General features: G+C 43.6%; 2 protein-coding genes, 1 long non-coding RNA gene, 1 other non-coding gene and 2 pseudogenes across 5 annotated transcripts in view; 3 read left to right on the top strand and 3 right to left on the bottom strand.

Annotated features, from left to right (window-relative positions):
- CCDC177 (coiled-coil domain containing 177) overlaps positions 1–6,576 on the bottom strand; it is an 8,987-nt gene extending 2,411 nt beyond the window's left edge. Inside the window, exons 1-2 of the mRNA XM_039875356.1 lie at positions 6,256–6,576; positions 1–5,415 (exon numbers count right to left, since the gene is read on the bottom strand). The exon at positions 1–5,415 is cut by the window's left edge and continues 2,411 nt beyond it. Of these exons, the coding sequence (XP_039731290.1) occupies positions 3,294–5,390 (2,097 nt within the window). The 5' untranslated portion in view covers positions 5,391–5,415; positions 6,256–6,576 and the 3' untranslated portion in view covers positions 1–3,293. The remainder of the gene's footprint in view (positions 5,416–6,255) is intronic.
- Positions 6,577–27,970: 21,394 nt separating this feature from the next.
- Positions 27,971–29,196, bottom strand: LOC120612796 (uncharacterized). Its single transcript, XR_005655538.1, has 2 exons — positions 28,603–29,196; positions 27,971–28,517 (listed from the first exon to the last, which is right to left on the bottom strand). It is a non-coding gene; the product is annotated as an uncharacterized LOC120612796 (long non-coding RNA).
- A 273-nt stretch (positions 29,197–29,469) lies between these two features.
- On the top strand, positions 29,470–117,445 carry SUSD6 (sushi domain containing 6). Of its 2 annotated transcripts, XM_039875358.1 has the most exons (7): positions 29,470–29,716; positions 50,441–50,542; positions 69,281–69,477; positions 107,007–107,204; positions 108,141–108,279; positions 110,961–111,388; positions 113,339–117,445. In XM_039875358.1, exons 3-7 carry the CDS (start codon positions 69,357–69,359, stop codon positions 113,362–113,364), a joined length of 912 nt encoding a protein of 303 aa, XP_039731292.1. In that variant the 5' UTR covers positions 29,470–29,716; positions 50,441–50,542; positions 69,281–69,356; the 3' UTR covers positions 113,365–117,445. The 2 variants fall into 2 exon arrangements, with proteins under 2 accessions (XP_039731292.1, XP_039731291.1); XM_039875357.1 differs by lacking the exon at positions 50,441–50,542.
- Positions 117,446–130,581: 13,136 nt separating this feature from the next.
- LOC120612822 (5S ribosomal RNA) lies at positions 130,582–130,700 on the top strand. The gene has a single exon (XR_005655549.1). It is a non-coding gene; the product is annotated as a 5S ribosomal RNA (ribosomal RNA).
- An 8,920-nt stretch (positions 130,701–139,620) lies between these two features.
- Positions 139,621–139,732, bottom strand: LOC120612837 (uncharacterized; annotated as a pseudogene).
- A 602-nt stretch (positions 139,733–140,334) lies between these two features.
- On the top strand, positions 140,335–140,453 carry LOC120612842 (uncharacterized; annotated as a pseudogene).
- The last annotated feature ends 3,366 nt before the right edge of the window (positions 140,454–143,819 follow it).

The following is a 143,819-nucleotide window of genomic DNA, read 5'->3' on the forward strand; positions in this document are numbered from 1 at the left end:
TGATAAGTGGTAGGCATTACAGAATGGCCTGGATACAAATTGCATTCTCATATGCCTTTCAGCTCACAGACTCTTCGCCTTTGGCAAATCCTGCTTCTGCTCCCGTTGAAGACTCACAGTCATGTGCTTCTGAAAGGAAACTTCCATCTTCCTGTCCAGATGTTGTGTAAGCTTTGGTCATTGCCTGAGCAGGATACTGGGCTAGCTTCACTGATGATTCCACCTGAAAAGGCTTCGTCCTGCTTGTCTCCTTGGTAATGAACCAAACTAAAGCTTCTTCCAACCATTCCCATTCCTCCTCACCACACTTTACATTCTCTGAGCAAGGAATGTTCCAAGAGGGTAAATGTGAAGGTCTGGGGCTACTTCAAGGCTGCAATTTCCTGGATGGTATAAATTTCCAGCACAGTGCTGAGGCAAATTCTGGGCACTTATTAGAATGTTCACATCAGAAGCAAGCCATTCTCCACCATCATCCCCACCACCCCTTCCTCTCCAATTTTCTCTTGTTACATTTCAGAATAAGAAACACTTCTGCATCATTTCGAAGAGAATATAAAAAGGGGCCAACAAAGGATCATGGAAATTGCTTCTCCTAAAAGAGCAACATGACGACTTATCTTCGAATATAGAGATGGGTCTATATTCTAGAGGACAGTCTGAAATTTGGAAAAATCATCCTTTACTAAGTTTAGCTTCTGTGTTTGCCTTAATTCTACTTAGCTACATGGTTTTGTTTTGTTTTTAAGAATCCAAAAGACTTTTCCTTTACACAGTGCTTTTCTCTGAGTGCAAACCTCTCATTTGGTGACTTTCATGCCTGAGTCTTTGTATCACATCTGATACTATGATCTGCAATGTGCTTTTCGAGACCATTCCTTTCTGCACTAAGTCATGACAGTATATTACACTCTCGAAGTGTAGTACAGTCACATGATCCTCTTTTATAGCAACTGCACCTGCAGTTCCAAAGTCATAGCATGGAGAATACCACTTTCATGCTGACACCTCCCTCACAGTATTTGCGTGAGAGGGAAGGCAGATATCATGATCCCCTTGGCCATGAAACCAAGGCACGAGAGCTGATCTACCCAAAGTCACTCAGTAAGTCATAAAACAAACTGAATAAAGGGCTGGGTAAGATCCCCTATGTACTTTTTAGTGCCTTATCCAAAAAAACCAGATTATGTCATTCCTACATGAATGCACTGACTTTGGAAGTAAGTAGTTTTAGGTAGAACTATTAAAGTTTTAAAAGCCCTCTCGCAAATCAGGAACCACAAGGTAAGAACCAGTATCACATTAACATTTTAGTTAAATGACCCTGACTCACAGAAAAGGCCAATTATTACAGCTCACTGACAACCTGGCTATTGACAAGAAAATTTGACAGAAAAATTCACCCGCACAGGAAATAAACCTTGGCACAGTTCTTTTCCTGGTTTCACAACATTTGAAGTATAACACCTAAGCACTGCTTCCTTCTACACAATACTCCTGTACTTGGTGGCACATGATGGGGGGAGGGTGAGGATAGTGTGTGTGCGTGTGTGCGCAAACACGCAAATGTGTTTAATACCAGACATTTTAGGAACAATTCTGTCCAGCAGAATATACATGAAATATGTCTAATATAGTAGTTCTCTACCCTGTTTTTTTTGGTAACTTTTACTTCCTGATGTTGATTTAATGTAAAAAGTAATGTTCTATTTCCTACCTTCCCTGATGAAGGCAGAGTCAGTGGGTGGATACGGCTAGGGGCTGACTTCAGCTTCATGGAAGGGATGCACTCTAGGGGTTAAAGTTGCCTAAAGACAACTGAACGGGACTTTCTGGACCAGGGAGTGGCCTGGCCTTGCAAGTATTTTTCCCCAGAGGCTAAACGACCATCTGTCCATGATGCATTGCTCCTTCCAACACTAGGAATCCATATTCCCAGAAACAACCTAAGCCAACAGCAGCCCTCCTGCCTCCCAACTCCAGGTCAAGAAAGGCACAAAGAAAATTAACAAATAATACTGAGGTGGTGCTTTGGATCCGGGAGACCTTGAGGTACCAGAAGAATACTGATGGCCCCATCTGGCTAATGGGAAGGTGAGGCACAGAGAGACTGATTAAATACTTTCAGTCACAGATGAGAGGGATTTAAGGGACAGATTATCCTTTTCCTCACATGGGGGAAGGGAGGAAAAGATACATTGCCACCAATTGTGAGCACAACTCTCAGCAGCAAAGAGGCAATTCCAGCTCATCAGCTACCACAGTCAATTGCCCTCAGAGCCATTGCGATGATTCCTTCACAGAGGGAATCCTACACTCCAAACTCCCTGGGGCCCACTCTTGGGACTGCATTCAGGGCTGGAGATTTAGGCAGGATTGGCCTGGGCAGGCACATAAGGTAGCTCTGCTTCTTAAGGCATGGCTGCTGTCTGTGAGGAGTGGGCTCCACACTGGGAGGTGGGCATGAGACACCACCACCTTTGAAACTACCCTGCAAGAACTCTTAATCTGATGGAAAGCTGCTAGGGGTTGGGGGGCTTCCCCTAAAGCTAAACAGCATTATCAAACAAACCAAGTTCTTGTGTCACTTGGGGGAATAGGAGGAAAAAAAACACAAATTGATCATTATTTGCAGATGATTGTCTAACTAGAAAACCTATGAAAAAACTATCAGGATTAGACCAGAATTTGCTCGTGGCAGATTAAACGTCAAGCATACAATCCATAGCTTTTTGGGTCACTTAGGTGTGGCCTAACACCTTTGAAGAACTGTGCTTTTCTGAGGCCTCAGAACTTTGTGCAACTTGCCATATTTTAAAAGGTGGAGGTGAACCAGGGAGATGCCTCCTCAGCTGCAGTAACTGCAGTCGTCTCAGACACCAATATGTGAAAGGTGCTTGGGGTGACTGCTGCAGAAGGTGGCAGTCACCCTTGCATTCTCTCTTGGGGGGACCCTTCCCCCACTCCGGATCCAGCCTCTTTCTCCTTGGCTCTTTTCTATTCCAACCCAAAAGACACGCAGGGAAGCTTGGCAAGGGCCGCTGCAGGAGCCACGAAGAGTGGATGTGGTCAAGATTGTGCTATGTCATTTCCATACGAAATGAGTTATTAAAAATAAAGGCGGCAGACTGGCAGGTTTCACGTGTTGGTCCTCTCATTGTCTCATTATGGGTCAGAATCCTGGCGAGATCACGGTGCTATGCCCCGAGTGGGGACTCTCACGGTCTGGTCAAAGTGGCCATGGGAGGCCCCGCGGGGCTGAGCATGGCAGTCTGGCCAGCGCAGGGCAGCAGTCATTTGCGATCCAGGCTGGCGTGCAGCTGGGCCTCCCGCACCATGCGGTCGAAGGAGCGCGTGTTGGTCTCCTGGCGCACCTTCTCGCGCACGTGGAAGGAGGCCCGGGCTGTGGAGCGGGCGCTCTCCAATGCGCTACGCCGCTCTCGTGACAGCTGTTCGCTGCGCTCCAGCTTGCGCCCAATGGCTTGGAGAAGCTCCCGCCGGCGGCAGTCCTCGTCCCTTTCCACCTTTTCTTTGTTGGCGCGCTGGGCCCGCTCCTTCTCCAACCGGCTCTGGCCCACGCGCCGCGCCTTCTGTTGCACCGCCTCCTCCGCAGCCTGTGCCGCGTGCTGCAGCCGCCGCTCTCCTGCCCGGGCCAGCGCCTCCAGGTGCGCCTGATGCTCCCGCTCTTTGCGCTCGGCCGCCTCCTTAGCCCGCCGGCCCTGCAGCTCCTCCTTCCGGGCCCGCTGTCGCAGCTCCCGGGTGCGCTGCTCTACCAACTGTTCGTAGTTCTCCTGCGCGCGGACCAAGCTGGCCTCCAGGGTGCTCCGCAGGCCCTCACGCTCCTCGTTCTCCTGCCGAACTCGGCCTTGCAAGAGCGCCTGGTGGCGCGCCTGCTCAACGCGGCTCAGCTCCCGCTTTTCTCGCTGCAGCTGGCCCTCCTGCCGCAGCTTGGTGTGGACCGCACGCTGGGCGCGCTCCCTGCGGACCTGCTCGGCCCGCTCGCGCCCTTCCTGCAGGCCCTCCTCTCGCTGCTTCAAGTTCTGCTCCTGCTGCAGCTTGCGCAGCCGGTCCTCCCGAGCCACGCGCTCGGCCCGTTCCCGCCGGAGTAGGCCCTGGCGCTCGGCCAGCTCTCGCCGCCGCTCCTCGCCGAGCTCGCACTGCTGCTGCCGCCGCCGCGCCGCCTCTCGCTCTTCGCGGCCCCGGCGGCCGCGCCGCTCCTCCACCTGCGCGGCCCAGGCCCGGCGGCCCTGCTCCAGGGCGCGCTGTTTCTCGCGTTCCTCGCGCTCCCGCCGCTGTTCGGCGCGCACACGCTGCTGCTCCCACTGGCCGTGGGCCGCAGCGCGCTGCTCCAGCAACAGGCGCTCCTCCTGGTGCCGTGCGAGCATCAGCGCGGCGATCTTGCGGTCGCGCTCCGGCACTCCGCGCAGGCCCCGCTCCGCGCGCACTTGACGCACGATGCGCTCCACGTGCTGAGCCGTCTGCGGCGAATGACTCAAGTCGCCGAGGCTGAAGCTGCGAGCCGTAAGCGGCACCAGGACCAGGGCGGACGGGCGGTCCAGAGGGTTAGGGGCGGAGGACAATGACTCCGCGGGGCAGCTGTTCCTGGCCGAGGCCCGAGGCGGCCAACGCAGCTCCCTCAGGCTTTCCCCGCTGTAGGACGACGACGACGCGCCGGACTCGGAGCTAAGGGCACCGTCACGCCGGCGGGAAAGAGAGTCTAATGAGTGGCTCTTCCGACCCGCCCGCGAGGCCGCAGGTGGAGGTTGGGTCCGGGCCGGGGACGGACTGGAGGAGGCCTTGCGGGCCGCACGCGGCGCGGGCGAGGCCGGGAGGCTGGCGCTGCTGCAGCTGCTGCTGCTGCCCGCGCTGGGTCCCGAGCCTGCGGCGGCCGCGGGGCCCAACGGTGTGAAGAGGCGCCGCTTCTCTTCGCGCACGATGCGCTCACGCTCGGCCCGGCACTGCTGCAGCTTGGCGCGCCGCTCCGCTTCGTACGCCTCATACAGGCCGGTGGCCACTCTCATGGAGCGGCCCGGGGCCTCGCGCACCAGGTCGGTCAGGGCCCGTGGCAGCAGCTCCACTGGTTTGACAGCGCAGCGGGCGCAGGCCTCGAGCGAGCGGGGGCTGGTCAGCACGTAGCGGCTGCCCTCGGCCTCCGGACAGTCGAAGTTGAACAGGTCGAGGTGCAGCAGAGGGGACTGCTCGCGCCGCCCTCCTTCTGCGGCGCACGGGACTTCAGCCTTGCGGGGCACGGGCACCGACGCCGAGGCAGAAGAGGCTGCGGGCTGCTGGGCGCCCTGTGCGTCAGGGGACGCGGACGCTGCGGCTCCGTTTCCTCCTGAGCCTCCAGGCTCGGCTGCTGCCTTCTCTTCTTCAGGTACGGGGTCCACCATGGCTAGCCCTGTCCTTTTGTGTAGTCTGCGATGACAAGGGAGGGACATCGTGGGATACATTTGAGACCAGTTCTCCACAGCCCCATTCACATCCACCCCCTCCCTACTTAATCCGCTTTGGGATTAGGCTCAGAGGCCCAGGTGGAACGTAAATCATAAAACCCAGGCGAGGGTGGGCCGGTACTCGTGCAGCCTCAATCTCCCTGAGCCCCGGAGCGCGTGGCAGAGGCCGTGGCCAATCTCTACAGGGCGTCTGGCCTGCTAGATTTATCTCCTTCCTACTCGAAATTAAAATGAAAAAATCGAGGAGCAGGGCAGTAGCTGGCTAGGGAGGCGCTGGAGGATTCCCCGGAGGATTAGCGTTTTTGTAGCTTAGGCGGGCAACCAGGGATTCAGTTTGCAGGAACAAAAAAAGGAAGAGGCCTGTTCATCTTTAAAGTGCATTGATGCGAGGACCCCGTTTGCCTAGGGAAGAAGTTATGCTTGATTTCTCCCTGCCAAAGGAGATGCAAGCATGGGCCAGGGGTTGATGGACTGAGAGAAGTGCCTCAATCCCCAAAGACCTTTCCGGGAGGGGTGCTGGATCTTGCTCCTGCGTCTTTGGTAGGGATTGCTATGCGCTGTGCCCGCCTCCGCTGCTCACTGCCCCTCCTCCCCCCACTCCTGTGTTTGCTGGGGATGGAAAAGGCGCCTGGATCCTCCCAGATGCACTCGATCCCCTCCAAGTCTGATGTGCTAAGGCACCCTCCACCCTAACACCTGCCCCCAGATGCCCTCTGAGTCCCCCAACGGTGTCCCAGCGAGGTGGACTCCTGGGATACCCCGGACGCGCCAGTGCCGGCGGCTCCCCGGCGGATTCACTTACCGCGCGTCCTCCCGGGCTCAGGCCCCGCGCCGAGGGCTTTTGTTCGCAGCTCGCCGCTCTCCCCTGCGCCTCTTCAGTACCCGCGCCGGCGGGGTCGGGTTACTGCCGGCTGCCGCCGCGAGAGGATCCCCAGCTGCCACTGTAGCCACCGCCAGCGTCTCTCCATGGGGCCCGCACACGCCCCAGACGCTACCTACACGCGAGAGGGGGAGTGCGACAAGGTTTCCCTAAAATAACGCAGCTCTGCTCCCTTCCCTCTCACTGATTCTTAAAAAAGGAAGCCGGGTTCCGTCGCTGCTGCATCCTTCGGTGCCTCTCCAACCGTGAAGGTACCGCAAGGTCCTTCGACACCTCCGGCGCCTCCTGGTGGACACTCAAGGGTGTTGGTTTGTTTGCTTAGAGGGTGAAGATGTTTTGTGGTGGTGGTTTTTTTTAAGGTATACATATTTTATGTATATATTTTTTATGTATAAAACATATAAATATAAAATGTATTTTTTTCAGCGCCTTAACTGGGTTGAATGAAGGAGTAGCTTGGTTTGTTTTTCAAGGGGACCCTGAGAAGCAAACAAACTCGATAGTGAATAATTAGGTAGAAATATGGCTCCTAATCCAAACTATGTTAGTTTTAAGAAAAATTAAGAACATTCAGGTCAGTTCGAGGAAAGTAGAAGATGTGTGACTAGTGTATAATGCAAAATTTTAGGATTTCCTGGTTCCAGATAATACAAATTAAAACCAGTTAGTGCCAAAACAAACAAACAAAAAAACAGTGCCATTTAGTGAGTATTACTTTGAGACACCTCTTCCCTACCCTTTTTTTCCAGTTTGAGTGATAGTGGCCATAGGAGACAGATGGGAAGAGTACTTGAGGGAGGGTGGGTGAGACATAACATTAGCAAGCATGGTGAACTATGGTATTAATAATCTTGACACTGTCAGGCAGTGAGGAACAGGAAAAGACTTAGGGAAATGACATGATTTAGTTTATAGTTTAAGAATATAACTCTGGCAATAAAAGAAGGCCAAAAGGAGGCAGGGAGACTAGTTAGCTGGACACTAAAGTTACCCAAAAAGCAGGAAGGATTGGAACCTGAAGGGGAACAACAGTAGGAGTAGGTGTGGTGGGAGGTTGGGGTACAAATTCCTGAAATAAAGAGTAAAGGAAACAATACTCAAATATAGCTTGGCTCTGGGGTATGAAGAACAGTGAGGGGTCAAAGATAACCTCTAGGAGCATCAGGATGTACCACACATCGAGAGTGTGGCTCCAAGAGGGAGGGTTAGGTGGTGTGGAGGGCCAGGGAAGAATGGGTTCCTCTTTGCAGGAATTTGAGTTGGAGGTGTTACTGCTCAGTGGGTGGCCGGGTAAGTTGTGTCAGAGGTCTGGACTGGAACTAGAGTTTAGGGCATTGTCACCATGTTTGAGGTTCTTGAAACCAACAATGTGAGTGAGATTACCCAGAGAGGGCAGGTGGAGCAAAAGGGAGTTGGACAGGGCATTGATGGGTCTGCTAAGGGACAAGTAGTCCATGAAAGCGACCAATAAAGACAGGCAGGAAATTATGGTCTTGCGGAAGCCAACAATAGAGCACTTCAGAAGGAGGGTGTGCTCCAAGTGCTCAGGCTGCACAGGTCCAGAAAGATTTTTGCCTGGAGTCAAATACCCACTGAAACTGGTGGTGAGAGGATCTTTGGTGACATCAGCAAAAACATCTGTAGTATTGTACTGGCAGCTGAAGCCAAATCACAGGAGGTGCAATGGGAGGTGAGAAAGTGAGAGTTACTGACTCTTTTGACATTTGGATAAGAGTGTTAAAGACTGAAGAATTTGAGATTTTATCCTACTTTCATGCTATCTCGTCAGTCTTCCACAGGGTCATAGATGTTGGCAGAAGACATGAGACTCCTGGATCAGAAATAAAGGACTCTGTTGCTTCTGGTACAACAGGCAGCATGAGGTTAATGTTTTTGTTGGCTCCCCAAGTCCCATGGAGCAGTGGACAGGTGGGCTCAGATAGATACTGCACATACAGTAGATGTGTGTCATAGCTGAATGACCCTAAGGTTAGTATAATCTTTTAAAGGGGGCTACTAGCAAACCTGTTCAACCTTTTCCCCAGAAGGAGGCATTATTTTTATCATCTTAGACAGGAAATAAATCTTCCCTCCGACCTGTGGGAGACTCTGTCTCTCCCAGGAATGTTTGCTGTACAAGTATCCGTGAAAAATAGTTTAGAATAGAAGCTTTTGCAAGACATACAGGAACACTGAGAAGAACTGCTCTCAGAGAAAAGGAATAATTGATCAGATGGCTGGTAAGAGGTGAGGCTGGAATTTGGACCTGGCTCTATCTGACCTTGAAGTGCATCCCATGCATTGTATTTCCACAGCAAACCTATCATCTGGAGAGAAGCAAGTTCAGGTGGACGTGAGTGGGGTGGGCAAGTCAACCTCTCCAAATCTTGGTTTTCCTCTCTTTACGTAGAATCCCATTAAAATGCCTACCTCAAAGCTTAATAATGTCTGTTATATGATCAAGGTGTTGGCAGATCTGGTGTCTGGTGAGGACTCACTTTCTGGTTTGCAGATAGCCATCTTCTTGTATCTTCACATGGAGGAGAGCAGAGCAGAGAGAGAAAGTTCTCACCTGTCTTTTCTTATAAGGGCACTAATCCATCATGAGGGCTTCATCTTTATGACCTAATCACCTCCCAGTGGCCCCATCTCCAAATACCATCACATTGGGGGTTAGGGTTTCAACATATGAATAGGGAGCGGACACAAGCATTCAGTTCATAGAACTCACCTAATTTGGACAGAAAAACCCATACCATAGACAGTCTTACCTCCATGTAAATTCCTTTTAATCAGCCACCACCACCCACCTCAGCTCTGCGCCCTTGTGTTCATTCCCTTCTCAGTATAATCCTATTCACAGAAGAGTGATTATTCACTCTAAAGTTCTAAATCAGGAGTCAGTAAACTACAATCTGTGGGCCAAATCCACTTTTTTTGTAAATCAAGTTTTATTGGAACATAGCCATGCTTACTTATTTACATATTGTCTATGCTGCTTTTCATGCAACAGTAGCAGAATTGAATAGTTTTGATAGAGACTGTATGACCCCAAAAGCTTAAAACATTTACCATCAGGCTCTTTACAGAAAAATATTACCAATACCTGTTCTAATGACTGATAACAGCTTGTGCCAGTTAGCAATTTATTGCCTTGCACCTCCAAATTCACTACTAGCTCTGAATGGACTGTATGCATTTTCTACTCGACAGTGAAAACGATGCTAAGGTTGGCCAGTAGAGGGAGCTGGAGGGACGTTGTAGGAGGAAGGCGCTTTTCTTCTTGGTTCCTGTTCGCTGTGCTTTTTGCTTTTTCTTGTTGCTGCTGCAGAATGAGTGGTGCTGGTGTGGGAGAACGTCCTGTGGTATTCTGTTCCAGCTGCGTGTCCAGAATAGACTCTTGGTGACCTCACAGCTCAGGCTAAAGCCTGGTGAGCACCTTCCCGAGCCTTCCTGCTCTAAGTCTTGGGCTCACAGCGCGGTGCCCTGACTCCTCACCAGCCTCAGTCCACCCTTGAAGATTGTTCCTGCTTACGTGGCAACTGTGGAGCAGCTCCGCCTCCCACAGACTTCTCTGCTTCCCAATGGGCTGCAATCACACCTTCTCCAATGAAGTGGGAACCCCAGCTTTGTGGAGGGGGCTCCCCTTTGAAGTTGTCCTTCCTTGATTAATCTTCCTCAGCCTTAGGGAACCCTTGAGAGTTCTCTTGATAGCTTTATATTTACTCTTTGTTCATAACTTAATATCTCTTTATATTAAGCTGCTTCTGCTTAAATTACTGTGTGATTTCTGTCTCCTGATTTGACCCAGGATAATACACAGCGTTAAGTGTAACAATTCCCAATTCTTGAGACTAAAGCCTTAAAAAGAAATTTCAGGCATAAACCAGCTGGTAAAAGGTAGTATTTGTTTAAAAGTAATATTTGTTTTGCACTTTGTTGAAGTGATATGTTCATCATAGTAGGAAATTAGAAAATGCAGAAAAAAGGAAGGAAAAAAATCATCACCCAAAGACCACCAGCTCAGTATATTAGGTGGCAGGGCCTTGTAAACTACTGGAGGACAGGTCTCTGTTTATGCTCACAACTACTTAGAGCCTGATACACAGTAGGCCCTCCTGCTGAATGCATTAACAAGAAGAACTGGGGTCTAATTAGGGCTATTTAGCTCACCGTATGTACCATAAAGTTGACCTTGTCAAATATTTGGAGCCTTTAAGCCATTTTGAATAATCTTCAGAGTTAGGTAATCTTAAGCAGGTGACGCTCATTGAGAACAGTTCTGTGAGAGACGGGAGAGACCAACCTACACTAAACCATGGAGGTGGGTCAGCAAGGAAATCTAGAGGGAATCTTACCATGAATCTAATGGGAGTTTTCTCTCACTTCTGAAAGGACACTTCATTCCGTTTTTGTATGATACTGGAGAAGCATCTTCAGTCCTGAGTATGACCACGCACTGGGGCTGCTGTTCCATGGACATTTGTCTCTGAGACATTGGTGGGTCTGCTAGAAAGAGTGGGCTGTTGCTCAGGAGCCAGACTTGTTTCCAGTCTCTTCTCTCTTACTCAGTCATCTGCCTCTGACATGAAGCCACCTGCCTGCTCAGTGCCTCTGACATGAAGCCACCTTCTGTTTTCAGAGGGGCTACTCTGAAGTCACAGCTCCTGTTTTCCAGAGGCCTCTTCCCCTGGTATCAGCCAACACACACACAAACACACGGTTTTTAAGTGGATAATTCTAACTTCAAACATTCTACATCATTGCTCTCCATAATGTCTTAGACCAGTCATCCTGATGTTCATATTTGTAGATTTAGAGATAAGTCATTTCCCATTATTGGAGATGGTGGCCCTTTTTTTGCATGTTTTCTTGAAGATCACGAATCAGTCATCAGGCTCCTTTTACTCTATCAAATGTGTCAATCAATCACATAAGAACAACAAAGCGTGCATTGAAAACTTATTGTTAAAAAGCATCAACCTTAACTAGTAAGTCTGGGAATACTGAGAAGGGAAAGACAGGGTCCTTACCCTGCATGCCAGTTGAAGTAACAATACCCAAACATTTAAGAAGTTAAAAAATAAAAGAGTTAAATCAATCACTAGGCAGAATGTGATTAATGCATTACTAATTAGTGCATTACTAATTAATTACTTCTAATTAGTAATTACTATCCAGTGTTGGATAAGTCCTTCAACCTTTCTGAGTCTAATTTCCTTTCTTGATTGTATTAGCCTGCTAGGGCTGCCATAACAAAATACCAAAGACTGAGTGGTTTAAATAACAGAAATTTATTGTCTCACAGTTCTAGAGGCTAGAAGTTCAAGATCAGGGTGTCAGCAGATTTGGTTTCTTCTGTGGTCTCTCTCTGACTTGCAGATGGCCATCTTCTTGCTGTGTCCTAAAATTATCATCCCTTTGTGTGTTCTGTGTGCTAATCTCCTCTCATAAGGTTGCTAGTCATATCCATTTAGGGTCCACCCTAACAACCTCACTTTAACTTAATTATCTCTGTAAATACCCTATCTCCAGTCACATTCTGAGGTACTGGGGGCTAGGACTACAATGTATGACTTTTTAGGGGCCCCAATTCAGCCCATAACATTGATGACATGGAAATTATGATTCCTGGGTATCTTCAGTCATTCAAATATTGAGTGCCTATGCACTGGGATTAGACTGATGGAGCCTTATCATCACGGGCTCCAGTGAGGACAGAGAGAATAGAAAAATGTTAAAGATATTTATGAGAGAGAATCAACAAAATTGGTGAAGGATTAGGTGTGGGATCAAAACTCTTAGGTTTCTGGCTTGGACATCTGGATATGGTGGTGGTGGCGGGGGTAGTACCATTTGCTGAGATGGGGAGTGGTGGAGGAAGAGGAACAAATTTTGAGCAAAGATAATGAGTTCCTCGTTGGACTTGTTTAATGGCCGTATCCATCAGGTGTCTAACCCAACAATTGAAAGCATGAGCTTCTGAGTTCACAAACCTGCGTTTCATATCCTAGCATGTCCATGTCCTGGCTGTGTGATCCTGAGAGTTACTCAACCTCTCTGAACTTCTATTTGTTCACAGTAAAATGACCATATAGTGATATCTCCTTTATGAGGTTGTTGCTGAGATACAATATGTTCAGCACATAGCACAGTGCACCCATGTACCTGGCACACAGTAAGCACTCAAAAAATGGCAGGTCACTATTATCCTTATTAAATTTGAATAAAATGACGAGCAAATCCAAGCTTTCTTTTGGTTGATTTCCTGTAGATCATGTCTCTAACGTGGATTTCAGTTCCTCTGCTCCATTTGGAAACAATGCTCTCTACTTATTTTACCTTTTGTTCCTGGAAATCAGAGGATTTCCCTGACGCTCAGGCTCTTTGATAGAGCTGGGTAGAAGGCAGGATTATTTTGTTTGCTTAAGGTAAATTTTGAAAAGGGAGTTTAAGGCTCACTCCACATTTTCACCTACAGGTGGCGCCCCTCCTCCGCGAATCTGCTTGGTACTACCGCTCTTAAGTCAGAAACCGGGTCTGAAGACACCAAACCAATACCCTAAAACCCAGAGGAGTGCCCAATGTACCTGAAGGACAATTTCACAAGAGAACTTGAAGAAATTTTCTTTCTCATTTTGGCTGTAGGAATTGACTTGTACCTACAGTCCTTTAAGAAGGCCATGCTGTTTCGTGCGTCTATCTCTGTGTGTGTCATTTGCTGATAATACTCGATCCTTACTACTTGGCCTCACTAACTCTTTCTCGTCCAGCAAAACCCAGCTCAGATATCACTTCCTCAGTGACGACTACCCTGATTGGCCCCTCATTCGGGGTTGGGTGCCTCTCCACTGTGCTTTTGCCATACCCTAGCATTGCCTTTGGATGGAGCTGCAATATATGTTTTAAAACATTTTACTATAGGAAACTTCAAACATAAAAAAAAAAAAAATAGAATAAATGATCTAATAATGTCAATCTTACTAAATTATAAGTTCTGATTTTCTTATTCAGTTCACCCACTAGGTAGTGACCTCTGTGAGGAGTGGACCTATATTCTGTGATGTTTTGTCTTCGGCCCCTGTGTCTGACACAGATACTCAATAAAGGTTTGAGGAATAAGTGGAAGTACACTTGGTTCCATTTAGCTAGTCATACTCTTTCTCCTCTTTCTTCGTTTTTTGGGAAGCTCTCCCCATCTATGCCTCTGGTCTTTGATGAGCAGCCATGGGTACTCCCAGCAGCACTAAGGACTGAGTGTGGCTCACCATGACACCCTCCTCCTCTAGAGTTTGTTGTGGGCTTTGGGACCACACACATGCATGTCAAAAACTTCTGCTCTGTTGTGTTTTTCTTTTAAATGAACATTACAAATTATTTAACATTTCTGAGTGTCAGTAACATTATCGGAGAAGATAGAAATTGTTTGCTTTGCAGAGCTGTCGTGACAATCAAATAAGATATCCACTTGCTTGGCACATGGTAGGTGTGCAATAGATGCTAGTTTCCTTTCCTATGGGTTTTATGTTGATTCCAGGAAAATGACTTCATCCTTGGGGAAGAATGGCTGTTATTCATCACACAGCTGGAACAATGACAACATGGATCTTTGGGAAACACCAGCTTCCCCTGCTGGGCACAGGAAATGGAACATCATCCTCCCCGCACACCCATGCCCTCTGATTTTGACAAGAGAGGCCAGACCGGCCAAGGTAAAATGAGAAGGGCAGCAGGGCTCCTGCACGGAGTTCTCCCAGTTCTATTTGTCGTTTCTTCCATTCATTTATTCATTGTTTAACACTCCATATTCTTTAGTGCTTTCTGTGTTCAGGCATAGAGCCAGGTGCTGGGGCTGGATGGTGAACAGAGACTTGGCCATTGCCCTCACAAAGCCTGTGGTGTTTGTGGGTGGGGTGGAGAGATAGACAGATGCATATTGCAACAAGGGATAAGGGATACAAATAAAAAGTATGAGCTATGAGAGGGAATAATAGGGATCTAACCTAATCTGGGCTTCCCTAAGGAAGTGACAGTGAAGCCAAGATACAAAGGACAAATGGGAGTTAGCCAGACCAAGTGCATGGGGAGAAGAGAACCCTTCCAATCTTTCAACTTGGCTTATCTTCTTTCCCCATCAGCTTGCAGGGTACCCCATGTGGGTACCCCACCTAGAGCTCCCTGTCCCAAAGATCTACCTATGCCTTACCTCCCAAAGCTCCTAGCCCACCCACTCTGGCCCTCTTCTCAACTGTCTGCAGGTTCCAGTCTCCTTCTCACCAAGGAGGCTGAGAAATGTGTCTCTTTCAAAGAGCGCTCGCCTTCTCTTCAAGGATGTGTACAGAGGAACTGTCTTTAGCGAACAGATTCCAAATACTGAGACTCTCAGGCACTTTCTTGGCCATGTTTTGGGGAATTACAGATGACTGCTGACTCTACCCTGAGTACAGTCTTCTGCCCCACAGGGCTATCTTTCTTCTCTCCCTATATCACTGGACCCATTAGCTTCTCCCCACCAGAGCAACCCAGCAACACCCAGAGCCTGTCCTTCCTGCTTTGGCACAACCAGAGGTCAGGGCCGGGGGGCAGCCCAGGGGACAAGGAGGGCACGCAGGTGTTCCCTTGCTGGGCAACAGGACCCAGCTCAAGGCAAAAAGTGAACTTGACGTCAGCCCTGGGTAAGGTCGGCCAACAGATGGTCTGTGAGTCTCAGAAGGAAGAGAAGGCTCACCCAGAACAGAGCCAGGTTGCTTTCCTTTCCTTTTCTTGACTAGGCTGGCAGATCAGGGCAGCGCTGGCAATCAAAGGCAAGATCCTGGATATGCTTTGTGAAGGGAATGGAAACAGAGAAGAAAACAAAAAAGGTAATTTCACAGGAGTGCTATAAAAAATAAAGTGAGATAGTAGGGTAGGATCATTTTAGACTGAATGGTCAGGGAAGGAGTTTCTGAGTAAGTGATAGCTGTGCAAAAAGGAGCCACAGTGGGGAGGATCTGAGGGAAGGCCCTTATACAGAAGTAGGTTTGGCACCTTTGAGAAACAGAGTGCTGGACTTTAATGGGTCCTAAATGAGCTGTGATTCTAGACTGAGTTTCAAGAATTTCATTGGAATAAACGTAAAGTCTTGTACGTGGGCTCACAACAGCAACTCCCTAAACACAGACCATCCTGGGCTTGCCTAAACTGGCCTTGGGTGGGAGAAGCTGGAATTGCAGTTGATTGGGTAGAGTTAACATAACCCTGAGTTGCTCTAATAAAAGTGCCATCTGGGTGGAGTAGGGGATGACCCTCTCCTCTCTGCGCAGGTCCGACCCCCACCTGGAGATCCATCCATGCTCTGAACAGTGCACTTTAAAACATCAGCAGACAAATTAGATTGCCCTCCTGGAGAACTGCATGCCGGAGTGGTGAGCAGGATAGGTCAGAAAAACCATTTTCTCAGGTAGAGAAAATTTAGGGAGGCATGAAACCTGTCCCCAGAAAAATCTAAGATCAGTGAGAAGGAGTTTTAAAAAGTCAGAATTCTAGATTTCTTCTTCATTTTTTTTTCTGCTGATAAACTGAATACATGCAAACATTTCCTAAAGTAGGAAAAATGTGTAAAGAAGGAAAAGAAATCACTTTTAATCTCATTATGTAGAGGCAACCACTGATAACATTTGGTAATTTCTAAGTTAGGCGTTACCTCTGGAAAGACACAAAAACGTCATTGCAGTTGTCTCTGGGAAGAATTGGTGGGAGATTGGCTTCACTTTTTGCTCTGGTAGATTTTTAATTTTAAACCATATACGTGTGATAGAAAAGTATTATTTTTATATAAATAATGGTAATGAGTAGGCTCTTTGGACTATATAAGAAATTACTCTAGGCATTTGGACTGTTCAGAAACCACATAACATGTGGTTTCTTTACAAATTAAGCTGATCTGTGCACACTTAAAACGTATTTATAAAACTTTGCTTTAAATACCTCCCTGCAGCCGACCTCTATCTAAGCAGGCACTTCTGTGTTGTTTCACCGTGACTCTGGGAATTGTCACAGAAAGTTGGACTCTCACAGGCCTCTTTCCCTTTGCAATTGTTTTGGAGTCAGAAGATCCATATTGCAACTTTGGCTCCACCACTTACTGCTCTGTGACCCTGAGTGAGTTACTTCTTCAAGGAAGAAGAGCCTTGCTTTCTTCCCACATAAAATAAGGACACAGGGTCACAACTCCTTATTCATAACGGTGAAATACCAGAAGTTCTAAAAACTGAGTTTTTTCCCCCCTAAGTTTGGCATAAAAACTGGTTAGGTGATGAAATCTGACCTGAATTAATGTGAAGTCATTTATAGTTTTACTTGTTGCACTTAATGCGACTGTTTAAACATTTCACTTACAGAAAAGTGAACGTGTGGGCTACATAGTGCTGTCCCAGACCCTGATGAGGATGTGTTATAATATGCAGTATAAGCTCCACAGCACCTTTATAAAATCCAAGGAATTCTGACTTCTGAAACACATGTAGCCTAAAAGACAAAAAATATATAAGCTATTAAAAGCAGTAAGGCAGAGATTGCTAATTGCTTACCCAGTATCCATCCTTGCCATCTTGCTTAGTACAGAACCCTGATTGATTTTATTGAGACTGGAAATGTGCTCAGCTAAAATATTCTACTTCCTAGCCTTCCTTGCAAATAAAAGTGGCCAATAAGATGTAATTGGAAGCGGTTGGGCGGGGCCTCCAGGAAAGCATTCCTTTTTCTTCTTCTTACTGCCTGAATGTGGATGTGCTGGCTGGAGTTATGGCGGTTATCTTGAGTATGTTTAAGCCATAGCACTTACATCTTTGTTAAAGGTAATACCAACTCAAGCAATGGCCTAGTAAATTGCCTGAAGACTTGTAAGTGTCATAAAAGTCCAAGAGCACACAAAAAGAGATGAGGTACTCATGAGATGTTCCAGTGATGTTAAGGACATGCCCAACAGGAAGGAGTGAGCTGGCAACCCCTCAGCTTCCATTAGAGCTTCAGTCCTTGCCATAGGAAAGAAGCACTCAGGAGTCTTGTTGCTGCTCAGTTTTCCAACCAATGATGCCAGTTCAAGGAGAGAGGAATGAAGCCTCCAGGGTATGGGTATAAGAGCCAGGAGAGGCCTTGGCCCCCTGGAAAATGTGCAGAAAAGGACCAGTCAGTGGTGATGGGCTTTCACCTAATTCTATTCCTGAACACAACAGGTCCTGAGAGAACCAGTCCTATAAGGGTTGGAATGAGATGGGGTGGTGTGTTGCTGAGAGCCTTGGCCTAAGGGGCTTTGGGGTGGACTGGACATCTGGAGGGCTAGAGGGCTGAACCTGAGGCAGGCTACAGGACAGTGCATGGTTAGGGGAGATCCTAGGAGGGTTTCCTAAAGTGAACACTCAGTGCTTTTAGAAAGGCTGCAGAGAGACTCACTGGAGAAGAGTAGGAGGATTCTTGGGGGCCAGGGTGGCAGTAAGGGATCTGGAGGACCTGCTGCAGGTCTCTGAGGCTAGAGAGACCATGGGGATCTTGGGCCCCTGAGTTAAATTGTTTGTTGAAAGTCATTGGATTCTTAATTATGTGATTTTCTCTGCAAAATTGCTGTGACTTCTGTCAAATTGCTAGTTGTTTTTGAACATCTATGTCATCACTTGTCACAAAAGTCTTGTCCTCTTCTGAGACATAAAGTGATGCTTTCAAATAATCTGTGAAGCTGGGGAACCCAGAGAGCAGAATTGTGGTGTCTCTGTTAATATGACCACAAAATACTTAAATGCCTCATAACTAGATGAAAAGGTGCATTTATAGACAGCCCTCTTAACGCCCAATTCCACAAGATGTTGCTAGAACTGACAACTTATTTCTGCCTGAGGGTAGGGTATCGAAACTGAATTTTAAATGTGTAAATCTCATCTGTTGACTCCTCTGGGTTGTACAGAGCCTTCGGGTGCTGGGTGGAAGGCCAGAGCCCCAGCAAGTGTGTACAGGCCCTCCTTTCTTCTCATCTCTGTGCCTCTTTCCTCTGTCCCCAGCCCTGCCCAGCTCTGTGGAGATCAAAGCCGCTCCCTAGACCATACAAAGCCATTGCTGGAAAAGCCACATAAACGCAGGAGCTCTTTGCTGACTGGGGCTGGGAGGGGAGCCAGGACAGCGATTTTGGAAGGGAAACTTTCCAAATCCTGGATTAAGCCTCTGGAACAGATGTTGCCTGTGGATTGCCAGCATTCAGAGAGCCAGGCAGGCAGCAGGCGCGGACTGGGATTTGGGTAGCTCACAGAACTGGTGAACAAAGACCTACAGACACTGCACTGATGTAGAGGCCAAGGTGGGGTCAGCTGTCAGGGTCCTTGGGGAGTGGTGGCAGGGTGCCCGCTCAGTGCCCAAGGGACTGGAATCGCAGTGAGTCATTTCAGAAAAGGCACAGAACAAGTGTTCCTGCGAACATTTCCCTGACACCTCACCCACACAGAACTCAGTGGATATTCCTCCCTCTTCCAGCTTTACACCTCAGCCTCCCCATTTTGAAAATGGGAACAACCTAATTAATGCCTGAAATTTGCAAAGGAGTCAGGCTTTGAGAAACAGTAGAAATAATGTAGCATCTCATCCATAAATCATGTTTTTGCACACAAAGCCCAGCAGCTCGGTCTCACCGCTTTTTGGAGTAGATGATTTGAGGGACCACAAAGGTATGCCAACCGGAGGACATCTCTCTCCACGGGCATGTTATAATGTCTGAAATTTCACCATGGCCAGTTCCAAGTCCTGGGTAGCTGAGTCAGGGTAAAGAAAAAGAGAGCCAAAAAGAGTAGGCCAGGAGGCCTGATAAGATGTGTTGAAAGATACACTTGACTGGCCGCACTGATCTGCTTAAGCGCAGCTTTGGGACAAAGACACATTATCCCACAGTGCCGAAACGAACTTTCAGTTTGGAGTCAGGAAGATAGTGGTTTGAATCCTGGCTCTGACATTTACGGGCTGGGTGACTTTGAGCTAGTTACTGGACCTTTCTGAGCCCCATTTCCCATCCTTAAAGGAGGCTAATGATTCCTGCCTTGCAGGGCTGTTGTGAATGTGAACACATTCTTTTACTGAGACCTTGTGCACACATGTAATTATAGAATCTATGGCCCCAGAGTCATCCTTGCCAGTGCATGTCTGGGGCCGGGATGTTCCTTTAGGGAGCAAATTCTCTTTGCTGTCAGTGCTCATCTCAGCCTAAGCCCCTGGCTTGTTCTTGTGCAGTAACTTCAGAAGCTGTGGTGACACTCCGTGCAATCTGTTCAGAGGCTGGAGGCTTGGATTTCACTGAAGGTTTCAAAAGGTATTTGCATTTTGAGGCCAGTTTCCCTTCGTCATGTTTTTTTTTTTTTCTATTGATTCTTGGCCTTTGGGAGATTTTTCATCTGTCTAGCTCCCCTGAAATTAATCTTTCTCTGGAAGTATTTCTTACCACCGAGGAAGATCTGGGCCCACTCCTAGATGAGTTTGCGAAGGTTGGGGGGACAGAGAAGGAAGAGGAGAAAAAAAGCTGGAGTGAGCTCAGAAACAAAAGCCTGTGTGAGAGCAGCAAACAGAAAGTACAGGAAGTTAGAGGTGACAGGCAGGAGGCCTTGAAACTAGAGGTCACTCCCTAAGTAACTGTGGGAACCACCATTCCCCGGGGAACTGCTTTCTCCCAGGGATTCCTTTCCTGCCAGGATGAAGAGCAGCCTGCCCGCAAGGAGCTATGCAAGGGATGCCTCTGTATAGATTCTAAAAGCAACACCACGTTTGCCTGTGGAGTCTTCTAGCTCCTGTTTCCACGTGCCCTCCAGCTGCCTCTGAGAGGCCCACGGATTCTTTACTAAGGCCTATCTTACGTACTGCCTATCACCCCCCCAGTGCGGGGCAGTCTTCCTGGGTGTGCCACCTGTATAGTTGTACAGGCACTGTGCTCAAAAGGACCCTGCCTTGATTTAATGCTCTTGTTCTGTCATCATTTTGAAATTCTTAATCATTTTAATTTTGAAATAGATAAATGTTTTGTAGGTGAAATCCAATGGATCAATGGAGAATACATGAGATAAGACACCTGGTGACAGCACATGGCATGGCAGGCAGAAGGAAGAAAGAGCAATGGGCTTTGTGGCCTTGCATGCACACATATGCCAGGGATAGTCTGGGGCTCCACTAGATCCTGATGTGGCTGGGCCAGATCTGGGTCCAGATTGGTGGCAGTGACAATGGTGTCAGCAGCAGCAACCACAGGAGAGTGGAGGAGCTCTACAAGAAGGCAGCACTCGGACCCTGGTGGGAGGTCCACTTGTACCCCTGGAGCCCATCCTTGCGATGTCTGTGCAAATAATAACTCTTGGGCCTGAGCTCCCCAACAGGAATTGCTGGCCTTTGGGCAGTAAACTTTGTCAGTAAATTATTACAAAATAAAAGCAAATATATAGACATTGCAAATAGAGCATATTAGGGAATTATGAGAATTCTTCAAGACATTTAGAATCTTCAGTTTTAAAAACTGCAAAATTGCAAAGAAAATATTCTCAGGTTTAGAAAGAGAAATTAGATTTAAAGGTCATTGCATTCAATGGAAAAGAACACCATATGAAGCTTTAGATAAACCAATTACTAACAAGCAAGACAATTTCAAAATTAATTTTTCTCATAGTTGAAAATACTATGAAAGAATGCATAAATAGGTGCTTTAAATTATATTAAAACGATGAAGGTTTCAGTTTCTCATATGACTTCCACAAGTTACAGGAAATGTCAGAGGAAACATTAAAAGGCCATTCCGTAAACTTACATTTAAAATCAAATTCAGACTTGCGTGAAACTGATATGTGTAAAGAATTAAATCCACTTAGAAAGATCGATCCATGAGAATCATCAGCTCTAAATACATTAAAATTTAGATTTTGAAATAATTTATCGGAAACGTATTCCACTGTTGTCACGGCCCATAAAACATTCTTAACAGTTTCAGCAGCAGTTGTATCATCAGAAAACTCCTTCTCAAAACTAAAAATTATTGAAAATTATTTGCAATCTTATATTTGCCAAGAGCAACTAACATCATTTTCAGTTATATTGATTGAAAATAAAGTTGCTAAACCTATAAATTTTGACGACCTAATAAATGATTTTGCAGAAAAGCAAACTAGAAGATTCTTATACTCAATCAAGATCTAACATTAGTGAAGTAATATTATCTATTACAGTATATAAAATGACACCAAAAATACATTTTTACAATTTGTGAGTTTACATTGTTACTCATGTATCACTATTATCCCATTATCTTTTATGGATAATAAAATATTTCTAAAGGCAAAAGCTTTATATTCTAGTACCTTGAGCAGCACTTTTTTCATATTCTTTGAACAAGGCATTTTTATTTTGCATGGAGCCCTACAAATTATGAGGTCTGCCCTGTCTCAGAGCCCTGAAGGCTCTCTAGATTCTAGCAAAGCCCACAGACATATAAACTTTTACATTTTCTAGAGTTCCTCTAGACTCCAGAGTAGTGGTTCTCAACCAAGGGCAATTTTGTCCCTTCCCCAGGGCACATGTGGCAATATCTGGAGACATTTTTTTGTTGTTACAATTAGGGGGCTGCTACCAGCATCTAGTGGGTAGAGGCTAGGGATGCTGTTAAACATCCTGCAAGTACGGGATGGCCCCCACCACAAGGAACTATCCAGTCTGAAATATTAATAGTGTTGCAGTTGAGAAACCCTGATCGAGTCTCCAAGTGTGGTACTGGGCTAGCAGAGCAGCACCCCTGCTGGGTTGTTTGAAATGCAGACTCTCAGGCTCCAGCCCAGACCCTCTAAATCAGAATCTGCATTTTAACAAGATCCCCAAGTGATTGATGTGCACATAAAAGTTTGAGAAGCACTGAGCAAGCAGAGAAAAGACAGTAGGCTGGTCTCAGACCTGGGAATGTCAAAGCTCTGGCCTGGCTCCCAGCTGGTCCCAGGCTTCCCTCTGCTGCAGTGGGCCCAGTGCTCTGCCATGTGCCTCCACATACCAGGCACTGGACCTCCAGCCTGTCACTGTTTTCAGAGCACAGCCTTTGAGCACTATGTTCCCTTCACAATGACCTTTCCCACTTTAACTGCCTTTGGCTGATCCTTTAAGACTCACTTGTGTACCCTTCCTGGAAGCTTTCAGTTTCTCTCAAGGTCCCCATAACTATCAGCAGACAGATCGGTGACAGTGACCCCAAGCTCCAGGGTCTAAATGGGAGGGAAAGTAAATGAAGGTCAGGTGAGGGCTGTGGCAAATGCAGGGCTCCTGATTGTGTAAACAAATGCAAGCCCAGTGTTTACAAAACTTTGGATTTTTACAGAGAAGCAGAAAGTCTAGTTTTTTGTTTGTTTTTGTGCAAAATCTTCTGATTTTCGAATACTTGCAACTAAATAAAAAATGAAAACAAACCACAAGGCAGAGCAAACATCTCTGCAGGAGGTTAAGGCCTCGGCTGGGCTGGGTAAACACTTATCATGTTGTGTTGTCATTGTCTGTGGACATCTTTATCTCCCCACTCAGCCTGGTGGCAACTTGAAGGTGACGCCTAGAGCAAAGCAGTGCTCACCACATGCTTGGTAAATGAATGAATGAATGAGTGACTAAAGCTGCTAACTTGTAAGCTCTGGTCGTCCAGTGGGTTTAAAGCCATGGTTTGTAGTAGGCAGTGTCACCCCCTAAGGGTTGTTTGGACACCCGTGGGAGTGTTTTTGGTTGTTGCGCATGATGGCATCTTTGACATTTATTGGTTGGGGGCCAGTGTGATAAAAATAAAATCTAACACCTATTTGGTGCTGTGCGCCAGGCTCTGTTCCAAGCATTTAATTGAAATGAACTCATTTAATCTTTACAATAGCCTTAGAAGGTAGGTGCTGCCATCATCCCTATTTCGGAGATGAGGTGTTGCGGGGGCTAGCTGGTCTGTAACAGACAGGACGGCCCTGCACAGCAGGGAACCATCCTCTGTTCCACAGACTCTTGTATGCCACACTGGATGTTTACGTAGAACAAAAAACCTGTTTATACTGATCAGAAATACAACTATCATGTAAATACAGGAAATGTGTGATTTATTTTCAGTACTTTACCAAAAGCTCACCATTTCAGAAAAATCACATGATAGGCAGCAAATTACTCAAGGCATTTGAGTCACTAAAACCACATACCTACATCCATCTGCACTTACAGCTGCCGAAGTCATGATGATTCTAGGTGAAAGCATTGGATTGATTTTTTTTTTTTTTTTAGCAAACTCTTTCTTGAATAACTATATACTTCAAAAAAGTGAACAAATCATAAATATGAACTTCTCTGAACTTTTGCAAAGTGAACACATCTATGTAACCAGCACTCAGATCAAGAAACAGACATTCTCAGCACTCAGGAAGTCCCCTCACGCCCTTCTAGTCACAATTTCCCCTAAAGGTAACTACCATCCTTTCTACCACTTCTAACACCTTGTATTAATTTGGCCTATGCCATTGAGCTTCATATAAATGGAATGATCTAGAGTATGCTTTTTTCGTGTCTGGCTTCTTTCAGTCAAATCATCTTGTGAGATTCATCCATGTTGTGTGAATGGAGGTCTCTGTTCATTCTCAGTGTTGCATAGTGTTCCATTGTATGGGCATACCACATTGTATTTATCCATTCTGCTGTAGGTGGACTTTTAGGTTGTTTGGAGTTTGGGGCTATTGTGAATAACAGCACTGCGAACATTCTTGTTGATGTCTTTTGGTGAACATATATTTAATTTTTGCAATATGTGTAGGCAGATTGTTTTCTATGATTTTCATTTCATGGTAGTAGGAGGGTGTTATAAAGTACTTGCTCTCCAAAGAAGGCATAGGTTCTGAGGGAATAATGGAGACCCTCTGGTCCGAAGCAGGTGCTTCTGTGCATGGCCCATCTGTCCCACAAGGATTGTCCCTGTTGTTCCGTGCTCTGTGCTGAGAAGTACCCTGGCTGTGCTCTGTGGAGGGAGAGATCTCAGAATCTTGCCATGAGGCTGGAGCGCTGAGGCCTGCATTCTCAGTGCAACCACTAGAGGTCAGGCATTCATCAGGGACTGGGGACCTGCTGACCGCTTCTTCCAGACAGGCCTCCTCCTAGTTTCCTGCCCCTTCCTCTCCTTTGGTACCTGGGAATCCATCTCGAACAAAGGGAAATTTTAAGAAGAAATCTTCATAGTGCACATCAGTGTAGGCAGATGGAACTGATACTTTTTGGGCATCACCCACCTTCCCTGTTAAATGGAGAATCTCTGAAGTCTGTCTCCTAGGGGTACCCCATGTGCTCCTTACCCTTAATTTACTCTACTGGCTTCACTGGTGAGTTTATCTAGCACTGGGCCACCACAACTACATGGCGGCTTCTGCAGACACACATGCTGATAAATGTTTAACAACCTGTTCTTGGAGTGGCGGGCTGACTTGTAGCGTTTGCTAATTTCCATGGTGTAAATATTTCTACCATGTCTGATTTCAAGTTATCAATGAGATGTCATTTAATGTAGAGTTGGGAGAAATGCTAAGTAGCATAATATTATATATTTCCACCATACATATATCATAGATGCAAATAAACTTAAAAGCATAGATAAGAATACAATGTAGTAAAATAATTGGGAAGTGATAAGTTTGGGGTATTTATTACTTAAAAAATTACAATTTAATTTTACATATAATTTAATTTTTAATAAAGGCTGTGTTTAATAACGGGCTCACAAAAATCCTGGAAATTTTACGATTGGTTCTTGAGAGACAGTAGGTAGTAGCAGTTTCTAGTATGCAGGTAACTGGCTCTGGTCCCCCTTTAAAGATTACTTTTCTATTTCGTAGTGATAAATTGGGTTCCTGGACCCAATTCTACCATGGCAGGTATGTCCCCCACACCAACGAAACATTCTCAGACATCAGTAGGATGTCTGAGAATTCAACTCAATTCTGATACCATCTACCTGGAGATAGCATCAGATTTCACAGGCAAGACTGCCACCCCCACTCCAACGTGCACACACATCAGGTGCCAGCCAGCTGCAAGCCCAAGCTTTTTGTGCTTCTGACCAACTGACTACAGAATGGAGGTTCCAATGACCCCCTCCAACACAGAATGCTCCTGACAGACTGGCTATAAATCAGAGGTTCGATTGACTTGCTAGAACAGTTCACAGAACTCATAGAAACATGTTACTTACCACATCACTGGTTTATTGTAAAAGGATATAACAAAGAAACAGCCAGATGGAAGAGATGCGTAGGGCAAGGTATGGAGAAAGGAGCTCAGAGCTTCCTTGCCCTCTCCAGGCACACCACCCTCCCTGAATCTCCACCTCCGAACCCAGTCCTCTTGGGTTTTTATAGAGGCACTCTTTCCTGGGAGTAATTGATTATATCATTGGCCTTTGGTGATTGATTCAACCTCCAACCCCTCTCTCCTTCCAGGAGGTCAGTGGTAGGACTGAAAGTTTCAACCCTCCAATCACGAAAACACCTTTATCACTCTCAACATGGGAAATATCAAGGATTTTGGGAGTTATGAGCCAGGAATTATGGGTAAAGATGAAATATATACTGGAGATATATATAGAGAGAGATGAAGATGAAATTTGTATTTCTTATAAATCACAATATTGCAAATGCAAATTGAGTTTTATTCCCTAAAAGGTAGGCATGCCTGGCCCTACTACTTAGTAACTGTGGCCTTGGCCTTATCTTTAACCTCTCTGTACTGCAGTTTCCTCAGCTGTAAAATGCAGGCAATAGTATTAATACCTATTTTATAGTTTACTGTAAGGATTAAGTGAGCTCATGTATGTCAAGCCATTAGCACAGTGCTAGCAGACAGTATGACGGACTTAGTAAATAGGCAGCGGCTGCCAAAGCTCCATGGCCCTGCCTCTGCCTCTCTGGACAGACTGAGGGAGAGGGTCATTCCATTCCTCCAGCTACCTGCAGCCCAGAGCTAGCAGAGCCAATCACACAACGCTGCCTTCTCACTATTAAGTCACATGAAATGAACCGTCAGAGTAGCCTTGAGGAAGAAAGTCACCAAGGGAATTTTGTGTCAAATGACTGGGAGCAGTTTGGGTGGGGTTTGTGGGCTGGTTATGTTTGGAAAAGCCTCAGGCCATAGCTGCCCCCAAGTACCTTCCTTCTCTTCTGGCTGCCTCCTTGAGCAAAGGGCAGGGAGCAGAAGCAGGTAATCAGGCTGGAGGTGGGGCCTGGGCAGTTATGAAGACACAGCAGCTAGACTTGGTTTTTCCTTGAGTGCAAAATGGGGCTAATACTTTTACCCAGCTTACTTGGTCTGTGTCAGAGATAAAAATGTTGTCAAAGACTTGCCAATGCTTCAGAAAAAGGAGGAGGGATCAATCCCTTACACACACCTGCTCACTGGGCAGCCTCAGGTGCACATTGCCTCAGGTGTACATTTCCTAGGCTGGGCTCAGGACTGGGCTGTGCAGGGAATATATTGGTTGCTCTGAGCAGCTCTGCTCTGAGCTCTGAGCTCTGACCTCTGCAAAGCCCCCTCAGACCAGTGGCCAACAGGGACTGGGCCACCAGGCTCAGATGAGGGGTGCCCCAGGCGCTGGCTCATGCCACATATTCGCACAACCACCTGAGCTCAGGATCTCCCTTCCCAAGAGTGGAACCACCCTTCAGTTGTGTTGGCCCAGCCCTGCCAGTCCACCCATCTTGGACTCTGACTTTCTGTGGTGACTTGGCTTGAATGCTTCCACTTCCACTGGGGTCTAGGTTTACTTGTTTACTTCTCGGGGATCTGAAGGTTGTCCAATCTTGAATCAAAACAAGAAACCCCATGCTAACTCCTATCTCAGGTCAGACAAGCCAGTCATCTGCTCGGTGCTTCAACTTCCTTATAGGTAAAACTGGGGGATAATAATGTCTCATTTTATGGGGATGTTGTGCACCTAAAATGAGCTGGTGTGCAAGAAAGCATTTTTTAAAAGATCAAGAGATATGTAATGACAATTTGGGGGTAGGAGGGGCTATATGACTTATTTGAAAAAGTGACTTTTGGAACAAAGAAGAATGAATTCTAGCTTTGCAACAACATACATCCTGAATAGTTTTTCATGTTATAAAAATCTGAGTCTGTTTCTTCATATGTAAAATAGTGTTAATAATACTTGGAGGATTTTGTCAAAATTAGTGGTAAAGAACAGAGTGAAGAAATAAAACGGAGTCACTATAGTCAAGCTGCTAAATTACTAAAATCAAGTAGGATGAATTATTCTTCGAAATAATTTTATTCTTGTTTTAACTAGCCTGGGAACCTAAACTTTTGAACTTTCCAGTCCTGCATTAATGTCTGGATATACACCAACCCTCCAGATAACCCTCTGATTACCCACTGAAGGACGAAGGAAAGAATGATCATGTATCTAGATCCCCTGATATCCATTATCCAGACCACCAATCATCTAGAGGATTACCATATTGGACCAAACCAGAGGCCGAGAATGCATAATTGATTCTTCTCAACAATGTACTTTTGACCATAAGAACTTTTAGCTTTTCTTTCTTCTTCGAAACACTGGGTATGGCCTAGTTGTGTTACTGGTTTACAAACTGTAAGACCCTTGAATAAATCTTTTAAGAAATAAATCATTTATTTCTAGCCAAAGCCTCCAGATTCTTTTCAAATTCGCTTGACAACGGTTACATGTATAAAAGTCTTACCCAGTATCTGGCACACAGTAGATGCTCAATAAGTAGTGGCTGTCATTCCTGTTGTTATAAGTAATAATAAGAGCAACAGAGACACAATATACTAATTCTGAACTTTTTCTGTCCCTCATTTTCAGGGAGCCAAGCTCTTCTTTCTTGCCCTCCAAGTGGTACAGGCATTAGCTCCTAGTTAGATTCCTGGGAGAGGGAGAAGGCATACCATGCCCTCTCACCCATACTCCAGGAGTGACCAACTCATCTCAATTTGCCCAGGACTGTCCTAGTTTTAGGACTGGAAGTCCCAGTCCCTGCAACTCCCTTAGACCCAGGTAAACTGGGATGGTTGACTGCAAGCTGCAGCAAAGGCTGAGTGAAGTCTCTGGGTCCAAGCGCAGACTCTGGCGGATTCTCAAGTGGGAGCGCCTCAAGATTTATTGAACACCTCTCAGACAGGCACCGTACAAAGCCCTGGAGCACAAAGATAAAAAAAGTCACAATCGTCACCATCAACAGGCCACAATAAGCCCTGTAAACAAATCAGTGGAGGACTTACCTCCTAGGACCGCAGTGGGATCACTAATAAATGACGTAGTCATAGTGCACAAACTGCTCATTATGTGCTTGAAAATAGCCACAGGAGGCAAGGCTCAGGATGCGAAATAGGAATGTGGCGAGGTTCTAGCCTGATTCTGCCTGTCCTCGTTTTGAACTTCAGTTTTCTTAAACTTGAGAACTATCGTGTGCTTTTAGCATGCTGAGAAACCACTTCGGAATGCTCGTTAAAATAGAGATTCCTGAGTCTGACTCTAGCTTTCGAAGTCAGAAAGGCTAGAGATGGGACCCCAATTCTGCATTTTTACACCCACCCCCACACCTGCGACCAATTCTGACGTTGGCCGACTATGCTCCATAGCTTGGGAAGTACTGCTTAATAGGGAGATAATGACCTGCCTCAGCGATAGGTCTGGCGAGCGATTCAAAGCTCTTTGTGAACCTGAGTGTAAACCAATTTTTGCAAATAATAGTAATCTAAACATCCAAATAATATCAAAAAAATTAAATAAGAATAATAGTAAAAGAATTGGAGGACACACTGCAAACGCAGCAGTCTGGGCCGGTACCATCGCCTAGTCCACTCCCGCACAGTTGACAGGACTGTCCCTTTAAGGCCCTTCCACCAACCCCGGCTCACCTCCCGCGGGGCGTGCGGCCGGGCGGGCGGCGCGTGCGTGCTGGCAGCCGTCGATCTTCGGGGCCTCCCAGCCGGGCGGTCGCGGCGGCGCGACGCCGGCGCTTGTTGTGTGCGCGCCTGGACCCGCCCCTTCCCTTCCTCTGCCCCGCCCCTTCCCCTCCCCCTCTGCGGCCACCCTCCGCACCACCCCGCCCGCGCTGTACAGCTGGGCCAGTGACGCCGGAGCTGTTGCCGCCGCCGCCGCCGCCGCCACCGCCGCCGCCGCCGCCGCCGCGTTCCAGTCTCCTCAGCGGGCGACAGCCTCGCGCCTTGCCTCCCGCCGCCTCCTCCCGCAGCGCCGGCCAGCGCCAGCCAGACAAGGGCAAGCGGGGCACGCGGGGCCTCGCCTAGACCCAAGAGAGCTGCGGGCGCGCGCAGGCGGCGGAGCGGATCCTGCGAGCGCCCCCATCCCGAAGGTTGCCTCGCTGTTCCCCGGGTAAGTTGTCACCGTGGCTGGGGGCCGGCGGGGCCGGGCATTGTGTCACTGGCGCGCCCCACTGGCTGTCAGGGGCCCAGGAGAGACCTTGAGGAGCCCCGGCTGGCCGCCCGGCGTCAGCTTCTCTGCGCCAGCCCTGCTGTCACCCGGCCTCGAGCGCTGTTCTGGTATGGGCCGGACCGGCGCGGTGCCGGGAGGGCGGCCGGGGAGCCTGTGCCGAGGCTGCGGGGAGGACCGGACACCCGGTTTGCGGCCGGGATCCCGGCGCGCCGCCCTGGCCTCGCCAGGTGTGCGGGGTCGCGCTCGCTGCCTGGGATGTTCAGGGTAAAGACCAGAATCGGCGGGTCGCTGGAGAGGAGGTAAGCAGAGGTCTTCCTTTTTATTACTATTATTATTTTCCCCGCCAGCCGACTAAAGCTGCGGGTCCCGCTCGGGGGCAGGGTTGGCTTAGAGACGGTGGATTTCCTGAGGAAACCCTGCAGGTCGTGTATGTGAGCACCAGAGCTTTCTGCAGCCTCCGTGTTTCGTCTGGTCTTTAATCGCAAAAACTTTTCTTATTATCCGGGCTGAGACTCACCGAAACCATTTCCTGTTTATATATGCAGACTTTGTTTTACTCCTGCTTTTTAGAGACTCCAAATATTAGTGTAGGTCTGACCCTTCTGCAGGGTTGTGGCCGTGGGGCTGCTTAAGTGGAAAAAGTTACCTGTAAAGAGATGAGGAGGGGGAGGTGGTTTGGGGGACCGTAAAACCCAGGAGGAAAAGAGGCGTCAAAATCAAGTCTTTGGCTGGTTTGAGGGAAGAGGCCTAAAGCTGCTGTTCCCACAGAATGTTCTCTTCGAGGCAGGCTGCTCCCTGCTCTTTGTTGCTCTTGCTAACTAGGCTTGTGTGTGCTTTGTACAGAGGTGCAATAAAATTACCCAGTTCATTTAAACCTAGGTATTACTTCGATCTGCAGAGGTGGGTACCGTGTCTTTTCATTCTTCACGGTGGTTAATTAATTTTTTGCTCTTTTTCGTTACCGATTTATAATATGTGTATGAAATACACACACACTCACACCCACCTCCCCACCTTTTCTGTTTTAGGAATTCCACACCCAAATTGTCAGCATCTAGTGCAGGCTAGTAGAGACATGTGCTTGGCATCGAGTTCTGAATTTTCTGGGCTTTTCATTTTTAGCTGGTTGTATATTCAACCAGAAATAAAAATTTTCAGAGTTGGGGAATATGTGTGTTTACCTTCTCCTCAGTAAAGGAGGTATTTAATAAAGCAACAATAATAGCAGTAATAGGGGAAAGTTCTCCAGGGCTTACTATGTACCAAGCTTTGTGCCAAAGACTTTACTTTCTTGACCTCATTTAATAAACAACAAACTTTTCTGGTAGATATTATTATTCCTATTTTTTCACTTGAGACCAAAGCCAAACAAATAACTCGCCCAAGGTCACAAAGACAGCTTTTGGTGGAGCTGTGTTCACTACAAGATTAAACTGTTAGTTTCTAGTTTGCTTACATTTTAGTAAAACTGGAGTCTTTCTAGAACCTTCTCAAAGCACTACTTCTTCAGGCTTTTGCTCACATCCTGATCACCCTTAACTCTTTCTCCAAGGTACACATTTATGGTATGTTTGCACAACATTCATTTGTTCATTCTTTCATTCAGTATTCACAAGTGTTTATGTGACACAGAATGTATGCCAGGAACTGTGTTAGGTATTGGGGAGACTGCAGTGAATAAGACAGAACCCAGCCAATACCCTCATGGAGTTCATAGTCTTTAAGTCAATTTTATTTTGGTTTTATGTTGTTAATTTTCATTAGTGGCCACTTGCTGCTTAAGGAACTTCTACCCAATGAGTTAAGTAGATGACAATACTGGATGAAGCCTGATAGATAGGACTTCTCTCCACAGAACAATTTTTTGAATACTGTAGTAGAAATGGCATATGAAACAAATCCTCACCTATCACTAGACTGGAACAGGTCCCTGGGTGTTTTGAGTAGGGCCTGTCCCCACCTTTGCCCTGCAGTGTTTCCACCCTAAGCACAAACCCACTGAAATGGCAGAGTTCAACTTTTTTGCTGAGGCTTTCCTTCTCCTTGCCCAGAATTTGGGCAGATAGGAAGAAGAGGAAGAAAGGTAGAAAAAGGTGTTACAAATGCAGGTTGGCCGATGAAGAGACCTCTGCACTTTGTCTGATTTCCTGGCAGGTCTCCGTCTCGTGGTGTTTGAACGTGTGCTCTTATGTAATGGTGCATCTCCTGGCAGGGGATTTCCTCCTTTGCTGTTGCTGGGGCAGCAGTTCCTACAGCTGCCTTCCCCCTCTACACACACACACACACACACACACACACGCACCCTCCAAAGGTAGTAATTCTTTTGGCTTCTTTAACTATTTATTTCAGTTTTTTTTTTGCTATTAAGCATCGTTTCACTTATGTGCTTTTCCACAGTTAAATAAAAACTTGCCTTATGTTTTAAATCTTTGTGCTCTTTTTTTCATATCCTTAGCTCCTCTGACAACCAGGTAACTACTGATATCTGTTTGTGGGCTCAGAAGTGAATTGGGAAGAATATGTTTAGCAGAACCTCTTACAGGCAGAGAAGGAAGGTCAGAGAGCACATGTGCTTGTCTTTTCCCTCTAGTTCCCCATTTACCAAGGGACAGCAACAGAGCTATAATGCCCACTTAGAGGTGTGAAATGCCTACTTGGAGGCCTGAATATCAGTAGATTCACTGGGCAGAGTTGTGCAGTTACCATGCATGAAGCATTTTACTGAGCTCCTGAACTGACATGTGATCTTGTAGTTGAAGCTGACAAGCAGTATTCATTTTCCCTCTTCTATCTGCTTGGGCAGTAGGGATGTCTTATATAGGGGGCATTCCCTCAAGCAGTAGAAGAAAGATGAGAATGATTAGAGGAAGAAAACCCAGTGACTTTTTTTTTTTTTTTTTTTTTAACTTTGAAAGCAAATATTGCTCTGTGCAGACGAGTGCTGGGGATTAAGACTTGGGTTAAGGTTAAGCACTGGGACAAATGCATACATGATAACAGAGACTCTTTACCTTCATTTCTCCTCAAGATGGCTGCAGTTTAGGGGACACCCACATATCCCCCTGTAGTGAGACTTTTTTTAATGGAATGGTTTTTAAAACATAATATTCTTAAATTATGTTGCCACATTGCAGGAAACTTGGAAACTAGAGCAGTGAGAAATAATGCCTGAGTGTGGGAGTTCTATTTCCATATTGGTGAGAGTGAAGGATGCAGCTTAAGATTGGGGCTTGGGGTTTTGTGATGAGTATTTAAAGCTGCTAACAGCAGTGGACCTGAGACTAGTAAAGCAATTTCAGGACAGCGTTGGGGTGACTATCCTTGAACATCAAGATCTGTTCACTCCCACCCTGGCTTAGATTCAAGGTAACAGCCATTGTTCTCTGGGATGATTGTAAGTTTGTATCTTTGTGTAAAAACCTCTATCTGAAAAGGTAGAGGTGCTGAGGAAAGAGTTACCTCTTACAAGGCTTAGTAGGTTTTAGCAGCAGAGCCTGCCAGGCATCTGTGGATGTTTCCTTTTTCTTGTGCTCACTTATTTCTGTGATGATGTCCTTTTTCTTTCCCTTTTAGTTTTTTGGTCTAGAAACCAGCAGGTTTCCTTCTATTCTCTCTCTCATCCTCTGGTTCTTACTTGAGTGTGGAAGGCTCCACTCTGCTGGTAGACCTTGCAGTGTCACCAAGCTGGGTCACTTCAGCCATGAAAGGCCACCTGTGCTATTGTCAGGGCTAGGGGACAGTTGAGTCCCTGTGAAGGTATTGGTATAGCAACAGCAGAAAATGCAACTGTAGTGAGAACTAAATGGGTTTCACAGACTCTGGTGTTGCCTGTGATGTATTCTCCCTTCCTGGCTCTTACATCTCAAAAAAGGAAAATAGCCACCCTTGAAACATATGAAAGCTGCATGCCAAGAATCAGAAACAGGATATTATGGAAGCATTTTTCTCAAGCAGAAACAGATGTAGTTCCCTGTTACTGTCACCAGTGTTAATAGATCCTTAAAATTACCTGATAGCTATGTGCCCTTAAATGTGCTACCACTTCCCACACACATATACAAGTGTGATCCTTTTTTTTGGGGGGGGGCAAGGCCCCTTTCTTTGATTTGGGGAAGTTAGCCTGGGATTCCTGATGACAGTAAGTAGGTTCTCAGTGGGTTTGCAGTTGGCAGAGTTGGTGACTGACAGTTTTTTTATTACTCAGAAGAGGATCTTTTGTGGTGAAAAATGAAATGATTCAGGATTCTATTCTCTTGTAGTTAGAGATAGGACACAAAACCCCATGAGAAGAGGCAGAAATAGGGACTTTTTCCTAGTTCCGCCTTTTCTTACCATCCTTTCTTAAGGAGAAATGTGTAATCTTTTCAAGTCTAGCCTCCTGCCAGCAGTGACTTGCCTTCACCTACAAAAGTTTAAGATCAGAGCGTGGAATTGCTCTATGTGTAGGCTCTCTTTGCTGAAATTTTGGTTAGACTAGGCTTTGGCTTCTGACAAAGCCAGTAAAATGAAACTGGCTTCTGGGAATGGGATAGGAGTGTTTATTCCATTCTTCCTTCTTTGGGCTGTTCTCATTTGATCTCAGTGAACTAAGTGGGTGGAAGTTTAAAAAAGGGAATTTGAAAAAGAGAACAAGGTGGTTTTGCTTATTTTGCATTTTAAATTGTAGTGAGGCAAACTGAGGGAAGATAAGGGGTTTGTTTTTTAAGCATCAGCAAACATGATATTACAGAAAGCTTGGAAAATAAAGGATAAAAATACCATCCTAATACAAACATTATTTCCATGTATTCCATTTTTTCTTTTAATTAGAAATCCTAGTACATTCAATTTTATATTTTTTTTCACCTAGGATTATACCATAAACATTTCCTTTTTATGACACATTGCCATTTGTAATTATTTTTAATGGCTTTATAATGGTCCAGCAAATAGATGTGATTTAAATATCTTCTCTTATACAACTAGATTATTTCAAAGTTTGCTCAAGGAGATTTTTTCAGAGGGGTGATTTTATTTTGCCATATATGTATTTTTTTTTTAAACAGCTTTATTGAGAGATAATTTATGTGTCATAAAATTCACACATTTAAAGTGTACAATTCAATGGGTTTTAGTATATTTACAAAGTTGTATAACCATCACCATAATCTAATTTTAGAACATTTTTATCACCCCCCAAAAGAAACCTCATTAGCAGTCACCCCCTGTTCCTCTGCAGTGCCCCCAGCCTATAGTTATCACTAGCTAATCTACTTTCTCTGTAGTTTACCTATTTGGACATTTCATATAAACAGAATCATACAATATATGGTCTTTAGTAATTGACTTCTTTCACTTGGTGTAGTGTTGTTGAGGTTTACCTGTGTTGTAGCATGTAGCAGTACTTCATTCTACTTTATTGCTAAATAATCTGTTGTATAGATGTGCCACCTTTAGTTTGTAAACATTTGGGTGGTTTGTTTTTTTGGTTGTTAGGAATTCTGTTGCTGTGAACATCCATGAATAAGGCTTTGTGTGGACATATATTTTTTTCTCCTCAGGGAGATATTTTAAAAGCTGCATCAATATTTCTACTTTGTAGTTACCATTCTACTTTGTTGTGCAGTTTGGAGAAGAACAGTGTTATAGCAAAATCTCTTGATCTTATGATGTTGAGGATATTGCATTGAATTAAGGTGTTCTACACACACACACACACACACACACACACACACACACACACACACACACAGAATCATGTATTCATGAAGTTTGAATTCTCCAGTAGTATCGTTTCCAAATCTTTGCTGCAGAACATTAAACAGTAGTAAGAGTTGACAGATTCAGTAGTACTTATATTCATTGCACATGTACTGCTGCTTTTTATTTTTTTTTAAAAGAGGGTTTTCAGCCTGAAGCCTCAGTTCTAAATTGTGTCATTGTGTTTTATGGAGAGAACTTTACCAAGAACCCCACAGAGCCTTCCTTATCAAATGTAATTTATAGTTCCCAGAAGCATTTCCTTATGAAAAATTCCATGCCAGGGTTTGTACCACCTGCTTGCAGGCTTCTGCTAGGCTGGGAAGTGGAATGCTTATTGAATAGAGAGCCAACCAGCGAGATAGTGAAGAGAGCTCTTACTGATAGACCTTACTTGCACCCAAGGTTAAAAATACAGATCATGCCCGACACAGAGAGGAACAGATGGTGCTGCTGGGAGTGTTATTTCCTCTACAGAATCTACTCCTGGATGGTTTTACATCATACCAGCCACATTACAGAAAGAATGCAATAGCTAGTCTTGCTTCCTCTGCTCCTAGATCTCTACCAGAAGCTCTTGAAAGCGTGCATGTGCAGGCCATCTAATTATATGAGACTCAAGACGGTTCCACCCCAAAGAAACACGTGGACACCGGGCATATGCCCTTTGTCCAACAAGCAGAACAAAAACCAGGAACTTGAATTATTTTCTGCTATACCTGTATTAGGTTCTGTACCTGGAGCCAAGCCCAAGGATCAGTCTTTCCAGAAAGTTCCCTCGGGTGTGTGTGTGTGTAAATGTGTGTGATGTAGGTATAACTTCCCTGCCACAATTCATTGCCAAAAGTTTTGGATTTGGACTGGGCTCTGCCTCTTAATGCAAATTCTTTTCCCAAGTCTTAAGAGTCTCAAAAGACTGAATGAAGTTAGAAGACTCTTATCTGAAGATTTGAATTCTTAACTCTAATATTCAGATGTTACCACAAAACTCTTTGCACAGCAAACTAAGTATGTGCTGAGAGAAACACTGTAGGCTCATGAGATGCTGGAGTTGGAAGGATGAGACTTTGGGGATCGTCTCATTCTACCTCCTCGCTTCGTAGAAAGGAAAATGGGAAATGGATGTGCAGAGCTGACTTTCTGAGTAATGGGGCCAGGGGAGAAGCCAGGGTTCCTGATTCCTAGTCTAGTGCATTTTCCACCCCGGTGTCTTCAACTTCTCTCATGGGCCTGTCCCAGAAAAGGGAATTGGGAGCCCATCAAGATGTGTGATTCATATTGTTAGGAACAAATTCATGCCTCTTGTGATTACAGTTTTGAATCTAATAGTGAAATCACATAGGGGAATGAGTCATTAAAGGTAGAACTGTTCTTAAAATGGGCGCTGTTTTTCTTAAGTTGAGCATGCTTAACTATTTTATCTCTGTTCTGTGCTTCTTTGCATTTCAAAAACAGCATCTGACTCTAGGCCAGTTGGATGTGTTCCCTGAATCATTTTCCCCTTTGGATTCTCCTTGCCTAGGTAGGAGAGTGGCTGGAGCTGGTGGCATCCTAGGTGTAGTAGAACTGCCCAATAATTGGGAGCATGCAGTTGAGGACTGATGCTTCCTCCCTCTGACCACATTAGCAGACCAGAACCCTTCACAACTGTGGTTCTGATTTCCTCAGGTTTATTTTATGTGGGATCAGCCACCCATCCAAATGCAGTGTGAACATACACCTCTGTCTCTCTAATCAGCCAGGAAGGAAATAGGCTGCCTGGGTTGAGGTCATATATGCTGCCTTTCCTCATCCTGAAAACCATTGAGCAGTTTCGTGTTCACTGGGTGCTGCTATTTTAGTTGGCATGCTCAAGATATTTCTAGAGAATTAACAAATTGTATGTTGGCTGGTCCACCTTTATCAATCCTCGATTCCTGTCCTCCTCCAGGTAGAAACTCTGCCATGGGAAGGCCACTTACCTCCTCATTTTAGTCTTTTGGGGATTTTGCCTGTTACGCAGCAGTATGACAAGAAGAACAGGCTCTGGGTTTCATAAGAGTTCATTAGTCCATCTTTTTTTCCCCTTTACATGCACCTTCAAGTCGTAATAATTTGTGAGCTGATAATCTCTTTGGGCTGTGACGTCAGGCTGGTGGGAGGTGGTTATGATTGCTGCAGAAACTGAAAGGAAGTAAATCTAGTCATTTGTTTGCTAAGTATTTAGTGAATTCCTGTGGTCTGTGCTAGTAGGTATACAGTTATAAGCAAGGAGCAAAATGGGCATGATACTTGCCCTCATGGAGTTATCAATTTGGGAGAACATCCGTAGATTGCTTAATTTGAGGGTAGTAGTAAAGGAATCTGTTGTGTAAAGTGGACTTTCAGCTTGACTATTCTGAAGAAGCTACTGACTTTTTCAATGACGTCTGTGCCCCCAAACCAATAATCACCCTGGCAAGGAGGAAAGCTTGAAAAATATCCTTATAGAATTCCTCCTGGCCTCCCAAGCAAGAAAGCAAATTGCTTTTCACTGCAGAGTGAGCTAGGTCTAGGAGTTTGGTCTGGTGTGAGGATTTCTTTTTTCGGGCTTTACTTAACCAATCAGCTTTTAATGTGGGAACATTTTCTGATTCTCAAATAACTTTTTTTTTAAATATTAAGAAAGAAAAGCAAATGTGGGTTTAACAGAGATAAATTGGGAAAAGAGAAATAGGATCAGTGGTGTGACTTCCTTAGGGAATCTTTTTTCTCCTGTCTTCCCCAAGCCTCAAATTTGGGTATAAATGTTGATATGAGAAGTCTCTTTTCCTGGCATATCTGTGGCTTTATAACCTGCCGGGGGCAGTAAAGGACCTAATACAATACTGGGAATAATAAGGCTCCCAATAAATGTACATCCCCATATAATTTACCTCTGTGGGTAGCCAGCCATCTCTTTGTAGGCCCAGTTTGCAGGCTGAAATTGGAAGTTCCCGGAGGTTAGTGACTGTCTTGTCCACTCCTTTGTACTCAGCTCCTGTATTAATTTGTTGATTTATAAGTGATTGACATGGTGTAGAGGATTAAAGTAAAAAGGGTAAGAGGGCACGGTGACCTTGAAGCCATGAGCCTTGATGACAAGGAATCAGTGGTATTAATGAAATTCTAAAAAGAGACATTTGGAGGGTGGTCTGGTCTGACTGAAAAACAAATATAAACTAGGTGATAAAATGCTGTTAAATTTCACCAAGTTCACTGTGACTGGTGTCAGGAAAAGAAGACAGCTCAGGAACCATGCAGGTGGGAGGAGGTGAAGGAAAGAGAGGATATTGGAGGTTGTCCAGAATATTTTAGCAAGGCCAGTCAAAAACAAACTATAGGACCCTTTAAGAATTTTAATCTAACCAGAGAGTACCTTTGCTAATTTTCAGGTGCCAAGTCTTTGTTTCTAGAATGGTGTCATTCTTTTAGAAGCCTCAGGAGGCATCAGTCACATCCTAAATCTAATTTACACATTTGGATTTTGGTTCAGCCTCATTTATACATACACAAACACTTTTTTTTTTTTAGCATCCACTGTGACTTCAGTTGCATGCAGTGAAGTAGTTAACACAGGGTGGCTTGTTTCTGTTTGTTCTCCAGAGGTGAGCTCTTTTGGGAGTGGTTCTTTTCTGGAATTGCAAAATATAATTATGTGGGTCCTCTCCTTTGGGGTCTGTGTATGTGTTTGAAAATTCACATCTTTGAAAGAAGGGCTGTTCTCTACAAATGCTGACTGCTTTTCTTGGGATACATGTGAGCAATAGTAGAGTGAATAGATTTCAGAGCCTTTGGTGTTGATAAAAGTTTCTGTGAATAACAGAAGGTTGGTATTTTTCAAGGGATGTGTCTGAACGCATTTATTAATTGAAGAAATATTTATTGAATGCTCTTTACCATGTAATCATCTCCCCACAGGGGTTCTTTGCAGCACACAGTCTAACAAATGTTTTGAATTATTCTCCAGTGTTTTGGTTATTCTCTTTTACCTTCAGAGATTTCAAGCCCCTTAAGGACGGAAAGGGCTGGTTTAAGTTGCCTCTGTGTTTTCTCTGCAAGCTGGGTATCCATATTAATAGCAATAAAATTGCTTCATTTTACAAAGTGCTTTCACATAAGACATCAGGTAATTCTGTGACGAAGGTTTTAGTCCCATTTTACAAATGGGAAAGCCAAGGCCTTTGATAACCTAAGTAGGCATTTAGCAGCCACTGTATATGTAAATAGTAACGCTGAGTCAGCTGGGGTTAAGGGTGTATCAAACGTTGGTATCCCATTCAGGGAAATAGGAAACCTCTTGGAATTGCAGACTGGATAAATTTTAACTTGCTCATGAAAAATAATATAACAGCCCCTTTTCTGTTCCTCCTCCCCTGCCCTGTCTCAGCATAGGCACTCTCAAGGTCAGTATGTCAGTATGTTTTTGTGTACTAATGGGACAAACAAGCATGCAAAGGTGTACTTAATTCGAAAGGGCAACTTTCATCTAAGGAAAAAGCATTCCCATATAGCCCAAGGAAGGGGCTTTTGTTTTATTTTTTGGAGGAGGGGGAGGCCATAGGGACAAAACCCTGGTGTCTAGAGATCCATGCAGTTTTCAGGTTATTAGAGGGTCCAGTTGGGGGTACGCCAGAGCAGAAATTCTGAGTTCTTTGGGTTCTAGGGGTTCTGTGATTGGGATTTTGAGCGGCGCTGCAAACTTACTCTGTATCAGGCATTGTTGCATCTTTGTTCTTTCTGCCGGTTATGTTCTGACTCCAGGCAGCAAGGATGGGATCAAGGTCTCCCTGACATGCCTCATGCTATTTCCAGAGTGGGGTTGTCTTGGCCTCAGAACTCAAGAGGGTTCCTGAAGGAGTGTCTCCTTTTTTTTGCTGACCTAGGGACCCAGGGACTCTTATAAACAAGGCTCAACCTTTTCTCCCCCATTGCCTGCCCTTGTTTCAGAGGCAGAAGATGAGCCTGTGTGGGCAGTCAGGAGGGTACAGGTGAAGGTGCTGCCTCACCTATGATAGCTTAGATTGGAGGAAACATAAAGCAGTGCTAATGTTACTGGGACAGGGTGTCCTTGGCCAGCCCTGTCTGTTTTTTCCATTTGGTTGGGAAAGTGAAGGAGTAAGACTGGCTATAGGCCAGGCATAGTTTCCCTCTTGCCTGTCGCTAATGAAAACGGATGATTGTTTGAAGAAGGGGTTACTGAGTGGGAGGCAGTGAAGAGTAGGGGGCCTTGGAATCAGATTGACCGTGTTTTCAATCTTAGCTCAGCCACTTACCAGCCATATGACTTTGAGTAAATTTAACCTCTGATCCTTAGTTTTATCATTTGTGAAATGGAGATGATGATGTCAACACTATGTATGTCTAAAAGAGTAGTTACCAAAATATCGAGTACCTGGGGTGGAGAATTCTGGGGTGAGGAAGAATACAGGAAACTAACTTCTTAAACTTTCTTTTTGTATCATTTGAATATTCCACTGGTATATCTAACTTAAATAATTACAATTACATTTAAAAGTATTCCCTCATGGGATTATTATGAAAATCAAATAAAATATGATATTTAAAACACTAGGTGCAGTGCCTGACAACCAAAAGATATTAAAATGGCAGTTTATTTGGGGAAGAAGTGATAATAATTACTAGTCAACCCTTGCTCTTGTATTGTTAGATTTTATGTCTGATTTGTGTAGTTTCGGATTAGTCCCTTTGTTAAGCCCAGCTTCTTCAACTTAAAATGGGAGTTAATAATAGTATCTACTACATATAGAGAGTTTGGAGGAGACATAATCTGGCACATAGTAATTGCTTGGTAAGTATTAACTGTTATCAGCATTGACCAGGGTTGTGAATATAAAAAGCACTGTGTGAGTATAGGATTATTGAGGTTCAGTTTGTTGGTGGCTGAGCAAGGGGAAGAGGCCAGCTTAGGACCAGGTCCTTTCTCTGCTTTCCAAGGTGGATGGACTACATCCAGAATGACAAGGGGAGGGGTTTGTCTCTATCACAAGCCACATCCTCCTGGCTTGGCAGGTGAGAGGCTCCTTACCACTGCCCTTGTAGGTCAAGTCTCTCAACTCCTTCAGATCTTGTCTTCTGTGTTAAACTGCCCTGCTGCTGGAGTCTACACTGACATTCTCACAGCCCTGAGTCTGCTCATCTCTCCCTCTTTCATTCTGGAAGGCCTGCACAAGGATGGGCTTAGATTCTCTAAGGGAAGGCATCTTTTCACACCACTTTGGTACTGCCCATAACTTCCCACCTGCTCAGTAATATCTGCCTGATCGTGGGAATGAATGGTTGAATCTAAGCCAGAGTTGGTGGGAAATAGGTTTTGAGCTTTGCTGTGGGCTCCTGTTCTGTATATTCACATTTTTAGAGGAAAAATCTGAGTGATTTCTGCCCAGTATTGTTTCCAAAGAGTGAGAGATTCTCATCCTCAAACTCAGTTGTGGGGCCAGAGCTGATCATGCCCCACCCAGTTCCTCACCTTGGGTTTTTATAGTATACTTTTCACCCTTGCCCTTTCAGTTCTCTATCAGACATTACCACATTTGCCTTGTTCCCTTCACATAGGTCATGAAATACTTACAGTTGATGAAAATTATAGGCATTGCAATGTCAAAAGTTTTACCAATCTAAGTTTGCCTAGTGGACTGGATGGAGTGTGCATATTTGTACAGAGTTTTGCACTTGATAGTTTTGTATTGTTCTTATGTGTTTCACATACACCTTTTCCCAAATTTGCATTTAGTGGTGGCTGGCAAATCTTTAGTCCATTTTTTCTTTGGACTATATCCTTGCTGTAGGTACTGGGTTCACATTTTATAATTCCCATCAGAATCTGAAGGGTATGAGGAGGCTGCTATTGAAGCACTCACTTTTCAATGCTTAATACCAGTCAAGTCACTGTACCTCTTGACAATTCTGCTCTGACTCCCAGCTGGTTTCTTTTATTTATGGCATTAAAGTGCTTCCTGTTGGCTTGGCAAAAGAAAGATCCTTGGAGGACCTTGAAGATCTCATGGAAAGGATCGTCTTACACTTAGCTAACTGCAAAATAAGACTTTTCAGTGGAGAACCTTTCCCCATCCAAAGCTCCTCTAAAATACAGTTGTTCAGGCTGTTTATTGTGTTTTGTAGTATTTATCTGGTTTTTGAAGATAGACTTGCTTGCTTAAAATCCGATTATAAGGGTGATGCCTAGAAGTTTTAGAGGAGATACTTATAAAAGAACTGAGCTGTGGGTTTATTTCAGGTCTAATCATGAACGTGCAAGAGGAATGGCACACTGCCTTGGAGCTGTCATTTAGGATGCCACCTTTTGGGAAACATATTGTTGGCAGTCCCTGGCCTATGGGAGGTTGTGCCTGGGCCTTATCAGAAATGGACCAGATGGTGTGTCTGGTAAAACTGGCAGATGTTCTTACTGTCATAGTTAACTTAAAAATTTTTACATATAATTGTAGAATTATGGGAATCTTCCTTTTGGGGTATTAGTGCTACCCCTGACTTACAGAGGCCTTTATTTTTCCCTTGCTTCTGGCTAGAATTGACTTTCAACTCTGTGTCTTCACATTTCCTCTGGTTACTTTCTTCATCAAATGTGTCATTTGTAGTATTTGTAGGGAGGTACAAAGTAACCATTCTTTAGTGTAATTTGAAGGTTGCTGATGGGACCACTGTGCCTAGAATATGCCTGCCACACAGATAACATTGGTGATGAAAATGTTCATCATTTGTTACTCCTATGGATTAAGACATTTGAATGTCTTAGGTATGATACCTAGAAAGAATGACTGTCATGGTTACATTGCCCAGAAAAGAAGAAGAACCCTGTGGGGAGTGGGGCAAGGCAAGAAGTATTGAGTGCTTGCTCTGTGCCAGGCATTGTGCTAGGTGCTGTACTTAGGTAGGCTTATCTTCACTGTATAGATCAGAAAACCAAGTAATTTGCTGAGCTAGAACCAAGATTGGAGTAATTCCAAAGCCTGTGTTTTTTTCATAGCAAATAAAACGTGCGGATTAGGAAGTTGAGATGAGGATGTGGTGGGGAAGGAGACAAGACAAACGCCTGGAGAGAGGAGAGCAGGACGGGTGGGAGCTGCAGTGTAGGAATAATAGGGAGTGAATGGTCCGGGGAAGGGTGTGGAAAGAGGAGGTTGGTTAGCAAAAATAAACTGAAGTAGAAAAAAATGGTTGGGCTATAACTCAGAGGGGGTTGCATTGTTGATGTGATGGCAACTCTTCCCTGAAAGAAGCTCCGTGGGGTTTATTTGGGGCCAGATAGCCTCTGTATTGAGGCAGGTGGCAGTTGGGCCCTGCAGGAAGCCTTTTAATCAGTTGCATTTATAGACTGGCCTATACTCTACTGAAAGGCAACTCCCATTTTAGTTAGCAAAGGCAGCATTATCTGCCTTTGAAACACCGCATTTATAGATCCCCATTTGGCTCAGCGGTAGAGGCTGGTTAATGCCCTGTTATATTACCGTGTCTCCCTGCTTGCTGCCTCAGAGGTTGTGCAGGGACAGTTCCCTCTAAATGACCCAGGCTGCTCGCCTTCCTGCAGATGTTCCTTTTCCTCTCAGGGATGAGTTGGAGTCAGGACTGCAAAAGGTAGTAGCCTTCTTGTCTCTGTGTTTAAGGTAGCCAGGAATTTCCTAGAATGATGATTCTGATTTGTTCCCACTTTCTTGCCACAAGGCTGGGGTTGCTTTTACAGCATGGCCAACCCTACATTCAGTCCAATTCAACATTGATTTATTGACACATGCTAGTATGTGTGGGAGGATGGTATACAAAGATGACTGAAACGGGTCTCTGACCTAATGAGGTCTGAGATGATGACTAACAGTTGGACTATTTCCTTGTTCTTATAGCAGAAAGTATTCATAAACTTTTAGTTTTGTCTAACTAAAATGATCATTGTGAGAACTGATTGTAGTGATAATGAATAGATACTGCTTCGAAAAGTATAAAGCTCTAGATTCATGCAAAATTTTCTTAATATTAAAGATAGATTCATAATAAAAGATAACACATATTGAGTACTTTTTAAATGCAGGCACTGTTCTAAGTGCTTTATATGTATTTACTCTTCACAGCAACTTTGAAGTAGATTGCTTACATTATAGCCATTTTACAGTTGTGAAAATTGATGCCAAAAGAGGATAAAAAGCACCTTTTGAGGATGCACAGTGGAACTCTTGGCCACACTATGTGGCCTCTAAAGACCCTGAGGAAGTCAGAGAATACACGGGGTCCCACCTCAAGGGGAGCCAGCATTCAGAACTGACCCTCAGAGACCAGAAAAGGTCAGGGGAAGGTCAGGCTGGTGCTTAAGAAAGCATTAGAATTTCCGAATAACTTAAGTAATTATTTAAACTGGTTTTAAACTTGAAGCTATCCTTCTTGAATAGTAATGCAGTTGAAATAGATAATTGAAGCCAAGGAGGAAGGACAGAATTGGTGAGCTCACATAAGTAGATGGACACTTATTGACTGACTAACTAGAGAGGCAAAACTTTGAAGTGAGTGCATCTTTATTCAGTTTAAAAACCAGTGCAAAGACCTAGGCAATGTGCTTTGTGTGGGAAGTTTTAAAGAACACACATTTAAAAAAATAATTCTTCCCCTCTCAGCCTGATGTTGTTGAAGTTTCTATTAAGGATATCTGCATTTGATGATTAATATACAATATATCCATTTTTGGCAGTTATTTTCCAAAGACATCAAGTTCATTTTTTGAGGCAGCTTCTAGCCAGGTGATTGGAGCAAACATTCATTCAGGTCATGGAGAAGGCGATTTCTTCATCTGATGCATGTGGTAAGGCAAAGAGAGCTCTGGGAGTTAATGTCTCTGAATTTGTGTTTCACTTTCAGCAGTATTTTTAGCTTGTGGTGCTTATGACCAAAAGTGATTATCTTTTTCAGTAGCAATTCAGGGGAGTTAGTCATCACCATCTAATGACCTAGTTCTCAAATCTTGCAGTGGCTTCAAAAGTTTCTTTGGATACTCCAAAGCACTGTTTCTCAAAGTGTGCTTTAGAATCACCTAACCCACCCTATACCTTGGGAATCAGTTTCCTTGTGGATGGGGCCCTGGCATCTGAATGTTAAAATACACACACTTCCCTCTGCACTGGTTCTGAAGTAGAGCTGGGAAGCCAAGCCCATGCTGCAGAGTCTAGCTGCAGGCAGCTGTGTGAGCACTCTTTAGAGCTTTCTGTTTTCTTTTTATAATGAATGAGAATTTTGCCTCCTGCTTCATAATATAACCAAGATAAATTTAATATTTAAAGTGAATTACATTATCTGACATGGAATAATTTTAACCTCTACCAAGGTTGTCGTGTGCTTTGGGGTTAGACTGCGTAGTTCGTAATCTTGGCCTCATGAAGTTACTTAAATTCTCTGCCTTGCCTAAAAATGGAGATAGTAATAGTACCTACCTTTTAAGATTATTGTGAGGATTAAATCAGATACTAGATGGAAAATGCTTAAATCCATGCACAGTGAATAAGGAGTCAAGGGCCAGTTAATAATGATGCTAATACTATTATTATCCTGAGGTTTTTTTGTTACTGGAAGTATGACCACTCCAGTTTCAGAATTGAGTCCTACAAAATGAGAAAACACCCCATTCCCCGTTGACACAGCCAGACCACAGGCTTATTAAAAGGACGTTTGCCATCCATAGGAAGTCTAAACAGAACACTGGGAAAATGCTTTGTGATAACAGATGATCTCAGGTCACATTCTAGTTTTATTTCTCTTGAGGACCCTGGTATAGCGAGACTGTTCTCAGGCAGTCAGAATCTGTAACAGGTGGGAGGGAAGTACTTGTTTAGAAAATGTCAGAGGATCCACCAAGTTGTTTTTACCAACTGTTCTTCATTCAATTTGTACTCTCTTTTCCTCATTATTCTTTAATGGTTAGGAAAGAGGGCTCATTGTACTTTTTCTTTGTAAAGGTACATCAAATTTGTTTCCTCCATTAAGTTACTTGTTTAAAAAAAAATTTAAGAAATTACGTTATATTTGTTTCTTAAAGAAAGATTAGGAAATACAGGTTACTCGTAGTCATGTGATTTCCCTTCTGGACGTCACCATTGTTCACCTGTTATTTTGTTCCCTTTTTCTAGTATGGTCAAGGACAGCAGAGTGGCCAGCAAGGTGTTAGAGGGAGGGGCCACATTTCTGGGAGCTAAGCTGGCCTTCCTGTGGCTAATAGCCTTATACTGGGCAGCCCTACTTTGGGACAAGCACTTGACAACACCCTTGTCCCCAAATGTCCTCTCTGCTTCAGAGCTGTTCTTATTTCCAGGGCTGCTGAGTACTCAAGCATTTCTGGCCTGGTTCATGTAGATTCTGTTCTCCTGGGTTTGTGCTCATTTTTCACATAGCCAGGTGGTGAGGGATCTTGGGCCTCTTAGCTGTAGGAACTGATACTGGCTCTTAAGGTTGCTACTTCTCTGTCTCATTCCTTCTCACTCAATGGAGCTGGGAAGGCTCTGCCTAGGAGGAAGGCTCATTGGGTAAGGCTTTTTAAATGTAATGTTTCCTCCCCCTTTTCTCTTCCCAAAATAAGAGCTTAAAAACTTTAGTGCAGAACTATTGAATTGTATTTATCATTGTTGTGATGGACAAAGGAATTGTCAGCTCTATCATATGGATCCGCTTCACCCCCTTGCAAATGGGAATTGCAGGAAATCATAACTAGCATAAAAAACTGCATAGATGGGAAGGATGGAATGTGTAACCCCCACTCCCAGAAACAGGCAGAATGGCCAAGCTCACTGATCTCTACATTTGGTGGTCAGGGAGCCAAAGCATGGCCTGAAGATAATGTCACCATCTGGGAATTGAAACCCGAGTCTTCCTGCTCTCGATTTCTATGTCACCATCACTCGCCTCTTAGCCCCTTTTTTCCACTCATTAACCAGCCCTTGCCACTTCTTTTTTTCTGTAGGTTTCTGTCAACCACCACCCTGGCCAGACCTCATCATCCTGTTTGGCCTCTCAGGCTACTTTAGTCTCAGCCAGGTTCATCTCCTGTGAACAGTATTCTTGTCTCGAGTGAGACTAGGTAAGAGAATGAAGCCCTGTGTGTGTAGGAGGTAGTATCGCTAGCCCTTCTCATGGTGGCGGGCTCCTTGAGGGTGAGGACCATGTATTCTGGTGCCTCTTATATACTAGGCCTTCAGTAAATGCTTGTTGAATTGGATCAGGTCAGGTTTTCTGCTGAAGAACTTTCATTGGCTCCCCACTACTTACCGATCCAAGGCTGAATTTCTCTGCCTGTTTTTTATGGCTGTACAAACTGGCCTTACTGTAAGTATTCAGTTGAATGCTTAATACTTTGTGGAACAACCAGAGTGTGCTGTGTGGTAGATACTAGGGAAACTATAAGAATTGTCCCTTGCCCTGAAAGATCTCAAATGGAATTTTTTTTTTCTGTTCTTCCCTTATTCTTGGTCTCTCCCCTTCCCTTTCCCACCTACCCCTCCAACACCTGAGGCCCCCAATTTATCATGCTTTTATTCAGCCTCTAGCTCCAGAAATTCCCTCTTTCCTTCTTCATACTTATTAGCCCTCAAAGCTATCAGGTCACATCACCCTTTCTTCCTTTGTAAGGCTCTCTTTGTCTTGGTTCAGATCCTTTTTTTTCTTTCTTTCCTTTCTTTTCATTTTTTTCTTTTTTATTATTTTGTCCATAACTCACAAGTAGCTGTGTGTTCTTGTTTTCTAATTATTCATACCTTGCACTTTAGCATTTTACTGAACCCACGTGGGATACTGAAATGGATACTCTTGCCTTTTTGTGTCATGATTGTTTGCTACTTGGGTAATTAGCCTCCCCAACTCCATTGAGAGTTTCTGGTGGGGTGGGCCCTGAGCCTTCTGAGCATTTTGCAAGCTATCTATAGAGGACTATCAAGAAATGATGATACATGGGGTAGACAAAAGTATATATATATATATAGGATGGAACTATTGGAGTTGAAAGGTAATCTGACAGTGCTTTAGGAGTGTGGTTCCTTTTGGTTGATCTGGATGGAGCAGAGCCAGGGCTGGAGGCCAGAAGACCATCTAGGAATTTTAGGACTGTGGAAACCAAGACCTGAGAGAATATGGAAAAGACAGGAAGGGTCATTCATATCTCTAAGAGTTTATTCTGAGATTCTCTTAAAACTCTGGTGGGAAAATCTGTTCCTCCTAGAAGTTAACCAGGGTTCTTGGGGAATTGTGTGTGGTGAGACCAGATGCCTGTGTGGTGAATCCTCCAAAAGGAGGATGTGAAAGGTTCCTGGCTGTGGGGAAGCTTATAGCTTCAGGGAACAATTAAGGGGGCAATGGTGAGCAGACCCGTCAAACTGAAGATTTGATTTATTTGTATTAGTGGCCTTTGTATTGATTACTCTGGGAAGTTTGGGGATTTGAATTTATTCTGAAATACAAACGTTTTCTGTCTTTGCTTTGTGACTGGTGGGGCTTATAGGCTTATGTTGCATTTTTCCTTTGAATAATAGAGTCTTGCATGAAACTAAAAGCAGTGTCATCTTCTTTTGACTTGGGCAGATTTTTAAGAATTATGCTGAGGTTTTCCCCTATCTATCTCCCTTTTATTTCTCAGACTCATCTAGCACTATGAAATAGGTTAGTGACATCTGTGTGCTGGGACCAGTTTCAGATAGCTACATTCCCTGTAATCCAGTTTAAATCTGTGGGGCACATCTAAACTTACCGATATTCTAGTTGGGAAGGGTGGTTGCAAAGGCAAAGCCATTTAATTGTAGCTTGTATGAAAATAAAACCAGTTCGAATTTTCTTCTCGCAAACTTTCTCTGAAATACCGCTTTAGATTTTTTATTTTTGGCAATTGAGTGTTGGGGTGGCAGCATCATTACTGTTGTGATGGAGGGGTATGATAAGCCAGTGGGTGATTTCTTAGAATCCTGAGCCTTTGAAAAATGCTATTCCTTTTGGAAAGCAGTAAGTGCAGAAGCCAGGCTGCTTATCTCAGATTCATACCCTCTTCCCATCCTATTCTCAATTACTAAATATTGTGGCCTCAGTCTGCCTAAAAACATGGTGGCTTAACTTTGCTTAAATGTCTGCAACACTTTGGTAATGAAGTTTAGCCCTTTAATATTGGCGATGTTGCTAAAAATGTCGATGTAAGAAACGTCCAAAGCTGTAGAGAATTTTTATGAGTTTATTTGAGCCAAACTGATGACATATGCTGGGAAGCAAAATCTCAACAGATTGAGAAAATGCTCTGGAGAATGGCAGTTTTGTAGCTTATTTTTTAATTAGAATCAAAGGAGGAGATGTAGGGAGGGTTCTATAAAATCCATTGGTGGTAGATTAGGGAGGTGGGAGAAAGCATCACAGGGAAATCTCTAGGATAAAAATTGGATAAAAAGCAAAATGAGGAGACACATACTTCTTTTACATTGGTGGATATAGGATAGCTAATAATTAACATTTACAACACATAGAGATGGTATGCGGGGAACAAGATAACAATGAAGGGTTCTGTGGTCTCCTGCTCTGCTTGTCTTGTACTCTGGTGCTGGGGTTCGTGCCTACAAGGGGGTCTAGAAAAGAAAATTACTCTGATATTTCAAAGTATGTCATCCTTGATGCATAAGAACAACAGACAGAGCTCACTTAAGGTAAAGGTTGACCTTTGCTAAAGGAAGCTATAGGCCTGGGACGTGACTACCCACCATGACCTCCCAGTTAGAAGTTTGTGATCAGAACGTCCTGTGTGGTTACTTTTGGTGTCTCAGTTTGTCAGGCCTGCCATATGGCCCCCTGAGCTTGTCAGGTTTATTGTATAGCTCCCTTTTTGTTCACAATAATAGCAAACACTCAGTAGCAGGTACACTGATTGAGTTGTAAGTTCTTTCTGTCTTGCAGGAAGAAACTCACTAATTCACTTTACATGTGAAGGTCAAGTAGAGGAGGAAGCAGCCCTGCCGTGTAGAGAAATCATCTGCCCAAAGGTTACACTTTAAAGAGGTACTTTGAATGAAGTCGTGTGTTGCCTCTTTTGAGAATGCTTTTTACTATGGTACAATGGTTCCTCTGGAACTCATAGCAAGATTCTTTTTTATCCTCTCCTGTATTTACAGCTGCTTTTTTGGTAGGGGAGCATTCATCTGTTTTAAAAAGTAGAGAGAGGACACAAGACGTTCTCTCAAACAGTGAGGTTGGGAAATCAGAACTGCATTTTCCTTCCAGGAGGGCAAGTTCTAAAGAGTTGTTGTTTGGGTGGAAGAAAAGGAAGTCAGGCTATAGTGACCTCCCCCTACCCCAACCCCCCCTAACTCCTAGTTGAACGCAAGACACACACACACACACACCCTCCACCCAGAGAGGTTCCTCATAACAGATATGAAGATGTTTAGGACACAGGGTACTCATTATGGTCCCATTGTTATACTAGACCAAACATTGCTTTTCAGCCCCCGAGTCAGTCAGTTTTTCTGGAAGGCCACTTTCTTGCCCTGAGTATCCATGAGCTGGTGTTGGCCCTAAAGGCCACAACCAGCCTGTGGCGATTGCACTGGAATGTGGGGTCAGAGGCATCATCTGAGAGCATTTTGGACAGGAAGGATTTCTCATCATTAAGATGTTTTCATCATACCAGTGCTTCAAGGCCTTGGAGCTGAGGTTTGCCAGGCAGGTTCTACATGAATCTGTGCCTCTTTCCGCACAGTTTTAACCAGCTAGCTGGTTGTTGACGTGCATCTTTGTTTTGTTATAGGAAGAGGAGGAATTCTGCTTCGCAGTTGAGTGACTGTGCCTGCTATTCAGATTCTATAAAAGGGCTACACTTGGAAAGCTAATGAGCACTTTCTTCCACTCTGCACACATTCTGATCCACAGTGGGTGTCAGGCTGGAGGCTGGGGGATATTGAGGTGACAGTAAGGGCAGCTGTGCCCTGAAGCTCCGAGGGCTTGGCTTCTTGGCTGATGGCCCATCCCGCAAAGCTGGGCCACAGGGAGACCTTTAGCTTCCCTGAAATGACTGCTTCTCCCAACTAGATTAGTGTGACCAGCCGGGGGGCGGGCGGGGTGGGCTTCCTGGGGAAGAGGGTGGGGGAGTCTTAATTAAGCCTGCCTGGTTTGGCAGTAGCTCAGACTTACCTTCTGTTTCTGTGTTGGCCAATAGTTTCCTTCGGCTTTCAGAATGACCCGTCTTTGTTTCCAAGGGGGACCCATTTTTGCTAAGTGCAGAGGGGCGCGTGCACACATGTGCACACATAGGAGGAATACAACTGGCCTTGAGTACTTGCTGTTTTTGCCTTCAGCCTCCTTTCCAGAAGAGGCAGGTGGCCCCTCTTGTTTTTTTATGAGCTGCTTCTGCCACGTTGGAGTTCCTGGAGATTAATGCTGCTGGACTTCCTCATCTGACACAGGCCTGGTAATGAGCCATTCCTTGGGATGGAGTACAGTGGGGAACAGTGCTGCTGTGGCTGACACTGTCTGAGAGGGCTCAGTGGTCAGATTCTGATTGGGAGATATTTGATGGAACTTTGAAAAATTAGGAGAGCTGAGCTCTGGTTTAGCCACTAACAAGCCCTGTGTCCCTGGGAAGGTCATGGTTTGCCTCTGGGCCTCAGTTCCCCTCTTAAAATGGAAAGACTAGACTTTACAAGGTCAAAGTTTCTTTAGGCAGTAATGTGTTATGAGCTCAAGACAAACCCATGAGTCCGCTCCTGATGAGGTGACCAAAGTCAGCAAAGGCCGGGACAGAACAACTTGCAGAACACCCTGCCCTAGGTACTCTTTCAAGGTGTTGCTTCCACCTGGGATGAGCCCCGGACTTTACACTGCTCCTCACCATCTCCAGTACTGGGGGAAGGGCAGGCAGGCACAAGCAGATTGCTGTCTCTGCCACCTGCCTGGGGCTGGGCCATCTGTTGCTTGCGGCAGTGGGTGGGGTGAAGGGTGAACAGCAACCTAATCTCCTTCACTGCTCTGACTACTCGGTAGAATCCAGCTCCCCCCCACCCCACGCCCCCGCCTCCCCACTCTGCTCTCTTTTCCAGGCCTCTGTTATGCTACCCTTCATCAAGATATTGTTTTGTTCTAGCTGCTGCCCCTCACCTCTGCTAGGAGAATCCTTGCTGCTTTTTGTTTACTCTGTGAGTGTGCTTTGCCCCTTAGTCTATGCCCCCAAGAATCTTTATATAATATGCAGCAGAAAAAAAAAAAACCTTTAGAAATGAAACTTTGGACCCCTGTTGGTCTCTGTTCAGATGCAAATGATGAGTCTCTTCCCATCAGAGCTTGTACCTTTGGGTTCACCACCCCCTTTTCCATCCCTCCTCCTGAGGAATCTTTGGACTACAGGAGTGGGCCGAATCACTCAGGTGGAAAAGCTTGTGTTTCAAGCCTTGCCTCTTTCTGGCCTTGTTTGGATATAGGAAAGAAGCAAGGAGAAAGTAACCTATCCCCATCACTCTTGATGACTCTGGGTTTGGAGGTTCTGAACTGGTTGGTGTTTCTCTCTCTCTCTCTCTCTGCACACATAAAACTGTGAAAGGAGGTGGGATCGGGAGAATGCAGACAGTCTTTTTGTCATTTTTACCAAGTGAAGAGGTGACAAAGCAGGGAATAGAAGGGCAGCATACGCTAAACCAACTCTTCTCAAACGAGCATATGAATCACCTTGGCACTCTTATTAAAATGCAGATTCCGAATCAATAGATCAAGGATGAAGGCGAGATTCAGAGTTTCTAATGAGCTCCCAAATGATGCCAGTGCTGCTGTTCCATAGCCTATATGTTATATAGCAAGGCCCTAGCTTTCCTCCTCCTCTTCTTCACACTGATTAAAAAGATTGACCTGGAGAAGGCAGGAGGGAGGCTAGTGAGGACATTTATATTTTAAATCTCAGAGCCTAGGCTGGCCTTTCACAAAGTGTTTACAGAGCCCTTACCTGGTTCTTCGTGCCTGAACTGGCTTCCCTGGAGCTTCCCTTGGCCCAATTTGGTTTCCACAGTGTAAGAACCTCTGTCCTTCAGAGGGTGGATGTGCATACTCACAACAAGACTGGATACTTTCCCTTTCTCTTTGGCTCATTGTAAGTAGATAAGGTCAAACCCAGCATTTCAAATAGAATTTCAGAGCTGGGAGAACTCTTAAGTCATCTTTCTCAACCCCTCTCTTTTACTTAGGAAAAAATGGGCCCAGAAAAGTTTTGCGATACGTTTAGAATCCATACAGCTGGTAGCAGAGCTGGGATTAAAAGCCAGATATCTGAACCCCTAAGCTCCTCTCTCTCTGTTAGCGTCAACAGGAAAATCAAATTGTTTCGACGACAGGAGGTTGGACAAGAGGCCTTCCAGTAGTGTGAAGGAATTCTGCACTATGCACAACTGAAGTATATCTGCTGGCATTTACTGCTGCAGCTCAGCATTTATTCATGTAGGCCAGGGTTCCCAACTGTAGCACTGTCGAAATTTTGGGCCAAATAATTATTATGGGGGATTGTCCTGTGTATCATAGACTGTTTAGCAGCATCCCTGGCCTCTACCCACTAGATCTCAGGAGCATCCCCCACCTCCAAGTTATGACAATCAAAAATGCCTCCAGATGTTGTCAGATATCTTGGGAGGATGTGTAAAATTGTCCCCAGTTAAGAACCACCAGTTAGGCAATAAGTAATTTGGGGCAGAGGGTCCTTCTTGCACACTTAAACTAGGGTTTTTTAAGTACGTGTTAGTCTCAGGGTTAAAACGAAAATATAAAACATATGAGGCTTTGGCCTTCCTGGGACCTTACAGTTTAATTTACAGTTTAGTGAGGAGACGAGACCAACAAATACATGGAAAAGATCAATTGCCATCTTCAGTTACCCTCCAGGATGTAGAGTCCCAGGCTGAACTCTGAAGAATGGGGCGCCAGCCCAGGGTACTTAATGAAGAGGAGATTTTGCTGCCCTGGGCTGGATTGTATAGCTAAGACTTGAGTAACTCTTATTTGTATCTTGAGTTATCCTTACCAGCCCTTCTCAAGGAGCATTCTTCCATTCTGAAAAACATTTCATCTGAATCCATAGAGGTCAGACACATAAACCAACAGATGTATAAATTTGAAGGGAAGGAGGCCTATTTACACCTGATGCTGGTAAGGCTGACTCATTCCTTAATGAGATTTACTTTTTATTTCTAACTTTATTTTCTTCTGCTTTAGGATGAACCCTCTGATAGACCTTTCTTGTCTCTTTTCCAGTGTATTAAGCAATGTTGCCTCAAGGCTATGTAAGAGCTACAGTCTGTAATGTTCTGAGTACAGAGGTATAAAACATGGGTAAATGCCTATTTTGTGAGCCTAAGAAAGGGTCTTTACCCTTTTTTACTCTTCATAGGCTATTGTGCTTACAAATGTCAAGGCCACTGAGACCATCATCTTGCGCTCTCAGCACAAGATGAGAAAAAATATTACTGAAAAAATATTACTCCAGAGCACAAAAAGGATTAGTGATGGACACTTCACAGGTCTTATCAACTTTGCTTTAAACAGTGTCACACTGATTTTTTTTTTTCAATACTTTAAACATGATACTGTGTTGCTTCCTGGATTGCATTTTTATTACTAATTTTCAGCGTTTTGATTATGTACCTTATGTTTTCTTTTTGTGCTTCTCTTGGGGGGGCGTTGATGAGCTTCTTGGATCTGCAGGTTTATAGTTTTTATCAAATTTGGAAATTTTCCAGACATTATTTCTTAAAAAATATTTTTTATGACTACCTATCCCCTGTCCATTATATATATGTTAGGCTGCTTAACATTATCCCACATTGGCTGATGTTCTTTGTGTGTCATTTTGGATAGTTTTTATTGCTATGTTTTTAAATTCATTAATTTTTTTCCTCTACAGAGTCTAATCTGTTAATCTCATCCCATGTATTTTTCATTTCAGATATTTGTATCTTTCCTTCTAGAAGTTCAATTTGGGTCTCTTTCGTGTCTTCCATTTCTTTCTTCATCATACTCATGCCTTCTTTCTTGAACACATGGAGTATATTTATAATAGATTTTAATATCTTTGTCTAATTCTATCATTTGTATCATTTTTAGGCTTGTTTCTGCTGTTTTATTTTTCTCTAGTTATGGTTATTTTTTCTGCCTCTTTGCATGCCTGTTAATTTTTTATTTGAAGGTAGACAGTGAGTTTTATGTTGCTGGGTGCTGGAACTTTTGTGTATTTCTTTAAATATTTTTGGGCTTTGTTCTCAGAAGCAATTCAGTTACTTGGGATTGGTTTGATCCTTTCAAGTCTTGCTTTGCAGTTTTGTTAGGACAGGTCCAGAACAGCCTTTAGTCCAAGGCTAGCATGGTTGCACTACTGAGGCTAAACCCTTCTGAAGAGTCCATCGATGTCTTGTGTATTAGGAGATTTTTTTCTACTTCAGCCAGTGGGGAATATGGCTCTCTGTGAGTCCTGGATTTAATGCTGCCTACTGTTTTCCATTGGTTCTTTCTCCACCTTGCTAGTTTTCTCACACATGCACAGATCAGTACTCAGCTAAAGACTCAGGAGGATCCCTCTACAAATCTGGAGCGTTTTCCTTTTGCAGCTACCTCCTTTCAATTACTTTGTCCTGCAAATTCTAGCCACCTTGGCTGCCCTAAATCCCCAACTCTCTCTTCAATTCAGCAAGATTATTTAAGTCTTTCATGTCTCTTCTCCCTACTCTGTAGCCTGGAAACTCTTTAGGGAGTTAGCTGGGGCACTGGTAGGGCTCACTGTCCTGTTCTATTGTCAGATGTCTGAAAATCATTATTACATGTATTATAGCTGGCTTTCTAGTTGTTTAAAAAAAGAGAATAAATCTAGTCCCTGTTATTCCATCATGACTAGAGGTAAAAGTCCCTCAAACCATCACCTCAGACCAATTTTTAACCTTGGATGCCTTTTTTTCTCCTGTGTTCACTTGTTGAAAATGGATTCATTGAGACAGATTTTGTTATCGTGGCATGAACATACACATACACACTTTGAGCCTCCTTCCTGTACCTTCTGACCATGTTCCCATCTAACTTGGGCGACTCATTGCACAATTAGGCACAATTGATGAGCAAGTAGCAGGTGCTCAGCTGCTTTTCCATGAATTAGGCCCAAACAGCCCTGTGGGGGAAGGAGCATTAATACTCTATGTGCAGTGACCCTCCCATCTTACCTAGTCTTACTCTGTGTCGGATACTGTACTAAACTCTTTAAAAATGTGTGAATCATGGACACTTCGCCATTCTATGAAATAGGTATTGTTACCCCAGTTTTATATGTGACAAAACGGAGGCTCGCAGCAGTAAAGCAGTACATCTAGGGCCCGTAAGAAGCAATAAGCAGAATCAGGATTTGAACTCCATTATGTGTGATTCTTAAAACCCACATTAATTGATCCGGTCATTAACTGTTTAATTTCTCTCTTCTGGGCTCCAGCCTACTTTTCTGTTTTGTCTTTGACAGGCTACATATCATCCATGTGTTTTCATTTTCTGCCTCATATTGTAGTTACTTGCATATGTGTCTTATCTCTTCAAGTTGACTGTAAACTCTTTAAGGGCATGTGCTTTCCCCTATCTTTGTACCTTTCCTGGACTCTGGTATATGTAGGTGCTCAATATATGTATTGAATTAAGTCAGTAAGTTTTTTAAGAAAGATACTCATTGAGTCCAGATGCCTTGTCTGGAGGAAAATATCAGATTCTCTAGTGAATTAATGATGTTTCTTTCTCATTTTCTGTGTTTATTATATCCTTCTTAACAACTTCCAGGATGTTACCTGGACTTTATGAAGTTCTTCATTTGGTATCTCTGCCTGAACTTTGACTAATTTGAGATTACTTTTGTAATCTCTATTTGGCAATTTAAGGGAATATCTCTTGTTGTTCATTATTCAGATTCCTTTCTTCTAGGGTCCTTATTTGGACCCCCACATGGAGAGAACTGGAAGTGTGATGAAGTTAGAACTGAATCATATAGACCTTGGTGGAGGGACAGTTAGAGGGTTACATAAGGGCATAAGTGGTGGCAGGGGCATGGGACTAATCTAAGAAGAAGGAATGGTGAGCAGGTTCCTGCTTCTCGTTTTTGCTTGGGGCTTCACTGTTCAACTTTGACAGCTTACAGGAAGTTGGGTAATTTGTGAGTAAGAGAACAGGAAGAGTTATCGTTTGGTTATAAATTAGGAGGCTTCTTAGAACAAGATGGAGAACATTTGGAGCCCAAAGACTGTATCTTGTTTGGCTTAAGTGCATACCTTGTTGGGACTGTTAATCTTCAGTAAATGGAGGTAAAGAACATACGAGAATCCTGAACCTGAACCAGAACCTCAGGGAAAAGTGACATTTGAGTAGGAAGGAGGGAAATGGCAGATACTGGGACCATATTTATGGAGAACCTTAAGGCCTGAGAGACACTAGGAAAGGTCACCACCTCTCTGGCCCTGTCACTAGGTTGACTGTTTCTTCTCACTCAGGAAGGCTGCAGAAGAGGTAGCAGTTTCAGGGGAGGGGTGGCAGGGTGGAGAGGCTTTTTTGTTGAACACTAAGGAAGCAGGCAACTCTTTAATATTCATCCCCTCAGCTTCTCCCTAGCTTTAGTTAACCATTGCCTGTGGAAGTGTCAAGTCAGAGGGACTCTCCATGTGGTGTCTCTGAGCTATCTGGGCAGTCCAGGAAACCTTAACTCAAATCCTTGGGTTAAGTGAGAAGGTACAATTTATAAGATACAAATTTCCCCTATCCATCATCCATTCTTTTTTCTCCCGTCTTTTCCGACTCCCCTCCCACCACCAAATAGTTTGCCCTTATTGTTTCCACTTTCTCATGTTGGATTCATGTTAAAGTCAATATGATCTGCCCTGACCATTTGATGAAACTACTCTTGATGAGGTCACTAGTGATCTCCTGGATCCATTGGGTGTTTTTCAGTCTTCATCTTACAGGACCTTTGCTGCATCTGCCAACTCCCCCTCACATCTTCCTTGAATCCATGTGCCTCCCTTGACGTCTGTGATGCACACCTAGATTCCTTGTACTTTGTGGAGTGTCTTGCATGGGCTCTCCTCTGATGTGCCTCTTTAAAGAGTTAGCGTTCTCCCCAGGGTTTTGTCCTTGATTCTCTCCTCTTCTTACACAACTCTCTTTCTTAGGTGAATGCATCTATTTTGCATGGTTTCAACGAGCAGGCTTATAACTCCAGGCCTGTATCTCAAGCTCAGAGTGCTCTGCTGAATTTCATTCTCATTTCTGATTTGCCTGCTAGACCTCTCTACGTGGATATCCTCGTACCTACAATTCAGCATACCCAAGAATAACCCAAACTAAATTTATGACATTCTTCAAAATCTGCTTGTCTACCTTTGTTCTTTTACTCCTATGGGGGCTCCTATCATTCACACAGTTACTTAGGCCAGAAACCTAGGCATCAATCTTTATTGTTCGCACTCATTCCATCCTGTTAGTTTTTGTCATCTTCTACAGCATTTGGCACATCATGGACATGGAATAAATGAATAAATGAAAACGTTTATTGATTTAATCTTAATTTAATTACAGTTTAGCACTTTGGTGTTGATAAAGCTGAAAGCCTGGTTACAGTCTAACTTTTGATTTTTGGCCACATTCAAATTATATTAAGGAGAAGGCACTTTTTAAAATTTAAAACAGGATATTTTGTGGAAGGATTAGACATCATTAGAAATGAGTGGATTGGCTGCTGTGCTATCTTTTAGGGCTGCTCTGAGGAGCTGCTGACTGTTATAGATGAAGTGGATGAAGTCAGATTGTGCTGGCCCAGGAGGGTGTTGTCCTTGGTGCTCATGGGAGTAGAGACAATGTGTTGTGGGTGAACTTGCCACATGCTACCAGTTTAATTCAAGGAACAGGTTAAGACTTTTCCATTGGGAAGGGTGATAAGCCCCCTTTTACTCACTGATGGATTTCCTAATTGTACCCTAGTGTTTCTAACAAATGCTGAGTACGTATTTGTAACTGTCATGCTTTGCAGGTTTATCTCCCTTCCTTTCCATCCATCCTTCTAAATGAAAAAGAAAGAAAAGAAAAGGAGAAAGTGACTTAATCATAGGATTTTGGAGCCAGAAAAACTTTTCAAGTAGCGGTCATCTAGCTCAGTCCTTACATTTTCAGACGATCATGAAGATCATGATAATAATGATTGATGGTGATAATAACTATAATACCTACCAGTTTGGATGCCTCACTAAGTGCCAGGTACTACATTAAGTGCTTTACACGCATTTCTCCATAGAATACTTACAATAGCCCTATGAGGTACCTATTATTAGTGCTGTTTTAGAGAGAAAGAAACAGGTTCCAGAAAGACTGGATAACTACACTGGGGTTAAAAGTATGCTGAAGCACAAGTATTGTGCAGAAGTAAAGCATCTTGCTTGCTCAAGGTCATGTTTTCCAGTTAGAGGGAAAGCATCTGTAAAATCCAACTCTCCTAACCTTGAATTCAGTGAGCATATATTTTTGTTTTGACATGAGAATTCATTCTCTGTAGTCATTTTTGTCTCCTTTCTTACTCAACCACTTTTTATTTCAGTGACATTGAATGAAGTAGAGGAAAGGGTGGTTTAGAGTTGAGGTTTTTGGTGAAGTTTTAAAGTTTATTTTTAAATAGGCAGCCTTCCCAGGCTGACTGGGAATGTAGCAGAAGGCCTGAGAACCAGGAAGTGACACAGACCTGTTTATACCATTCCACTTGGAAGCCTTTGGAAAGCGATCCACAGAGATGGTAAAAAGTAAACATAACTCCATCAGCTAGTTAGAGGCAGAACTTTTCTTTCTTGGGCTTGCTATTTTTGACCTGGGGAAAGTGTTTCGTGCACAGCTATGGGTACTTTGAAAACCAAAATCTACACTTAAACAGCCTCTTGAGTAAACACACACACACACACCCACACATTTATTTCTTGTTACCAGACAGCAGCATTGAGTGAGTCTTGCAAATAAAACTATCACTTTTTTCTCTCTCTTTGCCATACTTTTTGTGAATTGTTCTTCCATTTCCTTTTCTTTCTTTGTGATTAGTGCTGTGCATGCAAAACTGTCCTGAGAGCTCACTAACTGTGTGCATTATCTTCAAGGTCCAGCTCAAAGCTTTCTCTTTTCACCTTTCCCCTACTCCTAGTCTGAAGTCTTTGTTCCTATCTTCTCTGTGTTCTCATGGTACTTTTTAAAAACTTTTTTATTGGGCCCTAGTAACAATTTCACAGTGTCATGCAGATAAACATATAATTCTTCTTACATAGATTGTGAATTCCTTGAGTAAGAACTATACTCGCCCCACTTCATCTCTGTGATCACCGAAGCATTGTACTGAAGACAGCCAGTAAATATTTGCTGAATTGCAGTATAGTCACTGCAAACACAGAGCCCTTAAAAGTCAGATTTAGCAAATCAGCTTTCCAGACTTTATTTGCCAAGTGGGTATTGAAGCCTGCTTCACTCAGTTCTGTTGAGAACTAAGCAGAGGGATGTGATGACACATAGATGTATCTCTAGGGTCTACGGACCAATTTAGCTACTTCTTGCAAGCATCTGTTTTGCTACCTGGCTAAAACTTCAAGATTTATACACCCTTTTACCTTCCTGTTTTATACCTGCTGCTACTTTGCCATCTCGTATTGCCTACACAAATTATGTCTTTTGGTTTATCTTTTTTCCACTTGATGTACAAGTAAATGCTGAGCATCTCAGGGCACGGAAAGAGGCAGAATTGGTGGTTTCTGAAGGAATTTACTGCCTGTAGTAAATGCAGCTTACCACAGTTAAGTAACTATGAGTGGACCATGGGGAGGGATATGATTGGTTGCCCCGTTTGTGGTCCAGGCAGTAATGCTAAGGGTTCAGAAGAGCCTTCCATGCTTGTGGGCTGAATTGATGAGTTTTCCCAGCAAAGAGGCAACTAAGCTTGACCTTGTATTGGAAAACAAAAGAGCACAGAGCCCTTTGCAATAGGAAGTCAGGAGGAGGAGAGACTTCTAGGCCTCTTAGATTCCATTTATCTATAAAATGAGGGTAACAACAGCTATTTAATGAGATAATGAGTGTGAGATAATGAGTGTTACATACATATGCATATATATGTAACACACATGTAAGCTCCATCCTCTCTAATCCTTTCCTGAAACATATTTAGACTAGGAGACTTCCTAGGACCCCTTAGACACAAATATTACTTTAGTGTAGACATACATAATTATTTAAGTTGGGGGGAGGGATTGCTAAGTTCCTTGAAATTATTTTTAGAACTTCATGGGAGAGAACTTTGGAAGTCATTTGTTTAACCTATTGGCTATTCTTTCCTATTCTAAACTAACTTTGTGTTTTGAGTCTAGTCTCAGGGCATATATTTCCAGTCCAGCTGAAACAGTGTTGTTTGGGAATCTATTGGAGGCTCAGTCACAGCCTGTTGGAGCAGGAAGGGGCCTTAGCCAACACTAACTCGAATGCCTGCTGTTCCAGACACAGTCCTGCGTCCTTTATGTTTATCTCATTTCCACCTAACAACAACACAATGAGGGGGGTATTGTTTATTCATTTTATAGACGGGAACTGAAACTAATTTGTCCTAGACCACCAGGCTAATAATATCCAAGCGGACCAGAGATTCTGGTCTAGTTTGCATCATCTTTCCACGATCCCAGCTTCCCTGAGAGATATTTAGTTGAACTATTCCATTTTGCTGATGAGGAAACAGGCATAGGGATGTGAAGTGAGTAGTCCTAGTTCAGCTCATCCCTTGTTGCGGAAGCTGGGACTATAGAAGTGGTTTCCTGCCTTCAGGGTCAGAAATTTATGGCCTAAGTAAGCCAAGTTCCTGCTCACAGGCATTCTGCCTTCTCTCTCTTTTTCTGTCCTGTCTTGAGTCTATCTTGTTTTGTTCTCTTCAGTCCTTCTCTCTTGCATCTTTTCTCTTTTTCTTGGCTGCTACAGCTCTGCAGTAATCCTTGTATGTGTAGAGGCTGGGTTTTTTTTGTTGTTGTTGTTAGATGTTCGTTATTTTTGGAAAGCACTTTAGGAACACTGTGTACGGATGGCCTATACAAATGTGCTGATGGATTGATTAAGCTCTAAATGGGAAAGTGGAGTTTTCTGAGTTTGCTGCAGTGCAGAGGGAGGTAGATGCTTGGATAGGTCTTGAGAGATATAGGAGGAAAGGACTGCTTGTGCAGAACAAAGAGGCAGGATTTCATATTTCTTCCTTCCAGTCAGAACTTTTATTGACTTTTGTTTTTGGAGGAAATACTTATGGGCCCCTCCTATTCCCTAGAAGACATTCCAGATTTCTCAGAACTGAAAGGGCATTTGGGGATCATCCAGGCTCACACCCCTGAGGACCAAAAAGAATGATTGACTTGCCTGAGGCTAATCCACTGTGGATTGGAGCTGGGATTTAGGGCTCCCTCCCGCATTCAGGTCCATGCTTCAGTCATCTTGCTGTTAGGTTCTAGAAGAGAGATGTTGGAGACTGTTCAAGAGAAGGCTTAGGGATGGGTTGGTAGTGTGTCTGTTGGTGTTCCTGCTGTGTGAAGCCTGAGGAATAGCGTAGCAGGAAAGTGACAACCAGAAGATGTGGTGAGTAGTTCTGGGGGCACGATAAGGATACAAGGAATATCAGAGAAATTCAGAGGAACCTCCAACACCCACCCTACCATGGCTTTGGTGGCATATGAGGAAAGCTGAGGATTATTCTTGTGATTTGTAGGAAGTGAATTTTAACAAGGGTTTGATGTTTGTCTTCTGGGCTTTGGAACTGGCATTTAAAAGGAAATGGATGAGGTAACTGTTCTGGCTCTCAATGGTCTCAAAAGTCCAATAGAAGACTCTGTGCCTATTGAATTGCTCAGATGTTAGTGGCACAAAAGAAAGAGGAAGATACAGAGGTTAGCAAGATTGGAAGGAGCCATTTATCCACAGGGAGAAAAATAAACTGACAGCATCTATAAGTAACAATTTCGTCATTTTGGGGGAAGAGTCAGAGGCATGAAGATCTGATCAACATTTAGATATCTTTTGCTGCTGTGATCCAGCCATTTCAGGGTGAGTAAGAGTGAAGAGGGTACATTTTGAAGGGAAGAAAAAGAGAGGTAAGGAAGCATGTTAGTCACTTCTCTTACCACACCCTCAGGGGAACTTTGAACTTGACAGTTAGGACTTCTCATCACCAAGCGCTGAAGTATAATCAACTGGTTAAATTCTGTCCACACTTCCACGGTTCATTGTCTTTCTCCATCGCGTGACAATGTCAGGGTCAGTGAAGATGGTAAATCAAAGGAATAAACTTTCTCATTCTAGATTCTACACCACCACCATCCCCTTTCTGTACTAGTTTGAGGCAAGAAAAGGATTTATATTGGTTTTACCTATCCAATTCCCTCTCCTAACTAATGGAAGATGGGCCATAGTTTAGGAAATAATTTATCCTGAAAATTACATGTAAACTAGGCTGACCTCACAGAACTGTAGAGAAACCCACCTAGCACCTGGGAGCCAAGCTTCACAGAGTCAGGACCCTTTTGTCTCCACAGAGGAGGGGTCACTAGAGTGTGACTCAACCCTTCCCCTCCAGCAGGACTATGACTTTCTCCACAGGGTAGACCCCAATGCAGTCAGGCATACGGCTTGAGGAAATCTGGACCCTGGGGGACAGGTTGCCCTTCCTACTTCATGGCCGGCCCCACCTGCTACTGCTGCCTCCTCAGGCTGTGCTCCATTTTTGAGGATGACTTCCAGGACACCTTTAATCTTAGCAGTCTCTTGGGTTAACCTGGAAGCATCTATGACAACAACAAGCAAGCAAACCATGAGAACTTTGGGCTCGTATTCCAGGTTCTCCTTAACACCATGAGCCTGCCATGCTTGTCATCATCATTTTATGATGAGCAGTTTCTCAGATAGTCCTATGCTATCTTGGCTTCTGGACTATGATTGTAAATAGAAGGACCTGAGATTTTCCAATTTACAGAGCAGTCCCTCTTATGTCACTTTGAGCCTCACTAGAGACTAATGAGATTCAGAGCAAGCAACAGCCCCAGTTTACAGATGAAGAAACATAGGCAGGGATGAGGTAAGTGGCTTCCTCAAGATCAGAGCCATGGCTTAAGAGCAGTGCTCTTCCTCTTGGAGGGTCACTGTGGACAGGAAATGAGTGTTCATGACATCACATTCAGCAGAGCACAGTCACCCAGCTTTTGGTATTCTGGGTTCACAGAGGTGGGATAGGCCGGACCCTGCCCTTAAGGGGCTGACAGTCTAGCTTATGGGGTCTCCCTTTACCACATTCTATTGGGGCAGCAGCACTAGTCCCAAGAAAGAAAATAAGGTGAATGAATGCAGGTTTTCCATGATGCCTCACCCTGGGTTTCAGAGGGGAAGCTGGCTGCTGGAGGGAGAGATGGCTTATGTAAAGAGAAGTTTGGATGCCATAGAGAATTCTGTGGCTCTGAGAGACCATAGAGAGTTTTTTAGATGTGGACACGGAAGTCAGAGCATCTTCATGACGAGCCAGCTGGTTGGTGGCAGAGGTGGGACTAACTCGTAGCCCCTGGCCCTCTTCTCTCTCATCACTTCTAAGTTTAGATGTTATATGTCTTGTAAGGATGGGTGAGTGCAGGCTTTGAAAATGAAGCTTAGTTCCAGTTCCTCTTTAATCATAATTTTTAATTTTTTCTATTGTGGTAAAATACACATAAAATAAAATTGATCATCTTAACCATTTTTAAGTGTACAGAACAGTGGTCTTAAGTACATTTGAAATGTTATATGACAATCCATCTCCATAACTTTTTTCATCTTGCAAAACTGAAGCTCTGTACCCATTAAGCAATATAACTTCCCATTCTTCCCTCCTGACAACCACCATTTTATTTTCTGTCTCTACTTAATCATACGTTTTTTAAATTAGAGGAAGTTGTCACTCCTATACCAAAGGAACACTGAAGTGAAATGTATTCTTTTTTTCTTTTTTCTTTTTTTTTTAAGTTTTCGTGTACATGTTTCTCTAGGGATAATGAAAACCTAGTCTTAATATGGTCTAAAGTGTTTTTCTTTTGACTTGATCTAAAGCCACAATTCAAGGACAGGACTGCCTGCTGGCCTGCCTGCCGGCCTGCCTGCTGGCCTGCCTGCCTGCCTTCTATCCATTTGTCCTGTATTCAAAGCAGATCCTTTCTTAACTGATGAGATATATAGTGTGACCCTTTCTCCACAGCTGGATTCTCCCATTTTGGGCAATACCCTGAGGTTGTGGGGATTGGCTTTTCTCTGTATTATTTCTAAAGCACTGACCCTTGGCCCAGCTTTGCATGTAAACACTCCATTGACTGCCCTCTGTTCACCTTTTTTCTTGGCAAAGCCCTCATTTCTGTCACCTCATCTATTCTGTACTTGATCAGGTCTTAGGCTTCATGGTGGAATTGGTCCCTTAGCCCAGGTAGCTGCTCTAGCAGTAAGGGAGGAGCCAGCTATTTCTTTAAAACAAAACAAAACAGGAGCTCATATGTGTGCATCTTTTTCCCAGTTCCATACTGTCTCCTCCCCATAGTATTCCTGAGTCTGGCAAACATTTGCTACCAGCCGTCAGGTGCCAGGCCCTGTGCTGGCTTTTGAAGATTCCAAGTTGACTAATTCACAGTTCCTGCCTTCAAGAAACTTTGAGTCTAGTAAGGTGAGACAGATAAACAAATAGATGTAATAACCTGTTAGAGGTGCAGTCAGATTAGGGTGTTAAAGGCACTTTGGGAGTGAGAAGGGGTTTTTTCCTACTGGAGGTGGGCATGGTGTGAAGCATCAGAAAATAATTCCTCCAAGAAATGACCCTCTGTTGAGCTCTGAAAGTAACTCTATTCCTGGCAGAGGGAGCAGTCAGGTTAATTTGAATGTCAGTATATAGAGGGAGGAGACAGGTGGTCTATAGGAAGGCCTTGCTACATTGATTTTATTTTATATTTTATCTTTGAATAGGTAATGCATACACAAGGGACAGCACTCAAGGAGATTAAAAGGGAATACATTCAGTGCAAAATGAATTTTTTTTCCCTGTTAACCATTCAGTTCCCCTCTCTGAAGGCAATTGTTAGCTACCAATTTGTTGTGCATTATTCCAGAGAAATTTTCAGACGTGTGTGTGTGTGTCCTCTAAAAATAATACACACAAATGGTTTTCTTCACATACTTATTTTGAAAGTCATTCCATATTATTACAGACTGAATTGCCCACCTCTTTTTCAACTACTGCATAGTATTCTGTTATATGGGTGTATGGCAATTTATTTAGTCCCCATTCAAGCTTTGCCAGTACAAATAATGCAGTGAATATTCTACATAGATGTCATTGCACACATGTGATTTCTGAGGACAGATTCTAGAAATAGAAGTGATAAATCAGAGAATATGTGCATTTTTGACAGATATTATCAAATTGCTCTCCAAAGAGCTCTGCATTAATTATAAAATACTAAATTTAAGATTCTTTACTACTTGGAGACTGCCCTTTCCCCAATCCTCTAAAATCCCTGCCAGAGCTTCTTAAATGAATTTGGTGTTATAACTTCCTATTTCTAATCTTTGTGGCTCTACATGGCTTTCAGGGTACAGTTTAAACTCCTTAGTTTAGCCTCTAGCCTCTGCTAAGAGAGCTGTGCTCTCATGGTTCTGATCCATTTGTCTGGTATTGCCTTTTCCTTCTTTTTCAGTAGACACATCCTTTAGTAGTCAGCTTAGCATCACCTCCTCTGGGTAGTCTTTCCTGATGATCTCCAGTCATACACAGAACACCTAAGCACCACTCTGATCTGGCCTCAGAAATATTTGTTGTGCACATGCTATGATGTGGCACAGGCAGGTGTCATTCTTGATGATCCACTGGTTGTTGCCTTGAGAGACCAGTGACTGCCTGGTAGGGTTACCTGCTATGGCTGCATGTAAAACAGCAGCACCAAAGGGCCCATTGCTAATTGACTGGTGGCCCTGGGCATATCTTTTAACCTCTTCAGACCTTGGTTTTAGCATCTGTCAAATGAGGAGGTGAAGTCTGATGACCTCCAAGGTCCCCACAGCTCAGATCTCATTAATTACAGCAATAACATCCTTTGATTACTGAGGACTTGTAAAGTTCCAAGCACTGTGTCAAGTGCTTCATTTCGTCCTAATCCTTACATTAGCCATGTGAAGAGAGTATAGTTAGTGCTCCCATTTTATAGATGAGGATACTGAGGCTAATTTGTCCATAATAGAGGAAACATTTGAATTCTGGCATTCTGACCTAACCATTCTTAGCCACATAAATATATACAAATTCCGCATGTTTATACACATAATTTTTGTACTGTTTTGGGTCACTTGCAGACTTCATGCCTTGGCCTCTCCATTGAATCATCCTGTTCTACAGGAAAGGCTCAAGTTGGATTCTGGGTAGAAACTGGGGACAGAAGACTTCGACAGTTACAACTATTTGAGGACCCAGTGGCTAGCTGTATTCTTGAACCTCTGGCTCATGTTCATCGAAGACCCTCATAGTTCATTTTCCTTTGGACTGAGACAACTCATATTACTATTTGCAGTAACTCTCTTTAGAAGGGGAGCATAGGCCTGAGTCAAGGCTTCAGATATGGATTAAAGTCAGATGATACCCCTGACAGAGTCTCAGGGGCATCCTTTATTAGAGTTGTAGATGGCAGGCTCCCCTGTCTATTTACATAAGGCCTTATTAATGGAGAAGGAGATGTTTATGGAATGAAAATTTAAAAAGGATGCGTAATCATATTATTTGGAATACCTGTTATAAACTAGGATAAATGAAATCAAATGAGTTAAGTAAAATACAATGGGCCTATATCATAATGTATCATCAACCCAACTACTTCCCTGAAGGCATGTAGAAAAACTTTAAAAATCTTGACCCCTGAAATTTTTTTTTTTTTTAAAGTTACTGGTTTCTATTTTTCTGAAGTCTTTCTCTGAACTAGAGTGGGTGGTGGGGTTAATTAACAATTGTAATCATCCTCTCCCCAAGTCATTGGCAGGTACAGCCAACAAGAATGGCCTCTGGGGTCACAGGTGTGTCAGGTGAGCCTTGATTGATTAATTCATATTTGAGATTCATGGCTGTTGAGTCGGTCAGATCCTCAGGGGCTCATCTAGCCTCTGGTGGCTGAGCAGGCCAGGCCTGGACCCTTGGCTCCCACTGCTGCATTCCCTCTCTAGGTGGTGTAGTTCTCCCTTTAAGATACGCGTTCTCTCTCTCTCTTTTTTTTTCTTTTCTTTCGGTTACTTGAACTTGCTCGGAGTCCAAGTGGCAAAGGCAAAGCTAGACTGTGGTGTAGCAGCTCTGGGTCAACAGCTGCCTCTCTCTTCTCTGCCGGAGCCTCTGAGGCACGCAGCCAGGCAGAGTTGGGGCAGACTGAAAGCTTTGCCGTGCCTACAGATTTCCCGGTGAGCCAGAGCTTGTCTCCTCATCCTATCGCAAGGATCTGGCTCCTGGATGCTGACACTGATGGCAGCTTGCTGCAGGCTTTGGCATTTTTCCAGGGAGGGATTGAAAAGCCACTTTATGTGCTTGCCTCTTGGCAGCAGGAATTTAGTTGCTAGAATTCGTTCAACTTTGTATGTGATTATGGCTTCCTTATCAAAGTGTCTGCTTATGACTAACATGCAGATTAAGTTTTCACTTTACTTATCTATTTCTTTTTTGTTTGTTTTCTATAGGTGAATCTACCCCTGGCTGACTTTAGAATTCTTCTGGCTTTTAATTTTTTTCTTTTTAAAATAAGACGGATAAAAGATGTGCCATGGCAGGATAGCACCAAAGAGTACCGCAGCGTCTGCCGTGGCCTCAGTGGGACATGGAGTGTTCCTTCCGCTGGTGATCCTTAGCACCCTCCTTGGGGACGGACTTGCCTCAGGTGAGTTTCGGCCTGCCTTCTGTCTGTGGGAGGGCAAAGACTCAATACCATTGTTTCTCTGGAAAGCTGGGATGGGGATTCTCCATGGGGGGCAGTTACAGGGAAGAACAGGGTGGGGGGGTGCTTTGTGCTGTGGTGTAGCAGGAGCTAGTTCTATGAGTATGGCACCAAAGGACTTAATGAGTCAGATGGAGGATGGGTGTGTAGAAACCTCAGCCACAGTCATCAGGCAGGACAGAGGTGTGAGCTTCAGAGCATGATGTGTAGCTAAGGGTGCAGGCTTTGGAATCCGACTGCCTGTGTTCAGAGCCCAGTCCTATTACTTGCCGGCTCTGTGACCCTAAGTCTCTTTACTTCTGTAAGCTGTAAGCCTCAGTTTCTTCAGGTGCAGGATGGGAAAATAATAGTACCTACCTTGTAGGGTGGGCATGAAGATTGACTGAGATGAAACAATAGCACTTATTGATTGTTAGCTCTTTTTTGGTTCTTGTCTTGCTATTTTTCTCAGAATGAGTACGGAGTTAAGGTATTGTAATCTAGTGAAGCAGGACCTAGGCACTTAGACTACAAACTTGTGATCTTGGACAAGCCACTTAACCATTCTGTGGCTCAGTTTCTGCATCTGTCTAATGAAGGGATTAATCTGGATAACCTTTAAGGCCACATCTAGCTCCCTCAGTCTATACTTTCATGAATCTAAGGACTTTCTGCTTGAAGGTTGTCAGCTGGAAGAGCCCTAGCAGGAGCTACAGATGCAGCAATGCGCCCTTTTGAGTTTGTATGGTCCTTATTGCCTTCAGTAGTGCTCTGCAGACTCTTCTAGGTTCTTTTCATGTGGTCCTCTAGACCTAGTGTCCCTTTCAGAAAGACATATTTGGGTGTGTACCATAGGCCTCTGAGTTATGCTACAGAACCTTCCTCTGTATCTGCAAGTACCGGTAGGGGTCTTATTCAGTTATGATTAAGCTCACTAGTAATGATACTCCTACCAGAGTCTCAGGAGAGGGATCTCAGCTAGATTCTGGAAGGGCACTTGGAGGGAGTCTGGTGTAATATAGTGTGGTTTTAAGAGTCTCTACAGCTCAATGTTATCTCTTTCATTTCCTTTCTATTAACTCCCACCACCCGTTTACCCAACACCTACAGATAATGGTGCAATCTCATTGAGTCTTATTTTTTTCTTCTGAATTGTTGGGAGAAACAATTCCTGGGGTTTTTTTTGTGGGGTTTTTTTTGTTTGTTTTTGTTCCATTATAGCCTTCCTTACAACCCACATACAGATTTTCTCTTCTGCTGCCTCTCATTCACCTCATTCTGACACTTAACCTAAACCTTTCCCATAAACCTGAAACTTCCTTGGCTGTGAGGAACCCAAGGGGGCCACTGATGGTTAGGACCCCACAGTGCGAGCATCATGGTTATAAGAGGTTTCAGAGAAAAAGAAGGCCAGCCTACACCATTTGCAACAAAACGAAGCAGGGCCTAACATTCATAGGGCCACTCCAAAGCTGGAGGAGGCCTCTAGAAGTGATAGTCACAGAACCATAGAATATGGAGACCCTCTCTTGTTCACCACTGAATCTCTAGAGCAGAAGTGGGCAAACTGTGGTCTGCTGGCCATATCCTCAGTGCTGTCTGCTTTCATACAGCCTGCAAGCTGAGAATGGTTTTTATATTTTTAAATAGTTGAAAAAAAATCAAAAGAATAATATATTTTATATTATGTAAAAATTATATGAAACTTACATTTCAGTATCCATAAAGTTTTATTGGAACATAGCAATGTTCATTTGTGTGTATATTGTCTATGGCTTCTTTTGTGCTACTGTGGCAGAGTTGAGTGGTTGTGACATAGATCATGTGGCCCCAAAGCCTAAAATATTTAGCCTTTAAAATATTTTGTCCTTCACAGAAGAGGTCTGCCACCCTACCCCAGCCCAGAACAAATGATGCTCAATAAGTATGTGCATGAATGGAATAACTGTCAGAGCAGGAAGGAAGGACTAGTCAGAGCTAGGATGGACTTAAGAGGTTGTACACTTGCTCAGGGTCCTAGGGCCAGGACCAGAACCTGGCCTAGTGCTTGGTGTACTGCTACGACCGTCCTCTTCCAAGGCTCCTCTGGAGCAGCTGTCTGGGCTTATTACCAGTATTAGGGTCTGCCTTCTGTGTCTGAAGTCTTTATTTCTTAACTTAACTTCATTAAGCCATGCCCCCTATCACCACCTTCCTTTTTATGGGCTTCACCCCTGCCTCCTCTCATTTTCCAACTACCCACACCTTCCCAAGTTTCCATCCAAAGTCTGAAACCAATTATCAGGGACTGATGTTTCCAAACTGGCTGGATAAAGGGATTATTATTCTACCATGTGGAAAAATATATGTCTGTAGTGTGGGCTCAGCCCAGGATGGGAAAGTTGGCTGCTGTTTTCTTTTGCTCCCCCATCTGCAAAGAATCCTCACTTCCCTGCTACCCCACCTTCCAAGACTTTCTACTCCCCATAAAACATGTGTACTGGCTGGCACAGAGCAGGGTGCAGGCAGGGGAAGGGGTTTCACCATTACTTATATCCAGTGTACCAAGTTGCTGCCAGTGTTTTTCCCTTTCTCTGGAGTGGCTTCTAAGGAAGGAGGCACCTACTCCTTAGCCTGAAACCCAGAGCACACCTGTACGGCTGTGCCTGCCATGTGCAGTGTGCCAGGCAAGCTTGCCAAGAAACCAAGATTCTCAGATACTCAAGTCAAGGAAAGGCAGTTCAGTTCAGGAAAGGTCTGCTCTTTCTCTTCCTGTATTTCTTACCTGTAGCTGCCCCAGAACACCCATTCCAGAGGCATTTAAAAATGAGGTGCTTGTAAAATACACAGCCTTGTCATCCAGTGGGATCTTGTAGACCCTGAATATGTTTGTGTGTACATGCACATTCCTGACTGTGAGAATTTCTCTAGATATAGATAAGTGGGCATATTTGGGGAGGGCCATTTATCTATAAGGTCACTGTTCATAAATACCACTGTCATCCCTAGTCTTGGTGATAATTGTTCAGGTTAGAGGAAAAGAATCATGTATGAAAAGGCACGGAGGGTTCTGGAATAAAGTTATGTCATGTTTGGGGTTCAGTTTTCCATCCTGAACCCCAAACATGACATAACTTTAGTTTCTCCTGTCTATAACTGGAGATTCTTTTTTATTAACAGAGGAGGTATTAGAGAGGTGTTGGTTCCAGTTTCCCCCTTGGTCATTTAGCAGAGATGGGGGAAATTACTGAAAATTTCATTTTTTAGGAGTGGCAAAAGGAAGCATATCTTATTTTTCACACTGGGCCACAACATTCAGGGACAAACCAGAATTAAAAGTACAGTCTATGCTCGTATTACCCAACTTGCCTTTTTGGGGAGCTAGAAAGGAATTAATATCCCAATTATGTAGCAGCCTTTCCCAGGTCTCACAACTGCTTCCCTTTACCTGTAATCTTCAGAAACTTGCTGTATGACCTTAGGCAAATCAGTTGACCTCTTTATCTCTTCTGTAAAACAAGATCCTTAAGGATGTTAGATTGGTGTCGTATAGACTAATAAAAATGATTGGAAGGCACTTGACATATAAAATGTACGGTATAATTCCCAAATAGTAACAACAACAGAGATGGTATGTGACCTACTGTTGAGTCATGCTGGTCAGGAGCCTTTATGCAGATGACATCATCTCCTGTTTTTAAAAAACAAAACTGAAGATGCAAAGTCGCTTTTGGGTCAGGGATAAGGTGTCAAACTTGACTAGTTGAGGAAGGGTTGATTACTTCCAGAATCTCCTTTGTCTTCCATGTTTGCATTGTATGATGTCTAAACCCAGCTGGCTTGCTGACTCATAAAAAGATTTTGATTTTCATTTTCCTTTTTTCCTGAGCATATTTACTGATAGTTTTATTAGCACAAAACTCAGTATTTTATTTGTTTCTGATGTTTTTCCCTTAAAATGTTGCCATGACACTTCAGGCCATGTTAAACTTCACACAAACACCTAAAGCAAATTTAAAATAGTGGAGAAAGCAGACATCTGCATTTCTACATGGCACAGTGAGAAAGCCAGGAACTTAGTGTTCATCGAAGATGGAAAATGTTGAGAACCAGGCTCTCAAAGGGATGTGGCTTTGGCTCTAAACTTTGCTATAGCAGACAGATGTTTGCAGGTGGCCCTGGCTAACCTCACCATCTCTGAGGGACCTGGAGTCAGAGATAATATACACTCAACTAAAATGAGAGGACAGGTAAGAAACTGATGCATATAGAGTGTCATTTATTTGTCAGGCTCTGTGTTATCCCATTTAAAGCTGTCTGAACACGTTTGAGCTAGGTGGTTATTTAACCAGCTTACAAATGCGAGATTGAGGCAGAGAAAGGTTAGATAACTTGGTCAGAGACAGGCACTCTTAGGTGGTGATGCTGGCTGGGATTTGTGCCCAGTCTGTCTGACTCCATTGCCCATGGTCTACTGAGAACCACTCTACCTGTGTCAAGTTGCAGGCTTCTCTGAGACTCGTTTCTTGTGTTGCTCTATTGGAGCACACAGATGAACCTTCAGAAGATTATTTTGATAAAGGAAAAGACATCATCTGTTTTCTCCCCTGGATAAAAGATACTGGAGTCATCTCTGGGTTGCCATGTTTCCCTCTGTGGTTGTTTCTGTTCTCATCTACAATGGCCCTTGGTTGTTTGGTTTCCAGTTTAGGCACAAGATTTGCCAAGGCAGTTCTATTCTTGGGAAGGAACAATAGGAACCACAGCAAATTGTTTGCTAAATGAGGATGTAGTTCCCACAACATCCGCAGAGCATCTTCCTGTCAGCTGCAAACCCTGTTGACAAAGTGATGTAATCTCTCCATGGCATAATTACCTGTGACTATAAAAAGATTTGAGGATTGTGGTAGGAGGCTGGATGGATCATTATAGGGCTTGTTACACCCTGGCATCATGAGAAGACATTGAGAAATTACACTCTGCAGGCTAATTGTTGCGCCATGCTTAGAACATTGCAAACACGTGGTACAAACCTTGCATTGTAACTTTTGAACAAAAGAAACCAAAAGTCCACCAGACTGAATACCTAAGTGGGTCTCAATTGGGTTAAAGTCCTCATTAAATAGATCCTATTTGCCAAGCAAAGGTGCCCCACTATCCTGGGCTAACTTTAGAGCTAGGAGGTTATTTTTACTTGCCCAAATCTTTGTGCAAAAGGGGGTCATAGGGTGCTAATAAAAAAGTAGGCTTAGAACTCAGTCTTTATTTACTTCTAGATAGATTTGCAGATGAACTTTTCACCACCTCTTACCCACTGGGAGATTCCTTTCTTTCACAACACTCAGGAGCATGAGCTGCAGAGGATGTGAGCAGTCTTCCCATCCAAGTGGCTTGTGCTGGTATTGTAGGCTGCCTGGCCTGTGCCTAGATTGTGAGTGATCTTGGCCCACCTTGTTTAGCTTTGGGGCGCAGAGGGACAGCAGCATTTAGAGACAACCTATCTGTAGTGTGGTATGAATGAATGAGAGGGATGCTGGCTGCTGACTTCTCCCCTCCTAGTTTGCCTACTTCACCTGAAGCCAGCCTAAAGCATGCAATCTGAATTCACTGGAACATAAGGGTGAGATTGTAATTTTTAAAAAAGAACTGTCCTTAGAGTTTCTTCACATAGCTATCTCTTACTAGGTAGAACAGGATTCAGTTCATAAATGCCTTAAAATGGCAGCTACCACATGCAGCTCTCATGGAATCACTAAGGTCACTAGTACAGCTCAGTATAATATCTAGCTGTCATTATGCGCTAACTCTTCTTATTTTTTAGAGAAGCAGTATAGTTTGATTAAAAGCATGGACTCGAGTCAGGTTGCCTGGGTTTGAATGCTGCCTATACCCCTAGCTGCCTGTGTTACTTTGGATAATTTTCCTGATTTCACTGTCAATCTTTCCCTAGAATAGGAATGATGATAATGCCTACTTCATAAGATTGTTACGAGAATTGAAAGACAGACTATATTTAAAGCACTTAGGACAATGCCTGGCATACAAAGAAGTAATTCCCAGGTTGGAAGATCAGATTCTAGCACCACTTGATACAGACTATACTTCTGACACCACAGCTAATTAGTTCAGACAGTCAGGTTTGGAAAGTGCTCCTTGTTTCTTCTGTATCTCTTGGATTCTCTTCCTATGTAGAGTTAGATACATACTGTATGAGTTATTCATAATTCGTAAGTTTCTAATTCTCAAACACCACATGTTGGAATCCCACACACGAAGACAAGTAGAAAAGAGCAGTAATGCCCCTTTTCAGTGTTGGTGGTGAGGGGTCAGCTAGGTAACCTCACAGTAAGCCATTCCCTTCTGTGAAGCTGTCTTATTGACATTTTAGATCCCGAGTTCCTCAAAGCTGCTGTATGTTAGGAACTTTTGGAGTCATTTTTGAAACCTTCCAAATTCGAGAATGCCAAGGGTCTGTTCTTTTAAAGACGTATTTCATTTCACTAACACTGAGATGGGATTGAAGGATTACATTTCAAAAGATTCCTAATCATATCTGGGAGAGTACAGCATTAGAAGTAATAAGAACTCTCTTTTCTCCATTCGGTAGTCCTTTGCCTCTCTGTACTTTTAGCTATATTTGACAGCATTTCCTCTTGTAAGAGCCTTTCCCACCTAAATTCATTTGCTTCCCCAGAGATGGTGATTTCTCCCTTGTTTAACTACTTTGACTTGTTAGCTTTGCCAATAGCCAGCTCTTTTAAAGTACAACTTTTAAAGTACAACATTCAGAATTCTGGGGAGTAGTGCAGAGAAGATAAATAGAGTCTCTTTAAGATTTCTTCTTTGCAAAGCTTTTTTTTTTTCCTTTTTAAATTCACAAAAATATTTTAGGAATTTCAACCCAGGAGGGGAAATGTGTTTCAGGAAGTTATGGCCAAATATAAACAAGGTTATAAAATAATTCTGCTGTATTATGTTATTCTGAGTAATAAGTGACACTTTATGAAATACAAAGGGCCTGATGACCAGTTCTTCACGTGTCGTAGACACATGTCTCCTTGGGAAAGGGCAGGACCTGTGTGTTTATTGTCACTGGCTTGAGTTCTGACAGTTTGACCTTGTTGATTCTGGCCGTGGTGTAGAAGGCACAAGAGAATGTCACTGGAATTGTCACACACCAGAGAAGGACTGAGTGGGCATGAGGCGCTGCCTGTCACTATTTACTGAGCACTGGTCTAGGCACAGGGAGGTGTGAGGCAAACAGGAGAGAAACCTTGGATATTTCTGCTTCCCAGTTGATCTCATTACTTTGGAGGCCAGAATACAGAGGACACAGTGGTGTCTTGAGCCAGTGTAGCCTCGCTAAGGCGAGGTTGCTCAGAATTGCTAATAATGGCCTGTGAATTTAGTTGGTGACTTCAGTAGGTTGTGTAGATCTCTTCTTCATACAGTAGACCCCTTCAATCTTTGATCTTTAAGGTCTTCTGTATATACGTGTCTCTCAGTTATAGTTCTTGTTCCATGTTCTTGGTTTTGTGTTTGCACATAAGCAAGCTCCTTGAAGGCAGGGACAGAGTCCTTTCTACTTTGCTATAACCAGGCCAGTGATCATCCCAGGTGGACCTAAAAGCACATCTGGAGAAAGATGCTCTTAGGGAAGGTGGTGGTGGTGGGGTGTCATTCCTGGCAGAATTGTGCAGAATCATGACCCATCCTGTACATGAGGATGAGCAGGACAAGTCCACAGCCCTGTGAGCAGCAGCTGCCTGTGGGGCCTCCATGCTAATTTATGGTTCCCCATAAGATTCTGTCCCCAGCTTTCTGGGAAGTTAAGAAGCAGGTGAAAGTGTCTTCATGCCTCAGGGGATGCAGGTGGTGGGCTCTTCTGAAGGGAGAAAAATGGCACTGGGCAGGCTGCCCAGAAGAGTTTATCATAGAGTGTACTGACATTCATCCTGAGTGAGATTCTTTGAATCCATTGTGAGTCTCCTTGGGTGATGAAGAGGGAGGAAAAGTAGACCTTCATTACCCGTGGAGAGTGAAGGTCATGTGGAGGAATGCATCTGAAAATCATGCTGGCTCTAAAACATATCCTGACATTAGAGAGGGCCTGGGGAGGGGCAGCTGGATGGGTTTAGCTTCCCTTACTCAGGCACAGCTTCCTCAACTTCTGTCCCTAAAGTCAGGGCTAAGGGGACACGTTTTTCCCCTTTCCCTGAACATAAGCACTTCAAGCATATTCATACACTGTTCTTCCGGTGGCTGGAATCCTGCCTTCTCCTCTTTCTCTCATACTTCTTTTCATCTTTAAAGATCCATTTCAAAGTCATCTCCTCTGTGAGACACCACCCATCCCCTTACGGCTAGAATCAAAAGGGTCTGAAGGAAGGAGAGTAGGCTTCATGTCTATTTCTTGAGTAGAATTAGCAGGAGTCGCTGGTGTCAGTCCTTTCTTTTGGGAGAATGTCAGAGACGTTTCATATGAACAGGATTCCAGTTCCAAGAATCTTGACTATCTTTGATTAGACGGGGCTGAACAGTATGTTAAGACTTCTGGATATTGCTACTTTGGGGAACTTGAAGCCTTTGTTCTGTACATCATGATACATAAACTAAATAGACTTGTTCCTAATGACCACTGAAGGTTGCCAGGGTTGCTGAGAGACAGATTGGGTTTGATATTTTTATAAACGGCAATAACTCTCGTTCGGCACGTGTGTGTTTGCATAAGGCAGGCAGGGAGGACAGCAGCAGATACATGATGCCATGGAAGGCTTTCTGAAACCAAGTGCAGGAAATAATCACATGTAGTTTGGTTCTCATGGTCATCCTGCGAAAGGATGGCAGCTGAACCAGGAATAGTGCTGTACACCAGGAAGAGCTGATGGTTTGGTGCTCTGATTTATTCACAGTTACTTGTCGAGCTCCTGCTGAGTGTCATGACTGTACCAGCTACAATTCTGTGTGATACATGTTTTGATCAGGGAAGTCGTTGCAGCATACTGGAATACATATACCAGGGACTTCTGACCAGATTGGGTTGGTCATGGAAAGTTTCTCTGAGGGAAAGAAGTCTACACTGAGACCTGAAATCAAGTAGGAGCTAGCAAGTGGGGGAGACAGGGTGGCATAGTAAGGTTAGGAATGCAGTCTCTTGGGCCAGACAGGCTAGTTAGAATCCTAGTTCTGCCACTAACATGTTGTGTAATTTTGAGCAAGTTTCTCAAAGGCAATGTCCCTTCGTTTCACATGTGCGAAATTGAGGCAGTAACTTATTTACGATATAGGGTTGTGCTGTTGTCACTGTTACTACATGGCATCTCACCAGTGGCAAGTGCAGCCAGCATGTTGGGGGCAGTCTGGAGGGAGGAGAGGGAGAGAATTGTATAGTGTCTGCTCTGCATACTTTGACATTTCTGTGCTTTGGTACTTGCCATGTCACTTTGTGGAAACTTTGGAAGTCCAGTATACTCTATCCTTCAAACCGGTTTGCCTCTTCCTCTTCTGGGTGAGTGAGTGGTCTCCTCTATTTTGGTGAAGTAAGTTTGGAAGCTAGAGTTTCAAAAAAGAAAAAATCTAGCTTTAGCTTGAAAGTTCAGAGATTTGGGCTGAACATCACCAAAAACACAGTTTGGGTGAAGCACCCTAAGGGGTGAGGTGCTGCTGATGGAGGCAGGTGCCAAAATTTTGCAGGAGGGAGGAGGAAAAAGGAAGAGGAGGAGGTGGAACAAACTCTGGTGCTAGAGTGTCCTAAGGATCACAGGGTTAAAGAAAAAATCATCAGTTAATGGATTAAGGGTTGAAGGAATCTAAACAGGGAAATAAAGAGGGCTGGAGGAGGGTGTTGATTTTGGTACAAGTTGTGGAGAAGATTGCACATAAACAGAATGGCAGCTGGACTCTTATTTGCCCATAAGAACAGGCAGTGACTGGCTAAGTGAGGCTGCTCGTCCAGCCTGCCTGAGATGGTGGCCACTCAGAACAGGCCCCTCATCCTCTGCCTCTGCCAAGCCAGCCTGTGGGAGGCGTGTCTGACAGGGACTCCTTATTTCAGCCAGCGTGACACACCACATAGGATCTCATGTAGGTCTTAGCTCAAGTCATGAACTCTCTGAGGGCTGGAGGGAGTGGGAGGCTCCTAATTGATTGGGAAAGGAGAAGAATGGAAGAACAGCTGCAGTCTGGGGCATACAGATGTATTCCAGGACTCATCATCTTGGATCAGGCCTGGGTAATTGGAGACATTGGATTGAGGACTGTGTGATTTGACGTGTTCGGGAGTGCAGAGAGCTGTTGTGATTTCTAGCAGAGATGTGTCTCGGGATTCTTTAGAATGCTTTTCAGCAAAATAACCTATTCTCCACATTATCGTTCTCATTACCTTGTTAGGCAGTTTCGATGCTTTGTGGTCCTTCTCCTTGGCATTCAGAAATTTTTTTGCCAGTAATGGCAAACTCTGGCCTTGCAGGAATAATTAAGATTGTGAATAATAGCATTGAGTGAGATAATATATGTAAAAGTGCTGGGTCAATAATAAAAGTCTGTTCCAATGGAAGAATTGTTATACTGCTGTTTTTTAGTCTGCATCTCTCTTCTGAATTGCTTAAGCACTCAATTGACACTAGCTGGTTAATCTTTCATCCATCCCTGGGCTAGAGCCTGGCGTTAATAGCCCCCTTTGTATACAAGATCAAACTGAAGTGTCCAACAGAGCCGCAAATTTTGGGTTTGAAGCCCAAATCAATGGAATCTAGTAATCCAAAGCTTGGACCTCTGAATATGATAGTGCTTCATTCCTGGGAATAAAGAAAGAGGAGAAAGGGAGGTATCGTTAAAAAAATTTTTTTTCTACCCCACAGACAACCGGTCATGTCAGACAAGGGTGTGGTAGTCGGGATTTTTAGGGACCTTGAAATTGGACATTCATTTTCCTGTGAGAAGCCATAAAGTCCCTGTCGGGAATGAGAACCTGGTATAAGCTGAAGAAGCAGGCTAAACTTCTGCTTCTGTTTGGGGCAAAGAACAGGGAAGCAGAAAGGGAGCTGGCAAGGTTTCGTTCTTTTTAGGTTGTGGTTGGCGGTATCTGAGGAGCCAGATTCTGCAGCACAGTGCCAACATCCTGGTACACACCAGTGGAAACCCATCCGTCACTCTGATGTATCTCAGGAAGTGTCAGGAGGACCCACAGAAGGTGCTTATTATTATACTGGCAGATTAGTCCCATCTCAGCCCTCCAGTCAGGGGGTGGCCTAGGCCTGTTGGCCTACCTTTGTCCCTTCTGAGATCTGGTGAAGAGAGATTCTGTTTTGTTCACATTACTAGGTGAGGCCCTTCAGGATTGTCAGAACCTTTATCCCCAAGTCCATATATGCTTATCTGCCTCTGGTCAAGGCTTACAGGACACTTTGTGCACATTCTTACACAAGATCTTGAACTCTGAAAGCAGGAGGATATGCTGAGTGAGAAGTTCCTCCTTCCTCCAATGGCAGCTATGTGGGCTCCTAGGCTTGAAATTCTAGGGGTCACTTAATTGTGCCAGTTAATATCACATACTTTTGAGAGAACCAGCAGGTGGAACCTTTAGGTTATATGCTCCATTGGTTCTCAGATTTGAGCATGCATTAGAATCCCCTGGAGGGCCCAGATTGCTGAGCCTTACCTCCAGAGTTTCTGATTCAGCAGGTCTGGCATGAGGACTGAAGATTTGTGTTTCTGCTAAGTTCTTACATGCTGCTGGTGACCTGGGGACCATACTTTGAGAATCACCAGTTTACACTTGGAGTGAACAAGCCCATCTGACACTTTTTAGAGGAAATTTTGGTAAGGTTGGGGCAGAGAGATAGAGAGGCTTTGAACCCACTGAGGAAAGAGGGGATTCAGAAGTAGGATACTACAGATGGACCAACCTAATTTGAAAACTGGTAAAACATTAAATGATTAAGGGGCAATGCTGATAAGTCTATTTCTTACCTTCTCTGGGCTGGCTCTGGTCCTTGCCAGCTATCCTAGAGCGAGAAGAGCCAGAGTGGTGAGCCCCTAGCTGGATCATCTTGGGCATCTCCTCGCTCCACTTCTTATTCTGCTTTCTGAGGCAACAGTGAGTTCTGAAAGTCTGCATTTTAGGAAGTCTTTACACAGCTTGGGGACCTGTGGTATGAAGAGCAGGGCCCTGAGCTGAGAGGTCCCTGGCATCGGCCCTGGCACTGACTCTAATGTGTAGTAACTGAAGGCCCTTCACTTTGCTCAAGGTTGAAATAAGGGATGCACTAGCTCTCCAAGGTCCTTTGAGTTCTTATACCCTCTGGATTTGTTAATACCTCCTCTGACTGTTTCCTCTCTCAGGGTCAGGAACAATGCTTCCTTATTACTTGTCTTTTTATTTTTTATGTGTGTGAGAACTTCTGCTGATAAGCAATACTGAATCAGAATCCCATATAGATACTGGCTTACTGAAAGTGAAACTAGAGAGAAGTTTGGGAATCTGAGTAATTTCATTTTATAGTCTCTGGCCTCTACAGTGATGCTGCTTCCATAAAACCTGTGTCCAGAGAGGAATGACTTAGCATCTTATTCAGGTCCTGATCCCTTTACTCCAGATTATCACACTTGACTGGAAGGTTTCATAGGCCTTCTGATCAGTTCTAGTTTCCAGGGTGCTGGGATTGTCATTCCACATTCTCCACTGCCTGGCACTGTGCTCATGGTCGGCTTGTGTCAATATTTGCTGGGTGGGTGGAATAGAGGGTTGTATCTATGTACCTTTTTTCCTTTCCTTCAGTTTCTTCCTCCCTTCTTAACTTGGTATAATTGTCCTCCTTTGCCCTCTTCCCCTCCATGTCCCCTTCCTCCCCTCCATGTCCCCTTCTTCCCTTCCTTCCTCCCTTTTCCTTTGTACTCACTTTAACGCCTCTGCACTCTGGCAGAGGTGGCCATTGATGTTGGTATGTTGAGTGTGTTAGTGGTTGGTGTGTGCCCGAAATCACAAAAGACCCCACTTAAGCCATCTATGTGAGGGGCACATACAAAGCTCTCCAGTCTTTTTTCTTTCCCCTTCTTTCTTCTGCCCACTCTAGGCCAGCTGTGAGCTGCAGAATGTTTTCACCATCCTAGGGGAGTTTGCTGTTCTTCAGATTGAATTTGACCCCGTTTTCAGCCTTTATTTCCTGCTGTTGGTATTGGCAGGCTAAAGGACGCCAGCACATCCTGCCTCAGAACCATTGTCTGGCTCTGTCTCTCCGGCCTCTGACAGGGCAAAAGGAAGGGTTCTCAGCCTTGGTTAATGGTCACTTAGCCCCTCTGATCCTGCCTGGGTGGCTTTCAGGCAACTCAAGAACTGACTAACCCGAGGTCTTCATTAAAACAGGGAAACGCTGAGGTCAATTTAATTCGTTTTGAGTGAAATCACCAGCCTTTTGATGATTCCATTAATTTCCTCCCTTCTGAACACTCTCCTGTTAGCAGTGATGGGAAATCCTGACTCTGTTGCTCATTTCCTCCCCCACTATCCTGCTTTAATCTGAGGCAGCTGGATACTGTACTCTGCTTTTTCATTTACTGGAAGAGCATTTTGAAGATGATTTTAATGACTGGTTTTGACAGTACTTCCAGAAGCTAAGACTATTGCTATGCTTAAGTTCATACTCACTTGGGGCCTGTCTTTCTCACTTTGCTGTTTGGTGGCTTAGCTTTCAGTTGAATGTGTTTTGGAGAGGGAGCAAGTCAGAGGTCAGTCAGTGGATGGGTAGAAACAGGTCTGGGATTCAGGGTCCTGCACACTGAGAGTACTGGAAAAGGTAATCCCATTCTTCCCTAGGATTTGGCAGTCGTGGTGAATTTTATGATTTGTTTATATTTTGGGACCAAGTGGGACCTAGGGTAGTTGTGAAGATTAGAAAAGTTACCAAACACCTTGTTAAGAAATAACGTGCCTTAGTTTGGGGCGTTGTAAAGTACCTATAGTATTGTAAAAAGAATTAACATTTAAATATGCAGTATGTTCCACATAATAGCCACTTTATTTTACTGAATTTTCAACAAGTTTGTTTGTTCATATCCACACATATTTTTATGTTTTCCCTAATCCCCCCATCCCTTCCCTTTTGGCAATTGTCATCTTGTTCTCTAGATCCTCTAGATCAGCGGTCCCCAACCTTTTTGGCCCCAGGGACCATGAGAATCTATTGTCTAATAATCTGAGGTGGAACTGAGGTGGTGATGCTAGCACTGGGGAGCACCTGCAAATACAGATGAAGCTTTGCTCGCTTACCTGCTGCTTACCTTCTCCTGTGTGGCCCAGTTCCTAACAGGCCACAGACCAGATTGGTACCGGTCCAAAGCCTGGGGGTTAGGGATCCCTGCTCTAGATCTGTGGGTATCTTTTTTTTATTTTAATTTTTCAGTTAGAATTGATGTTCAGTATTATTTTATATTAGTATCATGTGTGCAGCATAATGGTTAAGCCTTAATATAATCTATGAAGTGATCCCACCAATTAGTCTAGTGCCCACCTGGCACCATACAGAGTTATGACAATATTACTGATTATAGTCCCCCATGCTATACTTCACATCTCCTTTACTATTTTCTAACTACCAATTTGTATTTCTTAATTCCTTCACCTTTTTCACCCCATCTCCCAACCCTCCTCCCATCACTAGTTTGTTCTCTGTGTCTATGAGTCTGTTAACGTTTGTTTGTCTTATTCTTTAGATTCCACATATAAGTGAGATTATATGGTACTTGTCTTTCTCTGTTTGACTTATTTCTTTTAGCATAATGCCTTCTGGGTTCATCCATGTCATTGCAAGTGCTAAGATTTCTTTTTTTTTTTATAGCTGAGTAATATTCCATTGTATATATGGACATCTTTTTTATCCAGTCACCTATTGATGTGTCTTTAGGTTGCTTCCATATCTTGGCTATTATAAATAGCGCTTTAATGAACATAAAGCTGTGTTTCATTTTGTTTATTCATTTATTTTGTCTTTTTTTTTTTTAGATTCTACATGTATGGGAGATCATATGGTATTTGTCTTTCTCTGTCTGACTTACTTCACTTAGCATAATACCCTCTAAGTCCATCCATGTTGTCACAAATAGCAAGATTTCATTCAGTAATATTCCATTGTGTGTGTGTACACACACACACACACACACACACACACACACACACACAACTCCATCTTTATCCATTCATCTGTTGATGGACATCTAGGTTGTTTCCATATCTTGGCTATTACTGGTGATGTTGCAGTGAACACAGGGTGCGTATATCTTTTCAAATTAGTGTTTGTTTTTATTTTCATTGGATAAATACCCAGAAGTAGAAATGCTGGATCTTATGGCAGTTCTATTTTTAATTTTTTGAAGAACCTCCATACTCTTTTCCATAGTGGCTGCACTAATTTACAATCCCACCAACAGTGTATGAGGGTCCCTTTTCTGTACATCCTCTCCAGCACTTGTTATTTGTTGATTTATTGTGAGAGCCATTCTGACAGATGTGAGGTGATATCTCAATGTGGTTTTAATTTGCATTTCCCTGACGATGATGTCAGTGATGTTGAACATCTTTTCATGTCTGTTGACCATCTGTTTATCCCCTTGGGAGAAATGTCTATTTAGATCCTTTGCCCATTTTTTAATCGGATTGTTTGCTTTTTTGGTGTCCTTAGTTTATGTGTATCCTTCCAACCATGTTTCTATGTTTTTACATACTTACGCATGTATTTACATGTATTTTGTACATTATACATAAAGTTTTACATCCCTAAAAATGGATTCCTAAGGAATATAGAATATTGTTCTTTATGTTTTAATATGTATGTAATCTTCTGTAGCTTCTTTTTTTTCACTGAACATTGTTTTTGAATTTAGTCATGTTGATAGGTTTGTTTTAAGTGCAGTATAGTATTCCATTGTGTTAATATACCAAAATATTTATAACCATCCTCTGATTGCTATAGAGGTGACTTCAGTTTTTCTATGTTAGAAACAGTACTTCAAGGAACATCCTTGTACATATGTCCTAAGCATTTGTATAGGATTCCTCTGGCATATACATCGAGCAGTGGAGTTGATGAATTATTAGGAGTGCACAATTTCAACTCTCTACATATTCCAAATAGTTCTACAAACTAGTTTTATCAGTTTATACCACTAGTGATGTATAAGAAAATTCTTAGTTCTCCACATGCTTTGAGACAGCTGTTGTAAGATACTATATTTGCCAATCTGATGCACATAAAGTGGAATCTCTATGTGGCTTTAATTTTGTATTTCCTTATCTTCTCCCAGTTTGTAGATTATTGTATTTCCCTCTATGGCAGTGGTTCTCAAGGGTCCTCAAGATCCTTTCAGGAGATTGACATGGTTGAAACTGTTTTCATGTTAATACTAAGACACCATCTGCCTTTTTTGCACTCATTCCTTCATAGGGGTGTAGTTAGAATTTCCAGAGACTACATCAGCATGTGTTGACGTGATTGCTCTGATATTTATTGTTCTTATTTTTTAAGTAAATTTACAAATAATTTTTTTTTAGTTTTATTTTCAACTATGGTATATATTGATAGGTCTAACACACATACAACTCTTTGGAGGTCTTTGATAATTTTAAATAGTGTAAAGGGACCTGTGAACAAAGTTTGAGAACTACTGTTGCTTTACAGTGTCAACTTTGTTTATATTTTTTTCTTTTCTGGAAATGTTTCTGGATTTGATTAAGAACTTCCGAAATTTCTAAAGATGGGCTCTTATATTTTCTTGAGAAGTTTTGGGATGATTTTTGTGGGTGGCATCTGCCATTTCCCAGGCCCTTCAGCCACTAGGAATAGTTTTTTAATTTTACACCTTCTCAGAAACATTTATATAGCCTGAATAGAATATTTTCTACATATATCCTTATAATAAAAATTTTTTTGAGGTTTTTTTTTGCGGGAGGAGCGGGGAGTGTGAGGGGATGGAAGAAAGATAGGCAGAGATTTAGTCACCTTCTCCAGACCCCTTTTGTTCAAGAGATTGTCCTGGCATTTTGCACAATACAGCAGCCTCTCTTTGAAATGGTGTGCACTGTCATTTTGGATCCTTGGGTTCATTAGTTGATTGCACTTGCTGTCCAGAGGGTCAGAGCTCACCAGGGACAGGGATTCTGGAAGCATAACTCTCCAAAGCCCGTGGACACATGAGTTTCCATTAGTATGAAAGCACCAGAGCTCTTCTTCCAGCGGTGTCTGTGCTGGGGTAGCTAGGTGGGGCAGTGGGTGGGCAGGCAGTTAGGGGTATAAATGGTGGCCCCCTCCAAGAAAAAAATGACACTGCTGACATCCAAGGCCTCATGATCTCTCACCAGACTCTTATTGGTTTCTCTGACTTCAATGTCTTCTCTACCTCCCTCCTCTCAAATCTGTCTTCCAACCCGCTTCCAGAGTAACTCAGAATCTCAGACTAAGCATGATACTTCTCTCCTTAAAAGAAAACAAACTCAAGTTTTGCTGTACGACATATCAAGGTCCATACTCCTTAGCAACATAACCTTTGTCTGTGCTTTCACCTTGCCCTCCAGCCATTTCCCTGTCCTGCGCTCTGTCCTGGAGCCTCACCAGGAATTTTATCATTCTCATAATATGCTCTATGGAATGTGCCTTGGTGCTTCACTTATGCTATTTCCTCTATCTCAAATGCTGTTCCCTATTTGTCTGTTGGAAGAGAGAGCCTGTTTGACCATCAGACCCCTCAAAACTTGACAAATATGAATTCTGAGGATGATTTTTCATTTTAGTCTCCCCACTGACTAAATTGAAAACACATAAATTGAAAACAAGAGCCTTTCCACATAAATTGAAAACAAGAGTTAATTTCCATTAGTCTTTGTTGCACTTGTGGCTCTGTTAGGGGACAGCTGCCGCATCTCCATTCCTTCCCCACAAAATTTTTTCCTCAGAAATTCTATTTACAGGGTTGGCTTCTGTCATTTTGCAGCCAAGATCTTTCAGTAGCTACAAGAGAAGGGGGTTTCTTTTCTGCGGTTAAGAAGCTGATGTTGGCATCCTTGATAAATTGTCTTCAAGCATATCTTGCTTGCAGGGAAAGAACACGCCGAACAGACGGATGTAAACATGAAGCTCTTCACTTTCTCCACCACCAATTCAATTATTGCTCATTTTGGAAAATTATAAATTGACATTTATTTTAAAATGGCATATTTAAAAAGCGTTGCATTAGTTGCATATATGTGTTAATGCCACCAGCAGGAAGGCCCTGCTTAGGGTAAGAGTTCTGGATGATGCTCTTTTCCCCATTTAGCCGCACCCATCCTCCTGCTTCCCTTTAGCAGCCTAAAAACTAAAATTTATCAGCCCCTGGAAATCTGTTAGAGACAGAAATTGGGTAGATCAACTTTTCTGAAAAAGCTTTATAGCAGGAATCCACAGGTACAGAGAAAAGGGGCTCCTTCTGTTTGAAAGGCTGCAGGCCTGAGAGTAGTCTGCGATAAAAAGGGTGAAGAACTGTGAAGGGGAGGTCTCCGCAGGGGCTGGGGAATCAAGTCAGAGACTGTAAGATTGCAGGAACCTTCTTCACATCATTATTGCATCTGAAAGAGTTGACTTTCTTTGGCAGCTTGTTTATGGCCTTTTCATTAGTTCTGAAGAATGGTTCACTAGGTTGGTGGGGAAAATAAGGTGGCAAAAGGAGAAGAGTTATTCATTGGCTCATGTTGCTGATGAGAGCAAAGCTAGGATTTGATCTGTTGCACACTGTCTTCTAGTTCATGCAAACAGGCTAGGCGGATATGAATTTTCAAGTTCAGGAAAAAGGGCATATGCCAAAGAAGTGAGGTCTGAACATTCACAAGTGCTGTATCACTAGCTACGGAAACATTTGGTTTTCATCCGGACGTGAACCTGAGAACTTTCCTCCGTGGGCGATGCTTTTCTTCTTCTTGAAGAGTACTGCTAATGTTGCTGTAATGTTTGATTAGTAGTAATTTTAAAAGTGAAACATGGGTAGTAGATGAACCTTGCAGAACAAGCAAAATGATCTCTACCCTAGTTTGCCCATGCCCCCTCTGCTCAGGCACTCTGGAATGTGTGAGAAAAACAATCCAATAATCAAGTCAAATGTATAAAATACAAAATTATCCCCCTTCAAATTTGTTTTAAAGTATTGTTATTGCAAAAGAATTTTATCATCCACTAAAAGAGTCACCGTGCAGTTGTTTTTAAATAGCGGTGTTCTGGTGTATGTACAATATGATTGCATTTGCACCCAACTTTTTAGGTTCGCATCTGTTGTTTAAGGCTTGTGAGAGAAAGAGAAGGTGGAGGAGCTCCCAGTGGCGCCTTGAGCGGTATCAAACGAAGCATTAGGTTGGGCCTCCAACTCTGAAAACTATGCTGAGTTTTACATCTGGTCATAAGCATTTGCCTCCTTTTTTCTCCCTGCAGCTCTCCTCTCTCCTGTTCCCTGCACAACGGGCTCCTTTGCCAAGGATGAAGAGCCTGGATGTGAATTCCTTTCTCTCTGTCCTGGCAGGGAAGCTGTTCTGTTTGTTTTCCAAGAAGCCCTTTTGCACTTGGGGAATTTTTTCTTGCCTCTTATGGGAAGTTGTTTCATCATTTCCCCAAAATATATTGCACCTCTTGTTTAAACAGGGTGCCCTTGAAGAGCTTTGGAGCCTGAAGGAGGGCTGGGGGTGTTGTGAAATTCTTTGTTCAATCCTTTTATGTGAGCTGGAATTCTGGCACTCTGCAGGCGGAATTCTCAGTTTGCCAGGACTGGGCCCAGGAGTAGATTGTGGGGAGGAGAAACTCCCTGGGATTCAAGAGTTAGGGTCTTTTTAAGCATCTAGTCAGTCCATGTTATAAGAGGTATCAGCCCTTTTGGGCACAGGCTCCATCAGTGCCTTAAACGTGCCCAGGCTGGTGAAGGTAGGTTCTCTGTCCTTTTTAGATGCTTATGGTACCCTGGAGAGGCAGGATCAGCTCACATGTAGCAACGGTGGACAAAGTGGTGTGTAACTGCTAGATTGTATAGTCATGCTGCTTTAGTTCAGAGGAAAGAAATTCCTGTGGAAGAGAGCATTAAGATCAGGCCTTGCACTATGGATGTGGTTTGAGCTGACAGAAGAAAAAGTGGAGGATATTGATGAGAGGGGAAGAAGATGGAGTTGAGACGAGCCAGAAGACTGATCTGAGACCATGAACATGGGGAGTGAGGCCAGTAGGGGTAGCCTAGTGGGACTTGTTATTGGAGATATGAGACAAGCCAAATTGTGGAGAGCCTTGCATATCCAGCAGAAACATTTAGACTTACAGAACAAAATTGGTGGCTTTTTGAATATTTTGACAAGAAACATCATTAGGAAAAAATCTATTTTAGGGAAGATTAACCTACCAGGGTAAATTTGAGTTTGCCTGCAGGTGGGTAGTAAGAGGGAGCCCCATAGTTCTTGGAAGGAAGTTGTGATGTTAGGTACTGCTTGCATGAGCATGGTTCCACAGTTTCTATGGCCTCTGATCCTCTGCAGTTTCTCCTGGTAGAGCAGAGCAACTCAAGCCATAACGTTGTTGCTGGCTGAGTCAGACCAGCTATTGGGTGCCACCTGAGTAAAGCTTTGACCAGGCCCTGCTCATCGTGGAGGTAATGTTCCCTGGTGGGCCCATTGAGCCCAGGCATAATGTGCAGCAAGCTCCAAGCCTCTAGCTGGTTGTTTTAAAATGTGATTGGCCAGGAATTATTCCATAGGTACAGGTGACACTAGTCACCTCATGCATAATCAGCAGTGAAAGAGTGCTGTTTCCAAATGTTGCCAATGCTGAGTGTATCACCTTCCCCTGTGCCCCTGAACCCCCTTAACAATTCTAAATAAAGAGTTTGGGTAACTTTGGATTATTGATAAAATCAAAGAAGACCTGTCAAAAGTACTCTTCTTAATAGAGTATGTATCTAGTAGTTGCTCGTAGTAAAAACAGAAATCAGGAAAATAATTTTTATTGAGAGAGATTGTATTAGTGAGGAAAAACAAACATAAACATGCTTTGCTTATCACAAGATCTGTTAATTTCCAGTAGAAGTAGAGAAAAGTAAATGATTGCCATGGGAGGTACTCCCTAGGTCTTTTAAATCGGAAAATGAAGTACAGTTTCAATTCCAACTGCTGTGCCTCGGCTGGGCCTGCCATCTCAGCTGACCCACCCCAAGCTCCTTGGCACAGACCCACAACATGGCCAGTGCAAATCATGTTTGGAGCCCTGGGAATCAAGCAGTTCCTCTTTGGGGATCATCCCAGCCTGTTGCCAGGCCAGGGTGTAGGCCAGGCAGAGGCTCTGCTGCCATCTTTGGCCTTCTCTGCTGAGGGGTTTGGGGGGCCCCTTGGGCAGAAGAGATGATGCTTGAGAGGAACACTTAGCTGGGAGCTTTGAGTCTTCATATTACTGCCTTTAACGACAGGTCCTTTCTTTCCCTTTTCATGAAAGCTGCAAGGTCCCAGATACTCTGTTCTGGGTGGCTGGTAGATAAACTGCTGAAACCATTCTGAGTAATCATTTTGTTACAGTTGAGTAACAGGGTGGTTCTTAAAACAGGGCTTGACTTTCAGTGGCCCCGCCCACAATTTGCAGAAGGCCCCATGGTCATTGTGTTTGTTTTTCTCTGTCCCTCTGAGAGGTGAGGCTAGCTGGGAAGATTGAGGGGATTGGTTGGAGGCAAAAGCAGCAGGCCCAGAGTTCAGAATCAGTTACTCTGCAACTTCTGTGCTATTTGTGGATATATGGTTTCATTTGATTTTGCAGAAGACTGTAAGTACTAGCTCTAGAGGACATTACCCACTTGCACAGATTATGTGAGGCACAGTGATTCTGTTTCCTATGGGTCAAGTGGCTTCCATTTGGAGAAAAAACTAATGTTCAACTGATATTATTCCACTGCAAGGTCTAGATAAAGGCATCTGCAAGGACCCCAAGGATCCCTGATTGCATGTGTGATGAACCTTTTCCATCAACAAAACTTAGAGACTGGGGAAACCCAGGATGAGCTGTCATCCTGAGTAACAGGCCTGTGGCAGGTACTGACTAGCCTGACTTCCCTCGGTGCAGTGCAAACCTCTGAGTCCTGGATTTAGTCCTGGCTTCTTTGTAAAATGCAGGTGTGTGTGTGTTGCTGAGTGCCAGAGATCTGTGGCCCTGGACACAGTTGTCATTTGCATTGTGCCTACCTAAATATCTTTTCTCTTGTCCACCAAAATGATTCTGGGCCTTTGGAGCTAGGGGAGTGAGGGGGCAAGAAATCCAAACTTTATACCTCGTGAGGTGGTTCTGAAGCAATGCCAAGCAGTCAGCTTTTAAACATTTGTCTTAGGAACAACCTGTACTCTGGCACGTTGTAAATCAACACCCCAGTTGCCTTTGTGTAATGAACTTGGACTTTTGTGCAGCAGCTGAGAAAACCTCTTGAGCAGTCGTGAGGTATGGCTGCCTGCCAGCCTACAGTACACTCTGAGCAGTGTCGCTGGCTCCATCTGTGCCGCCATGTATGCTGGAGGAGTAACTTGAATTTTTGGACTTTTACTTTGTGAGGATGAGTCAGTCATGGAAAAATGACATTGCTGATGGTAGTTATAAGAAGGGTAGGTCTTCTAAAGTTGATAAAATTGAGGAAGAGATTTTGAAATTCAGTAAGCATGTCACAAGTAGGGAATTGTTAATGTCATTTGAACACTCACTGACTGTAAATCAACAGCTCTGCTTAGTTGTGAAGACGAAAAACCAGAGTTAAAGAATAGTTTATAAAACACTCAGATTATATTGTCCAAGATTGTATCTAAAAGGCAGAGTATAATTAGGCATTTTATGATCTTGTTTGGGTTTCTGAGAACACGACTTTCTTATAATATATAAACCTATTGTTTGACTTTGGGAGGCCTTTTCAGGGAAATGGGACTACCTATAACCAGGTTCAGGTGTGACTAATAGTTGTGCAAAAACAACCCTCTTTGTAAGTATGCAAGGCCCTTTCGAAACTATGAGAGTTTGTCCTTTGGAATACATTGCATGTTGACCTAGTCTCTTGATGTATTAATGTCTTCTCTGCATTGTGCTCATTTATGTGGTCATTTCTTTCACCTTTTTTTCCATTTAGATACATTTAATGTATGATTTTAAGCTGTCAGATGGGTTTCTATTTAAAAGGTTAGGCTGCTCAAACATTGCTAGGCTCTTCTGTCTGATAAAGCCCCAAGTTTGGGGAGGTAAGAGAAAAACAGCCACCAATAAACTAGTTCCTAGACTGTTAACTTTTCATGTTCTTTAGTCTCAGTTTCTAACTTTGCAGGCATAGAGTTGTATGCCTGCAAACTAAGTTTTTAAGAAAAAAAATAACCAAAATCCTACACCGGGATACCATTATAATAGAGAAAAAACTTTTTAATCATAGCAGTGTTGCTGGCTCCTCTGCTTGGCTGGCCATGGCATGGAGCTGATAAGCATACATGTCTTTCATACTTGCCATTACAACATGTTAATTAAGAGAATTCAGCTGTGGCACCAGCTGGGGATGTCTGGCTTTGTGGAAGATTGCAATTAGATGCTTTATTTTCTATTTTCTTTTTCCCCTTTCAACTTTGATGGAATGCCTTTGAGTAGGGGCTTTTAGTCTCAGCAGTATAAATACTTTAATGTGCCTAATTATGTAATCATACTCTTATATTCCTCTGTGTACACACACATCATTTTATGGATTTTTATCCGCTTTTCCAGTACATGAAACATCGAGTCTGCTTTTTGGTCGGTATGGTGGAGCCACACTCTGTGCATTGGGCAGGAAGAAGAGGAGGACCAGAGGCAGTTAGTGATTATCCTCTAGTTATGATCTGCCCCTCTGCCCGGAGCACCTACTGTCTTGACCCTTTTATGGGCAAGTCCTTTATTTCTCAAATAATGAGCATCTCAGTAGTTTCCTAGCAAAGTCAAAGTAATTTAAATAAAACTGGGCTTTATAATACTGTATCTTTCCATTAATTTGCAAGTGCAGTCTTTCAAAACGTGTAGTGTTATTTTTCCCAGTCCTCTGTTACAGGCAGGCATAGGGCATGAGCCTGGATTTGAGAGCTCATGCATGCAGTCACAATGGAAACCATTGATTTCTGGCATTCAGCTTGCGCAGAGAGGTCCTGTGACCCCAGCTGTTAGAACCAGGACCTGGGAGCAGCTGCTTTCTGAGATCCAGTCCTACAGGGATAGGCCATCTGCTGCCATGTGAGAGAACCCTGGGAAAGAAATTGACCACAAGATGTCTTTGTATTCCTTTCCTCTGTTCCAGTCCCTCTGGTTCTTTCTTGGCCCCCCTTACCTAGGCAAACTTTAGAAGCATCATGAATCTACACTAGAAAGATCACATGGTTTCCCACCCACCCCTGACTTTCCCCCATCTCCACTTCACCTCACCAGCATGCCTAGCTCCATTGAAAAATAGTTTCCCAAGTGGGCAGGCACGTTTACATGGCTGGCTTAGTACTATAGGGCAGACTTTCATTTAATTATCAGTAATGTCACTTTGCATTTTAGGACTTAAAATGCGTTCTTAAAATCTTATTTTATGGAAAAAGGACACAAGATTTTTCATCCCTTTTCCTTGTAATCAGGGCCCTCCTGTTCTGGCACCAGCCTGATTTTCTAAATTTCCAGCTCTCTCCTGTTAAACCTGGAATCATTTGCTGGTTTCCATACACATACCACCTCTTCTTGCTTCTCTGCCTTTGCTCTTATCCTTATCTCCTCCTTGCTCGTTCTTCCCACTGTCCTTTATCCCAGTCACAATTCCATAGTAACAATCTTTTATCCCAGAGTCACAACCCTACTTCCCTCTAAAGTTGGAGTTGGGATATCATTTCTTCCATCCTTTCTGATCTCTTCCTCATTGGATTAATCCTTCAGAACCTCCTGTTGTAACTCATATTGATTTCTAATATGTGTCTATTATTACTTATTGGACACTAAGCTCTCAGAGAGTAGGGCCTATATTTTTTTCATCTTTCTACCTTTCTTCCCCCATTACCTGCCACAGTGCTTTGGTACTCAGTAAAATCTTGTTGAAAGAATGAATAAATGTAATCCTTACATGAACTCTGGGAGATAAACAGAGTAGATAGTATTATTATTATAATCTGGAGCTCCTTATTTATATCACCAAAATATATGAAGTCTCTTCAGGTACAAAACTATGTATTATTTGCTTTTGAATTTCTAGCACCAACCTGGCACATTTGTTCCCAGAGAGTGGGGATCCCCTCCTGGCACATTGTCCAGGTTCTTGATGTCTCGAACAGAGAATTGAGCAAGACACCGAAATACAGCAGAAAAGAAAAGCTTTATTAGAAGGGAAAGTACACTTCCAGATGTGGAAGCAGGCCTGAGCAAGAGAAGGGTGGCTCAAAAGCCCTGGTAATAAAGCCTTCGAGGTTTTATCTCTATTTGCTGTGGGTGGTTACTTTGCTTAGAGGTGTGGGCTTCCTTGATTGACAACTATGATTGACAGGCGTCAGTGATTCATCATTTACTTTTTGCGCATGTTCGTTCCCAGAGTTCAGTCTATTATAATGATATTAACGACCTTCTGGGCATATGCATCCTATAATGATGGTTTAATGAGGCTCAGGTGAGTTGAAGGTCATTGCGCAGGTGTGAGTGACTGGCTTAAACTGGTACCTAATTCTCTGCTTGCTTGTTTCTTTGTGGAAGTTACTTTTAGCCTAAAAATGCCATCTGGCTTGCTTAATTGTGGGCGGAACCTTTCTAGGATAGCATGACCTCAGTGTCTTTGCAGGCAGACCTGAAACTCCCTAACTAACTTTCCTGCCTAACTCTTTCCTAAGATCCATGAACCCTCTTATTACTGTGGATGTTGAGGGATGAGAAGTCTCTTCTTCTGTATCTACTTCCTGATGAGGAGAGTCGTAGTCCCTGCCTGTTGAGGTTTCGTGGAGCTCTTTTCTTTTCTGCCTTAGTTAGGGTGGAGTCTTGGGTTTCCTGCTAAAGTGCCACCTCAGTCCCTAGACAAGGAAAAGAAGATATGAACTTGTCATTTAAATTACATATCTATTAATTTGTTTTATTGATTTGCCTATTAAGTGAGTAAAGGGAAACAGCCTTGGTTAATATATTTCTCAAAGAGAAAAAAAAAATCTTTCAACTAAAGTCTCCTCCCCTCTCAGATTCTAAGGGCCCTGTCTGGTCTAACACTATTTCTACTAACAATGGTCTGATGACCCTTATCAATAGCCAGAGAGTTTTGAGGGCCTTTTTCCTAAAGAAAAGAGGGAAGAAAACTGGGTTTACTAAAAAGATTAAGAACTCTGCAAGAGATGTCCCATATCACATTGGTTAGGCGCTCAGTAGATATTTGTTAAGTTAATGAAGGACTTCCTATTAGGAAAATGAAATCAAGAGAGAATAAGAATCAAAACCTGTAAATGTGTTTTACTCTTGTCTGGGTAAAAGTTATTAAACCCATTCTTTGGAAGACAAAAGATTAAAGGTTTTTTTTCTGTTCACCTGTATGACATTTTTTTCTGTTCACCTGTCAGGACATAGTTATTTACTGATACATGGAAGGGGTAAGGCAACAACAGGCAACGTCTTCTGATTAGGAATCTTGGACCAGTCAATGAAAAGTGGCTTGCCAGAGTCAAGGGTCCAGAAACCAAGAGAGACCAGAGGAGACAACAGGAACACGGGCCTCAGCATGACAAATGAAGCATGGTTGAGACTCTGTCCTTGATCCTAAGCAGGTCCAGACCCAAGCTTCACTAATCTGTTTTGAGGTCACTCTGTTTAGTGGTCGAGGAGTCTCAACAGTATGCTAGAGCCCGGCTGATAATTATACAGGCCCAAATCAAAGGCAAGCAAGTCCTTGTTATGTGGGAAAGCACCTTAAGGGCCAGATGCCCTGCTGCTTTGGACTTCACAGGGGGTTTGTGTGGATTCCTGTTGTTTTTAAAGTTCCTTAAAGAGGCTTAAGTAAGGCTTTCTTAGAGAAAACTACGTGGGAAGAATTCTCTGGAGGGGAGAGATCGCTTCCCTGCTGCCTGGGAGGAGGAAAGGGATCTGCTGTCAAAGTGTGTAGTGTCATTTTTCATACTGCTAAGAGTACTCTGTAGCATGCGACCCCTTGATTGACCTCCATTGCCCCATATGGTCCAGAACTTTAGAAAGACCCCAATGTTGAAAGTAGGGAAGAGCAAAAAACAAAACAAAACAAAACAAAAACCTGAGTGGGTTTGATTGCTGCTGTGTGATCAGCTGATGCTAGCAGAGGGTGGTGATAGTTTCCCTTTTAGGAGGCGCAAAGGAAACCAAGAAGTCATGACAAGCTGCATTTCCTGTGATGGACACACAAGATGGAGGAAGAAGAATGTTCAGATTGGTGGCCTTTGTCACTTTTGACTCTGTCTACTCATGCTCATTTGTCCATGTTCTTATCCTAGTTGATTCAGAAGTGATAAAAGCAAGACCCCTAGCCCTGGCAGTTTCATTCCACTCTGACCCTGAAAAAAAAAAAAAAACCGACGATAAAAACCTACCTACCTTTTCTTTTTTCTATTTCCTAGTCTCTGTCTCATGGGAAGGTCAGGTCCAATACTGGCCCCTACAGAATATACAGATATACAGGGCTCACTTCATGGCATTGTGGTCTGTTAGTTACACCTTGTCTGTCACAAGGCGACCCAATCACATCACTTTCTTCAGAAAATTCCATTCAGACCTTTACTCCTCAATGACTAGTGTTTTTCAAACAGCTATGGTGTTTTTCTGGTTTTAGGCCATCACCTCAGCTGATTTCTGCCACCATCTGTAACTAGAGTTTACTGATTGTTCCCTTCCATTCTTTGCAGCTGTGTAGGCCTTGGTACGTAGCAGTGACCTATTGATCAACTAGGAGAAGCAAAATGCTTAACTCACTGGTGGTGCATGACGGAGGCTGATTATTTTGGGCTTTGGCAGAGAGGCCCCAGTGACCCTGTATATTCTGGGTAGCTGGCAGAAAGGCCGCCCTCTATTTGAGTCTAGGTGGCATCCTCATTCTGCATTTAACATCAACCTTCCTTTCACATATTCCTCTTGGAAGACTTGTTTTTTTGGCTGAAAATGCTCTTATACCTTTCCCACTTGCAGCCTTGGTATCTGTGATGCTTAAATAGCTCCATTGTTTTTAGTGCTCAGAGATTTGTGAAGGAAACTGTCTGGCCCTCCCCCCACAACAACTTCTCTGGAAAAATGTGGCCCCACTTGAGATATGAACTGAGTCATCTGGGCACAACTAAACCCACCAGTCTGCATTCTTCTCTAAACAGGAATCACTGCAACTTTTGTCCAGATGTACCCCACCCCCAAGTTATACTTCTGTAGGTCCTGGGGTAAATTTTTCCAGTGGCATCTATAATCAAGGAGCTTTCCAGTGATAAGGAGAAAGGCAAGCCAGAGTTGAATTTCAGCTCTTAATACTTAGTAGCCGTGTAAACTCAGGCCATCACTAAATTTTTCAGAGCCTCAGTTTTTTCATCTGAGCAAACTGAGTATTATAGTACCTTCCTCACAGAGCAGGAAAATTAAATAGGACGGCAGCTGTAAAGTGCCCAGCATAGTGCCTGGTAATAAATGTCACCTCTCTTCCTCACTTCTACCCTGTTGCACAACAGACATCTCTAAGTTTATTTTAAATTTAAATTTGTGTTCTTAGAGGCCTGTGTGTGTTCTTGGCACTGGACTTGTCACCATTTGATTGTAGAGTTGAAAATGAAACCATAGCTGTGACCTTTGTACCCAAGAGTCTAACCCTATTTTAAACTCCCAGGGAGACTCTTAAATTATCACCTGCTCACCAGTTACCCTTCTAAGATTGGACAGTGCCTTAAGCAACTGACTGGTACCTTCTTCCGGAGGTCCAGCCTAGATCCAAATACAAGTGCAGCTTAGTAAGATGATATAGGATGAAGGAGAAGAGACCAGGGAGTAGTGGTTGTTGATGAGGAAGTAAATAAATATCATCTGCTTTCCCTTAACCCTTTGACTACCACTCTCAAGAGTAATATAGTAGTGTTTGTTAGTGCACATGGGATGGCCTGGCTCCCTAGCGCTGCTGTCATCCAACTATCCTAGAGATGAGGGTGAGGCACAGCTGTGGGCTCTGCTCTGTAGGTCACTAAGTGGGTCCAGGCATTAGACACAGAGTGGCCCAGGCCTGGACCAGTAGGATCCTGTCCTTCTTTTAGCAATCATATAGTAGTTAGGGGGTTGAGATTTGTAGCCCTAGTTGGCAGCCTGTTTCCCCGAGTCCCTGAGCTATGAGAACAAGAGGAAGTGAAAAGGTAACAGGCCATATGGAAGCCATTTGTCAGCCAAAAGCAGCTTGGGCTGTTCTGCTGCGAAGGGAAGTGGAAAAAAGGGGCTGGCATATTACTGAGCTGGAGCAAGGGGAGAGCAAAGCGAGATCCCCCACAATGCTCATCCTGCTTGGTTCTCCGCCTGTTCCCTCTCCAGATACCAGAAATTTCTGAAACTGTCCTTTTTCTTTTCTTTGCCAAAGGTTTGCCCTACCCCATTCCAAAAACCAGAGGTAAGGGTTTAGTTTGTTATGTGAAAATAAATGTAAAAAATGTATCAGTGCCTGATATATGCCAGGCATGATGCAGGACACTTTCAGGTACACAGTTTTATCAGTCCACGCAAACACTTCGTGGAAGTGGGTACTGGCCATTAAAGAGTCAGGTTCACAAGAGTTCAAGCAGTTGACAAGGTCGCAGAGTGGGCCCCCAGTCAAACCCAGATTCATCTGTCTGACATCCAAGACCTTGCTCTGACACCCCCACCCCTGTGGCCCTGATCCTGTTCTGTTTGCTGTTATCTGTTCTTGAAACTTATCTCAAATCAGAAACCATGTGACCTTTTGCAGTTAGAAACAAGACAGTGCCTTGAAATTTTGCAAGTTAAGTAGTTTTCTACTAAGCATCTGCTCTCTATCAGATTTCATGCCAAGAACTGGGGATACAAAAATGAGCAGAACAAATGCTTGCCCTACAATTTGGGTGGGTGGGTGGGGTTAGTAGAGAGGTGGAGGAAGGACTGACCTGTGAGAAAGTCATTGCTGAAACAACAATATGGTGATAGTTTATAGAGAGGAGTGAAGAAAATATTACAGGAACACAGGAATAATAAAGCTACTGTTCATTGAACCTTAGTATGTAACAGACCCAACACCAGGTACTTTACGTGCATAATTGTGATTCACACAGCAACCCTGTGAGGTAGACACTTTTAGTATCCCTGTTTTACCAATGAGGGAGCTGAGGGGTAGGAAGACCTGCCCAGGCCCACATAGTTGGTAACCGTGGATAACCAGCTGAGCAGACACACAAGACCGCTCTCATTTTAGGCCCGTGCTGGTAAGCTTTACAGCGTGCTTAATTCTCACTGGCACTTCTCTTTGGGAAAGTTTGGTTTCCTGGAGCAAGGCCATTCCAAGGCTACCTCGGAAGTGAATCTTGAAAGATGGGTGGCGTTCCAGCTGACTGCCTGTGCTTTCAGGTCAGGCTTTCCAGGCTGAGGAAACAACACTTCTTTTTGTATGACTAAGGACTTCGGTGGCTGCTTCCAGGTGACAAAGAGTTTTCCATGTTTGTGGCAGGGTTCAATAAAGAAAATGTTCCTTGTTGGCTCTGAAGCTGCAGGCTGGCATTTCCCTTCTCCTGTGAGGTGGAGAGAGTGAGGGACCCAGACCTTAAACAAGGTGGACAGGCTCTGAAGCCTGACCCACCTGTGAGTTGCAGGGCTTGGGTGGGGCCTCTCAGGAAAGTGGGGGCGGGGAGCGGGGCGGCTAAGAGGAGCTGTAGGGGGCAGCCAAAGCTGTGGGTGGTTTCTTTCTCTGTTCTCCCACCCCTACTCCAGGGCCACGCCCTGAGAAAGGCTGGCCCTCCCCCAGTGTGTGGGACGTTCTCATGAGAAAAGGGATCCTGGCTGGACAATGGGCTTCCTGTCTTAGAAAAGAGGAAGGTTGCACATGGCATGAGAAATCATCTCTTCCTTCTCGCTGCAGCCTGCTTTAGACTTCTATTTGAGTGGGGGTGTCAGAAAGGTAGGAACGCCAGGGAGAGCCACAGGCAGAACCAGCCCTTGAATATCCCTTAAGTACTTGAACGCCTCCCACTGTTTCCCTGCTCCTGTCTGCCTCCATGGATGCAGTAGCTTTGCAAATGTCACTAGAGACCACAGAGGTCATCTGATTCAGTGCCTTCATGTACTGAAACTGAGGCCCAGGGAGGCCAGTGTCCATAGGCAGTACCCAGATTATCTTTGTCACTGGGCTCCCCTCTCTAGCATGTGGATATGGGAGGAAAATCTGGACTGAAATTCTTTGTTACTGCCCAGTGCTGTGGGCAGTACTGCCCCCTGCTGAGTGACTGCGAGCAAGTTTCTTAACACTTCATTTAATTTGCTCATCTATCTAATGCTGTAATATGTTGCTTACAGAGTTTTTATGAAGCTTAATTGAATTACACAGGTAAAGTACTTAGTCTAGTGCTTGGCATATAGTAGATGGTCAATAAATATGAGTTATTACTGAGATGTAATAGAAGCTTCACAAGAAACCTTTTGACTGTAATCAGATGTGGTCATTCCCCCGCCACTCCCACCTCCAACCTTTACTTTTGTCTGAAGTGCCTGGTCCCAGTTTCTTGGAAGGCTTTCTTGAGGAAGATCACCTCCCCTTTGAAGTAGCCTGTATAGCATGACTTTTCCTTTCACATGCAGAGTGATTTTCCAAAAGCTCCATGGGTGAGCCACAGAGTGGAACCTGGTGTCCTGCTCAGCAGGCCCAGGTTAGCTAAGTGTTCACGCTTGCAGCTCGCTTGCAGCTCGCTTGCAGCTTGGGATCCAGAGTGCCTGTTGAATCCAGCTTCAACATTTACAAATATGTGGTTTGGGGCAAATTACTCAACTCAGCTAAACCTCATTGTTCTTATGTGTAAAATGAATATAGTACCTGCTTCATATAAAGAGAGAGCTCAGAAGAGTGGCTTACATTGTTTGCAGTAATTATCTTCCTTGTCTTATGTCCCTCCCTCAAAAGAAAAATCTGCACATTTGAACATCTTTTTTCTCTGTTTTCACTTTGCTTTTTCTCTGGTTCTCTCTGCTCCTAAGAAGCCATTTAGGGCTAAAAGTAGAAATTGGACCTTCATATATCAAGGAAGGGCTTTAAGAGCAAATACATAAACAGTGCTTTTTAAAACAACCCAGAGGTCCCCTCAGTGCTCAGTGCTATCTTCTTTCCACATCTGCTGTCTCCGTAATACTCCATGCCCTGTGGTGTGATTTTGAACACTTCCCACCGTTTTTAGATCCCCACACTTATCCTTTGACTCTCAGACATAGACGTGTCCTGTACTGAGCACTTGTGCTGTCCAATACAATGGCCACTAGCCCAGAATAGCTACTGAGAACTTGAAATGTGATTAGTGTGACTTGAGATGTGCTATTTATGTGTAAAGACTTACTAAGAAAAAAGAGATACAAAATATCTCGTTAATAAATGTTTACATCTATTGCATGTCGAGATGTAATCAATAATCTTTCACATATAGTCAGTTAAATAAAATATATTAAAATAAATTTCACCTGTTTCCTTTTACTTTTTTTCATGTGGCTACTAGAAAATTTAAAATGGCCTCTGCGGTCCCATTATATTTCCGTTGGACAGTGCTGTGCTAGATATATAGTTTTGTCCGTTGCTTCCTCCACTCCTTATTTTTTGCTTTGTTTCTCTTCTTTGCCCAGAGGCTCTCACCTTCCTCTCGTTGCCAGCAGTGCTCAGATGAATGAGATGTCTCTGCCCAGAACACCCAGGCCAATAGAAAAGTGCACCTTCGAACATTTCCTTTTTTGATGTACATTGGATTTGGCTGTGTGCATGGCTTTGTCCTCCCTAGATTGTAAGATTTTGGGGGCATAGTCCTTTCACATTCAGTTTTAAGGTCTTCCTAGGGTGTCTTGTGTGGAGGGTTGCTTTAATCATTTGATGGAATTACAACCAAATAAGGACATTTACAATATTGCCTCTGTCTCTGATGATGACAAAACTCATGATGGGTTTGGGGGACCTCTTTCTTCTTCCTTAAATTCCCAGGAATTCTTTCTCCAGCCAACTGTTCTTTCAGCCCCCTCATTAAATACCTGTTCCTCTGTGCCCAGTTGAGTTCTACTGCACTGTTTTGTCTAGAACTACTATTTCAAACCTGTGAGTGAATACTAACACAATTTCTTAAGCCCTCAGTCACTGTGTTCCAGAGTGTCCTGTGTTCTTGATAACTAGATGACTGTTTCAGCCAGAAATCTCTTTTGAGTCTTTTAAAAAGGCACTAGGTATTCAAACATCTGCTTCCCCTCCTCCGGCTGATCCCCACACGCCCTCCTCTCTACTCGCCACACCTCATTTTGAAGGGGCTCAAGTAATTGTTCAGTTTGTTAAACTGAATACTGTGACCCTGAGGCCTTTCCTGGAACTTGTTTTGATTTGCTTTTTATAGAATCTTATGAAAATGTGTTTTGTTTTAATTTGTCTCCTCCTCCTAAAAGGCTGGTCTCCAAAATAACAGATGCAAAAAAATGTTTGAGGAGCTGATTGAGGGTTCTTGTCGTTTCTGCTGAGGCTGTGGTGATGCTGAGGTGGAAGTATCAGCCGGATCGTATCGCTTTTCCTCTGCACCCTCAACAGCTGGTTGGGTAGTCTATCACTGAAAGACTGCTGTGTACCAGGCACTCTTCCGGGCCCCTGAAGAATTATCTCTCAGCTTCCTGTGCTCTCTGGAGGCCTAAGTGACTAAGAGATAATGAAAAACTGAAAAGAAAACTAAGGAGAATTGATTTTTTTTTTTGGTAAAATTTTTATCTTCTGGCTCTCTCCCTCTCTTTTTAAATTATGCAGCTTTGCCAAATCAGATGAGTTCATTTTCTTCTTGGGGTTTAGAACAGAGCTCGAAACTCCCTCTGCAGACCTGGGTTTGTCAGAGAGCTAGCTAGCCTGCTGCCAGATTAAGTCAGCCTCTTGCCAGATTAAGTCACCCTCTTGCTAGAACAGTGGCTTCTGGAAGCCATCGGATGAATTATTTGCTCTTCCAGATCGTCCCTTTCCTGTTAAACCCAGAAGTCACTGAAAGGGTCCTCTCCGACACCTGTCCTTTGCCAAGACTCTCCCACTCTGCTCTTTGACTAAGTAAGAGGGCCATATTTTTTTTCTTGTGTTCTTGGTGTATAAATATGATCTTGCTCTTTTTCTTCTAAGTCCTCATTTTTTTCCATGAACTGGAGGCCACCTTTTTGCTATGCTGAACCTGATGTACTCTAGCTTGTTTCCTTTGTGCGATCTTCATGGATCAACATAAAAGAACTTTGTACAGTTTATTTTACCATACTAGAGTTGCTATACAGTTGACATACTATAAAGGCTCTCTCTACCTCTGCTCCATCTTATATCAATTTCAGTTTCTCTTGTAATTCTGCCCTTCTCAAGACCCTACAGAGGCTTTCCTTTTCCTTTGAACTTCCTGTTGCAGTCAAGGCCCTCTACAAGATGGTTTAATTGCTCTTCATATTTTGGGGGAGCAAATTTTCTTTATCATATTTTGCAACCCAGCTAACCTGGGCTACTTGATGTTCTCTGGACTTAACCTGTTCTTTCCTACTGCGGTGCATTTGCTTCAGAGTACCACCTCCTTTCTTAAGGACGGAAGCCCCATATGAAATGCTGCTTCTTCTATGAGCCTTTCCTCATCTCTCCCACACGAGATGTGATCGCTCCTGTTCTGAGCTCCCTCTCTTGTGGCACCATTCGCATTCTTTGACATGCCTTAGAATAAATCTGTGTGTAGAATATCTTTGGAAGAATATGGGAGAAACTGGTGTGGTGCCTTTGGAGGAGGAACTGAGCTACTAGGGGATATGAGAGGGCTTGCTTTTGACTGTACACCCCTTGTAGTTTTTGAGTTTTATACCATGTATGTATACTTCCTATGATTTTTTTTTCTGTAAAAGTATTATTTACATAACAACCAATCTATAAAATGTTATATAAGAAAACATTAGAGACAGTCTTGTAACCTCAGTAGGGAAACTGTCGTTAAACAAAACACAAATCCCAGGAGCCATAAAGAAAATGACTTTTAAAATATATACGTATACTTATTTGTCAGATTCCTGCTTGCCTACAATACCTGAAGTGCTTGTCTTTTTATCTTTTTTCAGAGCATGGCACAGTGACCCCTACACAATAATCAATAAATATTAGTTGAAATGAAATTGAATTGTGGGTCACTTCTTTGTAGACCTCACTTTTTTCATTTATAAAATGAATGCTGGGTGACCTTCAGGGTCCCGCTCAAAGATTCTGTGAAGATGTGGCTTTATGGGCAGAAATTCCCAGCAAAGCAGGAGTGGCTTTAGACTCAGCAGCTCTTCCCCTGAGAGACCATCTTTCCCAGCACGCTGGACCTGTGTGTGGGTCCTGCCTGCTTTCAGGAGCTGCCCCGGGGTGCTCAGCATTAATTATGCTGAGGAAATGAACCAATTAGACACAGTCGGAGGGGAGCCAGGAGGATCTGTGGCAGGCTTGTTGCCCTGAACAAAGGAGGGAAAGTGTAAAGGGTGAAGCAGTTTGCTGAGGTGCCTTTGGAAATTCAGCTGGCCAGCTCTTTGAACTACTTGGCTAAGTTTAAAGAGGCACCAGAAGGAGTGCCTCTTTGCATCTGTCTCCCTCCTGTTCAAGACTTCGGGCGAGGTGGGTGGTGTGGGAACAGCACGGCGAAGGTGTAGCCTTAGAGGGGACTGAGGAGATTTATTTGGGCTCATGTACTAGTTTCAGAGAAGCTGCCCAGACTTCTGTGGATCCCTATGGCACCTACCCCAGCTTTGTTTCATTAATAGCTCTTTAAAAATGGAGTCTTTTCTTCCCATCTTAGTGATAAGCAGCTTGAGGGCAAGGAGCCATCATCTCCTTTTAGACTTGGTACCCGTCCCCTGCTCAGACTGACCAGCAGTCAGTTTGCTTAGCAGTTTGTAGGTTAAAGGGAAGTGGAATTTGGTGAGAGCCTGTAAGGGCACCTCTGAGAGAGTGGTGGGTAGGCCTCTGAATGGGAAAACACCTTATCTGGGACAGATAGAGACTCTAGATCTGTTAGAGGAAGTGAAAAAAAGAAACCCACAGTTTTTATTCTCATACTGATGTCCTTGTGGTATTCAGGATGGGGGCAGGGTGTTTGTCAGCCAAATGAATGTCCTGTGGGTGGGAACTCTTATCTTGTTTTAGTGAGGCTTTGGAAAGTTGAAGTTCGTGGGTGCCTGGCCATCTTGCCAGCATGTCTTCTTCCCCAGCTTGTCCTTCCAAACAGTGATCCCTTAGTGCCCACACTGTGTCCCTCTTATTTTGGCTAAGTACACACCACAATCCATTGCCTAGGGACTTCAGTTCTGTAATATCTGTCCAGGGCTGGAAGGGCAGGCCATGGAATCAGAGGCTGCCCACTCCCTAGGGCTGCTCAGACTTTCCAGCTCCACTGACTTAGCATTACTGCAACTCATTTCCACTGGGGTCCTCACCACACTTAGGCACCACTTGCCATCTCCTGACTGACCTGTCTGAATGGGAGGTGACCTTGGTACACATACTTCATAAAGGCCCACTCAGTTCATGAGGTAGAAGCAGTGTCTGCTGGTGGAAAGAGCACAGGTATTAGAACCAGAAGACTTTACTCTGCTCCCAGGTCTGCCATTTATTCTGCCTTACTTGTGGCTAAAAGTCATTTAACTTTTATGGGCCTTGGGGTCCTCATCTTCAAAGAGGAGTCATGATTACTACCTTACAGAGTTATCATAACTGATAAATAAGATATGAGGTGAAGGTGCTTTTAAAACTAGGCGGTCCTACTCAGATGAAAATGTGACAAGTGATGCCAGTGACTGCTCTAGTCAGGAAAAGGGAGGTGCTCCCTAAAATCCATCAGAGACCCCCTCTGTGACCAGAAGGCTCATTTTTATTGCTTGGTGGAGTCTTTTCTGGTACTGATACTGGAAACAAGGCTAAGATTTCCTCCATGCAAGTAAAGAGTATTTTACCATCTTTACTGATTCATTGTGTTTCATTAGGTGTTATTAAAACCATGTTATGTGCTAGATCCCTGTAAGTTTAGGACTTTGTCAGAGTCTACCATTCAATTGTGGATGCAGTTCTCTTAAGGAGCAGTGGGGAGAGGAAGGGGAAATGTTGCAAGCAGCCAAACTTCCCCGGTTGCCAGCCCACTTCTCTCTCTGTGGCAACCTGAACTTCCAGTGTTTGCCAGCGGGCTTTCTGAGAGGCTGGCCTTGTGCTCCTCGTGGTTTCTTGTTGAGGCTTTCAGAATTGTCCTCTGAGTCACTGACAGGGCCCCCACCGAAAAACCTCACCGCTGTACCATCTCTCTCTCTTTGTCTTTACAGTGTGTTCCCTGCCCCCGGAGCCAGAAAATGGTGGCTTTGTCTGCCACCCCCGGCCCTGCAGAGACCCCCTGAACTCTGGCAGTGTCATCGAGTACCTATGTGCTGAAGGCTACATGTTGAAGGGTGATTACAAATACCTGACGTGTAAGAATGGCGAGTGGAAACCAGCCATGGAGATTAGCTGCCATCTCAATGAGGGTCAGTTTGGCAGATGAGAAAGGGGCTCTGCTTTCTTTTCACTCATGGGAAGTGATGCCTGCTTCCTCTGGAGCATCCTGTGCCCTGCAGTCTCCCTTCCTTGTCTTCGAGGGTTTCTGGTGCGTGTCTCACTGTGGTTCAGCTGAGCCACTGAGGGGCTTGGAAGCTTTACTACGACACATATTCCGCTATATAAGATCTCTTTGATGCTCAGGATCTCTTGTTTGCCTAACCAAGTGCTGGTGACCTTTAACCATGTTTTGCTAACACACAAGCACAATGATAACACCTTTTGTAGTGTCTCTTTTATATTATTTTTTCCTGAAAGATAATGGACTGTTTTGTTATGGAGCTACAGTCCTGCTGGATGGAAGGCTTCTCCCCCATCTTGCCTCCTTCATGCATGACAGAAAAATCCAGCTGCCTGCAGGAAGTGTGTCACACAGCCGTCTTTGTGTGTCATACTCCGGCTCAGAGGCCATGACACCCCAGAGAAGAGAGGAGACTGGCCTGAGAGTTAAAACTAAAGCTACAGGATCTTATAACAGGGGGTTGTTATAGCCCAGTTATCATAAATTTTCCTGCTATGTGGGAAAAAAGATAGGTGAGACTTAAGATGGTAGAATGTGTCCATTTAAATGGCTACTCAGGAGAGCATCAGAAACGGTTTATAAAGATAAGATCTCTAGGTGAGTGAGTTTAGGCATCGGTCCTCAAAGGCCTGTAGTGAAGGGAATATTAGATTCAGGAACAGGGTAGAGGAATGACCCTTTTACATGTGTGTATAAGCTGCTCTGCACTGTTACTCCTAAAATGGCCCTGACTGGCTTGTCTCTGCGTGGCACCATGCAGGGTGCCTTTGGTAAGATCAGCTGTCGAGTTCATGTTTTATGTGTCCGGATACAAACCACTTCTAATAATGGCTTGTTTCTGTAGACAAAGACACCAACACGTCACTCGGGGTCCCCACACTGTCCATAGTGGCTTCCACTGCCAGCTCCGTGGCGCTCATTCTCCTCCTCGTGGTGCTGTTTGTGCTGCTGCAGCCAAAGCTGAAGTCTTTCCATCACAACAGGTGAGCCTAGTTGCAGTGGGTGGCAGGCATTGCTGTGGGATTTGGCCTTCGACTGGCAGAGGGTGGCTGGTATGTCTCTCAGCCTCTGTTGGTCTGTAGGTGCCCAGGGAAAGGGGTAGGCCCTGCCATGTGTTAAACTCCTGGATGTGCTGGGCACTGTGCTTGTTGCTTTGCATATATTGTCTTAATCCTCACAGGAACCTTGCAGATAAGGAAACTAAGGCTCAGAGAGGTTAAGTCATCCACTCTAGGTCATCCCCCTAGATTAGTAGTCCCCAACTTTTTTGGCACCAGGGACCAGTGCTCCTATGAGAATCTAATGCCTGATAATCTGAGGTGGAGCTGAGGGGGTGGTGCTGTGGAGTGTCTGCAAATACAGATGAAGCTTCGCTCGCTGGCCCACCGCTTATCTCCTATGGCCCAGGTCCTAACAGGACACAGACTGGTATTGGTCCGCAGCCCAGGGGTTAAGGACTCCTGCTGTAATGATGATAGAGCTGAGATTTGAGCCCATATATGCCCAGCTCCTAAATCATATCATTTCTCCTACATTAGCGGTTCTCAAAGGGTGATTCTGGCAGCATCAGCATCACCTGGGAACTTTTAGGAATGCAAATTTTCAGGCCCCACCCTAGACCAGCTGAGTGAGAAACTCTGGGATTGAGGCTCAGTGACATGGTTCCACAGTTCCTCCAGGTATTTCTGATGCAGGCTCATATTTACGGGCCACTTCCCTGTACACCTGGTTCCCAATCCTGGCTGAATATAGCAGCTCCTGTGGGGAGTTAAAAACAAATGCCAACACCTGGGCCCTCATCCCTGTCTATTCTGATTTATTTGGTTTGGAATGGTAGCCTGACATTAATGTTTGTTTGTTTGTTTTAAATTCCCCAAGTGGTGCTAATGTGCCCCTAGGATTGGCAGCCACTGCATTATTCCATACTAGAAACAGAGGAATTGGTTTTCTTGCCCAACTTTGTCACTTTCTTTTTTATGGTCGAGTGCATTAGCCACAAATCATCCCAGACTGGGTGGGTGTGGTTGGGAAGGGCAGGTGGCAAACGGTGGGGAGTGGCCCCGAGTGGATCCCTGAGGGTGGATTTCTCTCCCAGGCCGCCATGGCCTCCGCATTTGCTTGGACTGCCCTGGCAATTCCTCATTCCCTCTAGTGGGAACAGTTTCTGTGCATTCACGGCCCTTCATCAGTCATTGTTGTCACCCACAGGCACAAAGAAACAGACTGAACTACACTAAAAATGTTCCTGGTTTGGAATTTACAGATAAGAACCAGGCTTAGTTTAATCACTATGTACTATGTGTGATTTTTTCTTTCTTTTAATTTTGTTTTGTTTAGGGGTGGGGGTAGCAGCTATTTTTAAAAGTTGTTAAACAATTAGTAGAATAAAAAGGATTTGGAAGGGACTGTTTACTTAAAAGAATCAGCTATTTTCACATTAAGTCAAACTGATGTATTTGGCATTTCATTCAAATTATGGAATTTTCCCCCCTCATAGTTAACTAGTAAATCTGTTAAAAGTAACTAGCTGATTTTTGCCTGACTTGAGTGGAAGGGAGATTTAGTATTCATTATAGACTCTGTTTAAATTTTGTACCATGAACACGTATTACTTTTTAAACAAAAATTATTTTGAATAACAAAAGTTAAGCACATGCCAGAATATATACTACTTTCTATGCCACCTTGCCATCAAAATTTCTCTTCCTTCCAGAAACTTCTGAGCACTTTTATGAGTGCCACTTCTGTTATCCTCAGTGTGTACACCATTTCAATTGGGTAGCACAGATTTTATCTTCAAGTACATATGAGGAAATTGAGAACTAATAACAATCTAGCAATAATAATATCGTCCAGTCATAGACTGTGCATCTCCTATTGTGATGCACTGAGGAGGACACAGCACCTATGTAGTGTTCTAGGCAAAAATTGGCCTGCATCTAATTCCAAGGAAACAATTAGACAAGTCCAGATGGTGGGACATTCCAGGAGACAGCTGGCCTGGAGTCTGTAAAAAATGACATTGTCATGAAAGAAAATTTAAGGGGACTTCTGGATTAAAGGAGATGAAAGAGACAAGACAACTAAATGCAGGGCATGATCCTTAATTGGGTCCTGGATGAAAACAAATAACAGCTGAAATGGATATACTTGTAGGTAATTGGGGAAATTTGTGTTCCAGTATTATATCAATGTTCAATTTTCAGGATGCAATGATGCTATAGTTATACAGGAGAGGAGGTTCTTGGGAGGTGTGTACCCAATAATGACTTCAACTTTCAGAATGATTTAGATTTTTATTTAAAAAGTTTATGTGTATAATAAGTGATCTTCAAAAAGGTGTCTGCATATGTAAATCTCACAAACGTAATGTTGAGTAAAAGAAGCCAGACACATACACATGTACACACAAATTTACTATATGTCCCATTCATACAACAATTAGAAATACGCAGAACTAAACTGTGGCGTTAGAGGATTCATGTGTAGGCAATAAAGCTATTAAAATTAAAAGCAAAAATGATTTTTATGAAGGTTAGGATACCTGTTATAGGGATGAGGAAATGAGAAGTGATAGGGGTGTTTGTTGTTAGCATTATGGTATTTATTTGTCTCTGTGTGTGTATTTTAATTCTTCCTTTGTCTTTTCCTCCTCTGGATGCAGGCGTGACCAGGGGATATCTGGGGACCAGGTCTCCATAATGGTGGATGGAGTCCAGGTTGCACTACCGTCGTATGAAGAGGCTGTGTATGGCAGTTCTGGTCACTGTGTGCCGCCCGCTGACCCCAGAGTGCAGATTGTGCTGTCAGAAGGGTCTGAGCCTAGTGGGAGGAATGGGCCAAGGGAGCAGCAGCTGCAGGACCAGGGGGCCTGTTCCTCTCCAGGTGGAGAGGAGGAGGCCCCGGGCCAGTCTGGACTATGTGAAGCCTGGGGCTCTCGGGGCTCAGAGACTGTTATGGTGCATCAGGCAACCACCTCTTCCTGGGTGGCCGGCTCAGGGAACAGCCAACTGGCACACAAAGAAGCGCCAGATTCGGAGAACAGTGACATACAAAGCCTTTTATCCCTCACATCGGAGGACTATACAGATGGTAGGTGGTCTGCGCTGATCATGAATTACTAGAGGCCCAAGGTCCTTGCTGAGAGTGAGGAAGGAGTGTGAGCCTCTCTAATAATTGGTGTTTTGAGGGGCAAAGAAAGATAATACCTGGGGTATTAGCCTGCAAAATAGGATTTCACCCTCAGCTCTATGTAGCTCTGTAGGCTCTGTATGGAGAGACTCTCACTGTTTTGATAGTTTGGAGTTTCCAAAATTATCCATGGCCACCGGGCTGTGCTAAATCAAAGGGTAGACAGCTGGTTGGAGGTGGGGGTGGGGTCCATCCTCTCATTATAGTTTCTATGTTCTTGAAAGGACAGGAATGACAAGGAGGTGTGGGGTCATAGTACAGAGAAAACTGGAGCCTGTCTCTTTTCCAGAGCATTCAGCCGCTTCATTTTAAATAAGAGAGTGCCAGGTCCTGTGCTGGTTGGTTTTCTTGCACTATCTTAGTTAAACCTTATGATGATCCTGCAGAAGTAGGTGTTATTACTATCCCCATTTTACAGACAAGGAAACTGAAGCTCCAATAGTACCAGTAAGTCACTTGCCCCACCAGTAAGTGACTGAGCTGGAATTTGAAGCCAGATGGATGTGGCTCCAAAGTCTACATTTATAACCTCATGCTGCCATACAGCCTCCCAGATGACTCCAGGTCCTTTGTGGCCAACCAGCCATAGAACGAAATGCCACCTCCTGACACCTCTGCCTTTGCTGGAGCCTGGAGAGTTGAATGTTGGGATTGACTTTGTCACTTTAAAAAATATCTTTAGATGAAATCACGTTGTGGTTCAGGATTCAGACAAAACCTAGATGTTTCCCTTTTGACAGTGAGCACGTCTCCATTTACAAAAACCCCCTAACCTAAAAGAGCCTTAGAGAAAACTTTGTTTCCAGGGAATCCTGGGCACAGTAAGTGTCTAAAGTTTAGAATATCTGAAGGTAAAGAAGTTGGAATTTCTTGAATGCAGATCATTTATGGAGTTTCCCTGTTAACATGCTTTTTTTTTTTAATTGGTGGGATATAGAGCTAAAAAGGGCCACTAAATACTTGACCCAGCTTGAAAGGTGGAAGCCATCGACCCCATGGGCAGCCAGCCACACATACTGTGTTTCTGAATGCACATATATTTTATGTCCACACAGATTGACATGTCCAAGTGCAAATCTGAGCCCTTACCCTCCTAAGGAGCCAAGATGATCCTTGTTCTTCCCCCTTCTCTTCCTTGCTACCTTACTTTGTTCCATGTATCGGTCAGGCATTTTTGAGAGCCCTTCTTATACCTGGTGTCAGATTAGATTGCAGGGGTAATACAGAGAAATATGAAACATGCTCTCTGCCTGCATGGATTGCCAGTCAGTTGGGAAGATGGGGGCTATACTCGAGAAATAATGGAACTAAGAATTGAAGGGTTCGGAAAACAAAACATAGGTTATTGAGTTCATCGCAGGCCATCCCTTAGATATCTGGGACTGACGGTACCATAGGAAGTCAAGACCTTGAGACATCAGTCTAACTCCACTGACATGTAAGGAGACTAAGACCCAGAGAGAGTAAATGACTTATTCACTATCACACAGCTGGCGGATGGCATTAAGGAGGAGGTGAGATTTAAGCAAGGCTTGCTAGTCTCAGGATGAGATTAAGGACAGAAAGAGAAGAAACTACACCAACAGTTAAGGCACAGGAAAGAGTTCAAGTTGGTGGGACCAGAAGGGGTTTTAATAGCAGACTGAACATTCCGATTTTATCACATAGGCAGAGGGAGAGATGAGTAAGAGAGTTCTAAAAAAACAACGAGGATTTAGACTAGAAGTGTGTGAGTAGTGCATTTTATTTCTTTAAACTAGAGGCTGTGTGGGGACCCCTGCATTGGGATCAGGTGTGCTATAGTAGAGACCCACATGGGGTAACGACTGTACTTTCTTTCTCTACCTACAGATATCCCACTGTTGAAAGAAGCATGAGGGCTGCCACCGGCCTCTCCTCTCTGCAATGGTCCTCTCTGTCCTTTTTCCCTCTCTCCGTGAGTTTGAGCACCCTGTACTCCAGCCACCCTGCCCAGATACCTGAGCTACCACCTGTGGATCTGTGGATCTCTGAAGGCCTGCAGACCCACATCGCTGGAAACTCAAGGAAGATTCTCGCCATCTGCCTGCTAGACAGCTGGCTTTTTGCCTGGCCCAGCCTTCCCGTCTGTGTCGGGGACATATTTGAATGTGCTGGATTGAACTCTTCCTTTCCCTGAACCTCTGGGTCCCCTCCAGCCAGCTCTTTGGCGGTAGCTCCCACTGGCCCACATGGGCCTGAGAGCTGCTGTGTTTACTTGTGCCTTCCTCCCACCCCATCCAGTTTTCCTGTCACTCAGGCTTGTCGCTGTCCTACAAGCCTTAGTGGCTAAACCACTGCCCCCTGCCATATAAGGGGCTGGGCCTGGATCTGTTTCCTTTGAGGGCTGGCACCGCTACCCTTAGCAGGAGCAGATTCAAGAGTAAGAGCTGTGGAGACAAGAGTAGCTCTAATTGGGACACGAGTTTGGGTTCCTGGGCCTGCCCTTGGTTGACACTGATGGCACAGTTCCTTGGCTGAGGATGGATGTTGTGGGAAATCCTGCCAAAGCTGTCCCAGTGCCTGGCTATCCAGCTGAGAGGTGCCACCGCCTGGCCCTGCTGAGTTGAGTGTCCAGGAAGCATCCAGAAGATCCCAAGGGAGGGTAGGAAGGTGGCTGACAATTATTGTCTTCCTAATATGCAGGTTCTCCCCTCCCACTTAAGCATCGGCCCTACTGGCCTCTGCTTTCTCTTTCCCTGGGATGTAAGGGGGCTGCTTGCAGCCTCCTGGGCTTTGTCCCAGGCAGCTTCTGCTTCCTGCTGCCCACAGGGGCCTGAAGTGAGTCATCCTTGAGATGGGAGTCACTGATAGGCCACAGAACATCATCTGGTCACTGGCAGTCAGGGCGGGTTGCCCCGTCTGGGTTCACGGTGACAAAGGGCAACCTGAGAGGCACAGACTAAGTCCCTAGGCAGCTGTAGGTAGCTCCAGCCCCTGTCCTGAGGGTCGTCCTCACCACAGCCACGTGCCTTAGTAACTGTTCCCAGGAAGCATCCTACTGCTTGCTGCACTGCTGCTTTTCCTACTTCTGCCCTCCCCTGCTGTCCCCTCCTGCTGTCACAGCTGACAACTCCCCAGTCTTCCCGGCAGCTGGGGGAGGGGCTGAGAGACTGTCCTCACACACTCCCACCTTGCTGGCCTGCAGCGGGTGAATAGTTGCAAAGCAGCCTGGCTCTGGGGCCCTGGTGTTGAAGGAGTGGGCTCAGTGTTCCAGATGCTTCTGCTGAGATCTTTCCCTCAGCTATGTCTTGAGTGCCGACAAGGCTGAGCTGGCAGAGCTTGGCCAAACTGCTGCCATCTGCAGAAGGTGTGGCATTAAGTAAAGCTTGTTTTTGAAGCATTGCGGCTGGGAAACTTAAAAGCTGACCCCATGCTGCACCTCTGCTTCTCCTCCAAGCCTTTCTGTTTGGGGTGGTAAAAGTTATAAAGAGCCTGGTGTATTTTCAGCACCTGACCGAACAGGGTAGCTCCAGAAGTGGGTGGCCTTGAAGGTTAGGGGACGGCCTTTCAGCCTCCTGCCTCTGCTCTCACATACGCACTTTACTACCCGCTCGTTCCTGGCCATTCATAGTCTTTCTTTCTCTCAGGGTAAGGGCAGTGCCTGCTGTACTTGTCAGCCACTCCCACCTCTCTCCCCTTCCCCACCCAGGAGCCCCCCGCATGCTGTGCCCAAAGCCCAGGCCAGCATGGTTAGATGTGGAACAGGTTGTTGAAGGTGCCAGAACTAGAACACAGAAGCCTCTGAGGGAAATGAAATGAACCAGGGAGCTGTCCTTGGCCTCAGAAGAGGCCATTTCCAGAGAGTGCCTGCCAGCAGTCACTGGCTCTGGGCCGTCTGGAGGGTGGGTCCTTAAAGATCCAGCTGCCTCACCGTGATGCTTGGGCCCTGGGGCTCTGCACCACCTCCACGGGACGGGGCGATGTGTGTGTGTGTCCTTGTCTCCCCCAACAAAGAAGGCAGGGGCAGATGGTGGGGGTCCCAGGTCTCACTGCTGAGCCTGCAGCTGTTATTTCCCCTCTTCCAAAACCTGAATTCTAGCCTACGATATATATTTTTTTAAAGATCTTACTCTCTTTTACATCATTATTCTGAATTTTTTCCCTTCTAAGAGATTGCACTTTTTGTTTGAGTTTACTCAGCCACATAAGTTACCGACAGTTCTTGAAAAATTGAAAAGCCGCCTCACCCACCATTGACACTGTCCTGGGGATCACAAGCCCAGACCTGTGTACATGGTAGGAAAGAAAGAGGTCGGGGTAAATGGGAGTCTCCTCTCCCCCCCTCCCACTTTTCACTGACTTTGATGAGGCCCACCTCCCAGAGGCCCTGGGCCTGTGGGTGCAGGAACAGGCCTCTCATTGCTACTGACATCCATGACGGCTGTTAGTCCCCCCTCCCCCAAGCAGTTTTTTAGCCCTCAGCCATGTGCTGCTGTTTCTGGGGCTTCTGGGCTTTATCCCTTTTAAGGGATTAGGGACTTCACAGCTGCCTTGAGGTGGAGCCTGGCTGAGAGACGGGGGTGTCAGGTGGAGGCTGTTAGGAAGGAGATTGCCAGAGGAGCCTGCAGCAGGTGGGAAAACTCCATAGCCTGGCTTCCCTGGGGCTCGCCTCTAGGGGAGTCCAGCAGAGGGCTTGTTAGCACCAAAGGACTTTTAAAAAGGTATTTATTTGCACATGTGAGCTGACTCAATACAGGTTTTATATCCTGGCAACTTGCAGTCACATTCCAGTGACTTACAAGGGCCAGTATATGGTGAAAATCACTTAAAATTTCCATCCCTTTCAATGCCTTAGTTTAGCAGGTAGGCTCTATCTCTTACATTTTCCGAATTTTGTGTGCTTTGTTCCCATTTCACTCAGTGCGAACTGTGAAATGTGCTGAGTCCTGGCCACTTTGTGAGTCTCTCAGTTGTTTAAGGCATTTCAGTGTCGTTCTCCTAACACTCCATTTGCAAACAGAACTGGAACTAACGTTATCTTCCCCATTCATCTTGCCCCGCCCTCCCCCCCCGCCTTAAAGTTCCGTGGAGAAGCTGGATGGCAGATAGACAACGGTATTCTCTTCCCGCCTCGTCAGTGGTGACCCGGGGATCCATAGCACTCAGCCTTTCCCCTCCCAGTCTCAGCTGAGCTCTCAGACCAGTGCTTTCCATGCAACAATGTCACTTTCACTTCCAGGTAACACCCTTACATCAACAGTAGAATATGCTGCAAACATTTCTACATCCTTGCCTCTCCCTCCCTGCCCGCCGCTCCCCCCGCCTGTTTAAAGAGAATAAAGGGCCAGAAGGGAAGTGAGATGCAGGCTTTCCTGATGAACTCCAGGTGTGCTTGCTGGGGACAGTGAGGCTGGGAGCTTCTCTCATGGGGCCTGCTGGGGCTCCTGGCTCCCAGCATTTGGACAGCCATTGCTGGTGCCCAGCGAGGGGCTCAGGAAGAATTTTGCTTGGCAGATGTTTGGACTGAGGGGGAAAGGCAGCAGGCTCAGCTTTGCTGGGAAACAACTCTTAATCTCCAGTTGAAAACCTAGTAGAATTTTGAACGGAAACCCCAGGGTGGAGCCATGCGCCAGGCAGCAGAGCTCTTTGGAGGAGATACAGGGGCAAAGCACTTGGGTCACCAAGCAAGGAGAGAAGGAGGCAAACTGCGTGGCCGGCCACCACACCCTGCCCCGGCTTCTTATCGCACCACTATGGGATTTTTGCAGAATGGTACTCATATATAATGATTCAAAATGACACATCATTGACTCTGAGCAGGATGTCACTCAATCAGTTTGGGTTTGCTTTATTTTATTTTATATATATATATTTTTTGGTATCCTGTACATTGCAGTGGGTGTGAAGATAGTATTTTAATATTTGTACAAAGTTTAATTTAATTTTAATTGTTCTATGTATATAACTGCATTTCTAAATAATAAAAAAAAAAATTCTTATGAGGTAGTTGTGAGAGATGTGATCCTTCCATAAAGATTTAGTAGAAACCCTAGATTGAAGAGAGAAGATGTGGGTAGCAGTTCATGAAGGGAAGAAGCAGTGGCACTGGGGAGAGGGGTGCCCGGCAAGAGATGGAGGAAATGGGATGGGGGGACAGTTTTTGCTACAATGACGAGGGACCACAAAATCCGTGCTCACGCTGGGATTCATCGGTGAGCAAGTGCATCTGTTTGGGGGCCTGCATTGGTTTCCAGTGTGCTGGGGAGGCAGACGGTCGCAGCAAAGCCGGAAGTTATGATCCGGGAAGTAGAAGGGGGCATTCAGAAAGCTCTTTTAGGATAAAATGGCATTTAAGCTGAGATGTGAAGGGCCAGGAAAGTGAGGCTAAGGGGCAGGACACCACGCATGTGAGTGCAAAGGCAGAAGAAAGCACATTCAGTCTGAGAAACAAAGGAGTCTAGTGCAGCTGCATGGCAGGGCTGAGGGGAAAGTGACTCAGGATGAGTGGAGGGAGGGAGGGAGGCAGGGGCTAGGTTGTAGAGGCCCTAAGGAGCCAAGTTGGGAAGTTTCACTTCATCCTAAGAGCAACAGGAAGTGCCTTAGCAGTTTTAAGCAACAATGTTTAATAAGCTCTGCATTTGGGGCGGGGTGGGGAGTGGGGCGTGGGCAGAGGTGGAAAGCTTTCTTCATCTCTTCGGAAGAGAATTTAGAGTGATAAGGCATACCGTACCTGGAGACCTTGTAGAAAGTTGTTGGTCTTGTGGGGAAGAGGACAGCTTGAGCAGCTAGCTGAGCAGCAGCACCACCCTGAGACAGAGAAGTGGAAGAACAGTTTGGGAGAGGGGAAATGATGGATATCTAAAGATGAAAAGGCAGAAGACATGGAGGTAAAGGGGTCATTGCCAGGTAGGAGAGGCTGACAGTACTGGGGCAGTTACAACAAATGGTAAGGGTGTGAGTAGAGTGACATATAGGGCATTTGGGGATAAAAAAAAAATCGGGCCACACTTAAACTTGCTCTGGTAACAGGATGCATCTCTCTAAGTGTTGGGTGGGAAAATGTTTTAGGGTCATCTGTGCCAGCCACCTAGTCTTAGCACCTACCATTCCTCAAGAGGATCCACACAAACGTCACTGTCATTAGTTGCAAGGAGAATGAAGAGGAAGAGCATTTTACCAACTTTTAAAAGTAACGGCGATAATAGTTGATACTTAAAAAGCACTTAAACGTACCAAGCTAGGTTCTAAGCACTTAGTGTGGAATCCACACAGCAACTCTACGCAGCGGGTGCCGTTACTGTCTGTAGCACCACATATAATGAAACAGACCTAAAGAGGTGCATTAACTTGCTCAAGGTGGAGCTAGCATTTAACTCAAACCCAGGTAGTTCTGCTAAAATGACCCCCTCCCCTGTCCATTTCCTACCCCGTCAGACACCGCCTGCCCCTCAAGTCCCTCACCACCTTCCTACTATATTTCAGAGTCTCTAACCAAGGAGCTTCAGGTGGAAGAAAACTTAATTTCAGGGCAGGGAAATGGTACACTGTTCACTAGGACAATAAACTACTCTCATTTCAAAGAATGGGAGGTGTATGTGTGTGTGGGTGGTGGGGGGGCATTTAAATTATGCAGGACATGATAAGAAATAAGTTCACAAAGCAGCAGGAATGGTTCCTCTACAGGAAAAAAAAGTGATCAAGCTTATTTCAGTGATAGGTAAGCTGTCTTTGTCTCTGGAAACGGGTAGAAACATGTCCCATCAGGTAAGGAATGCTGGGGAAGGGAGACATGTTAACATGGGGTCACCCCTGGGGGTGTTGCCTTTCTTCTGATGGCAGGTGGTGAGTGGGGACAAAAATTACAAAGCCCACAAAACCTGCAGAGCGTTGGGGGAAGGGCTGTCTTTGAAGTGGTTGCCTCAGATTGGGAAAGGTGAATGGAGGAGAGAAAAGGAATTTCCCACCCTGCTACTGAACCTCTGACTCCAAACTTGGAAAGTTGAGACCCCTTGACAGCAACCAAAGTAGTAACAATTTCTTAGGGTCTTTCTCAGACTACTTAAGAATATCTTTATGCCAATGTAATACATATTTATTTCAGTAGAAAGAAAATTAAAATCACCCATAATGCCACCTCCTACTGGTAATGTTTTTTTTTCTATGCCTATATATACTTTCCTTTTAAAAAGCTCACTTTAAGTAGTATTTTGGTTTTTTTTTTTTAAACTTTACAATGCACTGCAACTCCATAGATAATCCATCTGCATCACTTTAAGGGCTGCCATGTTTTCTATCATATTGTTAATTAGGACTTTCAGGTTGCCATTTTTTTTAAAACTCTTAAAACCAATAAGGTTTGATAGCATTTTAAGTTATTTCCTTAGGATAAAATACTGGAAATGAAATTGCTGGATCAAAAGAAATGCACAATTTAGGAGCTTTTAATATACCTCAAACTGCCCACCAAGAAAGTTATTCCAAATTATACTCTCCTTGGCAGTGTTCATTTTCCCACAATCTCACCAGCATTAGCAATTATCAATTTTAAAAATATGCCAGTTGTAAGAAAACCATATTGTTTTGATTCACATTTGTTTCATTTATTTCTGAAGCTGAATTTTAAAAATATATGTTTCCTTAGTCTTTATGACAAAGATATTGAAAACTGTCCAAGTTTGATGTCCAAGATGTCCATGTTGGAGAGCAAAAGTCAAAACTCTGATTTCCTTGCTAAATTACAAATGGATTATTGGAATATGGAGTATATATAAACGGATTATTTAATTTAGAAGGGGAATCACAGATTTGAGTTTTCTATCTGCATATGGAATTTCATCTGAAATTACTGAGGCAAAGAATTAATCTGAATCGGGGACAAGACATGGCACATTCCCAGCACAGCCTGGCTTCTTCCTCCAGGCTCTCTGGTAGTAGAAGAGCATTACAGGCATTACAGGGCTTGGGGACAGTCCCATCTCACACCAAGAGGGAAACAGCTGTTTGACACTTCAGATGTCTCATGACTCTCAGTGTCCCCAGAAAAGGAAATTTCACAACATAAGAATGTCCTGAGTAGCCCATCTGGGGCAGCCTGAACTGTCCCTGAGCCTGGGATAGCAAATGATTCTCAGCTGGGCAGGGCACCGCAGAGGATTTGGCAAGTGTGGACTTCCGCCAGTGGAGCTTCAGTAGGCAGCTGCTGGCTGAGGCTAAGCATCTATGGCCACTGAGGGTGTGCGAAGGAAAGACTATGGCTCAAAACGAACATACCACGCATGGGGGCTGCTGTGGGTCCTCTGTGGTCTCCTGAGGCCCTTGAGCATCTAGACTCCGAAGACTAGTATGACCCTTGATACCGTAGTCTTCCTGTCGGATGGCCAGTCCCACTCCTGCTGCAATCATTTGTTCATTCATTCATTTGATAATTTATTCAACAACAAAAAAACTATTTTAGGATTTACTTTACACAAAGCCTGGTACTGGGTTCCAGGGAACAGCAGTGAATAAGACTCAGTCTTTGCCCTAAAAGAGTTTACAAACTCCTATGGGAGAAAGAGATTAAACAGCTACCTAAAACCTAAGGCAGAATTAAAAAAAAAAAGTCTATGGCCATGTCACCCTGAACAAGCAGGATCCCGTCTGATCTCTGAAGCTAAGCAGGGTTGGGCCTAGTTAGTACTTGGATTGGAGACCAGGTGCTGTAGGCATAAAAAATAAAAAATAAGGGATTGTACGTTGACAAGGTCCTTGCAATCAATGAGGTCAACCGAGGGTTGCCTCGCCTAAAAAAAAATAAGAATTAAAAAAAAAAAAGAAAGAAAAAGGTAAAAGCTCTAATGGAACACCAGCAAAGTGTTGTAAAGGGGAGTAAAGAGGGAGGAAGAGTTCATTTCTTTGGGGAAAGAGCAAAGATTCCCCAGGAAAGGTGTTATTTCCTTTGCATAATGAAGATTGAATTGTATTTCAATGCTACAGGTTGGAAAGTGAGTGAACAAGGAGCTGTTGGATGGGAAGTGTGAAAAATAGGACTTTTCGGGCTATAAAGAGAACTATAAGAACAAACGTACCAACATATAAAACTATGAATCACATGAAATTGCTATTTTCGAAGAGTAATAGAAAAAGCCACATATGGGCAATTTCAACCTAATATATAATTGTTTTAAGATCTGCCCAAATTAGAAATGCCTTTCTTCTCTGGGTTGACTAAACTTTAATTACTTTAATCACAAGAAAGAAATTTCAGGACACCCATAGACAAATGTCCAGAGACTTCCTGTCCCAGAGTCCATTTCCTACAGAAACAGAGCGCTGAGCAGAGCTGACTTTCAGGTCACAACCCACCAGCTCCTGTCCCCTGACTGCAGGGAGTGTCTTCAGAAATCACGGTGCAGGAATGGTTCCAGTCTCCAGTACAGGGGCAATTCAGTTGCTCCTTGGGACCGACAACAGAAGGGATGCCCACGACTTGCAACCAAGTTTCTGCTAGCAACAGCCGGACCGCCATTCCAATATTAATAGGTATTTTTTTTACCCTTTGAAATGATTTTTCTTAGGGCAAAAAATTGAAGGGCAGTGGTTAAATCCAACTGTTACGCTTTGTCGAATTTCTGTTTTTCGTTAGAAACATTCTAATATAATTAAACTATCTTATAATAAGAGCGATACATATTAAAACAGAGTGGGGCATTGCAATTGTTTAGTAAAACCAACATTTGAAAATAACTTAAATAATCCTGTGAGGAGTGTGGGATTGAGGGACCAGGACCCAGGGAGGGATCCATCACACTCGATCAGTGAGGAGCATCAAAGCCTCTAAATAGGGAACTTAGATTCTATTTCCAAATAAGGTGAAAATGGAAATGGCTGGCCTCTCTCCGGAAAATGTAGGGAAACTTGGAGGACCAGAGCACAGTCCACCTGTGAGGGAAGAACCCGGGAGGCGGAAATCCGCCGCCTCTGACTTCTCACTTCACTGAGTCCCTTTAGCCATTCCTGATGCCCACGGAGCCAGGATGGCTCAGCCCGCTGGCGCCATCTAGTGTCGAGTGAGGCGGGGTCCTCTGCGGTCAGGGAGGGGAGGTTTAGGCCAGGCCGGTGGGACTGACCCAAAAGTTGAAATCCAGCCTGCTATGAAGTTTTGGGCTTCCGGCTCCTGGGTTGGGGTGTGGGAGAAATGTGCCCCAGCTGTTTATGAGCAATGGGTCTTGGGCTCTGCATTAGTTACCCAGGGCTGCCGTAACAAGTCACCACTTATTGGATGGATTAAAGCAACAGTACTGGAGGCTGGAAGTCCAAAATCAAGATGTCAGTAGGTCCATTCTCCCTCTGAAGGCTCTAGAGGAGAATCTTTCTTTGCCTCTTCCAGCTTCCAGTGGCTGCCAGCAATCCTATGATTCGTTGGCTTATAGATGCCATCACTCTAATTTCTGCTTCCATCTTCATGGGGCATATCTGTGTCCAAATTTACTTCTATTTATGAGGACACCAGTCACTAGATTGAGATCTGCCCAATTTAGTGTGACCTCATCTTAACCTGATTACATCTGCAAAGACCTTATTTCCCAAAAAGGTCGCATTCACACCTACTGGGGGGTAGGATTTGAACATCTTTTTGAGGATACAGTTCAACCCACAACAGATTCTCTTCATCCAAAAGATGTTCCCTGAGCATCTGAAAAGTGTCAGGCCTGTACTTGGGTCTGGACTTGTGGCGATGAATATGTAGACACTACTCTGTCCTTGAGGTTCTCACGTGCAGCTCTTGTCACTGATCTGTGGCCTCCTGCTTCATCCTTGATTTCTCAGCACCTGGCAGGGCAGGCTCAGAGACTCAATATTTCATTGAAGAACAGCAAAGGACAGAAGAAGGCCAGGAGAGAGGAAATAAGGGCTGCAGGAAAAGTAAGAAGGGAGATGATACGGGGGAAAAAACGGTGCAGAACAGTTGGCTAGAGCTCTGCAGAGCAAGTGACATTTGAGCTGGGTCTTGCAGCAATGGGAGTTTGTCAGGCAGAAAAGAGATGAGCAAGGGGGAGGGGACTTCCAGGCAGAGCTAAAAGTGTGACCTGAACCTGTGAAAGGGATTGTGATGCCGGGAAGCGTGGAGGAGTTTGGTGTGGTTGGAAAAGAGTATATGGGTAATGGTGTGCTGCCAAATAGCATGCATCTGGACACTGTGGCTCTGTGATGAGGGGCTTCGAAGGCCATTTTCATGGCTTTAAATATTATCCTGTCGGTGGAGGGGCACCCTGGGAGGCTTTAAAGCATGCTTTAGGTCAGGGGTCCCCAAGTGCTGGACTGCGGTTGGGTATGGTCTGTGGCCTGTTAGGAACAGGGCTGCACAGCAGGAGGTGAGCAGTGAGCAAGCAGGCAAAACTTCATCTGTATTTGCAGGCACTCCCCAGCACTAGCATCACTGCCTCAGCTCCACTTCAGATCATCAGACATTAGATTCTCATAGAAGCACCAGTCCCTGGTGCCAAAAAGGTTGGAGACCTCTGCTCTAGGTGTCACAGTTACCAGGGGTAGAGACTGTGCAGCAGGCAGAGACCATGAAAAAGGGGTCCAGAGGGCCTCCTAGATAAAAATGAAAATATCCAATCACAGAACGGCCCCTACTTTTCGGCAGCACCTATCCAGAATAAAACTCTGCTGTCTTGAAACTTCCCCAAAATGCTTAACACAAGCTGACTTCTAAAATAAGCCCCCAGTAGCATCTTCTTCCTGAGATGTGCAAACTCTCTTGTGGCAGCAAGTACCAAGAAACCCCATCTGTGTGACTATAGGTGTGACCCTCACAGTATTTGGCTATGGGCATCGGTATGGTTAAGGAACTCTTAATTCCTAGTTTGATGAGTGTTGTGAACAATGAACCATAGTTTGATTATCTGGTTATTTGATTATCAAATGCTTCTTCTGCATCTGTTAAGATGCTAACTAACATGTTTTTCTGTAGTCTGTTAATGTAATGTATTATATTGAATATTGATAGAATTTATCACTATTAAACCATCCTTGTATCCTTGCTAAGCCCTACTTGGTTATGATAAGAGTATGTGGGATGCTTGCATGTATGTTTTTAAAATACATTGCTTTTTAAAAAAAATTTATACATCTATGTTCATAAGTGAAAATGGTCTATAATTTTCTTTTCTTGTTCTTGTTTGCAATCAGAGCTATACTAGCCCCATAATGTAAAATAGGTACTTCCCTCTTTTTAATTTTCTGAAAGAGTTTGCCAGTTAGTGGAATATAGAGTTTATTAGTTTCTTAACAGTTTGATAAAACTGATCTATAAAACCATATGTGTGTGGTGTCTTTTGGTGGGAGAGAGTTTTGATTACCAGTGCGATTTCGTGCATGGTTGTTGAGTTAATTAGGTTTTCCATTTTATTGAGATAATCTTGGTTATTTTTTTCCTGTAAGTTATCCATTTTAATGTTTTTCAAATTTGTTTGTATAAAGTGGTTTAAGATATTCTGTTTGATATTAAAAATTTATTATCTGTAATCATGTCCCTTCTATGTTTCTCAATTGCCAAAATTGTTTACTTGTATGGCTTTTTCCTTTTTTTTTTTTAAATCAATCTTATCAGAAATTTGTTTGTTTCATCAGTTTTATATGTTTTGGTCAGGTTTATTAACATATAATTTATATATAGTAAAATTTACCTTTTTTAGTTTTTAGTTTTGACATATACAATCAGGTAACCATCACCACAGTCAGGTCATGGGAACGTTCCATCACCTCCCAAAATTCCTTCATATTCCTTTGTAGCCAACCCTTTCTCCGCCGCAGCACCTGGCAACCACTGATATGGTTTCTGTCTCTATAGTTTTGTTTTTTACAGGTTATCATATAAATAGAATCATACATTATGTAGCTTTTTAAGCTGGTTTCTTTTACTTAGCATAATGTATTTGATTTTCATCCATGTTGTTACATGTATCAGTAAGTCTTACTTTTTATTGCCAAACAGTATCACATTGTATCAATGTATCATTTGTTTATTTATTCACCAGTTGAAGGACATTTGTGTCATTTCTATTTTTGACTAGTGATGTGGAGCATCTTTTCAGGTGCTTATTTGCCATTCATTTGTCTTCTTTGGTTTATGTGTCTGCTGAAAACTTTTGCACATTTAAAAAATTGAATTGTTTGTTTTCTTATTAAGTTTTGGGAGTTCTTTTCTCTTCTGGATACAAGATCTTTGTTAGATAAGTATTTTGCAAATATTTGCTCCCTATCTTTGTTTGTTTGTTTTATTTTCTCAGCTGTATCTTTCAAAGAGCAGAAATTTCCAATTTAGATGAAATTTGTTTGTTTTTTTCTATCATCTTTATTTTTCCCTTAGTTGGAAAGCCATGAGATTATATTCCTATTCTTTTAGAGGTCATTTTTTCTCTAAAAAATTTGAAATGTTTGTTTCTATCCTCCCAAATATGTCAAAGACCTTTACCTATCCTGATATTTTAAAAAGCTCTACTACTTTTTAAAATAAATTTTTAATTTTATTGCTTTGATGTCAAAGAATATAGTCTGAATGGTACATATCCTTTGGAATTTGTAGAATTTTTCTTTATAGTTTACTACATTATTCTAAATGTTGCACATCTCAGAAAGAATGTGTATTCTATTTTTTTCCGGGTACAGAGTGCTGTATACAGCTAACATCTCAGCCTTATTAATTCTATTGTTCAGAAGCTTAATACCTCTGACAATAGAAGGGTGTGGTAATATTTCAAACTCCAATGTTGATTTACCTAGTTCTCACTGAAGTTTTGTCAGTTGTTCCTTGCCCTATGCCTAGACACTCTCCTGAACTATCATAATAATGCACCACATTGATTTTGCAGGATGTTTATTTAATTTTAATGCCAAGCTCTATTATTTGCTCCATTTGGATATTTTGTCGCTCAGGCACATGGTCCTCTTTCAAATGAAAATAAAAATCCTGGTGAAGGTTAGAAATGGGTTTAGGTTCATAAAGTGGTTGTCAGGCATTGACAATGGCTCTGATAATGAGGGAGAATACCTGCTTCAGAATATTTGAAGAGCTTTCTGATGTTCTGTGACCTTACATCAGCTCCAGCGAGAGAGACTGCGTCAATGCAATGTGTCCATCAGGTGGCGCACTAAGCATATAGCTGGGAGCTCATTTCTACACGAAGAAAATGGTAACTTTGGTTTTAGACCAAATGTTAGAAGTTTGTTATTGTGGTTGATAAATATTGTGCAAGCAAAAGAAACAAATAAAGAGAAAAACAAAACCAACCAAACAAACAACCCAAAAAGCCTGTATGGCCAGAAGTTTTAGTTCTCTGTGTAAATGATCAATCCTTTTTTTGTTTGTTACACCTGTGCTGACCTGTGCTCCATCAACGAATTCAGTGGGATCACATAACCAGAACAGGTTGCTGTTGTTTAATTCACTGCCAGGTCCTTCTTCAGCCCCAAGTCTTTTTTGCAAGGGGCATCTCTGGGTTACTCTGCAACCACACACTCATGGGGGTGGGGCTGGGGTAGGCAAAGGGTGCCTTAGGTAGGAGCAGTGGAAAATACTCCCTGGGGAAATCTTCTCCACCCTCCCCCCCATCACTGAGCATCCTCCAGGAATCCATGGCCTGCCTTTGGCCAGCCTCCAGTGAGTACAGAGGGCAGCGCCTCCCAGGAGGCCCAGGTGCTAATGATAGACCATGGCACCCTAAGCCTGAGCAAGAGACAGAAGGAAGAGAGCAACCGTGGCTCCCAGGGAAGGGGCCAGGCGGCTGCACAGAATAGCCGTCCCCGCTTCTGCATCCCCTTCCACCTCTGGCCCTGCTCACCTTACAGTAGCTTTTCTAGGCTGAGGACCACTTGCCCTGAATCTCCTGATTGGTCTTCTGCTCCAAGCTGACCGCTCACCTCCAATGCACTTGTGGTCTCAGATAACTAAAGATGGAATGTCAGAGCAAACCGGAACCTATTAAAAAAAAATGATTAGGGGAAATTTCAAGCAGGCATAAAATTAAGAGAAGAGTTCCACGTACCTTCCACGTACCTATTTCTGTGCTTCAGCAGCTATCAATAATCTATCAATTTTGTATACTTTCTTAAATGAGGGGTTGAAATCATGTTACTGACAGGGAAACATGTTCCTGGTTTATGGGAAAAAATTATCAGCACAGCACGCCCCCACTCCTGTTGACATGCATCTTTAGACGTTCGGAATGGCAGATTAAGCACAAGATAAATTTGTCCAACTGACTGCTGCCGAGCACTTAGTTTCTGTGACCTGTTCTGGTGGCTTATTTTTAAAAAGAGCTTGTTCTGTTTAAAGGCACAGGGTTTGGCAGCTTCTTGTCCTGGTCAGAGAGATGCACAGCTGTCTGTCACGTGCTTCAAAATGTTTGTAACCCGCTATTCACCCACTGGTGTTGAAAAAATATCACAAAAAGAAAAAGCAACCAGGCCTTCAGAAACACTGCAGATTGAATTCATAAATGATAATCAGTCACTTCAAATCAGGGCATTGAAATCTATTTGACTGAATAAGATATTTGTCACATATTCTTGCTAAGTGGGGAAAAAAAGATATAATACTGCCAACAGGGTGATCCTAATTTTGATTTTGACAAAACAACAACATCAACAACAACAACATATGCATAGGAAGAAGGCCAGGAAAGATGTCAACGTGTTCGTGATGTATGTGAGGTCCGCTAATGCTGATATTTTGAATTCTTCTTACTCATCGCTTTGTCTACTTTTTCCCTATGAGATACATATGGAGAAAACAAGCGGTTTGTTTAAAAGCAATTAAAACACTCAAAATAAGTGCACCTTTATTTTATTAATCCCAGTATCATTGCATTAAAGCAAGAAGTGCCCCTGGGTGCTACACTCAGAGAAGGAAGGTGGAGCTGGAAAAACCAGTCTCATGAAAACAGGTTCTGAGGGAGGAGGCGGAAGATGACTTTATTTCCTCTGGTGTGAAAGAGAGTGGAGGTTGGGGATACAGGTGTAGGTGTTGTACAAAGTAAACAAAACACCCAACAGAACATGGGGAGCCTTTTGGCATAGTGCGTATGTGAGTGTGCGCGTGCGCGAACACGTGCGCAGGCGTGTACATGTGCGCGTCTGTGAGCGGGTGCGCGTGGGTGCTCCTTTGGGTAAAAAGTCCTGATCTAGTGCAGCAGGGATGAAATTAGTGCTTGACTTCTGGTAACTCTCTTGCCCAAGGAGCCTTTAGGAAATTTGTACATGAAAAACAAAACGAAGTCAAGAGGTGAAGTCCTGACAGAGCAAAGACGGAGTTCCTAGGTAAGGGAAGTAGTGGTCATGGATAAAAAGAGAATCCCCGGCTTTGGGCAGTGTGGGAACACTGGGACTCCTGGACCAGGAGCCTCTGTGATGCTTCTTTAATAAGCAGTCTGGTGAGGGTTAAGATTTAAATTAAAAACTGTCCAACTTTCGGCTGGCAGTAGCCTATGCAGCAGAAAGAAAAGAATGGTTTTACAGGAAACCTAGATGAATAATACTAATGGTAACACATTTAATACTCACTAATAAGAGCAGCTGCCATTTGTTGGGACTTTATTATGCACCAGGCACTTTGCATATGTTCTCACTTAATGCTCGTTATGACCATGAACCATAAAACCTGATTGCGTTATTTAACATCAGTGACAAGGTTGAGAAACCTGGCTCCCTAAAATCATGGACTATGACAAACTTTGCTACCTGAAATCTTTTCCAAGAGAATGGACCATCCCATTCTTGCCCGAAGGTTCCGAGCCATGCAGGTCACTCTAACACAGAGCGACTTTGATTGCCAACCTTGGTGCAGAGCTCTGGATAAAGGATTTGGGGTGCAACAGTTCACGTTTAGCTTAATTTTGTAGTAAGGAAACAAGGTCCCATGTTCACCTCCTAGCCCTGGTAGAGTCAGATTTCAAATTTCTAACGGAACCTAAAACAACCTTTTTAAGGGACTGTGGCCAAGGCCTTACATCCCTCTCCTTTTGAATCCTTATTACTTTCTTACCAATGACACCCTGCCTCGTGAACAAAGTTTTCTGAGAAACTCAACTTCTACCTGTCCTTACTTCATGACGACACTCAATCCAGAGCTGCTCTTGCTTCCCCTCATTCTTTCCTGGAATCATTCAGTAGAAGCCCCAAACCTTATAAAAATTTCTCTGGACTTTCTTTGGTTAAGATCCCCATGGTTTGCTGTGGTCCAGTGGGCTTTATCTCATAGGTCCAACTCTATGAAGTAAGAACATCATTATCCCCTTATTTATAGATGAAGACTTGAAGTCAAGGAATATGTCCAAATCATGTAGCTATTACATGGGAGAACCTGGTTCTGGAGCCAGGCTATCTAAAAATAGCAGTAACCATTTACTGAGCCTCTCTACACCCAAAGCACATGCTTCAGCCTTCTACATTTGGGACACGTAGCAGAGCCTAGAGTCAGGAATGTATTATCCCTTTGTTGAGGTCAGTACCCCGAGAGAAGCAATACGTTGGGTGGCTATATCAATCATTGCCTCTTGGAGTATGAAGGAATTAAGTTAATAGGTAGATTTCCATAGAAATAGCTGGAGAAGATTGATTGGTCACATGCAAGTTGGTATTAGTTGTGGACTAATTAGAAAAGTGACCCAAAAGCTTAAGTGTGCCTAAGAATCACCTGGAGTAGTTTTTAAAATGCAGATTTCTAACCTTCCCCCAATCCCTTTGTTAAAGCAACTTTTCTGGCACAGTGATTACAAACACATGTCAGAGTTTTGCTTCAAACTTGCTGCAAGGCAGGAGGCTTTCTTAAAAAAAAAAATTCAGATTTCTTTTCTGGCAGAGACATTTTAAAAAGAAAAATAAGAGTGTTTAAATGTTTGCTGTCCAATACAGTAGCCACAACCCACACGTGGCTGCTGAGCTCTTGAAATGTGTCTAGTCTGAATAGGGCTGTGCTGAATGTCTAAAATACTGGATTTTGAAGACAATATGGTTAGAATGTAAAACATCACACTAATTTTTACATTGATCATGTAATAAAATAACATTTTGGATATGATGAGTTAAGTAAATTATATTATTGACATTAATTTTACCTGTTTTATTCTACCTTTAAAAAATGTTGTTAAGTCTACGGCCATGCCACCCTGAACGTGCCTGATCTCGTTTGATCTTGGAAGCTAAGCAGGGTCGGGCCTGGTTAGTACTTAGATGGGAGACCACCTAGGAATACCAGGTGCTGTAGGCACACACACACAAAAAAAATGTTATTAGAAAATTTAAAGTGAGAAATGTGGCTTGCATTATATTTCTACTGAACAGTGCTGGTTTTAGATAATCATCGTTAGACTGGAGACAAAAAGAAAAAGAAGAATGTCTGGTTAATGACTATCAGAAATCTCCTAGGTCTGGGTAAAGTCTTTGGGCCCCTCTCAAGATCATGGGATGAGGTTACCAGAAAAGGTTCTTAAGCCAGTTACTCGATCAGAAAATTGCTTAAGTGTCTTATCAGGAATGCTAAGTTCTTTTGGGAACTTAACATTCTGGGAAGGAACAGCTGTTCATATCAGACCACACAGTTTTCACTCCAGCTTGGGTTTGGAACAGTTTATTTCTTAGCTCCCAGAGTGATTCCATGGGTCTGAGGAGGAACCATTGAAATCGCATAGTGAACCAGACTCTGCAATGGGTCTGGCTCTGGTGGTTCTGTGAGTTTCAAAGCTGTTGACTTGGAAAGTGCTCGTATAGCCTTGGTGACCCCACTAGGAGGGGGAGAGTTGCCAAGAGAGGGTGCCGAAATGGGCCTTTGAAAAAAACCATCTGCTTCACAGAATGTCACCTGGTCGGAAAGAGAGGATTAAGACTCAGTGCGAGGCAGGTCTCCAGTTTCTCCCTGGGGTGGGGTGACTCCCACAACACTCATCCTTTTAAATCTACCACCCTGTGTTCTCTAGCTCAGGCCTGTGGACATCCAATCCAATTGTTCACTTAGCCTTTAAAAGAAGTAAACTAACGTAACTTTTCTACACTTTTAAGTTGACATCTAAAACTTTTTATCATTGATGTACATAATTACCAAAAATATGATTTCTAGTGTATTTTAAGTATTTCACAATAAAACTATTACATCACCCTTATAAATAAATACATTGGGGTCTGCATACCATTAAAATTTAATACCCATCATGGTCCTTTTTAATACATAGAAACCAGCTCTTAATAAGATAGAAAATTATATAATTTATTTTTCTTGAGCTCATTTCCATACCACTTTCCTCTCAGAATTTAATCTCAATATGTTTTTATATTTGAAACTTTTTAAGCATCTCTCATATTTCTATGCATCGAAATTAGGTATATAAATAGACATTTAAATTTTGATAATTGCCTTTGATCAAAATGACATAAATATATTACAAATTTTGATAGTTGTTCAATTTCCAAGGTAATTTTACTGGAAATATATCTCTTAATGAGGTGGATAGGGCTACTTTTTTCATATAACTGTGCATGAATAACATTCATTGCAAGAAAGAGACATTTGTATACTAACGTTGCTTATGTAAGCAAGTAGATGGGATTAGATGGAATTTTGTTAAAGCAATGTCATTCAATTTGTGAAGTTCCTTCTGAATTGTATGTCAAAATATTTTTAATTATCAAAACTTATACTTAATAAGGTATTAGTTGGCAACTTGGTTATGTCCTCTAAAATGAGTTAAAAGCCAAGGACTGGAAGCCAATTGATTTTTCAAAAGAATTTGTTATCCTGTCATCAGACATATTGGCTTTCAAGAAAGCCAATACCTACCTAATATTTCTAATTATTCCTTTTTTTGGTCCCTCCGAGGTGTTCCTCCTCCACTGGACAAAAGAAAGGTGACCTCTCCCCCATCCCAAATCTTTGTCTAGTGGGATAGGGATTATTAGAAAGGAGATGCCTGGGCCAAGGGGCATCTTAGGAAGGAGTTCAGATTGAAATGAAGAATCGTTATGGACTGAATATTTGCATCCCCCCCAAATTCAAAAGTTGAGATCCTGACCCCCAGTGAGATGATATTTGGAGGTGGGACCTTAGGGAAGTGATAGTCTCTTTAGGGAAGTGAAGTCTCTCAGGAGACTTCAGTGAACTCTAACCCTTTTTGTTAGGTGAGGGCACAGTGAAAAGATGCAGTCTTTGAACAAGGAAGTGAGCTCTCATCCAACATTGAATCTGCTACCACCTTGATCTTGGACTTCCCACACTCCAGAACTGTGAGAAATAAATTTCAGTGTTGATAAGACACCCAGCTTATGGCATCTGATTATAGGAGCCCACACTGAGTATGACAAGGATCCAGAATGGCAGGTGAGTTCATTGAAATGGAATTTAATGTCCAGATATCCCTCGGAAAGCTTTGGCGTGTCCCCCAGGGGTTCACACACATTCATGCACAGGCAAGCCAGGCAGAGCACCTGCTGCAGCTTAGAACTTGATGTGAGGGTAACCTCAACTGACTGGCGATGGGGTGCTCACTTCATCAGGGTGCTTCTCATGACCCATCACACCTGGAGCTGCCTTGTCATTCTCCTGGTGTCCCTCTCATGAGAAAATGGCTCCTTGGTCTCATCCTCCCTCTGGAGTGACAAGTTCTTTTCAGTTAAACGTCTCTGAGTACCTCCTTAAGTTTTTCTTCAGTACGTATCCAATATTTATTTATTTGTCACGGTAGTAAAAGTTTGAGCTCTTTTGAGACAAATGGCTGGAGTTCAAACGCTTTCTTGTTGTGTGCCCTTTAGAAACTACTTTCTAAGCCTCAGTCTCCTCTTACACAAACATTTTTGTTTTGAGGTTTAAGCGATTTAATGCACACGAAGTACTGAGTACAACGTCAGGAACAGTACACACTCAGTAAATGTAAGCTATTATTATTGGTGGTTGCCCTACATTCAGCTTAGCTTTTAAATCTTCCTGGGACAGGCAATGCCCATACAATACTTTGCGATTCAGAAGGTAAATCACCGTACAGAATCTCAAGACCTGTTGTTACTGTCATGTCACTCTGCTCTCTGTTAGCCCTGTTTTCCTGGGGCAGGTTGGGACTGTGGGGAGTCAGTGTCAGAGCCTCAGAACCTAAGCAGGATGCCCACAGTGTCTACCTCCTCAGCCCGAACTCAGTTTCAGTTTCAGCAGCGGCTTTCCAAGGCACATGACTCCACTCTTTCCACCCTTCCTTTCCACACTGGAATTGACCTAGGCTGTGAAAAGAGCAAATGGGCTTTGGGTTCAGCAAGGCTTGAGTTTGAATCCTGCACAGTCACTAATAGTTATTGAACTTGGGAACTATACTTCTTGGAACATAATTCTTCTTCCATAGAATAGGGTTAGCGATACCCATCTTAGGGTTATTAGTAGGTCAAATGAGATAAGCCTATGAAACCCCTTACACAGTATTTAGCACATATTTGGCCTCTAATTATTCCTGAATGTTACAGGATACAGTAGGTAATTATTAGGGAACCTTCTGATGTTAGACATAATGAGGAAAACAGGCATGAGTCAGGCAGATAAGGTGGTTTCTTATGCTTTTGCCAGAGCAGAGCCTAGTGTAGGAACACAGATAAGCCGGTTTGGCCTGCTCCAGTGGGAGGGTGGTTGGTGGTGGTAAGTTGGATCTAGGGCAGACTGGGCCATTTGAAGTTGAGCTGCTCATTTATTCAATATTTAGGGTGTCAGTCTAGTTTACAGTGATCTTCTTAAACTTCCTCCTCATCTATGAGGTGGTTCTCCAACAGCTGAGTTTGTACCGTGTGACTTCATCCCCTCTGGTTGGATCAAGATAGACACCTTGCCCAAACTGTGCTAATCAGATTTTCCACTCCAGGGAATTTGGAATTGTGACTAAGAGGTTTTATTCTCATTCTGGGATCTGCTTTTGGCTGGAGGATATGTAGAAACTTGGTGACATGATATCGCCATCTTCTGCCACATGGATCAAGAATCAGGGAAAGCCAGGCTCTAGGGAGAGAGTAAATTAAATAAAACAAAACCAAAACAAAACAGAGAGGAGAGAGGGAGACTAAATCCCTGAGTTCTTCATAGCTCCCACTTTCTGTTTCCAGACTCCTTCTAAAGCCTGGGCACATTCTTGCCCTTAGATTTCAGGAGACACTTTTGAATCCTTGATATAAACCCATCTTTTGTTGCTTACACTGGATAATGTATGTTAAGCTATTTTGCTCTCATTACAGAAGCCAGCTTGAGCTGACTTAAGCAAAAAGAGGAAAATTAGTGGAAGGAAGGTGCTGGAGCATCTCATGAGATTCAGGAGGTTTGAATGCCCCAGTTTCAAGAGGTGCCAAAATGAGGGAAGCTCTGAGTACTTCAGTCACAGACTGGGAAGCCAACTTCCTTCTGGCATGCTAACATTAAGATGCCTCAGTGTTGGGTCTCTCAGTTCACAACTCCAAATTCCTGGAGTAGAGGGAATCTCATTAACCCATGGTGAGTCAGTGATGGCTATGGAGTAGCTTCAGGCAGCAGAAATATAGCCGCTGAGAGAGTTTAAACATGAGGACAGGATGTGTCACTCACCAAGAACTAAGAGTGGGCACTTAAGTGATGTTCTGAGACCTGATTCAAATGCATGCGTATGTGCGTGTGTGGGAGTGGGGGCGGTATTCCCCACACACCAGCAAACAATCCTTGGACTCCGGTAGGGTACCCAAGAATTCAACTCAATTCTGATGCTATCTACCTGGAGATAGATAGCATCAGATTCCACAGGTTAAGAATTCAGTCCTACAAGACTGCCCTCCCTGCCCCCACACACACTTCAGATGCCAGCCCTAAGCCCAGGCTCTTACCTGTGCTTCTGACCAACTGGCTGTAAATCAGAGGTTCCCACAAACCCCTTCTTGGGTTCAATTAATTTGCTAGAATGGCTTACAGAATTCAGAGAAACACGTTATTAGATCACTTGTTAATTGTAAAAGGCTGTAACTCAGGAACAGCTAGATGAAAGAGAGGCATAGGGCAAGGTGTGGGGAAAGGGCGCAGAGCTTCCGTGCCTTCTCCGGGCACACCACCCTCCCTGCATCTCCACCAGTTCACCAACCAGGAAGCTCTTCCAACTCAGTCCTCCTGGGTGTTTCGGAGGCTTTGTTACACAGGCCTGATTAAATCATTGGCCTTTGGCAATTGATTCAACCTGCAGCCCCTCTCCCCTCCCTGGAGGTTGGGGGAGGACTGAAAGTTCCAACCCTCTAATCACAAGGTTGGTTCTCCTGGCAAGCAGCTCCTATCCTTAGGTGCTTCTAAAAGTCACCTCACTCACATAACAAAAGACATCTTTGTCACTCTCGACGCTCAGGAAATTCCAAGGGTTTGGGGAGCTATGAGTCTAGAACTGTGGATGGAGACCACATATATATGAGAAATATGTTTTGACCATCTAAATGACCAAATATATATTTCTTTAAACATCGCGATATTGCAGCATTGATCAGCCAGCCCAAGTGTTACCAGTACAAAGTTCATGTGCTCAGTGCTTCGAAAGGCCAAAACTCAAAATGTCAGAGTTTAGATTAAGGAAAGATTCATTGATCAAGAAGATGCCAACTGAGAAGATATGGGCCATAGCAATTTCTCAAGTCCATCTTAAGTACAGAGGTTAGGCTTCTTTTATGTCAAAGGAAGGGTAAATGGGAGAGGCTGCTTTTGTAAAAACTCAAGCCCCAAGCAGAATTCCTCTATTAGCTTGTCTAAAGCAGGAGGTATTAGCCTGAAGGCCATGGGAACAAAGCAGGCCTGAACAAGGTGGAGTCAGAGAGACTGAGCATATCATTCTGTTATGCAAGTGATGTACTGTACAAGCCGGTTTGTGTCTAGTGGATGTTGCAAGGTTTTATGCAAGAAGATAGCATGCTCAGATTACGTTTTAGAGGGGGAAGACTGTTGGGAAGATGGTGGGCAAAATCAGTTAGGACTCTTTATATGGCAAGAAATCTTAACAGAATCTAAGCTCATTAACACGAGGCCCACTAAGAACTTCTCTGTCTCCACCTCTAGGCTCTTCTTTTCTTGCTTCCATTTTGAGCAACACTCACCTATTTATATCATATGCTCTACTGTTTTGAAGAGGGTCCTTGGCTGGAAGCACATGAACCTTAATCAGGAAGTAGAGACGACAGTCAGTCTAATCAAGATAGCCTGGAAACCCCAGACCTAGACACAGAAGCTATACCAGGTCTCATGTGCTAATGCTGGAGATGCTGGGCCTTTCCTGGCCATTGGTTTTCCATTAGGCTCCAAGGTTCTGCAGCTCTGGATTCCTAGCAGTACCTTGCTGGATTTAACCAGATTCCACAGAGCCCAGTAGGATTGCCTAATGGCACCAGCAGAAGAGCTTACTCCAGTTCTCCTTCACTCAAGCCATGGCCGTTTGAATTAAATACTCAATATCCAAGCTCTTAAAACAGGACATTTTATTTGAGGTACAATGATCAGGAAGAACACATGGTAGGCTTCCCATTCCCTTCCATGACTCTCCATCTAAGAGGAAGCCATTCTTCTGGACTAAACTGGCCTACTTGTGGGTACTTTGATCTATCAAACAGATAGGATATCAGGTGTTGTTCACTGGACTGGTCCTGTGTGTCTTGATGCTAATTGTTGTTTAAGAGAAGGAACAAGTTCCAGGATTGGGGCTGATCTGGTGGTGGGGGTGGGGGTGTCTTTATCTGGGAGTATGTGTACCCCACCACAACGGCTCTGTTATAAATTTCTATAGGGAGTTCTTACTACTGAAGCTTCCCTTTTGGTACTAAAGATGAAAAGAGCCCAGTAATTGGTCAGTCCCCAGTTCCTAACAGCTTCTGGGGTGGAGTAGGTGTAGGGGACAACAAGCATTGGGGGGTGACTCTTGGGTAGATATAGCCCTTGTCCAGTTCTTTCTCTCTCTTTTATAAATCTCTTGAATGGTTTGGTCTTCAAAACGTTTCAATCTTTTTTATTTTACCAACAGAAAATTTGGGGGCATGAGAAAGAAATTTCCTTGTTCTTTCAGTTACTGTCTTGTTGGCTCTCTTTGTTACAGCAGCTTAACCTTCACTATGATTTTTTTCCTTTCTGAATGGAGAGACCAGGCCACCTATAGTACTTATTACAGCTGAAAAGTGTTGAGTGTACCAGGCACTGGATCAAATACATTACATGCACTGCCTCGCTTAATCTTCATAACAACTGTATGAATTAAGTACCGTTACTGACCTATTTCTCACATGAGGAAACTGAGGCTTCAAAGGTCCTGAAACATGCTGAAAGTGATAGTCACTCCTTAACAAATATTGTCGGAGTGCCTGTGATGTGGCAGGCCCTATTTTAGTCTCTGGAGCTTACCATACTAAGTGTTGGACCTGAAATTCCAACACATATCCGATTCCAGCTCCTGCACACTTAGTTGATAGGCTCAGCTGCTTCCCCTGTGTGATTTGGCCTCTGGATGTTATGGAGCCTAGATACTTTGGTCCTTAATAGTAATGGCTTATGCTGAATCTATTTTCACATTCTAGCTCACAGCTTTGTAACACAGAGAAAAAAATGTAAGTAAAGTTACTTACCCGTGATGCAAAAATTTCTCCCCTTTGATTCCCCCTTTGAGTAACTCCTATAACTTTGGAAAGAAAATCCTTTAGAAGCACAGAATTAGGAAAGACACACTGGGTTCAATTCCAGTTTCCACCACTTCCGGCCGTGTGACTTAGAGCACTGGTTTTAACGTATTGAAAAAATAAAAAGGAGACTATGAACTGACTTTAGAAAGTTGTATTAAGGGCTGAACAGACTAATAAATGCAAAGTTCCCAGCACTATGCCTGACATATAGTAAGGGAGAGATGAATGGCAGGTTTTATTAAGGAGAATGTGAATTGTAAAGAGGCCACTGGATTTTGCAATTAGGTTGATGATGAACAGTGAGAACAGTTTCAGTGGAGAGGTGGAGTGGAAGTCTGGCTGGAGATGAATGAGAGTTTGAGAAAGGGGCAACTTGGAGTGTAGACTACCTGCTCTGTTAAGAAATATGTCGGCTTAGGAAAGGTAGATGGGGCAGCTTGAAAAATGGCATAGGTAGGAGGATTTTTTTTTTTTTTAAAGAAGAAAAGTAAGCATGTTTGGCAGTTAAGCATTAAAGAGGTAGGGAAGAGTGAGACTTGAAATAGATAAAAAAAAAAAGGAGAGAGGAAAAGAATTGATGGAATAATGTCTGGGATCTCGTGCTTGAAGAACTGAAGCCTTAAAAAGAAATTGAACTTCTTTTTCTGAGGCAGACAAGGAGAAGAAGATGAGTGATGGTACAGGGTAATTTGAAAATAGAGGGGAGAGAAATTGAGGCAATGGTGGCCTGATAATTTCTATTATCTAAGTGAAGCAGGAAGTGTTGGGGTAGTTAACCTCCAAGACGACCCCCAATCATCCCCTCTTCCTGTTTTCACAGCCTGTGTAGTTTTCTCCCACATTGTGCCAGGGTTGGACTGTATGACCAATAGCATATGGCAGAAGCTATGTGCTTTAGGTTGAATTGTGTCCTCCCAGATTGAAGTCCTAACCTCCAATACTTCGTGATATGTTATTAAGAAAATAGAGTCTTTACAGAGGTAATTAAGTTAAAGGGAGTTCATTTGGGTGGGCCCTAATCCAATATGACTGGTGTCCTTATAAAAAGGGGAAATACGAACATGAATGCAAAGGCAGATGTGCAGAGGGAAGATGATAAAGACACACAGAAGATGGCCGTGTGACTGGAGTACTACATCTACAAGCCAGGAACACCAAGGATCGCTGGCAAACACTGGAAACTAGGAAGGGGCAAGGAAGAATCCTCTTCTAGAGCTGTCAGAGGAAGCACGGCCTGCTGACACCTGGATTTGGGAGTTCTAGCTCCCAGAACAGTGATGTAATACATTCTTATTGTTTTAAGCCACCCAGTTTTTGGTACTTTGTGATAGCAGCCCTAGGAAACTAATATATTATGGTAGGTCGTTTCCAAGATCAGTTTATAAAAAGACTGTAGCTTGCTTCTTGGGTTTTCTCTCTCATCATCTTTTTTTTTTCAGGCGAGGCAACCCTTGGTTGACCTCACAGATTGTAAGGACCTTGTCAGCTTACAATCCCTTATTTTTTATTTTTTACGCCTACAGCACCTGGTCTTCCTAGGTGGTCTCCCATTCAAGTACTAACCAGGCCCGACCCTGCTTAGCTTCAGACGGGATCGGGCTCGTTCAGAGTGGCATGGCTGTAGACTCATCACTCTTTCTTGAGATAGTCAGCTGCCATTTCGTGAGGACATGCAGGCGCCCTATGAAGAGGCCCACATGGAAAGGAATTGAAGTCTTCAGCCAACAAGGACCTGAGGCCTGTCAATAGTCACATGAGTGAGCTTGGAAGGAGATGCCCTCAGTTGAGACGTTAGATGAGACTGAAGCCCCAGCCAACAGCTTGACTTCAGCTTTATGAGAGATTCTAAGCCAGAGCCACCCAGTCAGGCCATTCCTGAATTCCTGACTCACAGAAACTAAGAGATAATAAGTGTGTTTTTAAGCTGCTAAATTTTGGGGTAATTTGTTACACAGTAATAGATAACTAACAGCTGCTAACAATGAAGGAGAAATGGTTGCTCCAGAGAGGAGAAAAGCAGGGAATGGCTGCTGATATAGTGAGAAAGGGAGGAGTGAACCAAACAATGCAGGTCTGTTTGGAAAATATCATTGGGGCCCCAATTAGTGTGCCAGTTAAATATTCAGACCCCTGGGAATCTGCATTTGGAATAGTGCCCAAATGATTCTTTTAAAGAACCATTGAATTAGAGGATAATTGAAAGTAGAGGTAAAAGTGGGACAAAAATAGTCCACGGCCATGCTACCTTGAACAAGCTCGATCTCATCTGATCTCAGAAGCTAAGCAGGGTCGGGCCTGGTTAATACTTGGATGGGAGACCACCTAAGAAGATCAGGTGCTTTAAGCGTTTAAAAAAATAAATAAATAAATAAGGGATTGTAAGCTGACAAGGTCCTTGCAGAATGTGAGGTCAATCAACCAAGGGTTGCCTCGCCTAATGAAAGAAAAAAAAAGTGGGACAAAAATAGCAGCTAAAGCTAGAATTTAAATTGGGCATCAATTCATAGCTCAAACGGACATCAAATCAGCACTATGCTATGTACCTATAAAGAATTTCTAAGTTTTTAAAACAAATTCTGAATTGGTGGGAATGACTTTCTATTTCCGCCTAAGAAAATGCTCTCAGGAGCCCTTATGTTAACCTTCTTTGCCCCTTCTCTCTAAAGATATGGCCCCATTTCTCCTTCAGTTCATTCCCTACATAGAGATGTCCTGCCTATTCTAATTCCTACCTCACCCCAAACTTCTCTGGCCTTCGTGGTCAGGACTCTGGAACTCAGCAGAAGGGCTTCCTGTTTCTAGGTCACCCTAATGCTACAAGCTTTTGTGAGTAGGGCTTTGGCAGGAAAATCAGAAAGTAGGATGCTTTGGGCAGAATAGATTCTCCTAAGCCTCAGTTTCCTCATTTAAAAAATGCTGTAACACCTACATGGAAGAGTTGATGTGAGGACTGAGATGATCTGTGTGATGTCTTTAGCACAGTTCCAGGCACATAACAGTGGTTCAAGAGATGGCAGCTGTTAATATTAAGGATAGTAAGGATGATATGCTTAGGTACCCTGAATTTAAATTTACTTTGATGTTAGAATGATTTGTGTTGCGAATCTGCTTCCCAGTAGGGCTCCAGCCATTACAGTTTGACGTGAGTATTTGGAGGAGGGAACATGGAACCAGATGACAGATTTTATGGAGAACAAATATGTGAGTTCCTAGACCTAGGTCAGCACCTCAAATACTGGCTGCATATTAGAATTACCTGCAGCCCTTACTAACAAACAAGGAGGGCTCCACCCCAGACCAATTAAACCAGAATTTCTGCCAGTAGAGCCCCAGGCAAATGTTATAAAAACTTCCTGGGTGATTTTGGTGTATAGCTAGTATTTAGAAACACTGATATAGGAACTAAAATCACAGTCGTGGGTTCACAGGTATTTTAATTATTGCTCACTCAATTAAACAACTACAAAAAATCAGGAGTAGAAATAGGAAGAAGTCATATAGGTATGTCGGGGTGAATCTGAGCCAAAACTGAACATTTAAAAAAAACTATACAATTCCAAGAGAGGCTAAGGATACTTATTCTTTTGAAAGATCTTTAGAACTATTAGCTAGAATCAAGGAAGCAACAGTTTTTTCTTAGCGTTGGGAGTTTTGAATAGGAATTTTAAAGCATCTGGTGAGATTTAGGACATTTTCAGAGAAGCAAAATAGCTGGTCAAAATGAATATTTTCCCTAGGCATGTAGTTGTGTCATGTGAAGTGGAAAAACAGATACAAATCTGAGTATGCACTTTGAGCATAAATATATTAAAACAAAGAAACATGGAAAATGCCCATGATTAAGTTTCATGAATAAGAAAACTCATGATACTAAATTCAATATATGAGGATGATTCATATTTTGAAAATGCAATTGTGCTTGTAGAAAAACATGAAAGGGAAATTATTTAAAAAGCCAAATAGTTATTCCTCAGGGAATAAGGTTGGCCTTTTACATTCTCATATCTAAGTTTTTAAAAATGATGATGTATTTTGCATTGAAAAACATATATTAAACACTCAGGACAAAAACCACAAGAAGGAAATAGAGCAAAATATAATCATGTGGATTTGGTGAGATGAAATCATGAGTGTTCTCATCTTTGAAATATTTTTCCTGTTGAACATTTTTGATATAAGAATTATGTTTTATACTTAGAATAAAATAAACTATTTAGAACTAAAGATCAAATCCTGCCTCCTTGTTATTTTATTATCTGACAAAGGGAGTTGGATGAAGCATTCACAGAATAGTTTAAGATCTAGGAAGTGATTAGCTCAGGGGTTTGCAAATATTTTCTGTAAAGTGCCAGAAAGTTAATATTTTAGTTTTTGTGGGTCTCTTTTGCAACTCCTCAGCCTTGCTTTTGTCACAGGACAATAGCTATAGACCATAATTAAATGAAAAGGATTGGCTGTTTTCAAAAAAACTTTAATGATAGATAATGACTTTTGAATTTCATATACTTTTGATTCTCCCCCTGCCCCTACCCATTTAAAAATGTAAAACCATCTTCAGGGTGTACAAAGACAGGTGTCAGGCTGGATTAGGCCCACAGGTTGTAATTTGTTGACCCCTAAGTTAGATGAAATCAAGAATGGGATGAATGAAACATTCCACAGTTATGCTCAAAGTCCCCAAAAGACATGGCCAATAAATTTTGTATTTATTTTAATCTGTGATTTCTCTGCATCTTTTTTCCTTTACTAAAGATTTGCCCCTCAGTTAGATGTCTTAGGAAAAGGATGCCAAGCCATTTTATTGAAACATTCCTATAGGAAGTGAATGACCTGAATAAAATGCTAATGTAAATTTAGGTCTACGGATATTGAGTCTTTTCTGTGCTAGGCATTTCTGGAAAACAAAAACATGAATAACACATCTTTATTATAAGTTAGTGAGGAGGGCTTATAGGGGCATACCAGAATATTATAGGATAACATAGGAGGGAGAGTAATTCTGCACATGGAAGATGAGTTTGTGTTTACTGGAGAAATAATGTTAAACAATCTGGTAGGGAAACTTATTAGGGATTGTCATAGAAAAAAACAATATTGCAACAGAAGTAGTTTAAAATACAGTAGATCAGGTCACTAGGCAATACTAACGAAAAATTACCTTTGTGGAAATCATAAACTTTTTAACAGTAAATAAATTAACAGAAAAAGCTTTATAAAAAATCAGACCTGAAGAAAATCACAACACCATGGGCTGAAGGCAGCAACTTTTCTGATGGTGTACAGCAGCATTGTTCCTGTTTTTTCACCCCTAGAAAACCTTTTCTAGATTGCTTTCTCTCATTGCAGCAAAAATGATGTTTACTCAATAAATTGCATAGAAGAAAACATAGGCACTAAACTCATGGACCTTGGACTTCAAGAGGATTTTATGAATTTGACCTCAAAGGCGATGGGGGTAAAAGCAAAAATAAATGAATGAGACTACATAAAAACTAAAACGCTGCTGTACAGCAAAAGAAACCGTCAACAAGGTAAAGAGACATCCATCTGAATGGGGAAATATATTTGCAAGAAACACATCTGATAAGAGCTTAATATCCAAAATATACAAAGAACTCATACAACTCAATAACAACAAAAAATCCAATTAAAAAATGGGCAGAGGACCTGAATAAACATTTCTCCCAAGAAGACATACAAATGGCCAACGAAC

This window comes from Pteropus medius, unplaced genomic scaffold (genome assembly GCF_902729225.1).
Source record: "Pteropus medius unplaced genomic scaffold, Ma_sr-lr_union100, whole genome shotgun sequence".
NCBI lineage: Eukaryota > Metazoa > Chordata > Mammalia > Chiroptera > Pteropodidae > Pteropus > Pteropus medius.

Coding starts and splice junctions, on each gene's coding strand:
- SUSD6 (XM_039875358.1), top strand. CDS start 69,357: ATGTGCCATGGCAGGATAGCACCAAAGAGTACCGCAGCGTCTGCCGTG. Junction 107,205..108,140: donor TAGCTGCCATCTCAATGAGG/GTCAGTTTGGCA, acceptor TTGTTTCTGTAG/ACAAAGACACCAACACGTCA. Junction 111,389..113,338: donor ATCGGAGGACTATACAGATG/GTAGGTGGTCTG, acceptor CTCTACCTACAG/ATATCCCACTGTTGAAAGAA.